Below are 144,179 nucleotides of genomic sequence, written 5' to 3'. Positions count from 1 at the left end.
TTCTCTGGTAATCTACTGCCTGTCTGCCTATTCTCAGTTTCCTGACTCATATCCGCGTCATATCGCATCACTGGTGAACAAAAGTGTTGTTCGTCTGTTTCTATTCCCGTCGTTCGCGGTATACTTCCTTTGCTGCTATCATGTTGTGTCATTGGATTTACTGGTTCAGTTGCCTGTCTTTCGTTTGGTATCGGCTGAATGTATGTGTTCCGTTTTACTAGATACTGTGCCTGGTCCTGTGGCATGTCATGTATAACTTTAATCGGGGTTTTCTGTTTCAATCTCTGCGCGAGTGTTACGTCTGGCCTTGGTTCTACTTGAACTTTCTTAGACGGCGCTTGACGTGTCAGTTGTTTCGCTACAGGTGTAATCGGTCTCGATCTTTTCTTCGATACTTTGTATCAACTCTGTTCAAAGCTTTTCAAACTGATCTTTGTTTTTAAGTTCTATTTTATTGATCATCTGATCATATTTTTTCAGTGCAACCTTTGCGACCTTGCTTTGAATTGCTTGTTCTTTCGAAATTTGTATTGCTGTTCGAATGGCTTTTTTCGTAAAACGTTCCACCTTTTTGCCAACGTTTACGATGTCCAATTGGACCTTGTCCACGTCAGTGCGTAATTGCTGTTGATTTTATGTTAGTACCTGAATTCTTTCTCTAGATTCTTTCTCGTCTTTGTTTATCTGAGTAATCTATCAATTCTGGCGATCCCTTCTTCCATCTGGATTTTAACCTGGTGGAACTGTGTCTTAATAGCCTGATTATCCTGTTTCATTTCCTGATACTGTTTTGTCATCTGTGTATTCTGTTTCGTTATCTGTGTAATAATATCCTGATTCTGTTTCGTCATACTAGCGTTCATTTTTTGTAACATCTCCATGATCGCGTCCTGTCCTGTAACATTACCTTCTGCTGAACTATGAATTCTCGATCTATTGTTTTCTACTCGGTCAGTTACGTCGTTTACTGGGCTATGCTGTGGCGTTTCTAAGTTTGATAACTGCAATAACCCGTGCTGTCTGTGTTGAGGACTGGTTGCGTTTGTCATTGAACCATTAAGTGGCGCAAACAACTCCGCATTCTGCCCTCTCTGTTGTGTATGTCTTGTGTTTGCAGGTACAGTTGCGTCTGTTACGGAACGTTTTCGTGGCGCTCGTAACTCTGCAAAATTCTATATCTGTTGTTGGGGCATATTTAGAATGTGTACGATAGGTTCGACGTATTCTAAATGTTCCCCCTCTTACTCACTGTCTACTTCTCTTTGAACGTTAGCTAACTGCCGGTTCATTGACTGTACTGACGCGTATTCAGTCCGTGAATATGCGGCAAACAAACGCGTTTCCTGTGCTCGTTTCGCTTCTAATCTTTGCCATTTCCTACGTGGGCTGTCTATTTCTAGTCCAGAATGTGCCCTACCTGGAATTTCATATTCTGGAAATTCGATGTTATCGTCCCTTCGATACCCATCTGTCTGATCTGTCGCAATTTTATCCCAGTCTAACTGAGCCTGCTGATTCTGCAGCTCCCCGACTGTCCTATTCTCTGATTCTCCGTTTGTCCTATCCTCAGGTTCACCTTCTGCCCTATTCTCAATAAGTTTGTTTACTTGCTGTCTATCTGGTTGAGTCTGCCCCATCTTGTCTACTTGCTGTCTCTCACGTAACTTTATGGCTTGTGCTCTCGTTAACATCGAAATTCTTTCAACACACCACAACCCTATCTACAAAACTGTACGACCACTTACCAGTTGGTTGAACCAAAAACAACAACAACAACGTCGTGACTTCTCGGCTAATGTTCTGTCTGTTCTGCTACAGTCTCCAATCTCCACCTGTGCGCTTGCAAAGGGAGAAAAATGTTATTTCTTAATTCTAGCTTATATGACGCTGCGTCACACTTTCAACACACCACAACCCTATCTACAAAACTGTACGACCACTTACCAGTTGGTTGAACAAAAAAATACAACAACAACAACGTCGTGACTTCCTGGCTAATGTTCTGTCTACTCTGCTACAGTCTCCAGTCTCCGCCTGTGCGCTTGCAAAGGGAGCAAAATGTTATTTCTTAATTCTAATCTATATGATGCTGCGTCACACTGCATCTCTGCGTGACTCTGCGTCTGTGCCTATCCCCTGAAAATCCTATGCCCTAACAGCTACAAAAAATCGTAAAAAACAAAAAATTTGCAAAATTTTCCAACACAATAACACACGCCCAATTCCCTGCAATTCTGCTTTCTTCACTACCTGTATCTATTCTGATCCCAATCCTTGCAAATATGTATTTAATACATGAAAGAAAGTTCTTCAAAGTGCTACTGCTGCGAACTGCCGTACCTAACTGTCCTGACACTTTCCTATCCTGCTAGCTTACCTATTTTACCTATGTTGGCAGGGTCGCCATATTCTGTGAGCGTGTGGGTGCTATTCTGTCATTCTGCGCAACGGATTAATCTGAGATGTACCCTTTACCCCGTGGCTCCTGCAAGATGCAGTTTCCACCCCCACACTACTACAGAAGTCAGAAAGACGCTCCTAACTTTCTAAAGAGAAATTCCTGAAAAACTTTCAGCAATAAATATCTTCTGGAGTCATCCAGTGTAAGGAAATGACAAAAAAATTCACAAATTTTCTTCCATAACTAGTGGATTACTTGGGTACTGGAGTAGTGCTAGTTAGTGTAAGAAAAACATGAAACTAACGAAAATTATTATTTTTTTGGAAAAATTCCGAGAAATCACAATGGCACTTTTAGTTATGAATTGAACAAGTTATTTCCGGGTTCTTTTCGGAATGTGAAGTTACCTCCTAAGGATAGGATTCGTTAATGAAATTTCTATACAATGTTTAAGATTGTTATTGACTTTGCAGAATGGCTCTGAGAGCCGCGCATACTCAACTTGAATAATCATCCGTTAGAATGTTGCTAGGTACGGTCGAAGCTGTCATGTGTGAAATGCAGTGAAGTGTACTATTGTGGAGGAAACATGGGGCTTGCAACAGCTGTAGCACACAATACCGTAAGCTGTGATGACTGCTGTCTGCGCCGCTCGCTGCTCACAAATAAGACAACTCTCGTTCTATCTGGATTGACCATCGCCAATCAAACTCTCCCTACGCCTTGATGAAGTCAAGGACTCCTATTCGCCCCTAGTCTAACTATTGGCGTGGTACACCGGTCAGATAACCAGTCCACCGCGATGCCACTCAAAAATTCGCTCGCAGGCGTTTAACTATAACTCTGTCCATTCACACTGCACAATAAGTGTGGCGGCCAACACAGTGAACAACGCTTAATTGCAAGGATTCAATATAGAGTCGCACTCCAATTCGCTCTCGACAGAGGTGCTCTCCCAGTGTAGTACTGAGGAGAGACTTGTTCCTCACTCTTTGAGTACACGTATGAGTGCACACACTCTCGTTACGTGTTCTCGCTCCAAGAGCGACAATGGAACGGCCCCTCTCCACGCTAGACGTGAAGTGGTGTATCTTTTGGTCTCTTCCATTACTCCTTCAGCTCAAGGCGTCAGTAATATCGTCTGCCAATCAGCATTGCTCTTCTAAAACGGGAGAATGACGTTCCGTTTAAGGTGACCAATCCGGAAATCTGTAGCATCGGCGTTTGGCATTTGCTGTCTCCCTGTGAAAACCTCTGAAAGGGCGTGCTATGTTTGTAAAGAATGTGTAGGCTGGCCGCTCCCACACAATGTAGCGGAATTTGCTTTTAAGCTGAACACAGGGTCGTTCTCCCTTTCACTTGGGCAAACACTGTCTGCTCTACGGGCGGTCGCCGTCTGATGTAGATAGGTTGACTCGTCCTCTGAAGGGACTGGCCTCCTGGTGTGTGGTTGCCTCTCCCGAACTAAAAGCTTTTGTGACCGTCATGTCTTGAGTGTGTGTGTGTACGCCAGCCTCAAGTATTTCAATCTCGGTGCGCACTTGCGATTTACTTGTTATTTGCACATCGTTTACATGAATTCATACAACATTGACTTTATCTTATCGAGTTTGGGTTCGAATGAAGAGTCTTGATGTGCGGAATATAATTGTGAGGGCGGAATATGTAAGCAATGAAGGTCAGGAGACCACAACGTCTTACAAATGACTGCACCATTTCCCGCATCCCCCAGCATGCTTTATGCACCCTCCACTGCTAGTGCTGCCACCTGTCGACTGTGTGTGTTCATTGAAAGTTGACATCGAACATAGGAGATGGTCACATTAATGTGACTGGATAGCATATGACTAGTGATAAAATGAACTTCAAAATTAGAGACAACAAGTTAAAAGGAGTGAAGGAATTCTGCTACCTTGGGAGCAAAGTGGCACACAATATGTGATCAAAAGTATCCGGACACCCCCAGAAACGTACGTTTTTCATATTGGGTTGCGCTGTGTTTTCACCAGCTGCCAGGTACGCCCTATCAGCGACCTCAGTAGTCATTAGACTGCAGAATGGGGCACTCCGCAGAACTCACGAACTTCGAACGTGGTCAGGTGATTGGGTGTCACTTGTGACATACTCCTAAACATCCCTAGATCCACTGTTTCCGATGTGATATAGAAGTGGAAACGTGAAGGGACACGTATAGCACAAAAGTGTGCAGGCCGACATCGCCTGTTTACTGACAGAGACCACCGATGGTTGAAGAGGTTCGTAATGTGTAATAGGCAGACATCTATCCAGACCATCACACACGAGTTCCAAACTGCATCAGAATCCACTGCTAGTACTATAACAGTTATGCGGGAGGTGAGAAAACTTGGATTTTACGGTCGAGCGGTTGCTCATAAGCCACACATTACGCCAGTAAATGCCGAACGACTCCTCGCTTGGTGTAAGGAGCATAAAAATGGACGATTGAACAGTGACGAAACACGGTACACAATGTGCTGATCCGATGGCAGGGTGTGGATATGGTGAAATCCCACCGAACGTCATCTGCCAGCGTGTGTAGTGCAAACAGTAAAATTCAGAGGCGGTGGTGTTATGATGTGGGCGCGTTTTTCATGGAAGGGGCTTGCACCCTTTGTTGTTTTGCGTGGCACACTATCACAGCACAGGCCTATATTGTTGTTTTAAGCACCTTCTCGCTTTCCACTATTCAGGGATGGTGATTGCATCTTTCAACGCGATGGAACACCTGTTCATAATCCACGCCCTGTGGCGGAGTGGTTACACGAGAATAACATCCCTGTAATGGATTGGCCTGCACAAAGACCTGACCCGAATCCTACAGAACAGCGTTGGAATGTTTTCGAAAACCGACTTCGTGGCAGGCATCACCGACCGACATTGGTATCTCGCCTCAGTGCAGCACTCCGTGAAGAATGGGCTGCAATTCCCCAAGAAACCTTCCAGCAGCTAATTGAACGTATGCCTGCGACAGTGGATGATGTCATCAAGGCTAAGGGTGGGCCAACACCATACTGAATTCCAGTATTACCGATGGTGGGCGCCACGAACTTGTAACTCATTTTCAGCCAGGTGTCCAGATACTTTTGATCACTTAGTGTATGACAGTCAAAGCAAGGAGGACATAAAAAACGCAGACTAACGGAGGTAAAGAGGAGACTATTGGTATTTAACATCGGCCTTCGACTGAGGATTAAATTTTTGAGAACGTATGACTGGAGAAGACCGTTTGAAATGAAGCGTTTGCGATGTGTTGCCATGGAAGTAAGTTGAAACTTAAGTGGACTGATAAGTTAAGAAATCTCCTGATGAGGTTACGTGAGAGCCCTCTGGTATTACCCCCAGTGACTTCCCGACTTCTCGCCCATGAAGAAAACAGTGTGTGGCAGGCAATGAGGAGCTGTTTTTCGAGGTGGAGCGTTTGTAGGACAGCCATTATTCACACTTCTTCATAAAAGATCTCTAAAAAGTCATTCATCACTAGTAAAAGTGCGTCGAAAGAAAGCGTGGATATGTAGAGAAGAACTGACACAAAAACCCAGATTTATAGTGACAAATTACAATAATTTATGACTATCCTGTTATTGATAGTTATGTAACAAGTAGTTACAAAGTTCGTACTGTGGACATGAAAAAATAAAACGACAACTTGAGCAACATGAAGAAAAACACAGCAATGAAAAACAGCACGTTAAATGGAGAGGGCCATTCAAATAACAAGAGAAATCCGTACTAAAAAGGCTTTATCCTGGAACACGAAACTAAAACACAGTGAAACAGTGGTCAGATCAGAAATACTTTACACAGTAGAAACTCTTAAATTGACTTCGAACGGAGAGCTCGAAAAAATTAGAAAAAAAAGAAAGAAAATCCTAAGAACTGCCAAAAAGCAGCACTGGATCGGGATGCTTGTTAATATCTAATAGAGAACTATATCTTAAAATTAAAAAGGTAACAATGGCAATGAGAAACAGGCGATTCAAATACTATGGACACACAAGCAGAAAGAGTAATGACTATTAGAAATACAAAGTTACAAGGCTGAGAGAAATTGGGAGAGATATCAATAATGTAAGAGTCGACTTATACGTAATAGAGAACAGAGTACTTTTTAAAGAAGCAATAGAAAAGCCTGGTTTCCTGGACAGAATAAAATGAAGAACGGGAAGAAAGTGGACACGAGAACAGAAGAAGCAAAAATCTCGAAGAATGACGAAGTGTGGCCGCAAAGGAGTACGTAGTTGAGTACAAAGAAGCAAAAACGATGTTGATTTATCGTACACTCCTAAAGGGTTATGCGAAAATAAAACTAAGCTGAACGTGACTATCATTTACCAATTTTCCTCACGTATTTTTGTGAGACCGACCAATAATGATCATTTTGATATATTAGTACCATTTGTAAGGAAAGAAATACTCTTAAATAAATAAAAAAACATTCACATACTCTCGATAATGCTCCCACTCTTTAGTTTCCAGCTAATGTTTAGTAACTTCATTCGAAACATATTTTAAAAAACTGTATTTTTAACATAACCTTAGATGTGGATCTGTTCTTTTTTTTACGTTAAAGCTACCGCTTCCCAAGACTTAGTTAGTACGTAAAACATATTGGCTGAAAACACTGCGACAAACTAAATTTAAGATTACATAATGAAAATGCAACTGTAATTCACTCATCAGTTGATCGAGATGTTCGTTTCTATATAATGTCATCATTGACTGTCCGTTTGATGTTTGATGCTATGCTGCACTATACCGACACCTAGCGAGACTCTAATAAATTATTACCAATTTACTCGCCAACGTAAGTGCTACTTGCGTTATTTTTTTCATTTTTTTTTTACAAATTTGCAACTACCATTTGTTTCACTTTTATATCAGAAAAATACACAAGCAATGTCCCTCTTAAAGTATTATGCATACTACCACTAGTTTCTTAACCAGAAAGTTCGCGTAAAAGTGTAGGAGGTACTTTCTGTTCGCCACCTTCTCTGACGTTAGAATATCGCCCGTTGAAAGTTGCAGTTTCGATGGAACAATAAAAAAAATGGCGTTCTTACTTCTCTTGGTGAAATATATTTCCCTGTTATTCCTAAGCTACAGTGTTGTCGAACGCAAATTAATTAGAGGCTTACGTCTTCGCTGCGAGTTCAAGCGACAACAGTCGCTCACGTCGACGTGAGTGGGGCACTCAGCTAATTGAAAAAAATGTTGCCCGCCCAGGAAACTAGGCTGTCGGACTGTTGTGACACCTACTCAATCAATAGAAGTGCCGATAAACAGCTCTACCGTTGCCCTACATAACAACCGGAACGCTGATACGTCGAGCACGAAGACACTAAGGCCACAATTACTTTGACATGGTGAAAGAGTGTCTCACACAAGCCGCCTGCTAACACTGAAAATTCTATGCTTTAGATTCAAAACTATGCAAGTGGCTAGAACCCTGAACTGAGTACTACAAGATTTATTGACATAAATAAGTTACACCTTGCAACAACCACTTGAATACATAGAAACTATTCAAATTGACCACCGCCCCTCTCAGTGAATGAGTTAAGTCGTTACCCATCGGCAGAAATAAATTATGCGTTCAAAATCATTCGCCCCGTTTGCTTGCACAACATTCGGAGTATGATGATGCATTAGCTCCACACTTAAGAATCATATACAACCGTTCGTTCGACGAAATATCCGTACCCAAAGTCTGGAAAGTTGCACAGGTCACATCAATATTCAAGAAAGGTAGTAGTAGTAATCCACTAAATTACAGGCCCATATTGTTAACGTTGATATGCAGCAGGATTTATTGTGTTCGAACATTATGAATTCCATCGAAGAAAACGGTCTATTGACACACAGTCAACATGGGTTCAGAAAACATCGTTTCTGTAAAACACAACTAGCTCTTTATTCACATGAAGTGTTGAGTGCTATTGACAAAGGATTTCAAATAGATTCCGTATTTCTGGATTTCCGGAAGTCTTCTGACATTTTACCAAACAAGCCGCTCGTAGTGAAATTGCGTGCTTATGAAATATCGTCTCAGTTATGTGACTGGATTTGTGATTTCCTGTCAGAGAGGTCACAGTTCGTAGTAATTGATGGAAAGTCATCAAGTAAAACAGAAGTGATTTCTGAAACTTCCTGGCAGATTAAAACTGTGTGCCGGATCGAGACTCGATGGTAGAGCACTTGCCCGCCAAAGGCAAGGTCCCGAGTTCGAGTCTCGGTCCGGCACACAGTTTTAATCTGCCAGGAAGTTTCATATCAGCGCACACTCCGCTGCAGAGTGAAAATCTCATTCTGTAAACATCCCCCAGGCTGTGGCTAAGCCATGTCTCCGCAATATCCTTTCTTTCAGGAGTGCTAGTTCTGCAGGGTTTCGCAGAAGAGCTTCTGTAAAGTTTGTAAGGTAGGAGACGAGGTACTGGCAGAAGTAAAGCTGTGAGGACGGGGCGTGAGTCGTGCTTGGGTAGCTCAGTTGCTAGAGCACTTGCCCGCGAAAGGCGAAGGTCCCGAGTTCGAGTCTCGGTCCGGCACATAGTTTTAATCTGCCAGGAAGTTTCATATCAGCGCACACTCCGCTGCAGAGTGAAAATCTCATTCTAGAAGTGATTTCTGTCGTTCCCCGAGGTAGTGTTCCTTATCTATATAAACGATTTGGGAGACAATCTGAGCAGCCGTCCTCAGTTGTTTGCAGATGACGCTGTCGTTTATCGACTAATAAAGCCATCAGATCATAACAAACTGCAAAACGATTTAGAAAAGATATCTGAATGGTGCGAAAAGTGACAGTTGACCCTAAATAACGAAAATTGTGAGGTCATCCACATGATTGCTAAAAGGAACTCGTTAAACTTCGGTTAGACGATAAATCAGTCTAACTAAAAGCCGTAAATTCAGCTGAACACCTAGGTATTACAATTACGAACAAGTTAAATTGGAAGGAACACATAGAAAATGTTGTGGGGAAGGCTAACCAAAGACTGCGTTTTATAAGCAGAACACTTAGAAAATGTAACAGTCCTACTAAGGAGATTGCCTACACTACACTTGTCCGTCCTCATTTAGAATACTGCTGCGCGGTGTGGGTTCCTCACCAGATAGGACTGACGGAGTACATCGAAAAAGTTTAAAGAAAGGCAACACGTTTTGTATTATCGCGAAATATGGGAGAGAATGTCACAGAAATGGTACAGGATTTGGGCTGGACATAATTAAATGAAAGGCGTTTTTCTTTGCGACGGAATCTTCTCACGAAATTCCAATCACCAACTTTCTCCTCCGAATGCGAAAATATTTTGTTGACACCGACCTACATAGGGAGGAACGATCACCACGATTAAATAAGGGAAATCAGAGCTCCTACGGATAGATATAGGTGTTCATTCTTTTCGCGTGCTATATTGTAATAATAGAGAATTGTGACGGTGGTTCGATGAACCCTCTGCCAGGCACCTAAATGTGATTTGCAGAGTATCCATGTAGATGTAGATGTGAAAGTAGATGTAGATGTAGATGTCACAGCTGTCACTGCAGCTGCACCACTTACCTCCACATTAGACTATCTGGTCAAAAGTATCCGGACAACTATTTGTGGACATTAATATGCAGTGCATCTACCCCTCTCCTCTCTGTCAGCTTGAATTCTGCTGGGGCACTTTCAGTGATATGCCTGAGCATGGCAGCCTATTATTCCTCAAAAGCCAAAACCAGAGACGTTAGTGATGTTAGGCGCAGAAGACTGGTGCGAAATCGGTGTTCTATCTCATCATAAAAGTGGATTCAGTGTGGACTATGGAGAGGCCAGTCCATCTCACAGGAATGCTACTGTCTACAAAGCATTGCCTCACAGATGTTGCTTCATGATAAGGTGCACTGCAGAGCTGATACCGACTATCATCATGTCTGGACTGTACACAATGCTATAGAACGTGTTCATATCCTTTCACATTTAGCGTTTTCTCCGGAGCAATAAGATGACCATAGCCCAACCATGAAAAACATCCCGACACCATAACAATATCCTCTTCACTGTTGGCACTACATATGACAGCAGGTAACGTTCTGGAGGCATCCGCCAAACCCAGATCCTTCCATCCAGTTGCCACAGGGTACAGCGTAATTCCTCACTCCAAACCACTCGTTTGAATTCAACCACTGGCCACTGGCGTCACTCTTTGCACCACCTGAAACGTCGCTCAGCACTGACAACAGAAAATAAAACGTCTATAGCCGTCCTTATGCTCTTATTTATTGCGCAGCTACCAGTTTCAGTGCTTCAACGCACCATTTTCAGGCTTTATTTGATGTTGAAGGGGTTATCACGAGCCATAATATGAAGCATCACTGACCAACAGTTGATGGCTGGAGAGACGACATCTCAGTTACAGATAGTCTGCGTAAACAGTTATATTGGTCGCTTGTGCATCGCATATATGGGTTGTGATAGCCCCTTCAGCATGAACTAAGGCCTGAAGATGACGCATTGAAGCCCTGAATCTGGTAGCTGCGCAGTAAACAAGATCATAACGACGGCTGTAGGCGTTTCATTTTCTTACAACAGTGAATGGCCGTGGTGCCCCAGGCCTCCAGTCAAAAGGATGGACATACAAAAACAGAAACATGTTTCTTATGACGAGCTGCTCAACCATTGTTCCCCATTATTTTGAACTCCCTAGACGTAGTTATCGTGCTAGCTGATCTATTGGCAGCACTTTGGAACTCAGTTCCTTCAGATGATTTCATGCTCGACGGTCCCTGTCTAACGGTACATGAGATCTTCTTGGTCTGATCTTAATTGTGATCGTTCCTCCCGGTTTTCACTTCACAACCATATCGCAAAAATTGAACTTAGAGAGCTGTAGAAGTTTTGAAATGTCCCTCATTGATTTGTTAGATTTGTGCTCAGGTGACTTCCAATGAGTAGTCCACGTTCGAAATCCCTGAGCTCTCCTGAGAGACCCTTTCTGCTTTCACTGCTTCTCGACAGACAACACGATACTCCCTGCCTCCCTTTACGAGGGATGTTCAATAAAGAATGATCATAATTTTTTTGACAACATTACTCATCCTCATAATTTTGATGGTCCTTCTCAAAGTAGTCTCCCATGAATGCGATGCACTTGTCCCAGCGTTTCTGCCAGTCTTCAAATATATGCTGGAAACCATTTTTTTCAGAGGTCCTTCAAAATCGCCTGCGTAGCCATCACCGCTGCTTCTGATGATTGATAATGCCTCCCACAAAGGTGTTTCTTCGTGTTAGGGAATATAAAAAAGTTACATGGGGCTAAATCCGGACTATAGGGATGGTGAGGGATGCACTTCACGTTTATTTTTGCAAGATATTCAGCGGCAACATTGGCAATATGCGGCAGCGCATTATCGTGGTACAGCATCCAGCTTGCTTCACGGAAATGTGGTCTTTTGCGCCTGATATGGACTTGCAATGCTTTCAGGACATCCCTGAAGTATTTTCCAGTTACTGATGTGTCTCCAGGTACAACATGCTGATGAACCATTCCATGACTATCAGAGAATGAGATAACCATAACTTTCCCAGCAGAAGCAACCACTTTTGCAGTTTTGGGGGTTGGTGATGAAGGGGATTTCCACACTGAGTTTTGCTGTTTTCTCTCAGGATCAAAATGATGTAGCCAAGTTTCATCAGCAGTGATTAAATTTGAAAGAAACGCCAGACCTTCCTCTAACATCAACTTAAACTGCATGCAGACCTGGACGCGAATGTCCTTTTGTTCGGGAATCAACAGTCTTGGAACCCATCCTGCAGAAACACGTTCATGTGTAATTTTTCTTCACCAACGTATGGTTGGCACCCAGTGAAATGTTCAGTATTTCAGGAAGTGATCTTAAGGTAATTCGTCAATCCTCCCTCACAATGACAGGAGCAGCGTTGATGTTTCCTTCCGTAAGAGTTGTAACTGGAGCACCGGGTCCACCTTCCTTTGAAATTGGTTGTCTCCCCTCTTTAAACTTTTTAAACCACCTTAGAGCTGTGCTGTAGGGCAGAACAGACTCTCCATAGGCCTCCTGTAACATTGTATAGGCCTCAGCTGAAGACTGGTTGAGACGAAAGCAGAACTTCAAAGCCGCATATTGTTCCTCGCATGTTACTCCCACTGCAGCGATAGGCCATACTGAACATGTCTGACTTTGCCTGCCTCTCACAGGCGGGAACCGGGAGTTTGATGTGTGCGCCTCTCTTGACTTCTGGTGAGTAGTTCCGCATTACATAAGGGTTCTGGATATTTTTGATCAGACATCGAATATTCTTTGAAGTATGCACTCCGTAGAGAATTTGACGGATACGTACTGACGAATCTTCGACCACACACCCCACATTTTCTCCTCGAATCCCTCTGTGTGAACAGTTTCATCGAGAATATTAGTCTTACGTCTGTGGCTTGAAACACCGAGTTTCTAGTAACTTTCTATTCACGATGATATTTTTTTTCTGCATAGGTGATATCTGTCTCGAAACTTTTCTCTGTATTTTTCAGCTCCCCAGCTACAACATCGTGCTGCACTATACATCAATTAAACGTCTTCAAGTATCCGTAAATAATAATTCTAAATCTTCGAGAATCTGTCATGAACTGAGTTTTATGCATCCTCGGTTGAAACAAAGGGAGCGTTGGTACTGTAATACACTTCAGTACAACATCTTTGCTTCGCTGTGCGTCTCATGACGTTACGTCAGAGGACTTCCACTTTTCGTACAGGGATGAATAGAAAGCGTTTATACAGGCCACTCTAGCGTGAGCTTCTGTCGGATCCAGTTGCAGACAGTCGTGTGAAGTAAACAACACATGTCGCTGGATCGGTAATCTTCGTCGCTCAGTTTCAGCTATGTAACTCTTTGAACTAAGTTCAACTCATTTCACACTTGATTGAGGTGATTTCATTTGTTGCAGTTTGACTAAAAATTGCGATTTTCACACCCACGCCATCTCACGACGTGCGCGAGTTCATTGCTTTGGTTGTCCTTACACGGTTTCTCGTGCGATGTGTTTCTTAAAAGTAGCAACATTTGGTCAAATGCCATCGCCTGTATCCACTTGCAAGTTCGATAATTCTTGCAACTCATAGTATAAGGGACAATCAGATGAAAGTAGTACGGATGAAAAAAAGCAAGTAAACTATTTATTATTTCAAAACTGCCAATACATTTATCCCACTATGGGATATATGTTCACGGAAAAATGTTTACCGGTACTTACGGAACCATGATTGTATCCAGGTGTGCACCTCTTCGTTCAAAGCAAAGTCGGAAATCGTGCGGAGGATGTGTAAGGCTTCCCAGCGAAACTTCTGCAGCCTAGTCGAAACAACAGGCACGCCAGCTCCAGGAAGATGTTTTCTTTGAATTTCTGGAACACGGCGACACAGTTTATGGACAGCGGCAAGTAGGAATCGTGCAAAAATTGAAGGGAGCCATCAAGTCTAAACGGAAAGAATGTTTACGCACGGCATAATTCGTTTGAGGGTAATGCCCATCTGCATTCGTCAAGGTTCTGTCTTCGTTTTCGTTTGACTGCCCCTTAATTTCTTGTGATTATGTTGCTGTGAACTGTGTAATCTGGATGAAATACCCGCAGTCTCCGAGTCACAGCGATCTTGCGTTAGAACCCATGCGACGCAAACAGCTTTGCCTACATTGGTAACAATTTCATTTCTATTTCTTAAACGTTTAATATTTGTTTTATGTGTTTATGGGATTGAACGAGTGAACTTTCAGTTGATTTAGTTGTCGATTTAGGGCCCCAACACGTTGTGTTTGATGTGAGCCGTCAGCTGCTGACTACACATACTTGGATTTTGTCTTATGCATTTTAGTTGGATATCTCGGTACACTAAGATTTTCTTTGAATATACGCTTATTAAAAGAAAGTGCCAGATTTTGGTATAACATTAACCAGAGATTACTGTGCTTCCAGGTTCCCAAAGTAACTACTTCTCTTATTTCATCTCCTTTCTTTTATTTGAAGATTCATATATACTCAGCTATCAGATAGGCACATGTCTCTGAATAGATTCGCAGATGGATCCGTTACGCAACTATTTGATTTAAAATGATCTAGGCAAAACATCATTCACGTGACATTTTGTGTTAGTGTATTAGGCAGGAGAAATTTTACTGTTGGTCACAAATGAATGGTGCTCAATTTCAGGTATGTACAATAGTTGTCCATGCTAAAAGTCAGATTCTAGACCCAAACATTCTGTTTCACTCTAATACATACATTTCGTGTAACTTAGTATGTGCTTCATCCTTAATCCATAGAGGTAATTTTGATGATAGTAGACTGGTATGGGTGAACGAGTGTTCATCATTAATCACACACATGCATATTGCACATGATAATGAGCTCAGGGTTGAGTGCACACAATCACCGTGCACATCACCACCCGATTATTAGTAGAAGAAGTAAGAAAAGAGGTAATAGACGAATATCAGTGTGTAAGCAACGAAACTGACAGAAAGTGCAAAAGGGAAAAGTGACTAGGGCTAGAGGTGAAATGAAAAGCCATAAAACATGCTTGAGTATAGGAAAGGAAGCTGCTACATTTAAGAAAATTAAAGAACCTTTGGATAAAAGTGAGGCAGCTACGCAAATATCAAGAGCTCAGGTGGCAAGGCACCGCCGGCCGAAGTGGCCGTGCGGTTCTAGGAGCTGCAGTCTGGAACCGCGAGACCGCTACGGTCGCAGGTTCGAATCCTGCTTCGGGCATGGGTGTGTGTGATGTCCTTAGGTTGGTTAGGTTTAACTAGTTCTAAGTTCTAGGGGACTAATGACCTCAGAAGTTGAGTCCCATAGTGCTCAGAGCCATTTGAACCGTTTTTGGCAAGGCACCATAAACGACTAGAGAAGAGGATGTGTATGAAGAGGGGCAATGGATGCGACACTTTGAGATGTATTTCAGAACAGTGAAAGACCTAAGTTGACGACATTGCCTCAGAATTATAATGGTCCTTGGGAGAACTAAACATGACCAACCTATTCCTCCTGCTCCTGGTAGAGGCGTTCACGAGACTTAGGTGGCTGTTTGTATCATATTGAAAAAGAAAACCTGTGAAGGGATCGTAACGCCATTGCCTATGGAAGAATATGTGGGTTCCGTAAGAGTGTTGAGGCCCCAAACTCACCACTAGAGGGCCACGATCGCACGCCCACGTGGTCACAGAGTGAGCACCTGCACACGTCGACTGTCCACTACACTCAGTCGCGCTGGAAACAGAAAAATGAGGGCTTCGGAAGAAGATCAAACGGGTGTAGTTGGTTTCCAGTGAGCCGTAAAAGTGTTGGGAACGGAAATTCATCAAAGACTGACACAACTGTACAAAGAGCACTCGTGTCCGTTGCTAGGGGCCAAGGCGTGGTACAAGCGATTCAATGAAGGACGGATGCCGTTAATAATGATGCACGATCTGGAGCACCACACTGCATTACCAACATCATTGTCCCACAGGTGGATGCCTTCAATAATGGTGAGATACAATGTGAGCCATGGGTCGCACTGACTTGCAACGGACATGCACTGCTCTCCGCACCGCACACTTGTGCCATTCTTCGATGGATTTCCGTTATCAGCACTCCTTCGGTTGTAAGCAAATGCACTACATCCCTTTCCACTTCTTCTGAAGTCTCCATTTCTCTGTTTTCAGCACGTGCAGTGCAGTGGACGGTCTAGATGTCCACGTGCTCCCTCTGCCGTCACGTGGGTGTACGCCCGTGTCTCTCTAGCGGCGAGTTCGCTACCTCAGCGCTTTTGTAGGGACCACATCTTCTTTCGTAGACAATGGGATTAAGGTCCCTTTAACGGTTTTAATTTTACAGGCTCCGGCTCGTTTCTTTATGAATGCACCTTACGTTTTATAGGTACATGCTGCTGTCTTATAGTCAACATTTCCAAAGTGATTCACTTTCCTTTCCAATTGGTAAGTCTTGTGTATTGCTTATGGTTGAAGCTCACTTTTAGTCTGTGTTCGCTCTCAAATGTATAGTTCCCGAAATACGGTTCTACTTTGAGCAAACAACTTCTAAACAAATTTCGGTAGAGTTTATAACAAATGGTTCAAATGGGTCTGAGCACTATGGGACTTAACATCTGTGGTCGTCAGTCCCCTAGAACTTAGAACTACTTAAACCTAACTAACCTAAGGACATCACACACATCCATGCCCGAGGTAGGATTCGAACCTGCGACCGTAGCGGTCACGCGGTTCCTGACTGAAGCGCCTAGAACCGCACGGCCACACCGGCCGGCAGAGTTTATAACAGTGAGATCATTTATTTTCTTAGTACCACATATCGATGTTTATGTGTCAGCCTGTCATTTGCAGTACAGCTCATATTTTGCTACAGTTTGTTTTTTTCGTTGCCTCCATTTTTTCGTGCAAGAAGTACCACCTAACATGCACTATGTCACTGCTTATTGGGTATTAACCCGTTCCTGTTTTGATGCTGACGACTAAGAATTTGTTGTAAAAATCTGGGCAGAAGGAACAGTTGAAAAAAATATGCTAAGTATGCTAAGTTTATTTACTACATTGCGCAGCCCCAATCTCAATAAATGGGGACGGGTACCGCCTAGGTTATTGGTGAAGTGGGGAGTCTTAGAAGGATCTCTGCCCTCCATTTGCAGTTTTATGCACCCACATGTTAACGTTGCAACTTCCCCCCTCCCCCTTCCCGTGATCATAACACATGAGGGCGCGAAAAAGAAGCGCTTAAAAAGACACAATACCTTTCGTCGAATCCTTTTGAACGTCTCATAGTTTTCCCACCATGAATACAAGAGCAAAGATTGCGGTCGCACAACCCTCCCAAAGGGTCAGATCACTTTTAATGGCTTTGAAACCCTGTGCTGTTCTTACACTACGTTGTTCTTAGAGTAAGGCTGAAATACCCATACCCAGGGGATGGCTGCAGTCCCGAACGTCGTCAAGAACCTTGTAGAGGGGGCAACCACAGCTATGAGTATTCATCTTGAGTATTAATAACCGGTCCAGCTGTATTTTGGTCTTTTATTACCGTAACACTAGTGGTTTCGTGGCGTTAAAGCCACGTCTTCAGGTGACATATGATTAAAACATTGGAATTTGGCACTTTTTAATCCATGACATACCGTCTTTTAGCGGTGTCTTGTATTTGATGGGCAACGAATGTTGGGAAAAAAGATTCCTAGCTATTCCGCCCTAATGTTTTGATCATATAACATCAGAAGAAGTGGCTTTAACGCCTCGAAAACGGTAGTGGTAAGTAATAAAGGACCAAAATACAGTTGAAGCGGTTATTAATACCCAATATGTCTTCAAGAACGTTGTTCTGTTGCTCATCGCACTGCGAACAGTCGTTTTCCACCACGAATTGCGTGGGAATCAACACACCAAGTGAAGGGGTGGTTTCATTTACTCCATTTATGCCACACCACTAGGCACTTTCGTGTCGATTCTGAGCATCGGTGAGTCCGAAATGTTTTCCTCGGATACCCACAAGAAAACCTCGTGATTTCAGTGCTGCGTGTCACAGTTCTGATCTCCATCGTAGAGGCGGCGAAAGAAAGGATGAAATGTGGGTAAGAGGGGGTGTGATGACTATCCCATAGTCCACGCTATCGTTGGGAAGAACTTACGCGCCATCATTTGTGACCTCCTAATTTTTATTAATGATGTGTTGTGTTACCTACAGTACTGATTACAGGTGCATTACATGTTACGGCATATTAGCAACCAAATGCTTCACAGTCACTTCTCAACACGCAGGAAAATCTCCATTTAGCTCAGAGGCTGCCACTGGGCCATTCCAAAGCACGTTAAGTAATACGTTGCGAAAAAGAATGCCACTCAATCACTCATATGTGTTTCAGTAGTACTGTGTGACTGCCAGTCCCACCATCAAAAGGACTATCTAAGTTGCTGGAGGAAGTGTCGAAAATAACAAGAGACCTCTATATGAACTTAGTGGGAGCTTACTTAGAACGTAGAGGCTGCGATAATATACGGTGACTCAAAACGACTCATCCAGTACGGTAAGACTATAGCCCTTCAGTCCAACAGCTTTGAAACTGGATTTTAAAAAAAATTTAAAAAATTAAAAAAGAGAGAGAGAGAGAGAGAGACAGACAGAGAGAGAGAGAGAGAGAGAGAGAGAGAGAGAGAGAGAGAAACGTTAAGATGGTGTATTTAATGCTTCATGTGTTCAACATAGTCACCCCTAAGTTCAGTATAACGCACAGAACGTTCAGAATCGTCTGAAAAGTGCTCCAAAGTCCTCCTTCTGGATACTGTTCAACTCGTACGTCACATTGGTTTAAGTTTCGGCTACGACGTCAAAGCTTTGACCATTTATGTGGATGCAGCACTCCCTCGTTTTGTGGTAGGTCGGTATTGACAACAGTCACTCGTAACGATTTTTTTTAAGGAAAGAAATGTGCGCGCTTTGCATTTAAAGCAAGTCCACTACTTAGCAATGCCTCCTTAGAAGTGAATGGTCGAATGGACATATGTTGGCTACAGTTGTTAGTCCAAGCTGCCAACGTAATTACTTGCGCTGACGTCGCTTGTATGCGAAAAGTAAAAGCATTCTCACAACTTTTTGAACGGATGGTCTATCTTCTAAATCAGGGATGCAAAGACCGCGTCACGCCATTGATCTCATAGCGGGCCGCCTTTTTTTCTTTTTTGCTCGTCTTTTCATTTCCTCCCGGAAAGGAGATGGCGTTCCCTTGAAGAGCTTAGTTCTTTCGTCCCACGCGAGTATAACTGGGGCACTGGGGTAGCGTGATTCCAATGCGGAATAATAACTTGTGTCACGGCACGTTATTTTTGATCTTGCACACTTGCTCAATAATGCACTCGCGGCAACCAGAGCCGGGTGTCAGCCTGCAGGAAACAATATTGATAGTTGTCAGTGCTTTGTGTGTTCTGCAGTGCATAACCTACGTCAGTGAGTTTATCAGCCTACACATTTGTGTGTTGAACTTTCTGCGACGAAGGTAAGAAACAGTTTCATGTATCTCTGTTAAACAGCATTTACTTCACAATCATCGATCAACAACATATAAGAAAATTTTCTGCAGTAACTTAGGTTTGGGTACGAACATTTTTGTTTCTCTCTTCATAGGCTCCTTTGCGGAGATTTACTACCGCCCCTTCGAGAGGGTCTAAAATTAAACCTAGAATGGATAAATCAGGACCGAGCAGGAAGCGCGAATTACAGGTGTGTTCCAGGATAGCAGGACTGAAAAATATTTTTTTTCTATATATTCACTGAGTAATACAGTCTCTAGCGTTAAAAGGTTTTTTGGCTTTTCGTATTTAACCAAATATAACATTGATGATGATAATTTATGGCAATGTTTGCCGACAAGATAAAGAATGCAACCTTTTAACACTAGACTGCGTACTCACGGCAGTTCTCCTTGGCCGTTTTTTTTTTTTTTTTTTTGGTACGACTTGGAAAGAGAGAAAAATTAATGAATGATCGACGATGCGTCGGTTCCCGATTGTGTTCAGGAGACGTACAGATTGACTGCGTGAAAATAGTTTCTCAAATGACCTCTTAACCCTGATTGCTTTCACGCAATCAGACTCTTCAATGAAATTACCTAAGGGACCTATTTCAATAATAAAAAAAATGCAATACAGTGAAATTTTGTAAAAAAAGTTGTCAGATCGGAAACTGAACACATTAATGGTCTCCCAAATACAATCGAGACACCGCGATAAAGAGCGAACCTGTAACAAAGTTCATTTAAACATAAACATTTTTGTGGTTAATTTAAAGAAAAGAATAAGCATAGATTTTCTGTACAGTGAAGCATCAATATATTCTCAAAGAACAAAGACTTTAAACTATAAACATTAACAAATTTACAATGAATACAAAACTTACTTTTTTATGTTTTCCTCATACATGGAGCAGCCCAACAATCGCTGCTTTTGTATGTGTGATATTTTGTAAAAATTAAATGTCCTGGCGTGCGCGTAAGTATTTTTTATCGTCACAAGGTTTACAAGAGCGTTTTCTTTCTTGATGATAACGTGGTTTTTCACACTAAATGAAATATAACTTGTAGCGGTGCTACACAACACGTCTTAACAAGTCGGCGACCAAACATCAAAGGTAATGAAGTACATGTTAACATATCGGCGACCAGAAGTACAACTCACTATAAAGACTCTAGAATTTTCCTAACAAATGATAAATTGTTCTTTCTTCTGTTTCGCAGCTTCTTGCTATCAAGCGCTGCGGCAATGATTTTGAATATCTGCGCCCAGCGAGTCATAGTGTTTAAAAGTACCTTTTAAACGCTGGCCGCGCGTCTTGGTGTAGGCGCACGTTATAAACAGATTTCGTTTCTTTACTCTCGTGTTGTCATGCTTAGTATCACTACAAACTACAGCTCGGTGGCTGTCCTTTTCTCATATGCAAAATGTCTGAAATCCAATAATATCACAAGTCTAAGAAAAAAAATATGCACCACGTAGGTCGGAATGATGTGATGTATATATACGGACAAACAAATGATTACAGTTTCAGAAAAATTGGATGAATATTCAACAGAAAGGGCTTCACAAAGGGCTTTCAGCGTTTGAACCCTGTGTGGTTTGAGATAGAAACGGCGTTGCACAACAAGGGAGACTGACGTTTGAGGAACAGCTATCTCTCTTCTGACACGACCAGTTTATTTCTGAGGACTACTCACAAAACGATGTTGAATGCGCTCCTGCATCTTGAAAGAGCACACGATATAGACAACCAGTGCCTTGACACCGCCGATGCCATCGTCGAATGCTTTGAGCTGTGGTAAGCGCAGGGCCATATTCCAGCCGAAAATCACCGAGTACAATTGTAAAAGAATTGGATTTGTTGAAACGGAGATTCCAAAACATATTACGTTGGTGAGTTATCGCCATCTGAATTCGCGTACTTCGTATAATGAACGAGTGAGCACCTTATGTGCATCAGGCAGACACCTGTCGGCAACAAGAAGTTACAACTGGTGCTAATCTAAGCTTGTACTTTTGACGAGTTTCTATCTTCTTTCATGTAGAACATATAGTTTCATGAAATTGTATGGATCTTTTTGAAGCACGCTGTTTTGAAGGAAGTTCCGTATTATACTGACATTGTAACACTCTAAATGTAAAACTTTTCTGTAATTTACTGCCTTTCAGCACCTTGGTTGTGTGAAGCGGTAACACGCAGTCACCTGGTAACGATGATGGGATTATTGTAACGCGTGTGCTTGCGTGTCTATGTAGATGCCTTTACTTGAACATTTCGTGCAAAACAATCTCTTTAAAATAAAAAGAATAAAACTGTCAAGTGTTTAGCACACTAAGCATTTGACATATCGAAAGTGGATTATTTGTAATTATGAAGTTATAATTGCGAAAATACATAGGAGCGAAAGGTTATCAATAACTTTTCTTGGTAGCTGACTTTAGCTGCAAATGCGTTGGACAAAAATATGGAAACATGGTGTACCCAAGCTGTTGACATTCAAAACAATTTCCAGTCGTCTCAGAATGGATAAATACAGATCTGGTATGATTTTCGAGGGCATCTTATTCGATTCTTTCGCAAAATATTGTGAAGTTCAGGTAACGATGATTGAATTGGATATAGACCTGTAAAAATACCGTAGGCTACCGTAGATTATCACAAGTAAGCGTAGACTACAGCAGTTTCCCTAATAGATCTGGTCAGTTAAGATCATAACCGTATTACCTGTACATTAGGTTTGTTGCATACCTATTATGCGGTACATCATTTCCATCGCTGTTTGGGTTAGGTTAGGTTAAGTGTCTTACTAGGTTCCCCTAGAAACCGGAAGCGGTGAACAGTCTAGCAACTGAGCGAAGGTATTTGAAGCACCGCTTAACCAACAGACCATATTTGTTCTACATAGTCATCCTCCTGTCTGTTGCTTAAAAACGAACAGTGTTTATAGTAAAATTGAAACTATCAATATTTAATTCAGCTTTTATTCGAAAGTTATTAACTTGCAATGTGAAAGACAAGAATGCTGTACCACAAATAAAAAACCAAAACAGATTTGTCACAAAGTGCTAGAAAATGCAATTACCTCAAAAAAGCATGAAATAAAAAAAAAATCAAACACCTTTTCAGTACTTTGTTAGGCTTACATAAAAACATTTTGTATAAAAGAGGTTTCTCATGTTCATAAACAAGTTTTGCACTCATCAGTAATAACTGGAAACTCTTGCCTTCAGTCATCATCAAGAACTTTCTAAGGACAACAACAATAAACTGCCCATGTAAACTGTATGTGCATCGAAATTAATTTCTTTGATTACATAAGAGCACAGAAGTTATATGATCAGCTAATTGTCATTGGTTATAACATGTAATTTCAGTTTTGTGTGGATATAGAACATAGAAAGCAAAAAAAAAGAAGTTCTAATAGAAGTCTCCAGCTCCAAGTTTTTCTCACACATTGATTTCTGTTTCTTTCTCTACCAATCGTTTATGTCTCGAACCAAAATTTCCGAACCGCAGCTTTTGTAGAGTGCAACTCTACCTGGACAGCTATCACACACACTTTTCTCGAAAGTAGACCACTGAGGTTCAACAGCATCCTGATGTGCTGTTTGCAGTGCCAAGGGGAGATGTGACAATTCATCCTCATGCTCACAAAAAGCAGGCCTGGCTGATGCGAGCTGTGTGAACAGGGGCGCTGTTGTCTTAGAACACAGCATCACCATTGGGGAGCAAACGTGGTACCATGAGATGGACCTGATAGCCAAAATAGTCACATAATATTGAAAGTAACTCGACCATACAATGCAGCCATGGGATCCAAGGAATACCATGATGTGGCTGCCCAAATCATCACTGAACCCCTGCCACGTTTCACTCTTGAGATTTAAACTCGGCCAGAAGTTGGAAACAGTGTGCAACAAGACTTATCTGACCAAACAATTTTTTTCCATTGGTACATAGTCTAAGTTTCAGGGTACAAAGAAAAAATTTACAGAAACAGTTATACAGAATGAAGATAGAGATCCAATTTGTGAAGAAATGTTAAGACTTAATTATATTTCTAAAACAGTAAATTTATACAAAAGAAAGCAGGAAACTTCAAGAATTATTTGTTGGCATGATTATTTAAATATTTTAAATGACTGTATGCAAGAACAATTGATTAATGCTGTAATAACTCTTCACCAAAATTGAGTTTATATTTCATTATTTTCCTCTAACCATTCATCAACACATTCTCTATGAAAAAAGTGATTACGTTTCATTTTTATAAATTGATGATTTTCGTTGTTTAAACACATAGAACAACATCCAATACATTCTGAGGGATCTATTAGATGTCATTACATCTTGTATGAAGGATTCTGATAAACTTTGACAACTTAAAATACATTCCCAATGAACTTTATTTTTAAATTCTCCAATAAATTCTTCGGATAAGTTTTGATTACTAGATATTCCATCCCAACTAACTTTATCTTCAAATTCTTTTATAAAAACCTCAGATAATTTCAGACAGATTGAAATAAGATCACAATTTAATTATCTTTGAATTCTCTAAGAAAATATTCAGACAATTCTTAATCACTTGATATTCCATCCCAATCTACTTTATCTCGAAATTCTCGTATAATATATTCAGTCAATTCTTGATAACTTGATATTTCTTCGAAATTCTTTTTTAGTGATTCATGGTGTGGGTTCCTGTAGTCATGTCATGGTGTGGGTTCCTGTAGTCATGTCCTAGTTCATGAACCACAGGCAACGTATGAGCGGCCAAGTAAGTGCTCCCGACAGTCGGGATACCAGTTACTTTGGAATAAGGCTGGGCATCTCGGACATATTCTGAGTCGTGGTCACCTTTGTGCTCATTCGGCAAAGACTACCAAATCCACCAGTTAGTCCCTCAGCCATTAGGGGTAAAGCCCAATGGGACTCAGGGCAAGTAAGGCTAGCAACCTGCTTCCCCGGTACTTTAAATATGATGCTGGCAACAATCAGAGCAAAATGCCTCGGACCTTTGGAGGTGACGGAGTCCCACCTCTAACTGACAAACCAGGGACTCCTAAGATACGACTTGGCAAACAAATGGTAAAGAGATGGGGAGTTATTAATGTCAATGGGGGCTACTCTGGGAAGAAGGTAGAGCTGGCAGAGGCTGCAAGTAAGATGGGGCTGGACGTTTTAGCTGTTAGTGACATTCGGGTAAGGGGTGAGAAAGGAGAGGAAGTGGGAGAATTCAAGGTCTACCTGTCAGGAGTCAAAGCAGGAATAGCTCAATGGGGTGTAGGGCTTTACATCAGGAAAGAAATGGAACCCAGTGTAGTTGCAATAAGGTATGTAAACGAATGACTGATGTGGATAGATTGACAGTGTCTAGCAAGAAAATTAGGATTGTGTCAGTATATTCGCATTGTGAAGGGACAGATCAAGATAAGATGGATAGTTTTTATGGGGCACTCAGTGATGTAGTTGTTAGAGTAAAGGACACGGACAGTGTTCTGCTCATAGGTGATTTTAACGCCAGGATTGGAAATCGAACAGAAGGGTATGAAAAGGTTATGGGTAAATTTGGAGAGGATATGGAGGCCAACAGGAGCGGGAAACAACTCTTGGATTTCTGTGCCAGTATGGGCTTAGTGATCACAAACTCCTTTTTTAAACATAAGAACATTCACCGGTATGCCGGCCGAAGTGGCCGTGCGGTTAAAGGCGCTGCAGTCTGGAACCGCATGACCGCTATGGTCGCAGGTTCGAATCCTGCCTCGGGCATGGATGTTTGTGATGTCCTTAGGTTAGTTAGGTTTAACTAGTTCTAAGTTCTAGGGGACTAATGACCTCAGCAGTTGGAGTCCCATAGTGCTCAGAACCATTTGAACCATTCACCGGTATACTTGGGAAGGCAGGGGAACCAGATCTGTCATTGACTATATAATAACAGATCAGGAATTCAGGAAGGCTGTGAGGGACACACGGGTATTCAGGGGATTCTTTGATGACACTGATCACTATTTAATCTGCAGTGAAATTGGGATTGTGAGGCTGAAAGTGCAGGAGGTCAGGTCCATATGTAGGAGGATAAGAGTGGAGAAACTTCAGGATAAGGAAATCAGGCACAAGTACATAACAGCGATCTCAAAAAGGTACCAGTTAGTTGAATGTAGTCAATTACAGTCATTGGAAAAGGAATGGACAAGGTACAGGGACACAGTACTAGAAGTGGATAAAGAATGTCTTGGAACAGTAGTGTGTAAAAGTAGGATGAAGCAAACAGCTTGGTGGAATGATACAGTCAAGGCAGCCTGTAAAAGGAAAAAGAAGGCGTATCAAAAATGGCTACATACCAGAACCCAGGTAGACAGAGAAAATTATGTTGAAGAAAGAAACAAAGCCAAACAGATAATTGCAGCATCCAAGAAGAAATCGTGGGAAGACTTTGGAAACAGGTTGGAGACTATGGGTCAAGCTGCTGGAGAACCATTCTGGAGTGTAATTAGCAGTCTTCGAAAGGGAGGTAAGAAGGAAATGACAAGTATTTTGGACAGGTCAGGAAAACTGCTGGTGAATCCTGTGGATGCCTTGGGCAGATGGAGGGAATACTTTGAAGAGTTGCTCAATGTAGGTGAAAATGCGATCAGTAATGTTTCAGATTTCGAGGTAGAATGGGATAGGAATGATGATGGAAATAGGATCACATTTGAGGAAGTGGAAAAAATGGTCAATAGATTGCAGTGCAATAAAGCGTCTGGGGTGGAAGAAATTAAGTCGGAACTCATCCATCAGACTGGACAAAAGCAGTAATCACACCAATCTTTAAAAACAGAAAAGATTGTAACAACTACAGAGGTATCTCTTTAATCAGCATTGTGGGTAAAATCTTCTCAGGTATTGTTGAAAGGAAAGTGCGAGTGTTAGTTGAGGACCAATTGGATGAAAATCAGTGTGGGTTTAGGCCTCTTAGAGGTTGTCAGGACCAGATCTTTAGCTTATGGCAAATAATGGAGAAGTGTTGTGAGTGGAACAGGGAATTGTATCTATGTTTTATAGATCTATAAAAGGCATATGACCGGGTTCCTAGGAGGAAGTTATTGTCTGTTCTACAAGATTATGGAATAGGAGGCAAACTTTTGCAAGCAATTAAAGTTCTTTACATGGATAGTCAGGCAGCAGTTAGAGTTGACGGTAAGTTGAGTTCATGGTTCAGAGTAGTTTCAGGGGTAAGACAATGCTGCAACCTGTCTTCACTGTTGTTCATATTATTTATGGATCATATGTTGAAAACAATAGACTGGCTGGGTGAGATTAAGATATGTGAACACAAAATAAGCAGTCTTGCATATGCGGATGACTTAGTTGTGATGGGAGATTCGATTGAACGTTTGCAGAGTAATATTTCAGAGCTAGATCAGAAATGTAAGGACTATGGTATGAAGATTAGCATCTCCAAAACGAAAGTAATGTCAGTGGGAAAGAAATATAAACGGATTGAGTGCCAAATAGGAGGAACAAAGTTAGAACAGGAGGATGGTTTCAAGTACTTAGGATGCATATTCTCACAGGATGGAAACATAGTGAAAGAACTGGAAGCGAGGTGTAGCAAAGCTAATGCAGTGAGCGCTCAGCTACGATCTACTCTCTTCTGCAAGAAGGAAGTCAGTACCAAGACTAAGTTATCTGTGCACCATTCAATCTTTCGACCAACTTTGTTGTATGGGAGCGAAAGCTGGGTGGATTCAGGTTACCTTATCAACAAGGTTGAGATTACAGATATGAAAGTAGCTAGGATGATTGCAGGTACTAGTAGATGGGAACAATGGCAGGAGGGTGTCCACAATGAGGAAATCAAAGAAAAATTGGGAAAGAACTCTATAGATGTAGCAGTCAGGGCGAACAGGCTTAGATGGTGGGGTCATGTTACACGCATGGGAGAAGCAAGGTTACCCAAGAGACTCATGGATTCAGCAGTAGAGGGTAGGAGGAGTCGGGGCAGACCGAGGAGAAGGTACCTGAATTCGGTTAAGAATGATTTTGAAGTAATAGATTTAACATCAGAAGAGGCACCAATGTTAGCACTGAATAGGGGATCATGGAGGAACTGTATAAGGGGGGCTATGTTCCAGACTGAACGCTGAAAGGCATAATCAGTCTTAAATGATGATGATGATGATGATGAATTCTTTTTTAAAATTTTCAGACAATTTTTATCTATGTGGTATTCTATACAAGCTTACTTTATACTTATATTCTCTTATAAAATCCTCAGATAATTTTTGGAACACAGACATATAATACCAGTTTACATTATCCTGGAATTCTCTCATAACATCTTGAGATAATTTTTTGATACCTTGATGTATTATTCTAAGTTAATGGATGCTGAAATTCACCTATAAAATCTTTAGATATTTCACGACTTTTTAGTACATATTGCCAATTTAATTTATCACAAAGTAAACTCATAATTTTGTCAGATATATTATAATATATTGAAATTAAATGTTTCCATTCATATTCAACAAATAGATTTTCCTTTATTATATAAGCAAGAACAATTTCATTGTATGTTTCATTAAATACAAATCATATAATTGATTAAAACTTTACTTTTTATACATAAGACGAATCATTTGAATAATTTGTCGTTGTTTAGTTTTTAATTCACTCAGTTCATCATTAATATTATTGTTAACTTTTTTGTTAATCTTATTTATCACTTCTTTGCTAATATTATGGTTATCAATAAGATCAATAAGTTGTTGTTTTCTTAGTTTCAAATAGCCTTTACGCCCTTATTCTTTTGCTCCAAATTTTAATTTGTTTACTTTCAAACTATTTATTACAAATATTTTTTATTAGATTTGTAAAAAATGAAAATTCAAAAATCTGTGTAAACCGAGTTTCAAGCTGACTGTATATTAAATAGTAAAACAGGATATAAAAATATACAGCAAATTATGATGTGTTCAATCACTGACACCTAGTTTTATAAAATTAAATTAAGTTAAAAAAATCTAATAAACATTATTTTCTTTAAATGAAGGCTATTTTAAGTACATCTAATGCTGAATCTCCTTTGATGAAGCGACTGCTTCAGCAGCCTTTTTGAATGAACACACTGCTATTTGACTGTTTTGTTGTTTATTTAATTACTTAAATTCAATCGCTTGAAAATGGCATAAAAGTCTGAAACCTGGATTATAATTAAATAAAGAACAATACAGTAAAATGGTGGTTTGTTCATTTAACAATTATAATATGACAGTTGCTCAGTTGCACCAAAATCCACTTCAGCAGCCTTCAGACTGTGTCAATATTTTTGAATTTATTCAGAAAAAGTAGTATTAATTAACTTTAGGCACTTGGTTTAAAATATGTGACAAACAAAAACTGGAACTTCATTTTGTTAGGAGTGATGGAATGCAAATTTTTATCTATATAAATGGAAAATCTTATCTACTGTTTGAAGGGTAAAAAGTTTCATAAACACACAATCATCACAGAGTAGAAACAAAAAATCGAAGACAAAGAATCGAAGTTCTTTGTACAAATGTAAAATTTAAAAAAGCAAGTTAATTAAAATAATTTTAAAGGTAAAGGTTATAAAGAAATAATTAATGAATTACATAAACTGATGAGAAAAATTTCTTTTGGTGTAGATTCTAGTATAGATTTTGGTATAGATTCATTCTTTTCTGAAGATTATTCAAATGATGTTTGGGTTATTCTCCCTATCAGAAGTAATATGAAAAAGCTTTAGCTACCTCCTTTTTTGTAAAGTATTTAGTTGGATTAGTTATATTAAGCTGATTAATATTTTCAATAAAATGTAATGTACTGAAATAGTTACTGAGAAATGTTAGATTACTTATGTATTCAGGTTTTGTAAAAAGGTTGGTCGTCTGATTTCCTGTAACTGCATCATAACCACTTATAGGATCTTATAGATCTACTAATCTTCTACATTTAAAATAAATACATCCCTCAGTTAGTTTAAAGAAGTTACATAATTTCTTATGAACCTGTTTATTTTGGGATCAATTTTTTCTTCTAATTACTTTTTTATGTTTTCTAAGTTTAGACAGATGTAGTTTATTTCCAAGAACCTCCAATTCTTAAACTTAAAATATCATTAACATTCGATTTATTGGACAACAGTTATAAAACAAATAAACATAAAGGACCACAAATAAATTAGTTGATATTTTGTAGCTTTCAATGTTCTAATATAAGTCCTTTTTCATAAATAATTTACTGTGCTTTTCATATATTATCATCAACAAATCAAGAATTATTTCTTATTTTATCAAACATTTTCCTTTCATCAAATCTTTATACTTTTTTACCTCTACTTGATTTTACTTTATTAGAATTATTATCAGAATGTAATGCTCCTCATTGTACAAAATATCTGCATACTTACGTAAATCAGCACCATCAAATTTTCCATCCGCATCGTCCATAGTAATATGTTTTTTAGTTAAAACATTCATTAATCCATCTATAGCTTCAGGTTATTTATGGCCAATAGTTATTTTACCATTTACCATTAAAGTAGTAAACTACTAACAGATTTAAACTGGTCAACAAGTCTTAATCCAAAAGTTGTATCTTCAGAAATGTTGATAGATTATAACAGTATCTTGTGTATATTTATCCTTTTAGAATAATCATCATCCTTTATTTTTCAAACATCACTCTCCTTTATTTTTTCACTGCATCCTGAGTTTGGTACATCTTTTTTCTTTCTTCTTCATACTTATTCAATGCATCTTGTATTCCTGATTCAGTTAATCTATAGTCATACTTACCAATATCATCTTCAGACCAATTGCACAGTTGTTTGATTGGTGATAAACCTCCAAAATCTTGTGTATGATGACAACAGGAATCATCTATTTATCAGCTTCTCTATGTTCTTCAATAGCTTTCAGAATATTATATCCTAAACCTTTGATTTCTTGTTCGATTGCAATGATAACATGTTGACCTATTTCTTTATATTTTTCATATTCTGTTCTTGGCTGTTTTTTCCATTTTTTATACTCTTCTTTTAATTGTTCTTTTACTCTTCTATTTCATCTGGCTTTTTCAAAAACCTCTGGGTCATAGTTTGTAAACAATAACTATGCATTAATAAATTATTTTTAAATGTTTGCCATTCTTGTTTAACGTTTATGTTACTTTTAACCTTCTTGTTCAATATTTTTGAAATGTCGTATTTTATTTCTGAAGTTGCTTTCATTTGGTTTCCTGGTCATACCTGTTGTAAAATATCCAAACTGATCATTCCGGCATTTACTACATATTTTTTTTAAATTTGTCTAATTTCTATTATACTCCACCAACAATCTCACAATGAATATGATTTAAATTTGTGTCACCTTGTCTGAAAATACTTTAAAAATTAAGATTTTTTCAAATTGATTGGTTTGGTATTTTAGAATGGGGTTGAGCTAAGTAAAAACAATCTATTGCTTTATAGTTATCTCTAGAAAAATAGAAGGAAGTCATCAAAAACTACAACTGAATTATTTTGACACTTATCTCAAGAATAATTTCTTCATTGTTTCTGATAAAAGTAGCAATTTTTGGTTAGATTTATCTTCAGCTTTTCAAACATTTTTTATAAATTCTCAGCATTTTGGTTGATCTAAACTTTTAGAATAAATGTAGAAATCATTAATTTTAATATTAATTTCCTTAACAAATCATGAACAAAATCGAGAGTTATCAGTTTCACTCATTCCCTGTGAATGAGAAAAGTAAAATTAATTTCAACATAACCAACAAGAATACAGAAATTAATGTAAATATAGGTGATAGGACGTTACATCCTCACCATGCACAGTTACGTTACACATGAGTTTCGGTATTACTGGTGTTAGTGGTACAGATTATCGACCAACATTGAAAAATCCAATAAAAATTAATCGATAATCATGTGGCAAAACTTATATTATAACCATACAGAAAGGAAATTATATTTTATCTAGAATTGAACATAATTTTATTTCTTCATAGTTCTCTTGAATTTGACTTCAATTGTCACTGATAAGTATGGTAGGTGATATTCTTAGTAATGGGAAAATACATAGTAAGAAAAATGAAATACTTTATCCACTTGGAATACTTGAGGGTTTTTTAAGGATTATAATGGAATTATGTAGGAAGGTGATTTGATTGTATTTTTTATTTGGAGTTCAAGTGCTGGAAATGCTATTTTACGAAGGTCTGATTTCAACCAAGCTGAATTGAAAAACGAGAAAATATACTGAAAAATCCGAAATTCTAATATCTTGTTATGAACTTCAAACTGTAAAAGCTGCAGGATTAAGTGGTAAGAAGATTATTGAGTTAGATACAAATTTCTATAACTCTACAGATTTTGATATTTCATATTTGCTAAATTTCAGATAAATTGTAAAAATAATCAGTCACTTGACTCTTCATTATTCAATCAGATTAAGTTACAGAATATATACCTGAAAATGGAATAAACGAAATTTTCCCATAGGAAATGTGTAATGCTAATCGTCCAAATAACTTTCTGAAAGCTTATGATGCATTTCCAGATTATAAATGAGTTACATTACTTAAAGCAGATACAGACATAATTCCACATAATTTCATAACGAACTATTCTATATCATAACATGACTCATATAAAAATGTTGTTACAGCTCAGAAGACAATTATGAAAATTTTACAACTTTTAATGACAAAATTCCGAATGACACACTTGTATATATAGTAAAAAAAATGGTTCAAATGGCTCTGAGCACTATGGGACTTAACATCTGAGGTCATCAGTCCCCTAGAACATAGAACTACTTAAACCTAACTAACCTAAGGACATCACACACAACCATGCCCAAGGCTGGATTCGAGACTGCGACCGCAGTGGTCGCGCGGTTCCAGACTGAAGCGCCTAGAACCGCTCGGCCACATCGGCCGGCTATATATAGTAATGTATACACCTTTTAATGATTAAATTCCGATGATACACTTGCATACATAGTAATGTATTGTGAAAATAATTTGATTTATGATGTAAAGAACAGAATTTTAACTGAGAGTTTTTAATAGATTATGACAGCATTTTGAATTTTTAAAATCGGTTAGTTAGTTATTGCATGAATTAGCAGTTTCCTCAGCATGAGCAGTAAAGGATGTTAAAACCCATCTGTTGGCTCAAGGCCAAGGCTGTGTGAGGCAAGATAGTAGCTCTGCTTCTACAAAGACTGACGATATACTAAGCACAGTGCGAGTTGACTGAGCTCAATGTGAGTTCTTTCTACAGTACTTCATCAAACCATAGTTTCCTGTTTACTCCATCTCTCTCATGCGAACACAAATGTATCTCTCTCTTCTCTCTCTCTCTCTCTCTCTCTCTCTCTCTCTCTCATGTGTCATTTCTTTAATGAATAACAGATCGCTCTGATGTAAGTTCCATTGACTTTAATATGGGAACATACTTCGCTTTGAAACGTAAGTTATTCTCTTTGAATAACAATTTATTTGTTGTCATTGATATTTTTGTGTTGTTCACAACTCGTCTCTCCAAATAAATGTAATATTGTGAAGAAAATAATTTATTTTAAATGTGAAATAAACAGATGAAAATGGGTGAATTAGAGTCGACTTTATTGCCCGAATACCAACTATACATACAAATTACTGACCTATGTGTTCTGTCGAACTTTGCAGGACTACTTAGACTGAAGGACGGTGATCATAGATCAGATGAAATCATAAGTGCTTCAAATGTGATAAGAGCTCGCCATTTGACAAAGTGTTATCTATCCGCACATGTGTACTTGATAACTACCTACAAAATGAAGTGGTTCAGTTAATTCTGAACTTAGTCTTCGTGACACGTCGTGTACACTGGGTTAGAGGCCTGAAACTTGGAAATAGTGGAAGGTGTTCAACAGGAAATGTTTTTTTATAATAAGTGAACGTAATAAGAAAAATCATTCATTACTATTAATTTTGTATGTATTTATAATAAAATATGCGTTTTTCAATTAAAATAAGTGGGTTAGACATGAAATTTTTACGACAGCATATAAAATCAGCAGGACCTAGTACCTAGATATTTTATCTACTCATAAATGGAAATATAAGGGATTATTGATCCCCTGAGGTTTTCATAGAATGAAATGGTAGTCAGGGGCTTGTATTGTTGGCCATTGTTGTTATATTTGCTTACAGTATGCTTGTGTGTTCGTTGAGTGCACTGCGAGTTGGTAGTCAGTTTAGTATGTGACAGTCCAAACAGTAAGTCGTGAATGGACGATGGGATTTACCAATGCAGAAAAAGCCGCCATGCTCATGGTGGATGGAGAGTGTAGGTGGAATACAGTTCCATAGAATGTGGAGTAAGTGGTGAGATGTCCCAACAGACGTCAACCATCTCGGCAGTTATCTCGGCAGTTATTTATCAGCCTCTTCTGCAAGTTGCGTGAGAGTGGTAGTGTAATGCCTAGACAATATAACATAAGGAAACAAGAGACGACAGAAGAGGGGGCAATTAATGCTCTTTCTGCTGTTGCAGTTGATCTGCACGTTAACTCGCATGAGCCAGGCAAGCGACGTACACACTCTCCATCGACGTAGGTTATATCCCTATCACATCTCTCTCCATCAAACTCTACATGCAAACCGTTTGGAAAATCGTATTAGCTTCTGTACATGGGCATGAAGACAGGATACTCCAGATGGATCATATATCTTGTTTAGTGATCAACCCACATTTACCAACCATGACCAAGTAAACCACCGAAACATACACTGCTGATCTGTTGACAATCCTCTTTGGCTTCGCCAGGTGGAACATCAGCATCCGTGGAGCTTAAACGTGTCGTGTGGGATTGCGAAGCATCAGCTCATAGGCCCATTTTACGCAGCCGGAACACTGAACACGCGGAAGTATCACACCGTTCTAACAGACCATCTACCACAGATCCTAGAAGACGTGCCTCTGCAGAATAGGAGGAACCTGTGGTACCAACTTGATGGCTGTCCAGCCCATAGTGCACGAAATATTATAGCATGTCTTCCCGAAATTTTTCAAAATTGTTGGATTGGTTGCAGAAGGTACAACCTTGGCCAGCTCGTTCCCCGGATTGGACACCTGTGGACTTTTTCCTGTGAGGAAAGCTGAAAGACGCTGGCTACAATCATACACCAATTACGCTCGATGATATGCAAAGACATGTTACTGCAGCCTGCTCGGACATCTCCACTGAAATACTATCACATTTGCAGCAGTCGTTCCATACCGGAATGGAAGCACGTACTGCCGCTATTGGTGGTTATTTTGAATACAAACTGTGATGGTCAGTTTGTCTCACTACTAGTCAGAATCCACATAACTTGTGTATGTACTTGTGTTGTTCTTTACTGTGTGTTACCACAGATATTGTACAAGGATCAGTGCAGGAACTTTTCAAAATAGCACTTCCCCATTTCACAATATTCGCAGAGCAAGTTTTAGGTGATTCATTCTATATAAGGGTCAATACACGGGACAGGAAGTCGAAGTCAACATTATAGATATAGAAGAGGACGTAGATGAAGGTGATAAGGGAGATATGGTAATGCGAGAAGAATTTGACAGAGTACTAAAAGACCTAAGTCGAATCAAGACCCCTGGAGTAGATAACACTCCGTTAGAACTGTTGATAATCATGGTGCAACCAGCCATGACAAAACTCTTTCATCTGGTGTGCGAGATGTATGAGACAGGCGAAATACCCTCAGACTTCACGAAGAATCTAATAATTATAATTCCAAAGAAAAAAGGTACTGATAGATGTGAATACTACCGAACTATCGGTTTAACAAGTCATTGATGTGAAACACTAACAGAAATTCTGTACAGAGGAATGGAAAAACCTGTAGAAGGTGACCTTTGAAGGAGGTCAATTTGGGCTCCGGAGAAATGGACAGACACTGAAGGCAATACTATCCCTAATACTAATCTTAGAAGATAGGCTAAAGAAAAGAAAACCTCCCTTTGTAGACTTCGTAGACTTAGAGAAAGCTTTTGTTGATGTTAAATGAAAGATTCTCCTTGGTATTCTATAGGTACCTAGGGTAAAATACAGGACTCGAAAGGCTATTTACAAGTTGTAAAGTAATCAGATGCTGATTGTAACAGTTGATGGTCAGGAAAGGGAAGCAGTAGTTGAGAAAGGGGTGAGACAGGGTTGTAGCCTATCTCCAATGCTATTCAGTCTGTACAAGTTCTATGAGTTAGGGCGTGGAATGTCAGAAGTTTGAACGTTGTAGGGAAGATAAAACTTCTGGAAAGGGACATGCTATGACTCGCGCTAGGTACAGTGGGCGTCAGTGAAGTGAAAGGATTTCTGATCAGACGAGTATGGGGTAATATCAGAAGCAGTATAAAATGCTGTAAAGGGAATAGGATCTGTTGTAAATAGGGAGGTAGGACAGAGAGTGGGTGAGTTACTGTGAACAGTTCAGGGTTTGCCTTATTTCCACCAAATTGACAGTTAAACAGCACCGACAACAGAAGTTCATGTACACATGCTGTCGTCTCAAGCAGAAAATGAAGAGACAGAGAAAGCATATGAGGATGTTGAACGGGTATTTCAGTAACTAAAGGGAGATGGAAATTTGATAGTCATGGGGGAACTGGAATGCGGTTGTAGGTGAAAGAGTAGGAGAAATGGTACAGGAGAGTAAGGGCTCTGTAGTAGGAATGCGGGAGGAAAAAGACTAATTGAGTTCTGCGGTAAATTTCAGATGGTAATAGCAAATATTCTGCCGAAGAATCACAAGAGGAAGAGGTATACTTGGAAAAGGCAGGGAGAGACAGGAAGATTTCAGTTAGCTTACTACATGGTCAGAAAGAGATTCCGAAATTAGATATTGAATTGTAAGGCGTACCCAGGTGCAGATATTGACTCGGATTACAATTTGGTAATGATGAAGATTACGCTGAAAGTTAAGGGACGACTCATGAAGAATCACTATGCAAAAAAGTGGGATATGGAAGTACTAGGGAATGAAGTTACTGAGATAAAAAGTAGCTCAGTAGGCCCTTCAGTTGAAGAGGCAGTGCAGTTGAAGAGGGATGAATATCTCTAAAAAAAAGTCTCTGCAGTTGGAGAGAAAGACAGGTACAAGGAAGGTAATTGCGGAGAACCCATGGGTAACAGAAGAAATACTTCAGCTGATCGACGAAAGAAAGAAGTACAAAAAAGTTCAGGAAAATTTAGAAATACAGAAATACAAATTACTTAGGAAAGAAGTGCAGCGAAGCTGAGGCGAAATGGCTACATGAAAAATGTGAAAAAATCGAAAATGAAATGATAAATGAAAAGCACCAGTTTGCTTTTGTTCTACAATATTACTTTTATTGCTAACCGGTTTTCGGCTTACAAGGCCATCTTCAGACACGTAAATGTCTGAAGATGGCCTTGTAAGCCGAAAACCGGTTAGCAATAAAAGTAATATTGTAGAACAAAAGCAAACTGGTGCTTTTCATTTATTATAATGTTGTTCAACCAAGAACCGACGGAAGATTCTGTTGATATGAAAATGAAATGATTGTCGGAAGCACTGTCTCAGCATATAGACAGTCAACACAGACTTCAGTGAACTTAAAAGCAACGACAGTAACATTATCCAGGTGGGAGGAAGCGCCGCTCCCCGGTGGATTTGTGTGGGGGTCCAGTGAGCTGGCCAGTCTGTGGATGGTTTTTAGGCGGTTTACCACCTGCCTCGGCGAATGCTGACTGGTTCCCCTTATTCCGCCTCAGCTACACTACGTCGGCGATTTCTGTGCAAAGTTCTCTAAGTACGGGCACACCACCATTACTGTACCAACCAAACATAGGGGTTACACTCATCTGGTGTGAGACGTTCCCTGGGTGGTCCACAGGGGGCCGAACCGCACAATAACCCTGGGTTCGTTGTGGGGCGATGCAGGGGTGAAGTGGATTGCGGTAGTCGTCATGGGGTTGTGGTCCACTGTGGCTGCGGCGGGGTCGGAGCCTCTCCGTCGTTTCTAGGTACCCTGTTAACATAACATAACATAACAGTAACATTACGAGCGTTATGGAATTCAACGAGGGCCTGTATGAAGGAGATCACTTAGCTGATGAAGTGATAAAAGAAGAAACAAGACTTGATAGGGAAGTTCTAGGGAATTCAGTATTAGAATCAAAATTTAGAAGAGCTTTGGAAGACTTAAAATCAAATAAAACAATAGGGATAGATAACTTTCCATCGGAATATCATCAGGGGAAGTGGCAAACGAACGATTATCCACGTTGGCGTGTGGAATAAATGAAGACATGCGCGGAAAAATGAGCTAATGTAAAAGCTTAGAGATAAGTGTTTCCAGCTGTTAGTCGGTACGGTAACTATCAAAATTGACGTTGGTCTCACCCCAAAATATCATTTAGGGATGAGACCAACGTCAATTTTGATAGTTCCAACACCCTGCAACAGATGGCAATACTTACCTCTAAGTTCTTATATTTCAAGTTTAGCCCGTTTTCCTCTCACGTCTTCATACGACTCTGGGGATATACTAACAGACTTCCGGAAAAAAAACAACCACACAATTTCCAAGATAGCAACAGCCAACAACTGCAAGAATTATGGCAGAATCACTCAATAATTCTTCCATCCAAGTTGCTGCCAAGAGTAATACGCAAGGAGAATGGAAAACGACAGTGAGAATCTTAACATCGGTGATGACGAAGTAAATGAAGTTAAGGAATTTTATTATCTAGGCAACAAAATAAGCCATGACGGACGGAGCAAAGAGGATATGAATAGCAAACTAACACTGGGAGAAAGCGCATTCCTGGCCAAGAGAAGTCTACTGGTGTCAAACGTAGGCCTCACTGTGAGGAAGAAATTTCTGAGAATGTACATCTGGTGCACGTAATTGTATGGTAAGGAGACATGGACTTTGAGGAAACTGGAACAGAGGAGAATAGAAGAGTTTTAGATGTAGTGCTACAGAAAAATGTTGATAATTGTGTGAGCTAATAAGGTAAGTAATGAGGAAGTTCGTTGTAGAATCGGAGAGAAAAGGAATATAGGAAAACACTGACAATAAGAAGTGAGAGGAAGATCGGGTATCTGTTAAGACATCAGGAAATAACAGCCATTGAGTCAGAGCGGCAGATAGAGAGTACAAAACGTAGAGAAAGACAGAGATTGGTATACATCCGGAAAATAACTGAGTACATAGTTTGCAAGTGCTACTGTGAGATAAAGGAAAAAGAGATCACAAAAACAAAACAAGAATAATGGAACGTAGGCGAATTAAATAAAGTGATACTGAAGGGATTATATTACAAAATGACACATGTAAAGTGGTTTATGGGTTTTGCTATTTGGGCAGCAAAATAACTGATGGCCGAAGTAGAAAGGATATAAAGTGTAAACTAGCAATGGCAAGAAAAGTTTCTGAAGTGTTTCTGAAGACGATCAAATGTAGATGTAAGTATTAGGAAGTATTTGCCTGGAGTGAGGCCAGGCATGAAAATGAGAATGCAACTTGGACTATAAACGGTTTAGACACAAAGAGAATAGAAACTTTTGAAATGTGGTGCTACATAAGAATGGTGAACATTAGATGGGTAGATCATGTAACTAACGAGGAGAAACTGAACAGAAATGGGGAGAAAAGAAATTTATGGCACAACCTGAGTAGAATCGGTTGATAGAATGCATTCCAAGACATTGAGGGATCACCAGTTTAATACTGAAGGAAAGTGTGGAGGATATAAATCATAGAGGAAGACCAAGAGATGAATACATTAAGTAGATTCAGAAGGATGTAGGTTTTTCGGATATGGAGAGGCTTGCAGAAGATACAGTAGTATTGAGAGCTGCATCAGGAAAGTCTTCAGACTGAAGATCACAATAACAACAACACAGTGTACGAAGAGCACGAATGAACTCTTATTCTAACAAGTATATTAAATCAGTGTGGAGTAAGACAATGGTGAAAAAAAGAAATTGTTTCTCAACTCTCAATTTTTTTACTGCGATACTTGAAATCCCCTGCTCCATCATCGCTACAAAGTTGACGTCGTGGAAGAAATGACTGGAGTACTTTCTCGAACACAGCAGTACATTAACTGGACAAACCACTCACCTGGACACATCCAAACACGTTCACTGACGATACAAACTTCCACCCACTCGTCTCTGATTGGCCATCATTTTACAGCTACAGCTGCACAGCGATGAATTTCCGAACGTAGCCTATCTTAGTAGTTTTTTTTCTCCACCCGGTATATTAGTGACAGGAAACCTTTCCTGAAAGTATCTTTGTGTAACGCAGTTTCATAAGAAAGTGAAATGTGAAAGATAAACAATACAGACAAGGAGAGAAAAGATAGTTTCAAAATTTGATAACTAGAGAAGAGAGCTGAAGATTAGACGAGTAAACTGAGTAATTAACGTGGATGTACCGAATCGCACTGGGGAGATATGAGGTTAATGGCGCAATGTGACTAAAAGAAGGGATAGAGTGACAGCACACATCCCAATACATAAAGAAGTAGAAGGGAGAAATCAAGGTATGGAAACAGTAAGTAGGTTCCAACGGTTGCAGGGAATCGTAGTTATGATAGACATGGGAAAGGTTACACAGAATATACTTGTATGGTGAGCATCAATCTGACTTTCGGACTGATGACTATGACAACAAGTTAATAAAAACTTACGAATTTTATTCAAAATTTTTATTTGTTTAAAGAAACTGTACAAATTAATTAAAGGCATATTTTCATTGTATCTTAAATAAATAAGGATCAGAAAAACGTCTCTGACCACTTTTAATCTCTGGTGTATGGAACCTTGTAATACATGGGGAGTTGGCTCGTTCTGTGCAGGGAACACAGCGTGTTGGCAAGCAGGAGTCCGTCACGAACGATCGTCACAGGGAGAAGAGCAGTGCGACGGTGGTGGCCAGCATGAGTGCGACCGCAGGGCCCAGTGCAGCGGCGCCATCGTCGCTGTCCTCTTCAACTTGGCAGCCGTTGGAGTCCTGAGGCGTGTCTGTGTACCGGCTGCGAGGGAGTCCTAGTTCCTCCAGCTTCGCATCCACTTGCTGCGTCAGCTCCTCAGACATGTCACTCGTCCGTGAGAGCAGCCACGAGTTTTCTGAAAAAGTGTACGAGGTGGCGTTACGACAATCACTTGAAAACTTTAGCATATCAGGTGTGTAATTACCAGTGGCATAGCTGTGAAGTAACCTGTGTAAGGGGCTGTGCAAGGGGGTGTGGGGTTCCCAAGCCTATAATGCTCAGAATAGTGTGTACTGTTTATAAACCTCAATAAGTCACTACTGACAGAGAAACAGGGTACCCCAACGCTGAAATTGGTCTGTGATGTCTAAAAAGAACAGTAAATCGCCGTATTCCAATTATGGTAAGAGCAATGTATAAGTCATGTTAGGCTCATCATGGGGAGTAATGTGAAACCTTCATACATACCTGTATTCATAGCAGTGCATGGAGAGAAGGGTCACTAAGAGACACTAGGTAATGAAATGGGGACTCCATGTTGATGACATTGGTATGTACAGTCTAGAAACCTCAGTAAGGCACATCAGTTGGAGCAATGGGGGAGCCTCATGCTGATAGTGGTATCCGCAATCCAGAAATCTTAGTGACACATTTGAGATGGAGGAATGAGGGCGCCCATAGTGAGAATGGTATACACAGGGGCTGAGTAAGGCACACTAAATGGAGACATAGGGGCTGTCCATGCCAAGAGTAGCATGGATTGATCGGAAAGGTCAGTAAATTACATTAAGCCAACAGTGGTAAGCACAGTGCATAGTCTTAATAAGGAGGCACATTAAAGGGAGCAATCAGGGATCCTCATACATACTCAGCGTGTTATGTAGAGGGCTAGCACATCAACATACACCAGATAAATCAATGGAGACCTACCACGTCGAGAGTGGATTATGAACCTCAGTAAGTCATGCCAGGAAATGAGTTTTGTGGGGACTCAAAAGCTCGACCTGAATTACTTCAGAAATAACGCCCAGTCGTAGAGGAATGATATCTGTTCACTGGTTTCAGTGAATTCCCTTCTCTCTTAGCGGACATGTAGCAAACAGGCTACAGTTCATGGATTGCCTATACCTTCACAGCAGGTCACTTTCTAGAAATGAAAAAGAGTGCATCACCATGCTTTTGAGGAGGCTAGAGACGTGGCCTACTGCCTAATAGGTCTTGGGGAATACTATGTGTTGATGTGTTGTAAATAACGACTAAAGACAGAGATGCACTCCGAAAAATAGCCTCAAAAAGTAGTATCAGGTCAGATGAACTGTCGTGGCACACCTGAAGGCCGAAAACTGCATAGCATCAAGGCCTACTAGTGGTTCAAAAATGGTGAACACTATGGGACTTAACATCTGTGGTCATCAGTCCCCTAGAACTTAGAACTACTTAAACCCACCTAACCTAAGGACATCACACACATCCATGCCCGAGGCAGGATTCGAACCTGCGACCGTAGCAGTCGCGCGGTGCCTACTAGTGAAACTGTCCCATACCACCTTTCATGCACATTACATACTACTCTTGGCATGGTGGTCACTCATTCATTCAACTGTATGCCTTACTGAGCATACCCACTACTCCAAGCATGCAGACACCATTTCATCATATTATGTACCTTATTAATGTTTATTGACTGTATGTACGAGTCTCGGAATGGACACCCACATTGCTATAACCCATGTCCGCTACAGAGCTTGTACACTGTGCGTACTTCACTTAGGATGGCGTTCCCTGTGCCTTACTGAGATTTATAGACTGTATGCTGTCCGTATGGGCTGCCTAGGGCTCCACCTCATGTGTGTTATTGGGCATGTACACAGTGGAATGTGAATACCAATCTAGGCATGAGGATCATCAAGTGCTCCTTCTAATGTGCCTTAATGAGCTTTGTAGGATGTGCATACTCTCAGAATGGGGCTTCAACATTGCTCCATCTGGTGAGCCTGGGGTGATTTATAAATTGCATATACTAACATCAGTACAGGGCATGTTCTAGTGTTCTCATTTGATGCTATCGCAAGTAACTTCTCCATGGAATTCTTGTTATTTTCTTTTCACTGGTCTGAGTGAAGATAGCGAGATCGTCTGCAGAAGCTAGGCACTTTACTTTGATTCTCTGTCCTAAGCTCCCAATTCCTTTCTCCCATTCTTTGATGTCTTTATTTAAAACTATATTAAACAGAAGTGGTGAGAGGGAATCTTCTTGTCGAACTTTTGTGCGTACTTCAAAAGCCTCAAGTATTTCACCAAGGAACTTCACTTGAGATGATGCGTCCATGAGAGTCCGTCACATCATTCGCCTAGTCTTGCTGCCTACTCTGAGTTCTTCCGAAGTGTGCAGAATGGTTTGTCCGTCAACAGAGCCATATGCCTTCTTAAAGCCCACAAAGGTGACAAACGTGTCGCACTTCCACATATCCATAACATTGTCTTCAGATACCAAATCTGCTCAGCACACCATCTACCTTCACTGAAATTTGCTCGGTATTCACCAATCAAATTATTTGCTTGCTGTTCAACCATGTTACAGAGAGCTTTGGATAAAATCCTTTACTTAAATGGTAGAGGAGATAGGCCTCTTGTTGGTGTCTGCCCTATCACCTCTTTTATAAAACGGATGTATAATAGCTTCCTTCCAGTCCTTTGCAATCGTTTCAGTTTTCCATATTTCTTTTAAGAGTGCATAAATTCTTCTTATAAGGTCACGTCCTCCTACTTTTAACGTTTCTGAAGTCATGCCATCCCGTCCAGGAAAGTTGTGTCTCTGGCTTGTGATTAGACTATTACTACAGATGAATTTACAATAAAAATAAACTCCACTCAGGGCCAAGAGGGAGGATAGCAGATCGACAGAGGGGTGGGAGGAAATGGACATAGAGAGGGGAAAGAAGGAGATGGACCTGAAGACCTGAAGAGATAGAGAGAGAGAGAGGGGTGGGGGGGGGGGGCAGGGGGTTGGAGAAGATGATCAAAGAGATGGGGAGGAGATGATGGAGAGAGAGGAAGAAGAAGGAGAAGACAAGCATAGAGAGAGGGAGGAGGAGACAGAGACAGGACGGAGAAGGAGATCAGGATGTATATACAATTTCCATATATATTAGAAGCCTGTATTTTCTCTTTTATTTATTTTCCATTAAGCTAGACTGAGCCACAGTAACACGTGGCTGCATACAGCTCGTGTATACACGATCCAGTCACATTAGTGCGACTACAGCCTAACGTCAACGTGGAATAAGGTACCACAGACACATGTGACAGTGACAGCAGTGGAGGCTGTATAAGGAATGTCGGAAGGACGCAGAAAACACTGCATTAGTTATCGTAATGCGGAAATGGAGCCATTTCTCTGACGTCCAAAAGGGCATGATTATTGGCCTTGAGGCGAAGGGTCGAATCGTTTTGGAAGCGGAAAAGTTAGTAAACTATTCGTGTGCCGCCATGATTAAGGTATATCTTCCATGACAAAATGGTGCTACCCAGAGCTGGCGCTGAGGCAACTGTGGTGGGCCACAGGTAATAGATTACAGTGGTGACTAATGGCTGCAGAAATGTGTAAGAGTGAATAGATGTTAACTGTTGGGCAATCCCAGATGAACCTATGGGCTACCAACAGTGTCTCCTCAACGACCGTTCAGCGAACATTACTGTGCATGGGTCTCCTTAGTGTAGGAGATCATGCAACCACACTGACTGCTGTTCATCAGCGACAAGGACTGGAATTTGTACGTCAGTACTGAAAATGGACGGCCACTGAGTGGCGACAGGTGACCTTTCCATATGATTCACATTTTATGCTCATCAGACAGATAGTCAGTCGTTGGTGTACACGGCCCTGTAACAATCGTCGGAAGTGTCCAGGCCAGAGGAGGGAGCATTCTGGTCTGGGGAACGTTTCCATGGCATTCCCTGCATGATCTGGTCATTCAGGAAGACACAGTGGGTCAACATAAGTATGTTTCTATCTTTGGGGACCACGTCTATTCAGTACATGCAGTTTGATTTGTCCTCGGCATGATGGCATCGACCAGCAGGACAATGTAGCATGTTGCACAGCTCGCAGTGTACGTACTTGAGTCTAAGAGCACCGGGATGAATTTAGTATACTCCCATGACCACCAAACTCCCCGGATTTAAACCGAATGGAGAATCTTTGGGACCACCTCGATTGGGCTGTTCCTGCTTCTTATCTGAACCGAGAAACCTATCGCAGTTGGCCACAGCGCTGGAGTCGGCATGGCTCCACATCCATAGCGGTAACTTCCAGAACTTTACTGACTCTCTTTGTGCTCAACTGCACTGGAAAATATGGTTATTCAGGCTTTTTACAGGTGGTCTTATTTATGTGACTGGAACATGAATATCAATATTGTGAAAATTAACTACCCTCTAACATTCCGTTGCGTTATACTCTACGTTAGTTTTATGTCTAAAGATCCGTTAAGAATGACATACTCTGCTCTGTTTGCTATGAAATCATCAGTGCAGTCACGTAGCTAGTTTGATGCGCTAGCACTTTGTTCATTTGGCAGCAATGCGCAACTGTATTAAAGTCCGGGGACATGATATCTCCCAGAGCATCGGTATATGCTGTTTTCAGGAACATGAAGACAAACACGGCAATCTGATTTCACACTATCGCTGTTTTCGGAAAGCATGTTGATCCCTTCAGGGGAGACAGTCAGTGTTCAGAAAAGTCATAAAACAACATCTTGAAACATCCGAAACTCTACTGCAGAACGACGTCAGAGCAGTAGGCGTGAAGTCAACCACCATTCTTGAAAACGGGACTGATTTGTTTTTCCTATCACAGGGAATGCTTTGGGTCTCCAGCGATCTACTCGACACTACTGCTAGAAGAGAAGCAACTTGTTTCATATGTAAACAGCACTGGATAATAAAGGATAAACACTTACCCGTTATGTTGGAGGTTTCATCTGTAGGCTCCCTGCAGGCCCAGACAATTGAGTAGCTGTCGTAGTCAGTATCCAGTACCCAATACGGACCTGTCACTGTCAACACACATGAAATAAGCAAGTCTGGACACAAAAATACAGGGTGTTACAAAAAGGTACTACCAAACTTTCAGGAAACATTCCTCACACACAAATAAAGAAAAGATGTCATGTGGACATGTGTCCGGAAATGCTTAATTTCCATGTCAGTATGTGCTGTACTTCCTCGATTCACCGCCAGTTGGCCCAATTGAAGGAAGGTAATGTTGACTTCGGTGCTTGTGCTGACATGCGACTCATTGCTCTACAGTACTAGCATCAAGCACATCAGTACGTAGCATCAACAGGTTAGTGTTCATCACGAACGTGGTTTTGCAGTCAGTGCAATGCTTACAAATGCGGAGTTGGCAGATGCCCATTTGATGTATGGATTAGCACGGGGCAATAGCCGTGGCGCGGTACGTTTGTATCGAGACATATTTCCAGAACGAAGGTGTCCCGACAGGAAGACGTTCGAAGCAATTGATCGGCGTCTTAGGGAGCCCGGAACATTCCAGCCTATGACTCGCGACTGGGGAAGCCCTAGAACGACGACGACACCTGAAATGGACGAGGCAATTCTTCGTGCAGTTGACGATAACCCTAATGTCAGCGTCAGAGAAGTTGCTTCTGTACAAGGTAACACTGACCACGTCATTGTATGGAGAGTGCTACGGGAGAACCAGTTCTTCCGGTACCATGTACAGTGTGTGCAGGCACTATCAGCAGCTGATTGGCCTCCACGGGTACACTTCTGCGAGTGGTTCATCCAACAATGTGTCAATCATTTCAGTGCAAATGTTCTCTTTACGGATGAGGCTTCATTCCAACGTGATCAAATTGTAAATTTTCACAATCAACACGTGTGGGCTGACGAGAATACGCACGCAATTGTGCAATCACGTCATGAACACAGATTTTCTGTGAACGTTTGGGCAGGCATTGTAGGTGATGTCTTGATTGGGCCCCATGTTCTTCCACCTACGCTCAATGGAGCACGTTATCATGATTTCATACGGGATACTCTACTTGTGCTGCTAGAACATGTGCCGTTATATGTGGTTCACGCATTATGGAGCTCCTGCACATTTCCATGGCCTCCACGCTCTCCTGACCGCAACCCTCTTGACTTTCATTTATGGGGGATTTGTAAGCTCTTGTCTACGCAACCTCGGTACCAAATGTAGAGACTCTTCGTGCTCGTATTGTGGACGGCTGTGACACAATATGCCATTCTCCAGGGCTGCATCAGCGCATCAGGGATTCCATGCGACGGAGGGTCGATGCATGTATCCTCGCTAACGGAGGACATTTTGAACATTTCCTGTAACAAAGTGTTTGAAGTCACTCTGGTACGTTCTGTTGCTGTGTGTTCCATTCCATGATTAATGTGATTTGAAGAGAAGTAATAAATGAGCTCTAACATGGAAAGTAAGCGTTTCTGGACACATGTCCACATAACATATTTTCTTTCTTTGTGTGTGAGGAATGTTTCCTGAAAGTTTGGCCGCACCTTTTTGTAACACCCTGTATACATGTAAGTTTTCTACATCTTCCCGTGTAAAAAGAAATTTCTTTGGTTAACACTTTAATCGAATGGTATTTAGAAATAGTGTACCATTTCATCTTTTAAACAATATTATATGCTCACTGCCACTTCCGTTATACATCCACTAGTGGAATCAATACCTTCTTGAGGTTGCTGGTGTATGTAGCAGACGTCACATGCAAATTACATGATACTGACCTGTCACACCTGGGAAGTGCACCGTGAATTTGGCCTCTCCGGAGTCAGGGTCGTCCGACTCGGCCCAGCCGATGATGTCGTTAAAGGTCCCAGTAGATGCGCTGAACAGTCTGTTGTGTACGGTCACGTTGTTCTCGCCAGCCACTGTGTACTCCGCCGTGATGCACTGGCCGCCCTCCTCGAACGGAGCCTCTCCCAACCTGGCGATCTCGTACCACACGCCCTGATACTGCGCAAACATACAGGAGGCAAAGTGGTCAGTAGCATGTCAGTCAGAAGTTCACAGCTGCAACCGCCATAACTACATCGGGGGTTACCTTAGAAGTGTCAAATTCCGTGGCAGCCGGCTTGTCGCATGTGCTGACTCTGACAGTGCACTGTTGTGGATCCTGTGGGGTGTCCGTGTAGCGGCTCCGTGGCAGATCCAGCGCCTCCAGCCTGCCATTCACCTGCTGCTCCTGCTCTTCTGTCAGCTGGGCTCTCCGTGACAGGATCCAGGAGTTCTCTGCAAAACATACCGTATGGCTTGTTAGCATTTGCCAATTTTGCTACTTTCAAATTCAGATTCGCAGATTTCAACAGTCACTTTCGACTGTCTATTCTTTCTTGTTGAACGACATATAGCTGACTAATTGATGAATACTGTGTGCTCTAGCATATTTTGTTCACTCATCTGGCCCTGAGAGAAATTCAATAAACATAGTTATTGCATTACGCTTGATTCACATATGGACGATGTACGAAGATGGTTCGTTAAGTGAAAATAAATTTCTCGAGTGGACATTTCCCTACTATGATATTTACGTCTAGCCCCCTTCAGATGAAACATAATGCAATACATTACAATGTGTGATGATTTACAGTCATGGTTTGCACATATAAATGTGGCTATAGCTTCGATAAAGATTCTCGCCATTCCTCACCGAGTAGTGTAGCAGTCTCGTGAGAGCTTTAGGAGGAACACGTTTGTACTGAATCCCGTGCAGAATCACGACAGTGCTACATAAGTCTGTCTTTGTGACGGTCAGTCATTGTAGTAATATTTTATCAATATATATTGTAACCCTGTTGACGTTAACGATCGGTGCCGCCTTGTGATTCTGCTGTAGAAATTGGTCGATCCAACACTATTCTCGTTAATCAATAGAACTGTTATCAAAGTATCTCCAAATCACGCAGTTATTCACTTTTTTAAATAAAATATACGCGTCAGAAGCTATTTCATGCTTAAACAAGTTATCATTTTTCTTGTACTGCGCAAAAATTTCGCTGATAACAGCGCTTTTTACGTATGTTGACTGGATATTACCTGAGTTATTTAATTTGTGTAAAAGAATTCTATAGCATATAGATGGTAATAGCGTAGTCAAGTCGCGTCTGAAATAGATTGCATACAATTTTTATTTGCTAGGACAAGCAAGAACATGCATTCTAATAGATTTATATCAATTATTCGTTTGTAGGGAGTCCTTGACATAAATGCTGCAATATTTATGTTCCGACCTAAATCCTCAGACTGTATGCAAAGGGCATAAGCGAGTTAGCAATAAATTGTACTTCTTCAAAATAAAATCCCATGTTACCGTTCTATCAGGTTGGTGTGTATATTCGTTGCGTTTTCCCAAAAGTTCACAACAGATACGAATAAAAAGGTACTCTGGTCATGAATAATCTATTTTTCTTCAGTATTTACAACAGTTTGTCAACGCTAGGGTAACTCTTCGATTCCGCGACCGTAGGAATCACGTGGTTTTCAGGCAAAGAACTCATCCAGTCATGTTCGGAGCATATTTTCATCTGGCATGATGTTCGTTGGAGGTTGTTCGACAGAGAGCGGAAAAGATGAAAATCTGATGGCGCAAGATTAGGTGAATAAGGTGGGTGCGGAACGACTTCCCAACGCAGTTTCAGTATAGTGTCTTTCTTGACAGTCTAGCAGAATGCAAGTGGGCATTATCATGGAGTATCATGACTTTACGCAGGCTTCCTGGTCATTGTTCTTTGACTGAGTCTGCAAGACGTCTCAATGGTTGACAGTACGTATCAGCAGCGATGGCTACATCTCGGGGAAGCAATTCGTAGTACAACACACCGTCGCCGTTCCATGTTATCTTTTGTGGATGTGCGAAGGTCTTTGTAAGTGGAATTTCTGCTTTGCTTGGGCTCATCGATTCCTTTCTTTTCCTTCTGTTGGCGTAAAGACACCACGCCTCGTCACCAGTAACGAAACAGGATAGGAATGGCAGGTATTGTTCACAAGCCAACTGAGGACGAGAAAGCAGAGATGCACATACAGCTGAGCCGTGGCTATTTTTATCTTGGCGGCATGCAATTTCACTGGCGTCACTAACGACTTTGGTTGCCAATGTCGATTTGATCGTGTGCCGCGAGCTAAGGTCTTTGGTCGAAGTGTGTATGTTGTTGGTTTGGTGGGGCCTGGAGAGGGAGTTGGCTGAAGGGCACGTGTTTGGAAGCGGCGAATGGTTAAATTGGTCAGGGACAAGCCATGCCGGACCGCTTAAGGATTGGTAGCGGCGAGCTGTGGCAAGACATACGGACGTCACACGCAAGCTGTTCGGTAAGTTCCAGGCCTACTCTGCAAGCTCAAATGTTATGGCACCTCGACGACCACCTGTACCTATTGGAGGCAATAACACCCTGGCTGGACGCTTGCCAAGTCACGGCTCCTTCGAACATGAGTGAAGTTAAGTGTTGTTTTCTTATTTCTGAGTAGTTGATATTGTAAGGCCACGTCTGTGTTATGTATGAAGATGGTATCTGTTCTTTTGGACATGTTCGAAAGAAACAGATACCATCTTCATATATAGTTAAGGCTAACAGGCCATTGACCTTCTCCTTCTGTGCTGGATGCACACACATTGCCCGAACTCTTACGAGACTCGGTAAAATTGTCTGCCTTGAGTAATGAGTGTAATGGGCAGGGGCACTACGAATGTAGTGTGTGGACATTAAGTTGGAATGTGGGTTTCACGTGGAGCGTGCAAGGGATAAATCCCTGCAGTCGCACTATCCTTTGTACCCTCGGTGACTCAGACTGATAGAGCATCAGCCATGTAAGCAGGAGGTCCTGGGGTCGATTCCCGGTCAGGGTACACATTTCAAACTGTTCCCATTCATGTATGTCCGCAGCTCGTGGTCGTGCGGTAGCGTTCTCGCGTCCCACGCCCGGGTTCCCGGGTTCGATTCCCGGCGGGGTCAGGGATTTTCTCTGCCTCGTGATGACTGGGTGTTGTGTGATGTCCTTATGTTAGCTAGGTTTAAGTAGTTCTAAGTTCTAGGGGACTGATGACCATAGATGTTAAGTCCCATAGTGCTCAGAGCCATTAGAGCCCCCATTCATGTATATCAACGCCTGTCGACAGCTTAGGGTCTTGATTTAATTATCATTTCATTCTGTGTTATGTAGAACTGGATCAGTTATGTAAACACAACTATGAGTGACTGAGTGCATGATCATTGGTGAGTGTTACTGATTGCAATTTGTGTTCCGGGCTATATGCCATGCAAGTGTATGAGTGTTCCCTGTTATAAGGTCCACAGATGGAATTGCATTATAACATAATCTGTGTGGGAGGCAAAGCAACCATTGTAGATGAGTATGCTTTAGTTATTGCATCAGCAGGCGCTGGTATTTTCACTTCTGAATAATAGTAATTTTAAGGAGAGGTAAACTTGTATCGGTAGTCGCTTGTGCGATTATTTCAAATTTTCTGCACCTCAGGTATTTTTGTGTGTAGCGTTATTTGTGCAGATTTCTGCACAACCTCATGAATCCATGGACCCTGCATGTCATGAGGGAACTGTTCAAGCTAGTGGAGGCTCTGTAATGACGTAGGGCGTGTGCAGTTGGTATGATGTGGGACACCTGATACGTCGAGATACGGCTCTGGCAGGTGACACGTACATAAGCATCCTGTCTGATCACCTGCATCCATTCAACTCCATTGTTCATTTCGAAGGACTTGGACAATTCCAGCAGAATAATGCGAAACCCCACACGTCCAGAATTGCTACAGACTGGCTGCAGCAACATTCTTCTGAGTTTAAATGCTTCCGATGACCATCAAATTTACCAGACATGAACATTAAAGCATATCTGCGATGCATTGCAACGTGCTGTTCAGAAGAGATCTCCAACCCCTCGTCGCCTCCGGATTTATGGGGAGCCTTGCAGGATTCGAGGTGTCAATCCCTCAAACACTACTTCAGACATTGTTCGAGTCCATGTCACGGCGTGTTGCGGCACTTCTGCACGTTCGCTGGGGCCCTACACGATTAGGCAAGTGTACCAGTTTCTTTGGCCCTTCAGTGTAAATTCAAATAGTCGCAGCCCTTAGGCTCCTTAATTGTATTGGTAAATAAATGTTTGTAATGTGTTTTCTGACATCAAATATCTTAAAGTAGTAGGGAGGTGAATCTCTGTAAAAACATTATACAGGGACATCAGGAGTGACTTGAAAAAGCAAATGCGTTATTTCTTACTCTTTTGGGTTTGAGAAAATAAATATGCGTAAAAGCCAAGTTAAGGAACATTGGTTTAACATTCTGAAACAAGGACGTAACTTTATTAGCTACGACGACTGTCAAGAAGCCTAAAAGGCAAAATCATTAATGATCAGCAATGGGGATCTACAGCGTGTCACTTTTAACTCAGAAGTGAATATTGGTGCAGTAACGATATTTTCTTATCAGTTTATAGTAATCTATCACAGTAAGACCGCTGAGCTTAGGAAACGCGGCGTGTTGAAGTGTCACTGCACGAAATGTTCTGCACAGTCTTTCACCACAATGAAACTGAACTTACATAAGTGCAGACATGTAACTCCTAAAGTGAAATAGTGGAATTATTTGAAAAGAACTTCAATTGTGCGTACAATCATTCCCTGCATGAACAACTACGCTGAAGAGCCAAAGAAAGTGGTACGCCAGCCTAGTATCATATAGGGCCCCCGCGAGCACGTAGGAGTGCCACAACAAGACGTGGCATGGACTCAAGTAATGTCTGAAGTAGTGCTCGAGGGAACTGACACCATGAATCCTGCAGGGCTGTCGATAAATCCGTAAGAGTACCAGGAGGTGGACACCCCTTCTGAAGAGCACGTTGCAAGGCATCCCAGATATGCTCCATAATGTCCATGTCTGGGGAGTTTGGTAGCCAGTGTAAGTGGTGAAGTGGAACCCTCCATCGGTAATGCTGGAATTCAATATGGTTTTGGCCCACCCTTAGCCTTGATGACAGCTTCCACTCTCGCAGGCATACGTTCAATCAGGTGCAGGAAGGTTTCTTGGAGAATGACAGCCCATTCTTCACAGAGTGCTGCACTGACGAGAAGTATCGATGTCGGTCGGTGAGGCCTGGCACCAAGTCGGCGTTCCAAAACATCCCAAAGATGTTCTATAGGATTCAGGGATTCAGGTCAGGACTCTGTGCGGGCCAATCAAAAATGGCTCTGAGCACTATGGGACTCAACTGCTGAGGTCATTAGTCCCCTAGAACTTAGAACTAGTTAAACCTAACTAACCTAAGGACATCACAAACATCCATGCCCGAGGCAGGATTCGAACCTGCGACCTTAGCGGTCTTGCGGTTCCAGACTGCAGCGCCTTTAACCGCACGGCCACTTCGGCCGGCCGCCAATCCATTACAGGGATGCTATTGTCGTGTAACCATTCCGCCACTGACGTGCGTTATGAACAGCAGCTCTATCGTGTTGAAAGATGCAGTCGCCATCCCCCATTTGCTCTTCAACAGTGGGAAGCAAGAAGTTAAGTAAAACTCAATGTAGGCCTGTGGTGGAAATTTTTTTGGAAATTTGTGGTAAGGTCTTATGGGACAAAACTGCTGAGGTCATCGGTCCCTGAGCTTACAAACCACTTAATATAACGTAAACTAACTTACGCTAAGGACAACACACACTCGAACCTCCGACGGGTGAGCCGCGCGGACAGTGGCAAGGGGCCTAATACCGCTCGGCTACCCCGCACTGCTCCTGTGCTGAGGCTATGCGATGGGAAACAAGGAGTGCAAGCCCCCTTCATGAAAGACACGACCACACCATAACACCATCGCCTTCGAATTTTACTGTTGACACTGCACGCGCTGGCAGATGACGTTCACAGGGCATTCGCCATACACACACCCTGTGATCGGATCGCCACATTGTGTATCGTGGTTCTTCACTCTACCCAACGCTTTTCCGCAGTTCAATCGTCCAATGTTTATTCTCCTTACACCAAGCGAGGCGTCGTTTGGCACTTACCGGCGTGAAGTGTGGCTTATGAGCAGCCACTCGACCACGAAATCCAAATTTTCTCACCTCCCGCCTAACTGTCATAGTACTTGCAGTGGATCCTGGTGCAGTTTGGAACTCCTTTTTGATAGTCTGGATAGATGTCTGCCTATTAGACATCACGACCCTCTTCAACTGTCGGCGGTCTCTGTCAGTCAACAGACGAGATCGGCCTGTACGCTTTTGTGCTGTACGTGTCCCTTCACGTTTCCACTTCACTATCACATCGGAAATAGTCGGCCTAAGGATGTTTAGGAGTGTGGAAATCTCGCGTACAGACGTATGGCACAAGTGACACCCGATCACCTGACCAAGTTCGAAGTCTGTTAGTTCCGCGGAGCGCCCCATTCTGCTCTCTCACGATGTCTAATGACTACTGCGGTCGCTGATATGGAGTACCTGGCAGTAGGTGGCAGCACCAGGCACCTAATATGAAAAACGTATGTTTTTTGGGGGTGTCCGGATAATTTTTATCACATAGTGTATATAGGCGTTGCCGACCACAGTGCCGTATTCTGCCTGTTTGTACATCTCTGTATTTGAATGCACATCCCTATACCAGTTTCTTTGGCGGTTCAGTGAACATCTACATACGTACTCCGCAAGCCACTTTATGGAGGGTACTTTGTGCACCACAAACAATTGCAACACTTCCCGTTCCAATCGCGAATGGTGTGCGGAAAGAAATTTTGTTGGTCACCTTCCGTGCGATCAAGAACGTTTCTAATTTCATATTCATAACCCTTTCCTATAAAAACGTAGGACGATCCAAGATGTTGATTTACGCTTCCAATAACATTATCTCTCGAAAATTTGATAGAAAAGTGCACAGCGCCTACTTTTAGCGTCTGCCTCTAAAGTTGGCTCCGCATCTCCGTGAAATCTTCGTATTTACTGAATAAACCTGTAATGACACACGCTGCTCTTCTTTAGATCTTTCGTAGTTTGTGTATCAGTTCGGTCTAGTACGGATTTCGGAAGGAAGAGCAATATTTAACTTCAGGATCACGGCATCTACTTGGGCGGCAGTACTTAGTGCTTTCTCGATCTCATGGAGAAATAGATCTGCTTTCGGAATCCATACTGATCCCTACAGAGCAGATTATCGATCCGCAGAAATGCCATATTACTCGAGCATGAAACTTCAAAAATTCTTCAATAGGCTTGGTTTTCTTTGTCAAATCTAAAAATCCTTGAAGCAAGGACTGGCCTGAACTTTTTTCTTATCATTGGGAATGCTGCAGGTTTCCTGCGACCAAAGCTACACTTCTGCTAGAAGAGGAGTAAGTTATTTCGCCTACATATAGCAATGGACACCAAAAGAGAAATACTTACCCGTAATGTTTGAGGTTTCATCTGTAGGCTCCCTGCAGGCCCAGACAATTGAGTAGCTCTCGTAATCAGTATCCAGAACCCAATATGGACCCGTCACTGACAACACACGAAGAAGCAACGATTTTTGAGCACTGAAATGAGCATATAAGTAACTGTACAAAAAAAATTAATTTCGTTCTTTACATTTAAATAGAGTGATCCTCAGAAATAATGTATGTTAGATCCTATCAGCGTTATTCAATACAATATGCTCACAGTTACTTCTGTTACAGATCTAGTAGTGGAATCAATAGCTTGTTCAGGTGGTTAATGGATGTAGCCATTGTAACTTAAAAACCACGCCATACTGACCTGGTACGCCTGGGAAGTGCACGGTGAATTTGGCCTCTCCGGATTCAGGGTCGTCCCACTCGGCCCAGCCGATGATGTCGTTGAAGGCCCCCGCAGCCGTGCTGAACAGTCTGTTGTGTACGGTCACGTTGTTCTCGCCAGCCACTGTGTACTCCGCCGTGATGCACTGGCCGCCCTCCTCGAAGGGAGCCTCTCCCAACCTGGCGATCTCGTACCACACGCCCTGATACTGTACAGACGCACGGGAGGTATAATGGTCTGTAGCTGTTCACAGCCACAATCACAACTGCCATAACTACATCCGGTGTTACCTGAGAAGTATCAAATTCGGTGACTACAGCCTTGTCGCACGTGCTGACTCTGACACTGCACTGTTGTGGGTCCTGTGTGGTGTCTGTGTAGCGGCTCCGTGTCAGACACAGTGCCTCCAGCCTGTCATTCACCTGCTGCTCCAACTCATCTGTCAGCTGGGCACTCCGTGACAGGATCCACGAGTTCTCTGCAAAACGCACGAAAGGGCTGTGTTAACGTTTGCCAATTTTGCTACTTTCTAATTCAGAATTTGGAGATTTTGACGGCCACTATCGACTATCTGTTCATTCTCGTGGAAGGATATATATCTGACGACATGATGAATACCAGAGTGTTCTAGCCCACTCGGTTCGCTCGTTTGTCGAGCTGAATGAAATTCTGAAGGTAAAGTTTTTCCATTACTCCCATTTCGCATATGGAAAAAATACGAAAGCGGTTCGTCATGTTACATTTAATTTTGCTATCGATATTACCCTGCAATGATATTTACATCTAGTTCCTTCAGTTGCAATATATTTCTTTTTGTAAACTCTCATCGCCAGTTTTGTAAAGGCCTCGTCGCTACTGCTGTGGAGGTCGAATTTGTGAGTTCGTTGAACGGCTTCTGGTTCAGTACACAGCTAAGACAATTTCTCTCTGCCACTATTACACACCTATGTCCCAGGGTCAGGTAACAGGATAGGAGAACGAAGGTTCTACAACACTCCAACCAATCAGTAACAAAGTCACAGAAATGAGTTAGAAGGGTTACTTATTTTTGTGACTGGTTGAAGTATGAAGTCTGTAACACTGCTGGTAATATAACAAAATAAATGCTCTCAGTGCTTAAGTGCAAATAATCGTAGGCAGACTTCAATTTACAACAACTGTCTGTTCACTTCTAACAGTTCACTTAACCACGTTCCCAGTCTCAGTCACATCTGGACGATGACCTATAACCAAGTGGGCGAGAGCTGCCCGTCTATCTTCCGAGTATGCTTCTGTCCGTTGCGGTCCGGTCGTTGGCGGATTGTACTCGGCTGGCAATTGACCGAGGCGAAGTCGATATCTTCATTGTTAGCGCCGCCCTTGGCGTTGGTGGAACTCGCGCAAGTGGAGAGTCTCTATGGCACTGGCGCCAGCTCTCATCTCTGCACCTGTGGTGCTATTTCTCTGGCTGTGTCTTGTTCGGACGATACAGCAATTTTTGTGATGGCTACAAATGGGATTTGTCAAATAGTATGGTGACTATAGTTTGAATAAAGTGTGTCACCATTCTCAAAATGTTCAAATATGTGTGAAATCTTATGGGACTTAACTGCTAAGGTCATCAGTCCCTAAGCTTACACACTACTTAACGTAAATTATCCTAAGGACAAACACACACACCCATGCCCGAGGGAGGACTCGAACCTCACCACTCTCCGTTATTAGTATACCATACCTGTGGGAGCTTTAGGACTGAACACCTTTGTTCCGAATCCAGAGCTGAATTACAACCTTGCAGCATCAGTTGGACTGTCTGCGCTGTAACATTTTATCAAGATATTTTGTGAAGCTGTTGAAGATCAGTGGTTTCTCCTTGTGATTCCACTATACAAATTTTATAGGTGTAAAGCTATTCTCTCTCGCTAATCAAATGGACTGTTATAGGAGTATCTCAGCTTCAAGGACTCGCTCACTCTTCTTCAATACAATGTATGCATCATTAATTACTTCATGTTTCTCACTGTTATGATAGTGCTCTTACTGCGGCAAAATTGCTAGAATAACGGCGCTTTTTCTTCCTTAAGTTGGGTGGACAGCGCGTGAGTTATTTGTTGAGAAGGGATGCGTAGCTTCGAAATAGATTAGCGTACTCAGGTCGCGACTGAAACATACCAAATGAAATTTATCCAATTAAAGTTATCGACAAGGTTACAGGAAATTGTATTCGAATTTAGACTCTCGGAGACTGTGCCAGATGTGTAAGAAATACAGGCTATTCAAAAAGAGGGAACAGATTTCAAACATTTAAATCTTCCAAATTACAAAAGGTAGCACCATAATTCCAATGTTCCTGGACAGATAACTGTTTAAAATTGGGACAGTGCGGGTAGACGTTCCAGTGTTGGCCGCATTGGCGCTGTCGTTTTCGTCTTCATGGAGAAAACTGTGACAGAACTAACCTATTAGGCACACTTCAAAACTGATTATTTCCTCACTTAAAGACGACTCAGATCACTTCATTTTCATACTAGATGGTGCTGCGCTTCATTTCTCTAAGCGCGTCCGACGTTACCTGAATAACATCTTTCCGGAACCTTAGACTGGAGGAGGAAGAGCAGAAAATGAACTTCATCGCCGGCCGCCTCCCATCGCCCCCCATGTCTCCAGAGCTCACACCTTGTGACTTTGTGTGTGGCGTTACGTAGACGAACCCATATTTACCCCCCCCCCCCCCCCCCTATGCCTGACGCTCTTTAAAGTTTGCGACCTCGCATTGTTGAAGCTGCTTGGTGTGTGTCAGGAAATGAGCCACTGTTTTGATATATGTCGTGTAACACATGGTGCTCACATTGAATGCATAAATAATAACTTTCTCTTTCCAGGAACGTTGGAATTGTGTTTCTATCTTTTGTAATTTGGAAGCAATAAATGTTTGAAGTCTGTTCCTTATTTTTTTAATGGGCTTGTATTACAATAAATCGTACATTTTTTTGCCATTTCTAGTTATAAAACCCCCAGAAAACGAAATATGTGAGCAACTGACGAAATTCTTGGTCTATTTGAATAAATTGTCAGTTGAATGGTTTAAAATGGTTAAATGACAGTTTTCATAAGCTAAAAAAGGATATGGAAATTAATTATTCCTAGGAATGAATAAGAAAATTAAATGAGAAGCAGGAGAAAAGAATAAAAAAAGAAACCACCCTTCAAATTCAGAAAAAATATGTTATTTGAGTGTATGATGCAATTTCATAACAGATTATCTAAGCAGCGTCGTTCACGACACCTAACACCAAACCATTTGGCCGTAACCAAAACTTACATCAAGAGAGTCCACTTTTTTCTTATAGACAAGACATATTTGTGACAATAGGACAACGTTAATGATCGTTACATGATTCAATTGTAACCACCCAATCGTTCTGAAATTATTGTATGATTATTGTAAATAATCCATATTTCACATCTAGTAAACACTTTAATTCGTTATCCCATATGAAACAGACCTTAGTATCACAACAGATCACATGGGAGACCTACTCTTTTGGCTAATTCCAAAATTATGTCTCAAATGAATGAAGAGAGTTGTTACATAGGTTTCGCACTGAATTAAAAGATTGTTTTGCAAAGTGACATTTATTGAACAGATTTTGGATGAGAAGATATCGTATTATATACGCACACGTCCTGTGATGGTCTAGCTGATAGCTGACTAGACTCTGGTCGAAAAGATCTCGTCTTCGGTTCCAGAAACTGTTGGGGATTTGCCAATGTTCAGTCCCACGAGCAAAGCCCAGTTCCATTCAACCTGCTATCAAACTGAGTAGTGGAGGTCTTTCCTGGGGATACAAGGGGGCCAAGAGGATGGTATCGCCACCCTACCCCTCTTTGTGTCGTGGAAAATGGAAAGCTGCAGTGAGGCATGAAGTCCGTTCACAGATACAGTGCCACAGATTTTAGCGTTACATTTTACACATTCCGCTGTAATCCACAAGCATCAGCTGAATACCAAATTCTAGAGTACTTTGGAAATATTACATGCTTGCAAAATCTATGACCTGTTTTGAAATCAGTTCGAAAATTAATTTAACATGAGACAAATTGTACATAAATTGTCAGTCGTTTTTATTTTGGGTAAAAATGTCCTTAATATCATTTTCGTACACCGGTAGACAGGTTTGCCGAACAACTGTGAACTAAAGTGTGGTTTCTAACACATTAATATACATTATAACCAATTCAGCGTGCAACAGAAAAACTCTTTTATGTTATCGGTTATGTATTTATTAAGATAGTGCAGGCAGCTTAATTCTATTATTAAGTACATGTTTATACTTTACTTTGTGACATCATATTCCTTAAGGTTGGAGGGGAGATGAATGACTTTATACATTTTAGAGGGACGTCAAACGTCACTTAAGAAGGAGTTGGCGTTGTTGTAGGTCACGTAGACCTGCAACAGTTCTAATTTTACAGTATGTCAAAGACACTTAGGTTCGCAACACTGCAAAAACATGTCAGTTGCCGGTCGTGAGTGTCAATCGTTTTTTTTTTTTTTTTTTTTTTTTTTTTTTTTTTTTTTTTTTTTTACAGATCCCTATCTATGACGATCTGCATTATTTACATTGCACATAGTTACAAAAATTGGCCCGATTCGAGAGGGCAACAGGGCTCTGTACAAACTTGGTTATGCGTATAGACAGTGCAGCCATTCCCAGTATGCGAGATCTCGACGGTTTTTTAACACTGGCGAGATATCAGCCACGGAGATTTCAAGACTTCAGGGGATATTTTAATTTCAAGTCTGAAATCACATAACAAATTAAGAAGGAAGTATATTTTTCGTATCATATAAGTACAGATTAACAATTTTCGGATTTTTTCCTTTATGTATACTGTGACACCTTGCTTGTTGCAAAATTTCATGATTCTAGATCAATGGAAAGTACTCTTTCGTTTTTATGAGTGAGTTTGCGAGTATAGAAATATGCCACATTAAATGGCCGAATATTTTGACTGCAATAGTTGTAATGGAGAGTATTTTGAAGGGAATAACGCTCTTTTATAAAAAATTTGAAAAATATAGCTAACAAACAATAATTCCATTTCTTTGGGTACCCCTCATATTATAACTTATTATGGTTGCGTATGTGTTAACTTCCTGTTACAAACTACACACTTGCAGCGTTATCCATGCTTGGGGTCGTAAAAAGTAATATCTGAGCCCTCATTCAATGCAGCAAGCCCCAAATGCTACTTGATTATTCCATGTGATGAATTTAATAGGTGCACCCGATTACAGTTCCTTCGTTTCGAAGTTCACTAGCGCTGTCAGTATTTAGGGCTCCGTACCGAAGTCGGTGAAAACGGAACTCTTATGAGATCATTCTGTTGTCTGCCTGTCATTCTGTCCGACGATTCAGAACCCTTTTTTTCAGAAACGAGTAGACGTATCAAGCTGAAATTTATGTCACATACTAACTTCTATTGTCCCTTGGCGATGTAATAAATGTGTGCAGGTGCGTTGTCCTGGTGGAAGAACCAGTCTCCTGTCTCTCATAAATCGGGTCCTTTTCGACGAACACTTGCGTAATCTATGACAGTTGTTGTGTGTCATTGGTCTGTGAGCACAAGCTCTTAAAATTTTTCAATGTTTTCGTCGATTCGGGCAGTTAATGAACGTCCTGAACGATGTTTGTCAGCAATCTACATGTCGCCACTTTTAAATCGAGCAAAACACTTGGACACTTGTGTTTCTTCCATAGCGTCATCTTGGTAAGCTGTTTTCAACATTAAAACAGTATCAGCAGCATTTTTAACGAATAGAAAACAAAACTTCACAGCAGCACGTTGTTCACTTAAACTTACCGTCATGAAAAACGAAACAAGAACAAAACAGCCCTAGCAAAAACAATCATTGCAGATGAACAGAACAAGCCAAGTCGACAACACAGCCGGCTCTCAACTGGCAATGAGTTACGGTACTCCCGCCTAGCGTCAGAAATGCGCACTACGCAAGCTCTCCCACGGCAATGTTATTCCGAATTTTTTTCTTTTATTTTTGTATCCCCACGTAACGCACTCTACCAGAAACACTTTTGTTTTCCTTAGCAGGAAGTTTGCATGATAATTTTCATTCTCGAAATTCAGTCACATGCATTGTTTTTAGACTCTTTCGGGTTTATGAAAATATGTATACGAAAAAGGGAGAGTCAGGTTTGGGATTGATGATTTAACATTCTGAAACACGTATGTAGCGTGTAGCAATTTGATCCCAGTCCGCTTAATAATTCTCGTTTGTCCGCTCGCCAGATGAATTCTGGTTCGTAACAAATTTATGCTGTACTAGCTACGACGACTGTCAAGAAATGTAGAAGCCAAAATAATTTATGACAAATACTGGTTACTTTGAGTCTATAACTGTTAACAAGGAAGATAATATTGGTGCAGTAGCGGTATTTTGTTATTAGGTTACATAGATAGGTATGTCGTAATAAACCCACTGAGCTTAGGATCATCACTGCGGAAATTGAACTTCCACAAGTCCGTATTAGTTTTTTTTTCGTGTAACTGCTAAAGTAAAATAGTGTAATTATTTGAGTAGAACTTTAATGTAGACACAACTCATCCACGGATGAACAACCATTACAACTAAGTCTTCCTGTTACAGTTGCGAAAGGTATGCAGAAAGAACACTTGTTGATAAGCGTCCGTGTGAATTCCAATGTGTCTAGTTTTATCTTCATGACTTTTTTCAAAAAATACATAAGAGGAAACAAGATGTTGGGTGACGCTCCCAGAAACATAAGCTCTCGGAAATTTAATAGCAAAGTACACCACGGTGCACAACGATTATCTTACAGCGTGTGCCACTGAAGTTGGCTTCGCATCTTCGAGGCCTTTCACATTTACTGAATAAATTTATGACAACACATGCTGCAAGCCGGCCGCGGTGGTCTAGCGGTTCTAGGCGCTCAGTCCGGAACCGCGAGACTGCTACAGTCGCAGGTTCGAATCCTGCCTCGGGCATGGATGTGTGTGATGTCCTTACGTTAGTTAGGTTTAAGTAGTTCTAAGTTCTAGGGGACTGATGACCACAGATGTTAAGTCCCATAGTGCTCAGAGCCATTTGAACCATGCTGCTCTTCTTTGTATCTTCCGTGTTTACTCTAACCTGCCCAGTTTGGTTCAAAATGGTTCAAATGGCTCTGAGCACTATGGGACTTAACTTCTGTGGTCATCAGTCCCCTAGAACTTAGAACTACTTAAACCTAACTAACCTAAGGACATCACACACATCCCTGCCCGAGGCAGGATTCGAACCTGCGACCGTAGCAATCGCGCGGCTCCGGACTGAGCGCCTTAACCGCGAGACCACCGCGGCCGGCCCCAGTTTGGGTTTCAGGCTCAAGAGCTATATTTAAGCATTGATAGAAGGAGGTTTTGTAAACTACCTCCTTTGCTGATGGATAACACATCCCGAAAATTCTCTCACGAAATCGCAGTCTCTCATAGGCCTTACCTGAGATAATTTTATGTGCTCGTCTCACATTAGATTGATCTGTCTAAACAGTCTTAGATCACAACATACTGTATTGGATTGTAAATATGTAATGATGTTCTGCCTCTATGTAAGTTCAACCACAGGTACTAGTTTAGGCTTATTATACAGTTTTCAGTGATAGGTAGACTGATTTACGTGGAAGGTTTGTGCTTATAGTTTATCAATATCCCGTGCAACTTGGCGGAATTTCTATGATCTTTGTCGATATCATTGTGGCTCCTGAGAATTTGGAGTTAGTATGCAATTACTTACGGTTCTTCTCTGAATTTTAATCAAACTCAACACAGTAACCCGTAAACAAAATTACCGTTATTCGATGCAAGTTTTCCGGCTATGACTACGTAGTACTGCCGGTGCAAATGCAGGCAGACCACTGGTACTCCATAAATGTGCCTACGAAGTCCTGTAATCATAAAATAACGGCTCTTTCTGCATATTCATGAGCAATCTATTAACTTTGGATACTTCGAGACAGCTGCCAATGCCTACACCAAGTGTGGATCTTGCGTACATCAACCTCCATTTCGCTGGAATTTTCTCGCATTGTGACTTCACTATACACCTCAGCATCATCTGCGAAAATATAATTCAACTTCCGACGTTATCCATTAGGACACGTAAATAGAGAAACTCTCCTTTTCTTTATGCTCTAAGTTACTTTCGCGTCTGAAGATGTCAGTAAATTGTTCCTCACACATTCAGCAATGGACACTAAAAGAGAAATACTTGCCAGTAATGTTGGAGGTTTCATCTGTAGGCTCCCTGCAGGCCCAGACAATTGAGTAGCTGTCGTAGTCAGTATCCAGGACCCAATAAGGACCCGTCACTGTCAACACACACAAAAACAAGCATGTGTGACACTAAAATGAACATATGGGTTTCCTGCAACATGTAATGTAAAATGCAGTTTCTCTGGTGTATATTTCAACAGAAAGATTCTCAGAAATAATGTGGATTATGTTTTTTCATCGCTTATCCAAGATCCTGTGCTGACAGTCACTTCCGTTAGATTTCAAAAAATACCTTGTTGATATCGTTGATGTATGTAGCCATTGACACGTACAAAATACACGATACTGACCTGGTACACCTGGGAAGTGCACTGTCAATTTGGCCTCTCCAGAGTCAGGGTCGTCCAACTCGGCCCAGCCGATGATGTCGTTGAAGGCCCCCGCAGCTGTGCTGAACAGTCTGTTGTGTACGGTCACGTTGTTGTCGCCAGCCACTGTGTACTCCGCCGTGATGCACTGGCCGCCCTCCTCGAACGGAGCCTCTCCCAACCTGGCGATCTCGTACCACACGCCCTGATACTGCACAGACGCACATACATCATGGTCAGCAGCAGCTCAACAGTCAGAAGTTCGCTGCAGCTGCCGTAGCCACACCGAGTCTTACCTTAGAAGTGTCAAATTCTGTGACAGCCGGCTTGTCGCATGTGCTGACTGTAACATTGCACTGTTGTGAGTCCTGTGGGGTGTCCGTGTAGCGGCTCCGTGGTAGACCCAGGGCCTCCAGCCTTTCATTCACCTGCTGCTCCTGCTCTGTTGTCAGCTGGGCACTCCGCGACAGAATCCACGAGTTCTCTGAAAAACGTTCAATATGGCTGCGTTAGCGTTTGCTATCTTTGATATCACCTAGTTCATAATTCGGAAATTTCGACGGCCACCTTAGGCTTTCCGTTCTTTCTGAAGGAATGACGTAAAGCTGATGACGTGAAGTATTCTACACTGCTCTAGCACGCTGGTTCACTCATCTGTATAAACAGCTACTGCATTACTCTTTTTTACGTGTAGAATAAATACGTAGATTGCTAATCACGTTAAACTTAATGGTCGTATTTACGTCTAGACCTCTTCAGTTGCAATACAGTATACTAAATTTACAGATACTTCTCAGATAGGATAGTGGCTGTATTTTGAATAAAATCTCTCGCCATTATGCTTTGAGTAGCGTACCAGTTTTGTTAGAGCTTTAAGAGGGAACACATTTTTTACGGAATCCAGAGCCGAATTAAGACTTCGCTGTATCAATTGGTTGATGGGACAGATAATCTTTGCGGTAATGTTTTATCAAGCTGCAATATAAATCTTCTGAAAATGATCATCGTTGCCGCCTTGTAGTTAAGCTATAAAAATTAGATCTATTGAACCCTGATCCCGCTAATCAAGTGAACTGTTCGTGACGTGTCTCCGAATTACGCACTTACACAGTTTTCTTAATACAATATGCTCATCAGAAATTACTTCATGCTTACAGAGGTTATGAGTTTTTTTGTACTGCGGTCAAATTTCGTGAATAAGAGCACTCCTTTTTCTTTAAGTTAAGTGGGTAGCGTCAAACATGTTTAATTTACAGAGAAGAGTTGCGTAGCTTTGAGATGGGTTAATGTAGTGATGTGGCGCCTGCAATGCATTTCATGAAATTTATTTTGATTATTGTGTCTTAGGGAACCATCGATAAAAAGGTTGCAGGTAATTATTTTCTAACTTAGTACTTTTGACACTATGCCATAGGTATAACAGATAGTACAAAATGTTATATATATTTTGGAAGCAAATCTCGTGATGGTATTGCAGTTAGAAGCCCCCCCCCCCCCCAACAAAATATAAAATGTGTGGATTTTTGACGACATCCTGGACCTGTCTGAACAATTAATGAGTTGAATGTTTTAAGATGTTTTATCCAGAGACTTTCATAAACTAAACAAGTGGTAGTTAAATTTATTATCTCCATGTATGAATACTGAGCAGAATGAATGACTAAATGAAGAAACCACCCCTATATTACTCAAATGCGTGATATAATTTTCTAATCGATTATCAAAACCGACTGTTTTAGGACGCCTAGCACCAAACACGTTAATCCCAACCAAAATTTACATTAAGAGAGTCCATATTTTTGTTATACATAAGGCGCCATTATGAGAATAGAACAAAACAGCTAATCGCTCATTGATTACATTGATACTGTCCAGACCTTCTCAAATTGTACTATACGATGAATGTAAACAACCCATATTCATATCTTAATATCACTATAACATGATATGGCATATTTTGTTATCATGGAATGACGATTGGTTACTACTGCAGACATTAGTGGTATAATAGATTTCATGGGAGACATACTCATTTGGCGGTTTCCAAAATTTTATTGAAATTGAACAAAGATAGATGTTGCTTCAATTTCATATTGAACTAAGAGACTGTTTTGCAAATTAACATGCATTTAGCAGATGCTGGAAGATGAAAGATTATCTTTTACACAGACACGTAGCAATGGTGAACTAGCAATTAGGTTTTTATGGAAATATTTCACTAAGAATGCTTCTTTGAACGTAAATCTATTAAAATTTGTATCTGGCTCCTCGATTAGAAAAAAATACGTGTTTCAGTGTTTTGAAAATTCCACCCCTAATGGTCTGAAATGGAGGATGAAAATTTTTGTGAAAGTGTTTCATTAAAACATTTTGAATCTAAATCTATGAAAATTGCTATTTGACTTCTCGGTTAGAAATAAGGAAATGTGTTAGGAGATGATAGTTTCTGTGGAAATATCATCGCGAGAATGAAACAGGCAGGATTAGTAAAAACCTTCGACTCCGGCTGCCAGAAGCGCTTTTGGTGAGAAATACATTTGGAAAAGACCATGCTCCTATGGTCTTAATTAGCGTAATAAGTTTAGAAGGTGTTACGACTTGTGAACTAAATCAAAGAAAGCTATGTAAAAGGCACCAAGACAAATGGGCGCTGTCAGAATTCCATAAAAAAAGAATTGGATCTTTAACACATTAAGTTTCCAGTAGGCCTAATATATGTTCATCAAATAACTTTTCTGTGATTACTACGCAAACTAATCGTTACTGATAATGAAATAGATACAACAATTAAATGCAATTAAATGATAAGGAATATCCTTTTGAGTTAACTAGGCACACTGTTCCTAGGTTGTCGATTTCGCCATAAACAATAAGCATAAGAGTATATAAATTCAATTAAATTTTCAAAAAAGTGCAAATCTCGTATGAAAAAATGCTTTCTTAAATCTAAAAACTTTGTCTGCAACTTAGTTTGCGCAGACAAGATATATCGTTTTCACAGTGTGTAGATTTACACGTGATCTGTGGATATAACAATACACAATTTCGATTAAGGAAAAACGACATAAATCTGTGGAGTCCACACAATCTACGCGAGCGAAGCATCAGGCATTAAGCTGATTTTTATATGTAGTGAAATTTAATTACACTATGTGATAAAAAGTATCCTGACACTCCCAAAGACATTCGTTTTTCATATTAGGTGGCTCTCGGCGGAACTCACAGACTTCGAACGTCGTCAGGTGATTGGGTGTCACTTATTTACACTTTTGTATGCGGGGTTTCCACACTCGTAAACATTCCTAGGTCCACTGTTTCCGATGTCATAGTGAAATAGACACGTGAAGGGACAAGTACACCATAAAAGCGTACAGGCCAATCTAGTCTGTTGACTGACAGAGACCGCCGACAGTTGAAGAGGGTCGTAATGTGTAATGGGCAGATATCTATCCAGACCATCACATCAATCCAGACCATAACATCCATCAGGATCCGCCGCAAGCAATATGACAGTTAGGCGGGAGGTGAGAAAACTTGGATTTCATAGTCTAGCGGCTGCTCATAAGCCACACATCACGCTGGGTAATGCCAAACGACACTTCGCTTGGTGTAAGGAGCGTAAACATTGGACGATTGAACAATGGAAAAACGTTGTGTGGAGTGACGAATCACGGTACACAATGTGGGCGATCCCATGGCAGGGTATGGGTATGGCGAATTCCCGGTGAACTTCATCTGCCAGCGTGTGTAGTGGCAACAATAAAATTTGAAGGCGGTGGCGTCATGGTGTGGTCGTGTTTATCATGGAGGGGGCTTGCACCCCTTGTTTTTTTGCGTGGCACTATCACAGCACAGGCATACATTGATGTTTAAAGCACCTTCTTGCTTCCCACTGTTGAAGAGAAATTCGGAGATGGCGACTGTATCCTGCAACACGATCGATCACTTGTTCATAATGACCGGTCTATGGCTGAGTGGTTAAACGACAATATCGTCCCTGTAATGGACTGGCCTGCACAGAGTCCTGACCTGAGTCCTATAGAACACCTTTGGGATGTTTTAGAACGCCGACTTCGTGCCAGGCCTCACCGACCGACATCGATACCTCTCCTCAGTGCAACACTCCGTGAAGAATGGGCTGCCATTCCCCAAGGAACCTTCCAGCACCTGTTTGAACGCATGCCTGCGATAGTGGAAGCAAGGCTAAGGGTGGGCTAACACCATATTGAATTCCAGCGTTACTGATGGAGGGCGCCACGAACTTGTAAGTCATTTTTAGCCAGGTGTCCTGATACATTCGATCACAGTGTATACAACGGTTCTTCGTGGTGTGTACGAAATTACTTACGTCTCTAAAGATTTATGTCCCTAAAGAATGACATGCTGTATTTTGTTTCATAGAAAATTTTCAATGTAATAACACAGTTTTACATTTTGTTCATTAGGCCACAGTTCGGAACTGTAACGAATGCTTTGGAACAGGCCATGATCTGCTGCTTTTTCGATCTCTTGGAGAGACAGAGCGAAATTTTTTCATATGTCACTGTTTTCGGAATCAATGTAGATCGCTACAGATGAGACTATCGATCTTCAGAAACGCTATAATACATTACCATAAAATATCCAAATATCCATCGTCGGGTCAGTAAGCCTAGTGTTTTGCGCATCAAGTCGACAACCTTTCTTGAAAACTTGAGGGATCTCAATGTTTCGCAAGTACTAGGAACGCTTTATGTCACGAGCGACCGATGATACAATACTGTTAGAAGAGGAACAAGTTGTTTCGGATACATGCAGCAATGGACACTAAAGGGGAAATACTTACCTGTAATGTTGGAGGTTTCATCTGTAGGCTCCCTGCAGGCCCAGACAACCGAATAGGTCTCGTAGTCTGTATCCAGGACCCAATAGGGACCCGTCACTGTCAACACACGAAGAATCAGTCATGTGTGAACACGGAAATAGGCATATCAGTTTTCTACAACTTACAACCCAAAAAGGCATATCTTGAATTACATCTAACAAGGAAAACTCCACACCACAACCCCATCATATTTAGTGGTAAGATGGTCCATTGGACAGCCCGTGTAAAACTGAACACAGATCACACATGAAAACAGGAAGAAGGCGTACTGAACTATGAAAGATGAAGCAGAATAGAAACAATGAACGATGCAGTTCAGGATGCGCAACATCGAGCTAACTTCGGTAGCCACGGCGTCGTGGAAAATTTTGGAAATTTGTGGTAAGTTACTATGGGACCAACTATTGAGGTCATCGGTCCCTAGGCTTACACACTGCTTAATCCAAATTAAACTAACTTACGCTAAGGACAACACACTCATCCATGCCCGAGGGAGGACTCGAACCTCCGACGGCGGAGCCGCGCGGCTCGTGGCAAGCGCCTAAGACCGCGCGGCTACCCCGATCGCCTCGGCGTCATGGTTCTGTGGTCATAGTCCTGAACTAGAAGGGGGAATCTGTGTTCAAATCTCACTCTTGCCACATATCTGCTTTTGTTTAGAAAATCTTGAATTTTCCGTACAGACATTTCACTATATTCGAATTTGTGTCTGTGCCGTGGTGTCACGCCCGTTTGGAAAAGCGAAAGGCAGGAACCTCCACTCGTGCGTGCCTCCTATTTGTTCTACACAAGTATCACATGTTATGACCCATGCGTTCTGTTTTTGACTCTTGAAGTTCTTTGTTGTAATGCAGTTCACAACCGTTTATTTGTTGTTTTCACTTCTGTGAGAGGTGAATGCGATGTCGCGCCTGCTGTCGCCATTCATCATATCTACGCGCGATGCAAAAAAATTATTACCGCATGACTAGTTTTTATAACCAATATATAATACGACAACTACCAAGACTGTAGAAACAGAACAGAGAGTACTAATTTTTGTGGAAGAAAAGGGCATGCATGTGGTTTGAACGCGGATCTCCCGCTTTGTAGTCCAACACCAGGGCCACACAACCACGAAGCCGCGGTTCTCGCAATTTGCTCGAAGTTATACATCTTGAGCTTGGACTGTTCACTGTTCCTATTTTGTTTCTTTCTTCACAATTCAGTACACTTCCTTCTTGTTTTCATGCATGATCTGTGCCCAGTTCTTGATGGGCCATCCACTGGGCAACTTTATGAGTAAATCTGAGGGGCCTAGGATGGGAAGTTTCCCTTGTAAGTAGAAACATTCTTAGAATTATTGTATTTTAAGCTATTTCATCATTAATATTATATGCTGTTAACTACTTCTGTTACACATCCAATAATGGATTCAATACTTCGTTGAGGTCGTTAACGGATTTAGTCAGTATCCCGTACAAAATACACGATACTGACCTGGTACGCCTGGGAAGTGCACCGTGAATTTGGCCTCTCCGGAGTCAGGGTCGTCCCACTCGGCCCAGCCAATGATGTCGTTGAAGGCCCCCGCAGCCGTGCTGAACAGTCTGTTGTGTACGGTCACGTTGTTGTCGCCAGCCACTGTGTACTCCGCCGTGATGCACTGGCCGCCCTCCTCGAACGGAGCCTCTCCCAACCTGGCGATCTCGTACCACACGCCCTGATACTGCACAGACATACAGGAGGCACAGTGGTCAGCAGTAGCTCAACAGTCTGAAGTACACGGCTGCAGCTGCCACATCGGGTGCTACCTTAGAAATGTCAAATTCCTTGGCAGCCGGCTTGTCGCATGTGCTGACTCTGACAGTGCACTGTTGCGGATCCTGTGGGGTGTCTATGTAGCGGTTCCTCAGCAGACCCAGGGCCTCCAGCTTGTCATTCACCTGCTGCTCCTGCTCTGCTGTCAGCTGGGCACTCCGTGACAGGATCCACGAGTTCTCTGCAAAACGTTCGATATGGCTGTGTTAGCATTTGAAATCTTTGGTAGCAGCTAGTTCAAAATTCGGAAATTTCTATGGCCACCTTAGACTGTCTTTTCTTTCTGGAGGAACGACGTGATGAAGTCTACAGTGCTCTAACACACTTGGTTCGCCCACCTGTATACATTGTTATTGCAGTACGCCTGTTTTATGTGTGTAAGAAAAACCGAAGATTATCCATCAGGTTAAATTTAATGATGATATCTACCTGCGTCAGCAATGATCTACGGCATCAGGATGTAAAAGGCAACGGAAAGCACCGCATTAAAGACATATAACATGTATCCACAGGACATGTAGCCTGCAAGTGAAAAACTGTCGTGATTATCCCTCCATTTCAAAAGATTCCGGAATATTCCCGCATTCGGATCTCTGGGAAGGGGATGCCAAAAGGTGGGTGACCATAAGAAAAAGATTGAATAACCAACGAAAGCATAACGTTTTATGAGTTGGGGCGTGCAATGTCAGAAGCTTGAGCTTGGTAGGGAAGCTAGAAAATCTGAAGAGGGAAATAAAAAGGCTCAATTTAGATATGGTAGGGATCATCGACCTGAGATGGAAAAAAGACAAGAATTTCTGGTCAGATGAGTCAAGAGTAATAACAACAGCTCCAGAAAATGGTATAACAGGAGTAGGATTCGTTATGAATAAAAAGGTAGGGCAGAGAGTGTACTACTGTGAACAGATCAATGACAGGGTTATCCTTATCAAATCAACAGCAAACTAACGACGACAACAATAGTTTAGATATACATGCCGACGTCGTAAGCTGAAGATGAGATAGAGAAATTATATGAGGATATTGAAAGAGACATACAGTATGTAAACTGAGATGAAAATCTAACAGCCATGGGGAACTGGAATGCAGTTTAAGGGGAAGGAGTACAAGAAAAAGTTACATTGGAGTCTGAGCTTGGGACATTGAATGAGAGAGGAGAAAAACTAATTGAGTTCTGTAATAAATTTCAGCGAATATTCTGTTCGAGAATCACAAGAGGAGGAGGCGTACTTGGACAAGGCTGGCTGATAAGCGAAGATCTCAGTTAGATTACATTATGATCAGACAGAGATTGCAAAAGATACTTTAATGTAAGGTGTACCGAGGAGCAGATGTGGACAGATCACAATGTAGTAGAACGAAGAGCAGGCTGAAGTTTAAGAGATTAGTCAGGAAGAATCAATACGCAAAGAGGTACGACGTAGAAGTACTATGGAATGGCGAGATGCACTTGAAGTTCTCTAAGGCTATAGATGCAGTAATAAGGAATAGCTCAGTAGGCGCTACAGTTCAAGATGAATGGATATTTCTAAAACGGATAATCACAGAAGTTGCGAAGAAAAACATTGGTACAAAGATGGTAATGCGATGAAGCCATGGGCAACAGAAGAAATATTTCAGCTGATCAATGAAAGAAGGAAGTACAAAAATGTTCATGGAAATTCAGGTATATAGAAATAAAAGTCGGTGAGAAATAAAATAAATAGGAAGAGCAAGGAAGCTAAGACCGAAATGGCTGCATGAAAAATGTGAAGTAATCGATAAAGAAATGATGGTCGGAAGAACTGACTCAACATACAGGAGAGTCAAAACAACTTTCGTGAAATTAAAAGCAAGGTCGGTAACATTAATAGTGCAGTGGGAATTCCACTGTTAAATGCAGAGGAGAGAGCGAGTAGATGGAAAGACAACACTGAAGGCCTCTATGAGGTTCAAATGGCTCTGAGCACTATGGGACTCAACATCTGTGATCATCAGTCCCCTAGAACTTAGAACTACTTAAACCTAACTAACCTAAGGACATCATATACATCCATGCCCGAGGCAGGATTCGAACCTGCGACCGTAGCAGTCGCACGATTCCGGACTGAGCGCCTAGAACTGCTAGACCACCGCGGCCGGCGCCTCTATGAGGGTAAAGGTTTGTCTGATGTGATGGAAGGAGAAGCAGGAGTCGATTTAGAGGAGATAAGGGAGCTAGTATTAGAATCAGAATTTAAGAGAGCTTTGAAGGAGTTAAGATCAAATAAGGCAGAAGGGATAGATAACATTCCATCATAATTTCTAAAATTATTGGGGGAAGTGGCAACAAAAAGACTATTCACTTTGTTGTAGAATGTATGGCTCTGGCGACATATCATCTGACTTTCGGAAAAATGACATCCACACAATTCCAAAGACTGCGAGAGCTGACAAGTGCGAGAGTTATCGCACAATCAGCTTAACACCTCATGCACCCAAGTTACGGACAGGAAGAATGGAAAAGAAAATTGAGGACGTGTTAGATGACGATCAATTTGGCTCTAGGAAAGGTACAGGCACCAGAGAGGCAATTATGACGTTGCGGTTGATAATGGAAGCAAGACTAGGGGAAAATGAAGACACGTTCATAGGCTTTGTCGACCTGGAAAAGAGTACGACAGTGTAAAATATGTTCGAAATTTTGAGAAAAATAGGGATAAGTTATAGGGGGAGGCGGGTAATATACAATATTTAAAAGTGCCAAGAGGGAATAATAAGAGTGGACGATCAAGAACGAGGTGCCCATATTAAAAACGTTGTAAGACGAGGATACAGTCTTTCACCCCTGCTGTTCAATCTGTACATCGAAGAGGCAATCATGGAAATAAAAGAAATGTTCAGGAGTGGAACTAAAATTCAAAGTGAAAGGATATCAGTGACACGATTCGCTGACGACATTGCTATCCCGAGTGAAAGTGAAGAAGAATTATATGATCTGCTGAATGGAATGAACAGTCTAATGACTAAAGAATATGGATTGAGAGTAAATCGAAGAAAGACGAAAGTAACGAGAGCTAGCAGAAATTAGTACAGCGAGCAACTTAACATCAAAACTGATGATCACAAAGCAAATGAAGTTAAGGAATTCCTGCTACCTAGGCAGCAAGATAACCAAAGACGAACGGAGCAAGGAGGACATGAAATGTTTTCCAAGCAGCCTAACATGACTGTTTCCAGTCAATGGTCGTCTCAGTTGAACCAGAGGACCCATTCTAATCCAAGTAAAGACAGTGCACACTATTATGGAGCCACCACCAGTTTGCACAGTGCCTTGTTGAGAACTTGGGTCCATGGCTTCGTGGATGAGCGCCACACCCGCGGCCTCCCATCAGCTCTTACCAACTGAAATAGTGACTCATCTGACCAGGTCACGTTTACCAGTCGTGTAGCGTCCAACCGACATGGTGATGAGTCAAGGAGAGGCGCTGCAAGCGATGTCGTGCTGTTAGCAAAGACACTCCCGTCGGTCATCTGCCGCCATAGCCCGCTAACGTCACATTTCGCCGCACTGTCTTAGCGGATACATTCGTCGTACGTCCCAAATCGGTTTCTGCGGTTATTTCACGCAGTGTTGCTGTGCTATTAACATGTAAACGCCGCTGCTCAGGGTCGTTAAGTGAAGGCCTTCGGCCACTGTTTTGTCCGTGATGAGAGGTAATACCTGAAATGGGGTATTCTCGGCACACTCTTGATACCGTGAATCTCAGAATATTGCATTCCCTGGAGATTTCTGAAATGGAATGTCCCATGCTTGTAGCTCCAACTACCATTCCGCAGCTGGCCGCTGTGGCCGAGCGGTTCTAGGCACTTCAGTCTGGAAACGCGCGGTCGCTACGGTCGCAGGTTCGAATCGTGTCTCGGGCATGGATGTGTGTGATGTCTTTAGGTTAGTTAGGTTTAAGTAGTTCGAAGTTCTAGGGGACTGATGATCTCAGATGTTAAGTCCCATACTGCTCACAGCCATTTGAACCATTCCGCGTTCAAAATCTGTTGATTCCTGACGTGGGGCCATAATGACGTAGGAAACTTTCTTACATGGATCACCTGAGTACAAATTACATCTCCGTCTGTACACTGTCCTTTTATACCTTGTGTGTGCGATACTACTGTCATCTGCATGTGTGCAATCCCACGGCTTTTGTCACCTCAGTGTACGTGTATCGACAGTATTTTCCGATAAGCTTTAATCGGTTTATCGTACTAAGCTTACTGAGCTTAGGAAACGCAGCTTGTTGAATTGCCGTTGCTCAAAAAGATGGGACCCAATAGCTGCCAGTTCTTCATTGCCTTTCACCACAGTTAAACTTAATTTACGGAAGTACAAATCGAGTTTTTCTCTTGCAACTGCTTCAATTAAAAAGGTGGAATATTGATTAGAACTTTAAATGTGCATACAACACTTTCGTGGATGAACAACACTACATCTAGGTCTGTTCTCCACAAGCTACTTTGTGGTCTGTGGCGAAGCATACTTTTTGCATCGCTGTCACGTCCCCCTTTCCTTTCCCAGCCGCGAACGGTCCGCGGGAAGAACTATTGTTCAAATGTGTGTAAATTCTTCAGGGACCAAACTGCTGAGGTCATTGGTCGCTACTTAAATTAACTTAGACTAACTTACGCTAAGAACAACACACTCACCCACGTCCGAGGGAGGACTCGAATCTCCAGCGGGAGGGGCCGCGCAATCCGTACATGGCACCTAAAACCGCGCGGCCACTCCACGCGGCGAAGAACTATTGGTTGACACATAACTTTCTGGTCGCGCAGTGGCTAGCACACTTGACTCGCATGCGCGAGGACGGCTGTTTAAATCCATTTCCGGACATCCAGATTTAAGTTTTTCACGATTTCGCTACAGGCAAATGCACGGACGGTTCCTTGGAAGGCGCATGGACGATATCCCTCCCCCAATCTCAAACAAACCTATTCGAAATTCTGCTCCGTCTCTACTAGCCTTGACGTCGACAGACCGTTGAACCCTATCTTCTTTCCTTCGATTCCCCCTAATTTTACCTTCATGATCTATCTGTCGTACGTATGAGGAGGCACTACATTGGATGACTCCTCTAGGAATGGAAGCTCTCCGAATTTTAAGCGTAAACTGCAGCATGATTCACAAAGCCTCTCTTGTAGCGTCTAGCTCTGGAGTAGAATAAACCTGTAACGAAACACTCTGCTGTTCTTTGGACCTTCTCTGTTTTACCAATCAATTATCAATTCTGTCTCCAGAAATTGCGCTTGCCAGACTGGTGAGCAATATTACAGTCCTGGTCTAACGAGCGTTTTCTAAGCTGCCTCCTTTGTGGATGGACTACATGTGCTGACAATTCTCTCAATCTCGCATTTGCCTTATCTGCGATAAGTTATATGTGGTCGTATCACATTAAATCACATTGTACGCAAATTTCCAGACTGCTAGGCCTTGGCGGGCCCGTCAGTATCGACTGACCGTCATGTCATCCTCTGCCAATGGCGTCATTGGATGCGGTGTGGAGGGCCGTATGGTCAGCACACCACTCCCCACCCGTTGTCAGTTCATGTGACCTGGAGCCGCAACTACTTGGTTAACTACCTCCACAACTGGCATCGGAAGGCTGAGTATAGCCTGTTCCAGTCTTCCACCTAGGAAAAATCCCTGACAGTTGGAGGAATCGAACCCATGTCCTCTGGATGCCAGTCAGCTGCACCAAGCCCTCAGCTATGGGGGCAGACACATGTTGTAAATATGCTGTCATTTTTTGTTTGTATGTAAAGGGTTCTCATAGGAACTAATGAAAGAATGTTGGCACAGTTTTCAGAAACAGATAGACAGAGTCACAAGAAAGGTTTGTGTATAAATTTTATAAACAAAACGGCTGAACTACTAGGCCTCATCGGAAACTAGGATCTGATTTGGCGCAAAATGGAAACCACAATGAAAATCCAATGAAGCTTTGCATATATCTGTTGGACAGTGTCTCTAGTAGGCCCATCGATCGTGTCAAGTTGCTCTTTTCAGTTCTGGGCGTGTAGTGAGCACTTAAAGATGCCTAGGTAAATATAGCCTCCCACCAAATATGACGAGGTGGTGAGAGATTTCGCCTGCTGTCATGCAGCCCACATAACACAACTGTCATGCGTTTCCTTCTACATTAGACTTCTCGGCCGCACTCTGAAGGGGCAATGAAGATGCTCCGTCAGTGTTTTCAATGCGAAGTGTTTGGTCACGCACAATACAGCCCGCAATTGGCTACCCTGCGTTTCATCTCTGCTCAAATGAGCCGCCTCCCGTGAAGACAACATTCTGACACGGGTAACGAGTTGTAGACCAGCGTAAAGAATTGGCGGAAAATACAGGCGGTTGCCTTCTATGACGAGGGCACTGGACAGTTGCCGCAACGCTACGACAGACGTACAACTCGGAGCGGCGACTACGTAGGGAAGTAGCTGAAGGATTATTTGTCTTTTTTTTATGGCGCTGAAAAACTAAGATCATACGCGCTCATGTCCTAACCTTCGAACACTAAGACTACCCTTTAATCCCGATAGATGGAAGGAAAAACAGCTAAAAATTAAGACTTCCTCTTGGAGAAAAGGCCTCAAAATACGCAGTAGAGACAATGGAGGTCCTGAACTAAAGACTAAGATCTCCTTCAACGGATGAAATATAAAACGCTGTCGACAGCCCGCGTGTCGTTCGCTAAAACGGCAGATACTCAGACGGCAACCGCACAGTAGAACGTAAGTGGTTAAGAAAAGGGCATATGGTCAGTAAATGGCGAACCGTCAAAGGTCGATGACAATGAGAACAAAGTAGTGGGGGAACACCACTTAACAAACGGCAATGCCTAAAAGACAGTAGCCAATACGTACCCTAGCTGAAATGATCTCCTCGCGGCGAGAGGGCCAAGAGGAGGTCACCCAAGCCAGGAGAACAGGTTTAACTCCCCGGAACTTATTCCCATGAAGAGAAGACCATTGGTGATGACAAAGCGACACCACCTGCTGACAGACTTTACCAATAGCTCACCTACAGTATGTTAACGTTTGTTGATGAAGTCGTGTCTCCCGAGAATTTTCGTGCCGTGCACTGTTTCAATCGTTTAAGTTATACTAGGATAATCTGTTACTCAGCGTTCGTCTCTGAACGACAACGCTATGCAGTGACTCGTGAGCCAAATTGCCGTTATGCCAGACAAGACTTCAGGCCATAGATACATAGTGCTTCCCCTGTGAAGTCGCAGTAGGCCGCTAGTATTTTATGAAAGTGACTGCTTGTAGCGACTGTTCTGGAATCCTGTAATCATAAAATAATGACACTTTCAGTTTATCCAGGTCCCATCTTCTTAAATTTCCACATTTTTGCAGTTTCTTCACTTTTAATCTACAGTTGATAAACAATAGATGGATGGAGTCACGAGGGAGGAGGTAGGCACTGCATTTATTCCATACACAGGCGCACTCTCGGGGAAAATCGCTCGCATTCTGAAGAAACACCGGGTCGGAACTGTGTTTTGTCCTCCAAATAAAACTCGTGCACTGGTGGGGAGCGCCAAAGATGACCTCGGTTTGAGGAAGGCCGGCGTGTACCAGATTCCGTGTCAATGTGGCAAGTCGTATATTGGTCAGACGATGCGTACCGTCGAGGATCGATGCCGTGAACACCAGAGGCACACTCGCCTGATGTATCCGAGCAAGTCGGCGGTCGCTGAACATTGTTTGTCGGAAAATCACGCCATGGAATATGACCGCACGAGGATTCTGGTACAGACGTCGAGATACTGGGACAGCGTTGTTAGAGAGGCCATCGAATTTCGCACCAATGACGACCTCATAAACCGTGACTGTGGCTGTAATCTTAGCAAGGCTTGGGAACCAGCGATCGGGTTAATCAAGAGTAAATCGAGCAAACGTATAGTTGTGACGACCACGGCGGACAGAGCCATCACTCCGACGTCATCTCAGACGTCGTCGCAATCTGTTCCACCGCCGCGATCGAACCCAGTTCCCTCTGAGCAGCCATAGCGTACGGATCTCCGTGCCGGCACGTTCACAGGAGCTCAGTCCGTCAGTTCACCTGATGATGGCGACATGTATGATCGCCGAAATATTGTGCCCGTTGGACACTATAGACCGGCAGCACACCCGTGGATATTTTGACTAAAAAAATACATATTTCAGTGTTCTTGGAATTAAGCTCCTAAGGGGGTAAAATCGGGAATTAAAATTTTTTTTCCAAGTACTTCGTCGTATTGAAACATTATTGAAGCAAAATATACGAAATAAAAGAAATATATGTTAGTGGATGAAAGTATCTATGGAAATATCACCACAAGAACTCAAATGCAGGGTTAGTGAAATCGTCCACTCCAGTTACCAGAATCGCCTTTTGGTCAGGAGCGCATTCGCAAAAGACCATGCTTCCATAACCTCAATTAGCAGGAAAAGTTTAGGTGTTACAGTTTATGAACTACGTCAGAGAAAGCTATTAACAATCACCACAACAAACGGGCTCTGTCAGAAGTGCATGGAAAACTGAAACGGATCTAAAATACAGTTGTATTCAGTAGGCATAATATGTGATAATAAAATAATTTTGTTGTGATTAGTACGCAAACCAATCAATGCTGATGATAAAATAGATACCACTTTTAAATGTGATTCCATGTTAAAGAATATGCTTTTGAGACGACAAGGTACACTGTTTTTAGATTGTTGATTTGTACATGATCAAAGTGTGTAAGAATGCACAAGGAGAATCACCTAAAACTTGCACCACAGCTATTGCAGTAATGGTAAGTGCTACTGAAGTGCAGTTTTCACAGAATGGATTGGTAGTCATGGGCTCGTATTGTAAGCCAATAAGCTGAGTGTAATGATAATTACATATTTTGTTCAGACATATGGTTTTTTTTTTAAATGGAACAATTCCTGTTGACAGTAACAAACCAAAAGAGGGGTAAATTAGAACCTCAGTGGTGTTTGATGCAGGATTCTAGTGCGAGTCTTTTACAAGGTATCTCATTTTTAAAAGTTCCTGCACTTGTACAACAGCTGTGGTAGCGCCCACTAAAGAACAAGACAAGAGCGTACACCAATTAGGTTCAAAATGACCACCGGCAGCGGCAATACGCGCTTCCAGTCTGGTATTGAATGACTACTGCACACGTGCTATCTTTTAAGCGGAGATGTCCGAGTAGGCTACAGGAATACGTCGTTACATATAATCCAGTGCAGTTGATGCGTCGTTTTAGACAGCGTCTTTCAGCTTTTCCCACAAAAAAAATCTACAGCCGTCGGATACGGGAACGAGCTGACAAGGTAAATGCTTCTGCGTCCAATCCGCCGATTTGGAAACGAGTCGTGAGGACAGGCTGTAGAATTTCGTGCGCTATGGGCAGGGCAGCTATCATGTTGATACCACAGGTTCCTCATAGTCTGCAGAGGAACGTCTTCTAGCATCCATGGAAGATGGCGTGTTAGGAGGCTGCAATAATTGTGCATGTTCTGTGTTGCATCTACGAAAGTCGGGCCTATGAGCTGATGGTTCACTGCCACACGCCACACATTTACACTCCATGGACGCTGACATTTCACCTAACGAAGCAAATGGCGATTTTCTACGATCAATAGAACATGTTTCGGTGGTTTACCTTCCCGTGATTGGTAAAAGTGGTTTCATTACTGAACAGGATACATAATACATCTGGAGTATTCTGTCTTAATGCCCATTACTATCGCTTAGTAGAGGGAAGGTGTCAGGAGCAGATGAGGTACCTATAAGATTTTACAAAGATTATGCGCAAGAACTTGTTCCCCTTCTAGCAGTAACTTACTGTAGAACGCTTGTAGACTTGTAGACCTATATTGCTGGCGTCAATCTGTTGTAGAATTACGGAACATGTTTTATACTCAAGTATTATGACGTTCTTGGAGAAGGAAAATCTCCTCTGTAAAAATTAACAAGGGTCCCGCAAACAGAGATACTGCGAAACAGCTCGCTATGTTTCTCCGTAGACAAAGGCGCTCAGGTTGATGGCATGTTCCTTGACTTCAGGAAACCGCACTGCCATTTAGTGAAAAAAATAGTGGGTTTTAGAGTATAGAAGCAGATTTCCGACTGGATACAAGAATTCCTCGGGGACAGAATTCAACACGTCACTCTTAATGGAACTAAATCGTCATATGTTAAGGCAATTTCCGGTGAACCCCAAGAAAATATGATACCAAAGTCACAACGCCAGAAGATAGTAACTATTGCCGGTTCACCTTCAGAAAAATGATGAATGGTGCAGGCTCTGGCAGTTAACCCTGAACGTAAATAAGTGTAACATATTGCGTATACATAGGAAAAGAAATCCACTACTGTACAGTAACACTATTGATGAGAAAACGTTGGAAACATCATCTTCCATAAAATATGTGGGAATAAGTATCCGGAGCGACCGTGAGTGGGATGACCATATAAAAGAAATAGTGAGAAAAGCAGGTGCGAGACGAAGATTCATAGGAAGAATCTTAAGGAAACGTTTATTCATCCACAAAGGAAGTGGCTTATAAGGCGCTTGTTCGACCCATTTTTGAGTATTGTTCATCTGTCTGGGAGCCCTACCAGATAGGACTGACAGAGGTGATGGAGAACATCCAACTAAAAGCGGCACGTTTCGTCACGGGTCGTTTAGTCTGCACGAGACCGTTACGGAGGTGCTCATCAAATTCCAGTGGCAGACATTACAAGAGAGGCATTGTGCATCATGGAGAGATTTACTATTGGATTCGAGAGAGCACTTTCCAGGAAGAGTCGGACAATACATTAATTCCCTCTGCATACGTCTCGAGAAATTAGAATCAATACAGAGGCTTACCGACAGTCTTTCTTCCCCAACGTTGTTCACGAGTGGAACAGGGTTGTAGAGATCATTTAGTAGCGGAAAAAGTACCCTCCGCCACACACCATTAGGTGGCTTGCGGAGTATGATGTAGAAGCAGATGTGCATAAGTTCTCATAGGCGTTCCCATACAGCTCTTTATGGAGAGAGATGTGAAAGGGATAGAACCTATGTCAATGGAGAATGCACTGGCCACTTGCCTGACTCATGCCACTTAATTGTGCGATTTCGCGGGAGTCAACTTTAACAGCAGCAAGAACATTAATTTCCCCCTCTTTTCTCATCACTTATTTCCTTCTGTTACGTTGTCTAGGTGTTACACTGCCATCTTCACGTAACTGGTTAAAGAGTTTGATAAATAACTGCCGATGTGGTTGACATCTATTGCAATATCATGCCGCATACACCGTGCGAGAACGAACTGCATTCTGCCTACACTGTTCACACACTATGAGCATGTCGGCTTTTTCTACACTGGTAAATCCTATCGTCCACTCGCGACCTGCTGCTTGGGCTGTTACACACAAACTGACTAGCTTGTCCGAATGCGCTCAAGGAACACACATGCACACTGTAAGCAAATATAAGAACATCGTACCTAGCAAATGTGCAGGTTGAATGGCACAAACAAGTGTCGATGTGGGAAATCTTCGCCGGCCGAAGTGGCCGTGCGGTTAAAGGCGCTGCAGTCTGGAACCGCAAGACCGCTACGGTCGCAGGTTCGAATCCTGCCTCGGGCATGGATGTTTGTGATGTCCTTAGGTTAGTTAGGTTTAACTAGTTCTAAGTTCTAGGGGACTAATGACCTCAGCAGTTGAGTCCCATAGTGCTCAGAGCCATTTGAACCATTTTTTTTATGGGAAATCTTCAAAATATGATATCTCGTAAACAATCCGCACTAAAATCCTGCAAAAAATACTACTGACATACTAGTTTACCCTAATTTTAGTCTCGTATTGTTCATAGGCATAAACCATTTAAAAAGTGTATGTTGCACAAAAAATACACTTTAAAACTGTTGCTACAACTGAGAAAACAGTGAGAAAACGTTGGAAACATCATCTTCCATAAAATATGTGGGAATAAGTATCCGGAGCGACCGTGAGTGGGATGACCATATAAAAGAAATAGTGAGAAAAGCAGGTGCGAGACGAAGATTCATAGGAAGAATCTTCAGGAAACGTTTATTCATCCTATTGGCTGACAATACAACCCCTGACTACCAATCCATTCTCTGAAAACGGTACATCAATAGCACTTCCAATTTCCGCAATATTTGCGGTGCAAGTTTTAGGTGATTCTCCCTGCATAAATTCAATTAAATCTATAAAAAATGTGTCCAAATGTTATACAAAAATTTGCTTCATTAAATTTAAAAACCCTGTCTGCAATTTATTTTGCGTAGACAAGAGACACTGATTGGACCTTGTGTAGCTTTACACATGAGCAGTGAGTGTAACAACAATTGTGGAACATCAGTGCTGTGTATTCAAAATATTAATATGTCTATGTTCCTCAAATAACCGACGGAAATTCCATAAATACATACAAATACAGCTAAAGGAAAAAAAAGGGATCCCTGCAGCTAATACAGTCCACAACATTACTTATAAGTTACGACGTTACTTATACCTCTAAAGATCGCTCTCCCTCAAAAATGACATGCTGTATTCAGTTTGCTAGAAAATTTTCAATATAATCACGCAATGCTTCCTTGACGTCCAGAAACACAGCGTACACCTGGGTGCCGGCATCTACTGCTTTCTCAATCTCGTGGAGAAGCAGGACAAAATGTTTTCACATGATCATTGTTTTCGGAATCCATGTTGATCTCTACAGAAGAGACTGTCGGTCATCAGAAATGATATGATTTACCAACGCGAAATTTCTAAAATTCTACTATAGTTCAACGACACATGCATAGGCCTGAAATCGACGACCGTTGTTGAAAACGTGAAAGATCTCAACCTATCCCGAATCACTGAGAAGGCTTTGCATCTCTAGCGACCTGCAGTACAATAACGCTATTAGAGGAGCAAGGTGTTCCACAAACATGTAGCAATGGACGCTAAAAGAGAAATATTTACCCGTAATGTTGGAGGTTTCATCTGTAGGCTCCCTGCAGGCCCAGACAATCGAGTAGCTGTCGTAGTCAGTGTCCAAGACCCAATAGGGACCCGCCACTGTCAACACACAAAGAAAGAAGCGTATGTGAACACTGAAACGTACTTGTAAGTTTCCTACAACTTACAACCCAAAAGAAATATACACGCATCAATAAAGGTTTTGCATCACCCTGGTTCCAAAAACTTCTGAAGATAGACGTTGACTGTGGATATTGTATTACAGACACAGTCTATTTGACTGTTCAGTGATGTCGCTAAACCCACCCAAAGATGTAAACAACCATGCATGACCAGCACCTATTAGACGGTGGAGTCCGATCTGTTCCAGTGTTGTTTGGATATGGAGCAGATACACAGAGACAGGAACTGTCGATGACGGGCCTCGCTCAGGCCGTTCAAGGGCTACTACTTCAGTGGATGACCGCTACCTTCGGATCATGGCTCGCAGGAACCCTGACAACAACACCACCATGTTGAATAATGCTTTTCGTACAGCCACAGGACTTCGTTGTACGACTCAAACTGTGCGCAATAGGCTGCATGATGTGGAACTTCACTCCCGACGTCCATGGTGAGGCCAATCTTCGCAACCACAACACCATGCAGCGCGGTACAGATGGGAAAAACAACGTGCCGAACTGACCGCTCATGATTGGCATCACGTTCTATCCACCGATGAATATCGCATATGCCTTCAATTAGACAATCGTCGGAAACATGTTTGGAGGCAATCCGGTAAGGCTGAACGCATTAGACACACTGTCCAGCGAGTGCAGAAAGGTGGATGTTCCTTGATTTTTTGGGGTGGCATTATGTGGGGCCGACGAACGCCGCTTGTGGTCATAGAAGGCGCCTTAACGGCTGTACGATACGTGAATGCCATCCTCCGACCGATAGAGCAACCATACCGGCAGCATATTGGCAAGGCATTCGTCTTCATGGACGACAATTCGCGCCCCCATCGTGCACATCTTGTAAATGACTTCCTTCAGGATAAGACCATCGCTCGACTAGAGTGCCAGCATTTTCTCCTGACATGAAGCCTACCGAACATGCCTAGGATAGATTGAAAAGGGCTATTTATGGTCGGCGTGACCTACTAACCATTCTGAGGCATCTACACCGAATCGCCGTTGAGGAGTGGGACAATCTGGACCAACAGTGCCTTGATGTGCTTGTGGATAGTATGCCACGACGAATACAGGTATGCATCAATGCAAGAGTACGTGCTACTGGGTATTAGAGGTACCGGTGTGTACAGCAATTTGGACCACCACCTCTGGAGGTTTAGCTGTATGGTGGTACAACATGTAATGTGTGGTTTTCAAGAGCAATAAAAAGTGTGGAAATGATGTTTATGTTGATCTCTAGTCCAATTTTCTGTACAGGTTCCGGAACTCACGGAACCGAGGTGATGCAAAACTTTTTTGTGCATTTGGTGTATATTTATGTAGCATGGGCCTTAGATATAAAATCCTTTAAGATATTTCGCCGGTTTTCAAATATTATATACGCTCGCAGTCAGTTATTTTACACATGAAATAGTGAGACCAATACTTTCTTGGGGTCACATGCGAATTACGCTATGCTGACCTGGTACACCTGGAAAGTGCACGGTGAATTTGGCCACTCCAGAGTCAGGGTCGTCCCACTCGGCCCATCCGATGATGTCGTTGAAGGCCCCCGCAGCCGTGCTGAACAGTCTGTTGTGTACGGTCACGTTGTTGTCGCCAGCCACTGTGTACTCCGCCGTGATGCACTGGCCGCCCTCCTCGAACGGAGCCTCTCCCAACCTGGCGATCTCGTACCACACACCCTGATACTGTACAGACGCACGGGAGGTATAATAGTCTGTAGCTGTTCACAGCCACAATCACAACTGCCATAACTACATCGGGTGTTACCTGAGAAGTATCAAATTCGGTGACAACAGCCTTGTCGCACGTGCTGACTCTGACAGTGCACTGTTGTGGGTCCTGTGGGGTGTCTGTGTAGCGGCTCCGTATCAGACCCAGCGCCTCCAGCTTGTCATTCACCTGCTGCTCCAGCTCATCTGTCAGCTGGGCACTCCATGACAGGATCCATGAGTTCTCTGAAAAACAAAAGATATGGCTATGTTTGCATTTGCCATTTTTGCTACTTTCTAGTCCAGAATTCAGTGATTCACTTTCGACCGTCGATTCTTCCTATGGGAACGACATATGACTGATGACACGTGAGTTCTACAGTGCTACAGCACATTTGGTTCACTCATCTGTATACAGTTACTGCACTGCACCTTTTCCACATGTGGACGAAATACGGAAATGGTTCGTCATGATAAATTTAATTTTATGATTGGTTATTTTCCTGCTGTGATACTTACATCTAGTTGTATGTTTGTTTGATGGTTTACAGTGGGAAATTGTCAGATTGAATAGTGGCCATAGTATGGATACTGTCTCACGCCGTTCTGCAGCGACAAGTGCAGCAACAATGTGATAGCTGTAGGAAAGAAGATTTTTATCCAATCCAGAGCGAAATTACGACAGTGCTGCATTGGTTGGTCGTTTGGACAGTGATTATGTGCAGTAAAATTTTGTCAAGACGTCTTGTACGCCTATTGTAGATGGTCATCGGTTTCGCCTTGTAGTTTGTCGCAACACTGTTCTCGCTAGTCGAATGCAGTGTTACCGGAGTATATCGTATTATGCTCTTTGTCACTTTTTCAGTACCGTATTCACATCAGTAATTTCTTCATGCTTACACAATCTATTATTTTGATTGTGTTGCAGGAAAATTTCTTAACAGCTCTTTTCCTTCTCTAATTTGAATATATAGGATCTAATTTATTTAATTTGTAGAGTAGAGTGATGTAGCTTCGATATGGGAACGGAGTAGCCATGTCGCGCCTGGAACAGATTACAGACAATTTTTATTTTTTATGCGGGAAAAAAGAAACGCATTCAGATAGATTTGTTTTAATTATTGTTTTGAAGGGAATCATCGACGTATAGACTTGATGTAATAATATTCCGACTCACAGCCTTGGTTACTATGCTACAGATCTAAGCGATGTGTAGAATAACTCATAAATTTTTTTAAACAAAATCCTTGTTTTGATAGAAGTCCCCAGAAAGCATAAAGTTTATGAGCAATTAGCGATATCCTTGTGCCACTTGAAATATTGGTAGTTGCTTGTTACACAGCAGTTAACTGTATATTCTTTCTTTTTGTGAATTGCGATACATATTTCACTTTCTACTGGGAGTTGTTGCTCTAAACCTGTTCTCGTATGTCGATAAAAGCTTTTATGCAATCCCTTTGCTAAGCCACTATGTCATTCCGAACTTCTTGAAGAGTTGGTTTGTTCTAGACAAATAGTGATTGTTCGTCGGTTACAAACCATGTGGATCTCTGTTTTTGAAGAGTATTAGCTATTCTAGTTTGTTCCAGTTCTGAGTTTCATTCAAGGCTAGGCAGTGTTGAGATGGCCTTCATGTGTTGGAGATATGTGCTGTTAAGCAGAAATTATCATGTGCAAGGAATCATGTAAGATCAGTCCAACTTATGTTCGCTGGCCAAGTTTAATTTTTCAGGCGAGATTAGCTTGGGAATGTTTATTGGTATGATTCCACGCTCAGGTATTCGATTACGTGTTTCCGCGCATTTAAATAGGTGGCGATAAGCTGCTAATTCAGGGTAACCTGGAAGCTGGCGATAGCAAGATATATTACTTTATTCACTTCCTGGTATGATAAACTAAAAGATGTGACCCCTCTTCTGAAATAGGTAGGTTTGTTTCCTTGAATAGTTATAATTGCAAGTTTATAGTCCTCAGCTGTAAACAATGTTAAGGGGCACTGGATGGGAAGGGAATCTATTGCATATGTGAGAGATAGTCAAGTGAAAACCGGAGGCCCGCCAGAACGAGACCATGGAACGGTTCCATTCAAAAATAATCACCACATGCGTTAGGACATTTATGCCACCGGGACACTAGACGATCCGTTCCCGTTTCGTAGAATGCGGTCGACCGCTGATGCATTCATAGCTTTACTCTTGCACTTCCTCGTCATATTTAAATTTACGTCTACCCCTGTCTTTCATCACGTCGCCTAAGATGTGAACATCATACGGTGAAAGATCCGGCTACACAGAGGATGTCGCAGTGTTTCACAAGCAAATCGCTGAAGCGTAGCCTTCGTCCTACTGAAAGTGGGCGCATGGACGTTATCATGCAACAGGATGATTGCGTCCGACAGCATTCCTGGGCGTTTCGACTTAATAGCACGTCGCAGTTTCTGCAAAGTGTCTTGACATCGCTGTTCATTGATAGTGTTTCCATGCTCAACTAACTCTACGCGGAGAGGATGATGATGATGATGTTTGGTTTGTGGGTTGCGCGGTTATCAGCGCGCGGTTATCAGCTCAGTCCAAACTCGCCACTTCCATGAATGATGATGAAATGACAGGGACAACACAAACACCCAGTCATCCTCTTGCACGATAACGACGGTCCCCAGACTGCCAATCGGACGATGGGTACGATTCAGCGATTTGGTTGGGAAACACTGCAACATCCTCCATACTGCCCGAATCTTTCACCGTGTGATTTGCTCATCATTGGCGACCTGAACAAAGGTATTCGTAGACGTCGGTTTCAGTCGGACGTGGAAGTGAAGGTGTCAGCGTCCGATCGCTTCCTAAACAGGGATTGATCGTCTTGTCTCCCAGTAGCACAAATGTCTTCACACGTATAATGATTACGTTTGTTTAGAACAATTCAATGGTCCCTTTGTGGTGGGTGTTCGGTTTTCCTTTGACTGCTAAATTATAAAACATGGTAGTTTGTGTGCTTAATTCACGTTAGTTGATAGTTCCATGATAAAGTGAGATATGTTAATCAGTTTCTAATTTCAGATTCTCACTAATGGTAACTTTATCAAGAAATGTGCATGTAAAGAGTGGTGAGTGCCAAAAACACGGCTGCTAGTAGCAATAACACACGCGATTTTCGTGCTAACAAAATGCTTCCCAGGAATCATTTGTACTAATATATGGTTGATGTAGGTAACTGTGATTAAGATAAAGTTCTTAAACAAGTGCCTCAACGCAAATGAGCGTCAAATGTTGTTGCAAGTAAACCGTGTTAGGTCGTGTCTATCGCCATTGCTTGCATGAGTGATCGTAGTAGTTTACGTGGCGACAACAAAACTGATTTTATATTGTACTGTACTATACATTAACTTTTGAGGTTGTCGTGCTTAATTGTTTCAAGAAATCGCATAGTCAAGTTTTAGTAATATAAACTGAACAGTTCAGATTTCTTAAATCTGCATTTCTGAACGGCTTCATAGTAACATTCCATTAATTCTCCCAGCAAGTAAACAGTGGTAAATAAATGGTAAGTGACGTTAAGTGGACAGAGTTTGCAGATAAATGAAGTTAAGTAACCAGCGGGATATTTTTAACAATCAAATTTTGGGTAGAATTCGATTTTAAAAATGTGCCATTACTCTAGGAGTATTGGTAAACAATTCTCATCTGAATAAAAACTCACATTGCATTTACTGAAATATCTTATTTATGAGATTTCATTGAAATTTTACTGCGCTGTTTCCCAAAACATCCTACTTAACCCTTAAAATTTTGTTACAGCTGATGACGTCATTTCATGACTGTGTTACATACGCTTATGAATCTAATACTTGGAACTGTAGGTTTAAATATCCTTACAAGGTTGTAAAGTTTATTTTTGCGTACTTTTGATAATACAAATTGACTCAACTCAATTCTCACCATTTCATTTTACCAAGAACCTTATCATTCTTTGTATCGTAACCATTGGAACATGCGATGCTGGTTGGATCCCATCTTGTTTTGTCTTGTACAGGGTGTTACAAAACGGTACGGCCAAACTTTCAGCAAACATTCCTCGCAAACAAAGAAAGAAAATATGTTATATGGACATGTGTCCGGAAACGCTTACTTTCCAAGTTAGAGCTCATTTTATTGTTTCTCTTCAAATCACATTAATCATGGAATGGAAACACACAGCAACAGAACGTACCAGCGTGACTTCAAACACTTTGTTACAGGAAATGTTCAAAATGTCCTCCGTTAGTGAGGATACATGCATCGACCCTCCGTCGCATGGAATCCCTGATGCGCTGATGCAGCCCTGGAGAATGGCGTATTGTATCACAGCCGTCCACAATACGAGCACGAAGAGTCTCTACATTTGGTACCGGGGCTGCGTAGACAAGAGCTTTCAAATGCCCCCATAAATGAGTCAAGAGGGTTGAGGTCAGGAGAGCGTGGAGGCCATGGAATTGGTCCGCCTCTACCAATCCACCGGTCACCGAATCTGTTGTTGAGAAGCGTACGAACACTTCGACTGAAATGTGCAGGAGCTCCATCGTGCAAGAACCACATGTTGTGTCGTACTTGTAAAGGCACATGTTCTAGCAGCACAGGTAGAGTATCCCGCATGAAATCATGATAACGTGCTCCATTGAGCGTAGGTGGAAGAACATGGGGCCCAATCAAGACATCACCAATAATGCCTGCCCCAACGTTCACAGAAAATCTGTGTTGATGACGTGATTGCACAATTGCGTGCGGATTCTCGTCAGCCCACACATGTTGACTGTGAAAATTTACAATTTGATCACGTTGGAATGAAGCGTCATCCATAAAGAGAACATTTGCACTGAAATGAGGATTGACACATTGTTGGATGAACCACTCGCAGAAGTGTACCCGTGGAGGCCAATCAGCTGCTGATAGTGCCTGCACACGCTGTACATGGTACGGAAACAACTGGTTCTCCCGTAGCACTCTCCATACAGTGACATGGTCAACGTTACCTTGTACAGCAGCAACTTCTCTGACGCTGACATTAGGGTTATCGTTAACTGCACGAAGAGTTGCCTCGTCCATTTCAGGTGTCCTCGTCGTTCTAGGGCTTCCCCAGTCGCGAGTCATAGGCTGGAATGTTCCGTGCTCCATAAGACGCCGATCAATTGCTTCGAACGTCTTCCTGTCGGGACACCTTCGTTCTGGAAATCTGTCTCGATACAAACGTACCGCGCCACGGCTATTGCCCGTGCTAATCCATACATAAAATGGGCATCTGCCCACTCCGCATTTGTAAACATTGCACTTACTGCAAAACCACGGTCGTGATGAACACTAACCTGTTGATGCTACGTACTGATGTGCTTGATGCTAGTACTGTAGAGCAATGAGTCGCATGTCAACACAAGCACCGAAGTCAACATTACCTTCCTTCAATTGGGCCAACTGGCGGTGAATCGAAGAAGTACAGTACATACTGACGAAACTAAAATGAACTCTAACATGGAAATTAAGCGTTTCCGGACACATGTCCACATAACATCTTTGCTTTATTTGTGTGTGAGGAATGTTTCCCGAAAGTTTGGCCGTACGTTTTTGTAACACCCTGTATAAAGTAACTGTGGTAGTCACGGTCGCTGTGATAACTAAGTATAAGTTGACTGAGTATGCTTGAGACACAATAGTAATAAATAGAAATTTTGTGCATGTTAGGTAAGCTTACAGGAACCGAGAGTGGTATGGCTACGTATGATTTAATGCTGGACACTATTACGAGACTTGTGGTTGTGCTTCCTCGCTGAACTGGTACAGTAGTATGTATGCCGGGAAGATGGGCTTTTTTAAATGATTTTTGGCTACAGGATGAACTATATTCTGGATTACCCATTTATGTAGTGGCCGACTTACATATAGGCCCACTAGGCTCGGGCCTAGGGGCGGCACCTTAAGAGGGGCGGCATTTATTGCTCTGCACTCATTTTAACCTTTTCCGTTTTAAAATAACTGCGCTTACAAACTAAAAAATTTTTTAATATTGTTAAACAACTTGCTAGTTTAAATAAGCATTAAGAAAGCTATTCGACAATACAAGCATGGAAATATACATAGTTTACTTGGTGACTGAATGGAAATTTAACAGTGGGTTTCTGTCTGGCATCATCTTCATGATGGTTCAAAATATTTTTAAGTAAGCTGTAAGGACGGCAATCTACATTACAATGTTTGAAACGTTATTATTCCGAGAATGTTGTCGGCTTCTACTTAACCCTACCATATTTTCCCCATGAAAACATCGGGACCCCTGAAAAGCAGTGATAAACTAATCAGCAGTTTCTTAAATACTGTAACAAGTGTGGGACTCAGTACGTAAAACCGGACTCTACTTAAACTTCTTGGAGAAATTACGGGTAAGTATCGAGTCAACCCACTATTACTGCAATTAATGTGAAAGCTCTGTGGTCTTCAATATATGAGCTTTGGTTTAATGACACCCGTTTAACAAAACATGTTGATACTGAGAATGTCTTATATTTTTAAACACATGTTTATGCGAAACGAACATAAGCAGAATATTTAATAATGTGTGAAATACACTCCACAACAGTTTAAAAATTTTATTTATTTATTTAGTTACTTTTTTTGACGAAAAAAGAAGAAACCAACTTTCCTTTGTCTCATTTATTGTGCTGCAGCCTTCACGATATCAAAGTTCCCACTCTGTGCAATCAAATAGCACGTGGCTAAGCTTTTTTATCTTCGAGATAAGGTCATTTTTATTTTATGTTGGAACAAATGGTGCATTTGCGTGTAGACATGACAGCACTGTTCACGCAAAATGACAACACATCACATCAACTGCCAACAAGACTACTTAAATTTTATACTCTGTCCTCTCTGCCCACAGAAACCGCTAAAATTTTATAAGAATAAGTGGGATAAGAGTCGATCCAGCACATCCCATTGCAAAAAAATTGCAAAAAATTATTCGCTTTTTAAATTAGAAAGTCAGTGTCAAGAACATTCAGAATATATTTGCGTCCCAGCTAAAATTCCGGCGACGCAGGAACCAGAAGCCAAAAATGGCACAGTCCCATTTTCTTTACGATACGAATTCCAGCCGACAAGTGTGCTTCTACTGCTCACTGACAACAGAGGAACAGGCGACAATGAAACTAAACTATTCTGCACCGTCTTTCTTTCATAGCACAGCTACGTCGAATAATCCGAGTAGGTCAGTTGATCGCTCCATGTTTAAAGGAAAAATCTTTGTACTTGTTTGCCGTGTTTAAAGTAAAATGTTTTGTGCTCATGTGCGGTGTAGTTCGACTGGAACTGGATACTGTCTTTCTTTCTTTCCTTTTACAATTTTTTTTTTTTGGTTTGACTGTTGTTTGACTATTTTGTAAGTGACTGAACACGAATAACAGTGAAAAAAGCAAACGTGCAAAATTAAGTGGGGCGGCATTTCGGAAATTATCGAAGGAAAGGCGAGAACGAGAAACCAGTGTTCTAAAAACGCTTGGCAGAGGAAATAAATTTTTCGCAAAAAATGTTGCTGGTTCGACTTCAAGTAGTACGGATGATATTTCTGGCACTGCAGCTGTTGTAAGACAAGTAAATACAGACGAAACAAAAGTTAAAAATGAAAAAAACCGAATTGTTCCTGATTTCGAGCTCTGTAAAATACTAAGTGTCGAGTCAGACATAACAAGAAGAAATAACCTCGTTAGTGATGATCCTGCAGAATGGTGTGTAACGAATTAACAATCGCCATTCTCTTACAACGTGGCATTAATCAAAATTGTAACAGTGATTTTTCTAATTTAAGAAGATCAATAGCCGATAAAACCAGATATTTTAACAAAAATGTATTTTATCATAAACTTTAAAGTGGTGAATCAACTTTGCGTGATTTCCCAGTATACTCCTTCCTGTAGCACCGGTTTTTTGTGCATCATGTAAATTGTTCGGAGATAAGGCAGTGATTGCTGAAAATGGTGTTGCAGACTGGAAAAATATTTCTAATATTTTACCTCATTATGAGAATTCACTTGAACACAAAAATTCTGAGTTATCACTCTTAACGAGAAAAGTCACTTGGAAAAATAGATAACCACTTCGAGTCATGTGTTGAAACAGAAAAAAATGTACTAGTGCAGTGTGTTGATTAGGGTGTTTGCAGTAGTGAAGAACCAAACAAGTCGTGGACTTCCCCTACGTGGACACGTTGAGAGATTCCATTCATTACCTATTGGTCAACTTGAAAAATGGCTCAAATGGCTCTGAGCAATATGGGACTTAACGTCTGAGGTCATCAGTCCCCTAGAACTTAGAACTACTTAAACCTAAGTAACCTAAGGGCGTCACACACATCCATGCCCGAGGCAGGATTCGTAGCGGTCGCGGGGTTCCAGACTGTAGCTCATAGAACCGCTCGGTCACTCTGGCCGGCTTATTGGTCAATTTATGATGTCTCTTGAACTTACAGCCGAGTTTGATCTTTTTCTCGCAGAGCTCATTGAACGATATGGAAATCCAGGGCAGGAACATACAATTTATCTTTCTTCAACAATCTGTGACGAAATAACAGGGCTTCTTTCTGAATGAATGAAAATAATTATCATAAGTGAAATAAAACAGGCCAAATATTGCTCTATAATAGTAGATTCTACTGCGGACATTTCACATATTGATCAATTGTCTTTCGAATTAAGATATGTGAACGAGAATGGCTAACCTGTTGAACGTTTCCATTCCTTTTTACCAAACACGGGTCCGAAAACTTTGCTGAGGTCGTACCAAAAGTCATGTCTACAAATTCCATTGACATTACTGACTGTAGAGGCTAGTCATATGGACAATACGTCCATCTTTGAAAAAAAATCAGTTAAAGTTATTTGTTTACTCTTCAGAAAAACATTGCGCTAGATGCGAAGGAGCCACACTGTAAATGTCGTCATTGAGCACACATGAGTTAATTGTTCTTTCCTTTTTACCAAACACTGGTCCGAAAACTTTGCTGAGGTCGTACCAAAAGTCATGTCTACAAATTCCATTGACATTACTGACTGTAGAGGCTAGTCATATGACAATGCAAGCAATATTCAGGAACCTACACTGATTTGCAGGCACGCATTAAAGAACGCAATCTGAAAACGCATCATGTACCTTATGCAGCACATTCTTTGCATTTAGTGTAGTGCAAAACCTTAATAATTTTTTCTCTGCTTCTACGCAGCGCTGGGATAAACGTCTTTCATGAAACAAGGAAGCAAAACGGTAAAAGGTTTATCAAAAACACGTTGGTCAGAAAGAGAGGAAGCGTGTGTAAGTCTATATGAAAACTGGGGGAGGGGGGGGGGCGTTATCAAAGCCTTCACACATATAGCCAATAATACGTTTGAAAAACCATTTGTGCGAAATGGGGCTGCAGCTTTAATAAATCAATTCAGCAGACTAGAAACAATATTCATGATGACAGTTTGGAAGGACATACTCCAGAGATTTAATAGTGTAAATCTGAAACTTCAAAGTTTAAGTATTGAAATTGAAATAGTAAATGAATTATATGAATCACTTATTACATCTATTCGTAGCATGTTCGATTATTATGAAAATAAATCCATGGAGATTGTGAGATATATAGGCTATGAATGCATCTATCTATAAAAGATCACGAAAACGCAAACTTCATGATGACGAAGAAACGGACTCTGAAGAAGTTTTTCTGACTAGAAGGGAAATATTTAGAGTCGAAACGTTTCTCCCAGTACTCCACAACTTTTACGCCGAATTATTGAGGAGGAAGGAAAGCTATACAACACTGTTGGACTCCTTCACAGTTTTCAGTAACCTTAAAAACAGTTCACCTGACGATATTACTGAAAGTGCAGCAAAACTCCAAGCGTCATACGACACACATTTAGACGCACGCTTCCCTAGTGAATGTGTACATTTCGCTGAACTTCCGAAATCTTCTGAGATTAATGATATACCAGTCGAAATGAGTATATTTTTTTCGAAAAGGGAGGTTACAGGCGCAAACTTTGCTGAATGGTGAGTTTGTTTAATTATTCATATTAGTTTCAAAAATTTAAGATTATAATGTGATTTTTATTATAAGTTAGAGCACATTCATTAGATTTACAAACTACGTATTAATTACCTGTTTATTTTACAATTGTCGATAGCAGAACGCGGAACTAAACCTCGTTTACATGCAGACGTGACCGAAGACGCCCGACAATAATAAACAATAACCGAATGACCCAGGCCGTTCGGCACTGTACAGTCAAGTCATACTGATACTGTAGTATATTATAACTGATGCGTATTCTTGGCGTCTGCCGAAATGTGTAGTTATCGCGGAAATATACGTTATCGGACAGTACTCTCAGATGAAAAAGTGTTAGTAAATAAAGCAGTTCAGATCTGTCGATAAATACGTAAACGCTTTGCTGAAATGAAATGAAATGTCGTGTGACGAGGGCCTCCCGTCGGGTAGACCATTCGCCTGGTGCAAGTCTTTCGATTTGACGCCACTTCGGCGACTTGCGCGTCGATGGGTATGAAATGATGATGATTAGGGCAACAGAACACCCAGTCCCTGAGCGGAGAAAATCTCCGACCCAGTCGGGAATCGAACCCGGGCCCTTTGGATTGACAGTCTGTCGCGCTGACCACTTTTTTTTTTTTTTTTGATCAGGGAGTGGGCTGGAGGAGGCAAGGTGGGCAGGGGTCGCGACCCGAGGCCTATCCACGATGTCTCCCCCCTCCCATCCTGGGGATGTGAAGTGGTACAAAGGATGCAGTTGGTGTATTATTGTGATTTTTTTTAATTTTATTTATTCATTTATTTATTTTGAATTTTTTTAAATTTTTTTTTGTTTTTTTCATTTTTTTAAAATTTTTTTTTTAACAGTAAGGAACTGAAAACTAGTAAGTGCACTCTTTGCGTCGAGTTGGGGACGCACATAACTAAAACCATGCTAATAGTTGTAGAAAAAGGCATAAAGAAAGAGAACAAAGTGCGGGGCGAAGGAAACCATGAAACAAAACTGAAGGGTGGAATCCATACCACCATTAACCAGTGCTACATCTTGCACCGGATGGGGAAACTAAAACTGCGAAGACCTTTTCGCACCGGGGACAAAAAGAGGAAATGGGGCAAATACTGCTACAGAGTGTGAGGGTTCACAACGAAACTCTCCATCTGCTGTATCATCCAGGTATGACTTCTCGTAATGATGAAAGTAGATACCACGTCGTACCGTGTAGTGTTCTATCATCGTATTGTAATTTTAGCTTCTCTTACCCGTGATGTTCCAGCTACGTGGAGGGTCGTGGAACGCACTCCACAAAAAATTGGAAAAATATTGTCGATACTTATGGTTACGGAGGATCTTGCAATGTCGTTCCTGCAAATAGTTCCAAAAGTCTAAAGTGTCCTTAGTGCCGTCTTGAAACAAATAATGCACTGCATGTCCACGAAGCCACGTCATTGCATTAGTTTTAGTGCGTGGGTAATACGTTTCATCCGGGAATAAGATAGTCTTGGGGTCGATATGATTCGGCGTTACCCGAAGGAAGTATGCTGACATTTGCCTCACTAAGTGCCACACTGCCGTAGACTCGCCACAGCTAAGACGGTGTTCATCGTCGTCTTGAACGCCACAGTACGTGCACGTGGGTGAGTCCACCATGTGGATCGCATGTAGCCTTGATCTGGTCACCTGCTTACCGTTGACAGTGATATACCACATCGACGTGACGTCAGTGTCCAGTGTTACGTGGTGAATTGTCCTCCACACTACTCGCCAGTTGACGTTCGGGTGCTTACTCTCCACGACGTTATCGGGTCGTCCACGTTGTAGGACCCTATAAACCGTCTTTGCCGTCGCCAGTTGAGTCGCTGGTAAGGCAAGTCGAACGTAACTGAGTTCGAGGTAAAAGACACCGATGTAGAAGAGCGAGGAGGGGACGTGGTGTATCGGCACAGGCTGCAACAGGGAGGGCGGTGCTAGTTCTTCTATTAACAAACTGGTCAGACTGTCCGGACGGAACCACTCAGCTACCAGGGGCGGACAACGCTTTGCTAATTCCATTAGAAAGAGCTATGGTGAGAGCAGTAGCTGCAGTACGAAACTGTTCAGCCCTTACATGTATTAAGGGTAGTGTGCACACTTATTATGCAGCATCTAGATACACAGACTCTAATGCTTTACACGTTAACTATTAGATTATAAAACAAATTTGATTTTTCCACACTAGTCTATAAAATTATGTAATAGCAAATCCAGTTTGGTTTGTTCGTCTGTATTTTTAGTTATTAGTTCGTGCACCAATATCTATTCGTGCACAAATAGCTATTTTATTTTTTATTTTCATTTCTTGCGCTTACTTATAGATTCACGTATTAATACCGAAAGTGTTTTTTTTTATTTTTTTTATATCCTACACATTCAAGTTATTAGATCGTAAAACGACAGTTTAATTTTAATTTTGAACGCATCTCTCTAAAAGTACGTATTAATTCTTAATGTATGACATGTTCGCTTCAATTTTTAGATCGTAATACAACTTTTTTATTTTCAGTTTCAACGGTTTCGTGTAAAAGAACGTATTAAAAGTGAATGTATAACAAAAATCTGTCGTCTCCTACAAGCTCTGCTGAATTTTTAGGCCTTTATGGTTATTTTCCTTGTGTTTGTTTCTGTTGTCTTTCGACAGTAGAATGTGTTAACACAGTGCAGTTTTAAGTTTGTTTTATCCGCTGCCGTACACCAAGTACAGTTCAGGAAGCATATTACTTTTTGACTGAGCGCGATTAGACCGTTGATGCGTTCTTCAGAAAAACGAGTAGCAGAGTGCGGAAACAGCTCACAGCGCTACCACCCAAAACGGCAATTGTGAAGTGATCGGGTAATATTATTTAAAAACATGTTTTTTTTTGGTGACGCATATAATATCGTGTGCCTAGGGACGTAAAATTTTTAAATCCGCCACTGCATTTATGTACGTACAGTTGGTGACACTACCTCATTGCACAGCTGGACACTACAAGCAAAAGAGTGGCACATGCTCAAATGGTGCATATCACTTATGAAGTAACTCATTCGTGTTCTACATGCAATGTCTAGATATCCAGGCCCTCAATTACCTCTGTTGTGCTGATTTAATCAAAGTGTGGTCCGTGTGATAATTTTCTGTACGGTTTTCGAGTCAGTTTGGGTTACTAAGTTGTTCTCCGGGTCTTTAGAATAATACATTCTGCTTATCGCAATACCACTGCTCAATAATCACTATGTATTGGTAGTAGCCTGTGCTTTTTGAAACGCCCACACCACTTTGAACACTAATGAACTGAGTAGCTTAAAATGTTAAATTGAGAGAATAAGTTGGTAACTTAACACATCACATGCAAATTAATTACTCTACGACTGAATGCTCAGAAGACCTAAAGAATAAAAGAAAAATCCACCTCTTTGACTTCAGAAATAGAATTCAGTTGAATCTATTACATAATCTCATAATCGATTACCTATTATCAAAGCTAATTCGATCGCCTTACCTGCACTCTTTGACCGTAACCAAAATTTGCCTCAGGACAATTTAATTTTTTTCCTTACGTATAAGACATATTTATGACAATAGCATAACGTTCCTGATCGCTTACTGATTTCATTGATACCATCCAATTCCTCTGAATCTGTATTTTAGGATCCCATTAAAAAAATCCATATATTATATGTTGACACCACTTCAGTATTTTATCCCATGTTTTGCTAACATGAACAGAGGATCGATTGCTACTATAGATCTCACATCGATAATAGATTTCATGAGTGACGTACTCATATGGCAAATTCCAAAATTGCAAAATTAAATCGCGTTCGAACGAAGGAAACTTTTGGGTAACACTCATACTGAACTAAAAGACTATTTTGGAAGCTATCACTCATTCACACAGGTGCTGGAGGAGAAAAGGTCAAGTTCTGCACTTACACATGGTTGTGTGGCTTTGCTGGTGCAGTGCTAGATTTTGGCTGTGGAAGTCTCGGGTTTAGTTCTGGATACGAGTGATGGCTTTTCCTTGTTTCATACACACTGGGACAGCCTAAGATCCTTTCAATTTGCTATCAAATCGAGTACAGGGAATGTTACCTGACCATGGGGCCGCCACACTCCAACTCTTACAAGTAAACGTACCCTAGACATACACTTCGATTTTGATTGGCTGTGAATATGTTGTAGTGCAGACAAACATTTCTTTTATACATGCCGTATACGGTCGTTAAAGGGGTGAAACCACCTCTTGAAAAAAGTTGATTTAATGTCTCTGCAATGAATATTGCTGAACGATAACAGATATAAAAATATTCAAATATAAGTTCTATGGATTTAATAGATTTGTCGAAGAAATAATTTTTTTAAATACCCTGCCGCCCACTATTTTGCTATTTGTTCGGGCATTTGAGAAATAGTAAAACTTATAGCATCGTTAATACCAAATTCAACCATATATGATGAAATGGCATTCCAAAGAATGACTGTGCCGTGAAACTGCAGTTGTCCAATGAGCTTGGTACGCAAAATCAAAGTGCATTCAGCACTTTTCTGACCCAAACAGTTCTGTACTTCTCTATTATTGCGCAGATTTACAATACTGTTACAACAAAAATGCACACTTATTTTCAAATATAGCATAATTAAATCTGAAAAACACCAAATATACAAAGAAAATACCAATACAACACAAGATCTTTTATATTACATAAAATTAAAATGGATTTACCTCTTGTAACTACAAACAGTAAGGTAGTGGAATTGTTTGAGTAGGACTGTAAATGAGCATACAACACTTCCGTGGATGAACAACAGCCACATCTACAACTGTACCCCGCAAGCCACTTTGTGATGAGTCGCGAAGGGTTCTTTCTCTATAACTGTCACCTGACCCTTTGCTGTTCCTGCCGCAAAATGTCTGTGAGAAGAACATTTGTTGGCAAGGTTCCATGAGAGCTCAAATCCTTGTAATTTTACCTTCGTGGTCTTTTTGTGCAATATACGTAGAAGGAAACAATATGTATCTTGACTCTTCTAGTACCGTAGGCTCTCGGAATACCCTGTATAAACAGCGCCACTTGTTCAGAGTTTGCCATTGAAGTTGGCTTCGAATCCCCATAAAGCTTTCACGTTTACTGAATAAACCTATGAAGACACTCGCTGTTCTTCTTTGATCCTCTCTACGTAATTCATCAATTCTCTCTAGTACGGTTCCCAGACTGACGAGCAATATTCAAGTACTGATCTAGCGATTGTTTTGTAAACAAACTTCTCTTTGGATGGACTTCACATACTGAGAATTCTGTCCTGATTCTCAATCTCGCATCTGCATTATCTGCGATGAGTTTCATGTGGTCGTATCACATCAAATCGCTCCGTACACATACTTCTATATCATACACATCAAAAAGATATAGTGCTTTTCTGTCTGTGCGTAAAGACTAATTTCAGAAACTATTGTAGAGATTTTGAAATAGTTCTCACTAAGAGGTACACTAATTCACAAGCAAGAGTGATATATATATTTTATGAAGTTTTCCTGCAAATTGATAGAACTGTGATATTATTTGTTAATCAAGTCATGCTTCATAAGGACATTCCTGGAGTCTGATGCCTCCGTCGTTGAAGCTATACTAGAACTTGGAGTTGATACTCAGTTACTTAACGTTATTTATGTGCTGAATTTTCTTGATAGCTCTACAGTGACCAGTGTATAAAATAACCCTCACGCCAGACAAATCGTCTGGCCTTTGATACTTAGTGGTATGCATGCTAAGATAGTCTGTCTGCTAGTGCTTTATGAGTGCAGCTGCATATAGTTGTTATTGTGGAATGGGGTAATCATACGATACTGGCTCTTTCTGCCTATTCATTCGAAATATTTGACATGCCTTTATGTTCAATGTTAAATGCCAGTCCGTACACAAAGAGTCAATCTTCTGCATAGCTTCTTGCATTTCGACTTCTCTGCATACTGCAGAATCATTCACAGGGCTGTTTATTTTTATAGTGTAATTAATGATGACGTAGCGCTCCCTTGGGGTAATCTCAAACTTAAGGATTTCTCTCCTTTAAGAGTGACCTGCTGTACCCTGTTTTCCAGGAAACCTTCGATATAATTACACAGTTAGGCAGATATTGGGTATGCTTGCATGTAACTCATTATGCGGCTGTGTCGGATTGAATCTAGAGGTTTCTGGAGGTCCAGGAACACATATACCTGCCTGCCGGTAATTACTGCTTTCTAGACCTTGTGGAAAGACACAGCGAACTGGTTCTGCGTGACTGATCCCTACACAGGAGACTGTCGGATTTCAGAAATACCATTATAAACGAGCACGAAACGTACGAAACTCTATCAGAGATCTATAGAAATGTATGCCTAAAGTGTTATACGTTAAATCGAAGAACCTTCTGGTGAACTGGAGTGTCACGACCTTTCTTCAATCACCGAGAATGCTTTTGATTTCCAACGACCTATGATCTAATGCTGTTAAAAGATGAGCAACTTGTATTGGATATATTCAACAGTAGACACTACAGGAGAAATACTTACCGGTAATGTTGGAGGTTTCATCTGCAGGCTCCCTGCAGGCCCAGACAATTGAGTAGCTCTCGTAGTCAGTGTCCAGAACCCAATAAGGACCCGTCACTGTTAAAACATAAAAAAGCAAACCTGTGTGAACACCGAAATGTACATATCACACTTTCAGTCAAAAAATACGATCCTTCACTCTACATTTAAAAATGTTCCTAAAAACAATGAAGCTGCTTCGTCCGTAGTAGCCATTGTCGTGTGCAAAATACGCCAAACTGACCTGGTACGCCTGGGAAGTGCACGGTGAATTTGGCCTCTCCGGATTCAGGGTCGTCCCACTCGGCCCAGCCAATGATGTCGTTGAAGGCCCCCGCAGCCGTGCTGAACAGTCTGTTGTGTACGGTCACGTTGTTCTCGCCAGCCACTGTGTACTCCGCCGTGATGCACTGGCCACCCTCCTCGAACGGAGCCTCTCCCAACCTGGCGATCTCGTACCACACACCCTGATACTGTACAGACGCACGGGAGGTATAATAGTCTGTAGCTGTTCACAGCCACAATCACAACTGCCATAACTACATCGGGTGTTACCTGAGAAGTATCAAACTCGGTGACAACGGCCTTGTCGCACGTGCTGACTCTTACAGTGCACTGTTGTGGGTCCTGTGGGGTGTCTTTGTAGCGGCTCCGAGGCAGACCCAGGGCCTCCAGCTTGTCATTCACCTGCTGCTCCAACTCAGCTGTCAGCTGGGCACTCCGTGACAGGATCCATGAGTTCTCTACAAAACATACGATATGGATGAATTAGCATTTTCGTTTGTTGCTGCTTTGTGTTGTTGTGGTATTCAGTCAAAAGATTGGTTTGATGCAGATCTCCATGCTACCCTATCCTGTGGAAGTCTCTTCATCTCCGAGTAACTACTGCAACCTACAGCCGGCCGGAGTGACCGTGCGGTTCTAGGCACTACAGTCTGGAACCGAGTGACCGGTACGGTCGCATGTTCGAATCCTGCCTCGGGTATGGATGTGTGTGATGTCCTTAGGTTAGTTAGGTTTAATTAGTTCTAAGTTCTAGGCGACTGATGACCTCAGAAGTTAAGTCGCATAGTGCTCAGAGCCATTTGAACCATTTTTGAACTGCAACCTACATCCCTCTGAACCTGCTTACTGTATTCATCTCTTGGTATCCCTCTACGACTTTAACACCCATGCTTCCCTCCAATCTAAATTTGTGATACCTTGATGGCTCAGAATGTGTCCTATAAACTCATCCCTTCTTTTAGTCAGGCTGCTCTTCCCAATTCTATTCGGTATCTCCTCATTCATTATTAGATCTACCCATCCAATCTTCAGCATTCTTCTTCAGCACCATTTTTCAAAAGCTTCCATTCTCTTATTTTCAACACTGTTTATCGTCCATGTTTCACTTCTATACATGGCTTCACTCTTTACAAATACTGTCAGGAAGGACTTCCTGACACTTAACTCTATACTCGTTGTTAACAAATTTCTCTTCTTCAGAAACGCTTTTCTTGCCATTGCCAGTTTATGTTTTAACTCCTCCCTACTTCGACCATCATCAGTCACTTTGCTTCCTAAATAGCAAAATTCATTTCTTCATTTACTATGTTCAGTGCCTCATTTCCTAATCTAGTCCCCTCAGCATCATCTAATTTAAGTCGACTCCATTCCATTATCCTTGTTTTGATTTGCTGATGTTCATCTTATATCTGCCTGTCAAGATATAGTCCATTCCGTTCAACTGCTCCTCCATGTCCTTTGTTGTCTTTGAGAGAATCACAATGTCATCGGCAAACCTGAAAGCTTTTTTTTCTTCTCCCTGGACTTTAATTCCTACTCCAAATATTTCTTTTGTTGGCGTTACTGCTCGCTCAATATACAGACCGAATAAGGTAGGGGATAGACTACAACCTTATTTCACTCTCTTCTGAACCACTGCTTCCCTTTCGTGACCCTCGACTCCGGTAACTGCCATCTTGTTTCCGTACACATTGTAAACAGCCTTTCGCTCCCTATATTTTATCGCTGTCTCTTTAAGAATTTGAATATTTCGATGGCCACTTTCGACCATTCATTCTTTCTGGAGGAACGACATATAGCTTAATGGATTATGAATACTGCAGTGCTCTACGACACTTGGTTCACTCATCTGCCGAGCTGAATGAAATTCGGCAGATACAGTTTTAGCTATTTTACTTGTAGGAGAAATACCAATTTGATTCGTCGTGTTAAAATTATATTTGCCTACTATTATATTTTTCGTTAGACCCCTTTAGTTGAAAAATAGTCTAATACCTTATATGTGTGCGATGGTTAAAGCTGGGAATCGTCTGATTGAAAATAGGCTATAGCTGGGATAGAGACTTCGCCGTTATGCACCGAGTAGTGTGCAAGTCTTATGCGACCTTTAGGAGGGCCGAATCGCGATCATGCTGCGCCAATTGGTCGATGGGCTGGGCAGTTTGTGTTGTAAAACTGAAGATGATCATCGATTCAGCCTTCTAGTTCAGCTACAAAAATTTGATCTATGACACTTCGTCCTGCCTAATCAACTGAACTGTTAGTGGAGTATCTTCGAATCACAAATTTAACGAGTTACTAATACAATGTACGCATCAGAAATTACTTCATGCATACGTAAGTTATCATTTTGCTTGTATTACGGTAATATTTCGCGAACACAACGCTTTATTCTCCGGAAGTTCAGTGGACGTTGTCTCAATTATTTAATTTGGAAAAAAATATTCAGCTTCGAGAAGTGTATTGAGTAGCCAGGATCATTTTACTATCGCCAGATTTGTGAATGAGAGTATTAGAAAAATATTTCCGGAATCTTCTGTAGGTAAAATGGTGTTTGTGTTTATTGCAGATGCTGGTCCCTATAAGAGCAAAGCAGGAAAAGCGCTCCTAGTATTTTATCCCAATTTGATTCATGTGACGTACTTTGCTCGTGGAGTACATAGCCTTGTTGAAGCAGTACGTTGCACGTTTGTGAATGTAAATAAACTGATTTCTTACACAAAAAAGGGTTTCTAAAGGCTCCTGCTGGCATCAAGACCTACAAAGAAAAACTGCCAAATGTGCCTTTTCCTCCAGAACCACTAGTAACTCGTTGGAGTACGTGGGTCCAACTGTGTTCTTTTTCAGTAAACATTTTGACGCCATTGGAGGGGTAGTAAACGACTTCGATAGTGCAGAGGCTTCGGCAGTTTGCCAGTGCAAGGAAGCTTTTAATGATTCCGGTATTAAAGAAGACATTGCCATGATTAGCACTCATATTTCCCATACACCTGCAAGTATTAAAAAGCTTGAAACTCAAGGTTTGGCGTTGAATGAATCTATTCAGTCAATGAATAAAATTATTCCAGTGAACCCCTCATTGCTGGCGGTATTCGCAAGAGAACTTAAAGAAAAGTTTGAAAATATTTCAAACAATAACCCAGGCTTTGAACCCTTGTGCCAACTTGACAGTTTTATTAATGGAACAGGTGAGCTTTACCAGAAACAGTAAGTACCAGCATAGCACCCCAATTCAAATACTGCCCAGTTTTATCTCAGTTGATGTAGAACGGTCCTTTTCTACTTATAAAAATGTGTTGATTGACCGAAGACACAGTCTTACTACCGAACATTTGGAACATTACTTGGTCATTTCTGTTTGCAATAGGAGAAAAATGTAAAATAAATTGTAAATGATGCTTTGGTCCAGTAGTATTAATTAAAAGTTAATGCTGTTCAAAAAATTCGTGATTGTACGTTGTTTTTTAAATAAAGTATTACGGAATTTCTGAGCGTGCTTCTCTGTGTGCGATATATCTCGAAGTTGGTCCTGTACATTTCGATTGTTTCGCTGCGACTCAATCGCATCGCGTCCGCTTGTTACCGACAACAATAGCAAAGAAGGAACAATTCTTGAAACACAGTAAGCGTCCCCATTTTCCAAATTTTTAGAAAATAATCCCAGAAAGGTCCCTTTCCTAACCTCTACCAGAAAGTATTCAGAAAATGATATCAGCGTTGTTAGTGTACCGATTTTTCGCGTGGCCAGCGGTCTTCCTCGTAACTGATATGCACTCTGAGATATATGCACGCAGTAACTACCATGTTTTTTTAGTTATTTGATCTTGCATATTTCGATACCTCTCAAGCATTTTTAAGCATTTTTCATGCACATTTGCGAGCATATTTGAAAGTTTTTATGATGCATATAATCCGGTGTCTAGTGATAACCTTTGCTATCGTTTAACTAGATTCATATAGGGCCGGCCGAACTTGTTCCTTTTCCAGTCACGATTCGCTTCGTGTTTCGTGATTCTGATTAATTCTATGTTTCTTTTTGCTGCGAGTCCCTAGACAACGCTGATAATTCTATTTCTGCTAGAAATTGGTGTATATTACCTTCTATTACCCTTTGAGTATTTTGAGTTTTTGGTGTGAGCACATGAGTGTCCAAAAATTGTCGCTGAGTAACAGTGATTAATACAGTTTAACGTCACAGAACCATAGTGTTAGGATTTTGTAGGTGTTTCACGTGTAATGACGTACAGGAGTACGCTCCATTTTGTGAACAAATGTCCTTCAAGTCTCAAATTAGTTCGTTAAACTTTCACCAGTGTGCAAACCAGCACACCTTCCCTCTGCTGGTAATAACTAGCCTCGTGTATTTTGTAAGAGAAAGATACTAACAAGCATTTAGTGAAGTCTAAAGGAACGAATCGTGGAGGCACATGTTTAAAAAAAAAAAAAAAAACCTTCACTTAGGTAAGGTCCCATCGGATAATTTGGTGCCTCAAGTCATAGGACGATCTGAACTCCGCTGGGTGGATTTCCATTGCGGGTTTTCTTTGTGATACAACCTTGGACTAAATTAAGTTAATATTCCTAGCACTTCAAACAAGTTGGCATCCAGTGGAGGTTAGAGAATGTTAAGCATTCTTTTGTACAATACCAGTTCTTGCCTGAGGAGAGTTTTTTTAACACAGGAAATGTGCCGCCCAGCGGACATAGTTTACAATATATGTCGTTTTGGACAGTCAGTAAACAGTGAACGTCTTTTAGCGTTATTTTTCTGAAAATATATTTACGTAAATGAATGTCAAGTTTAGGAAAGCTGGATGAACATTATGAAATACGATGTAGGGTGTAGTAACTTCGTTCCCAGTCCGCTCAGTATTCTCGTTTGCAAGCACGCCAGAAAAAGTCTGCTTTCGTAACAAATTTATTCCTATTAGCTACGACAACTACGAAGAACTCTAGAAGTAAAATTACCAATCACTAACACTGTTCACTTTGAGTACAATGGTTAACCCAGCGAGTAATATTGGTGCTTTAGCGGCATTTTGTTGTGTTGGATTGTCATTGCGCAAAAAGGAGGTGGGACCGAATAGTCGCTCGTTACCCACTGCCTTTCACAACTGTTGTATAATTTGCCTAAGTACAGATTGGTTTTTCCCTTATAACTGCAAAAGGAAAATGCAAGAATTAATTGAATGGAGCTTTGTATGAACGCACAACACTTCCGTGCATGAATAAGGACTACATCCTAATTTGTACTCCGCAAGCCACGTTATAGTGTGTGGCAGAAGTTTCTTTGTGTACTATCGCTTACCGCTTTTCTTGTTTCAGGCGCGAATGATTGTGCGGGAAGAACAATGGTTGTTGGTAAGCCTCCTTGTGAACTAGAATCTCTCTAATTTTACGTCCGTGGTTTTTTTGCGAGACTCCAATGTATTGGTTGACTCTTCTAGTAACGTTCGCTCGCCCGCCCGGTTAGCCGTTCGATCTAAAGCACTGCTTTCTGGGTGGGAAGGCGTGCCGGTCCCCCGCACGAATCCGCCCGGCGAATCAGTGTCGAGGTCCGGTGTGCCGGCCAGCTTTTAAGGCGGTTTTCCATCTGCCTCGTCGAATTCCGCCTCAGTTACACTATGTCGACGATTGCTCTACGTACGCGTGAACCATAATTACTTTAGCACGCGAACATTGTGGTTACACTCGTCTGGTGTGAGGCGTTCCCGGGGGGTCCACTGGGGGCCGAACCGCACAGTAACCCTGGGTTCGGTGTGGGGCGGCGGTGGAGTGAGTGGACTGCTGTAGCCTGTTGTGGGGTTGTGAACCACTGAGGGCTACGGCGGGGACGAATCCTCTCCGTCGTTTCTAGGTCTCCAGTTCCATACAGTACAATACAATACAACGCACGCTCTCGGAATTTTAACATTTAACAACTCTGCGACGTACAGCGCCTCTGTTGTACCGTCTGCACCTGTAGTTGGCTTCGCATCTCTATGACGCTTTCACATTTACTGCAGAAACGGAACATACGGCTCCTGTTTGGTACTCTATCAATCCTGTTTGGTACCGATCCCAGACTCGCGACGAGTATGGAAATGCTTATCGAAGGGTAGTTTCATAAGTTACCTCCTTTGTGAATGGATTACAAAACAAGAGAATTCCTCCATTGATTCTATCTTATATCTGTCTACATATCGTAAACATAAACATCAATATTTCGTGCAGATGTTTTAATTTATTGACCTTTATCGATCAAGTTGTGCCTCATGGGAACTCTTCTGACGTGTGCTTCATCAGTCGCTTAAGGTATACTATAATCTGGAGTTAATTTTCAGTTACTTAACTATGTTATCTATACTTTAATCACAACGCTTTGCAGTGACACCAGACAAGTCGTCAGGCCATAGATACGTAGTTACCACTGTGCTAGAAAAACGTTCCGGCTGTAGATAATCAGTGCTTTCCCTCCGAAGTCGGGGCAGGCCGCTAGCATTTTATGAATGCGGCTGCATCTGGTGGTTGTTCTGGAATCGATTTATCTGACCAAGATAGCTCTTTCTCCATATTCATGCATAGTGCGTTACATCTGTTTCTGCTGAGAGTCAACGGCCAATTCCTGCACCAAGTGTCGATCTTATATATGTTGTGTGTGTGACCATAAAAAAAGAGAACTCCATGAACGACTTGAGATAGGACGTTCATATTCACAGGAAATGTACATTAGTATGTTCTGCAGAAATGATTAGCATCTGAACCATGCCGGCTCTCGGGCTCAAGGTCAACACTGATATCATGGCTTTGTCGTTATGAACCGAAGGTAATGGATCAGTGGGAATGTTAGAAGACGCACAGGATGCCTCGCAGACGTATGCACGAACTGTACTGTCCAACCAGTGGCTTTGAAAGACTGAGCAATATTGGCATGAGAAAAAGTGATGCATCGATCCGGGAAACTGCTGCTCGTGTGGGACGAAATGTGTCGGCAGTGCAGCCGGTATGTGCAGAATGGTTCGCGGAAGGCCGTAGAACACGAAGAGATAGTCAGGTCGCACCACCAACACCACCCACTGAGAAGATCGATGCATCCGAATGGCACTGCAGGGCAGATCTGCGTCCTCCTAAACTCTGGCGTAACGGTGAAACAGTGTAACATATATATATATATATATATATATATATATATATATATATATATATATATATATATATATATACACAGTGAAATTAATGATGGTATAACGCTCACTTGTGATACACTTCAAGTTACTATTATGCCTACAAATTTTTGTCCATTAACAATCTCAAGCTACGTTCTGTGAATTAGGAAATCTTCAGTACAATCATACAGCTAGTCTGATATTTGCATCTCTCACGTTTTGGTGGCAGTGAATAACTCTACGGAAACCATTATGTACTTCCAGGAACACGGAACAGCCAGGGTTCCAGTATCTACTGCTTCCTACATCTCTTGGACAAACAGAATGAATTGGTTTTACACGATCACTGTTGCAGCACTCCGTGTTGATCACTACAAAGGCGATTGTCAGTCACTATAAATATCAGAGTAAAACAGCAAGAAAAATTCAAAATTCTACAACAGACCGACATAGGAATACAGGCCAATAGTTTAATACTTTTATCGATCAGAATGACGAACCTGAATTTTTTCCCCAACACTGGGAATGCTTCTTGTGTCCAGCGACCTACGATACACTGATAACAGAAGAGGAACAAGTTCTCGCACAGACACATAACAACAGACGCTACACGAGAAACTCTTACCTGTAATGTTGGAGGTTTCATCTGTAGGCTCCCTGCAGGCCCAGACAATTGAGTAGCTGTCGTAGTCAGTATCCAGGACCCAGTAGGGACCCGTCACTGGCAACACACAAAGAAACAAGCTAGGGTGAGCACTGAAATGTACAAATAAGTTTCCTACAATTTAAAATCCAAATAAACATTTCTTGAATTACACCTAAGTAGAGAGTTCCTTATAAATAATGTATTTTAAGATATTTTATCACTAATGTAATATTATATACTCATAGTAACTTCTGTTGCACATCCTATAATGGAATCAATACTTTGTTGAGGTCCCTAACCTACATATCCATTGTGACACGCACATACGCCACACTGACCTGGCACGCCTGGGAAATGCACCGTGAGTTTGGCCTCTCCGGAGTCAGGGTCATCAAATTCGGCCCAGCCAATGATGTCGTTGAAGGCCCCAGAAGCCGCGCTGAACAATCTGTTGTGTACAGTCACGTTGTTGTCACCAGCCACTGTGTACTCCGCTGTGGTACATTGCCCGCCTTCCTCGAAGGGAGCTTCTCCGAACCTGGCGATCTCGTACCACACGCCCTGGTACTACACACACACATTTACACGATGGTCAGCAGCAGCTCTACAATCAGAAGTTCACTCCTGCAGCTGCCGTAACTACATTAGGTGTTACCTTAGAAGTGTCAAATTCGGTGACAGTGGCCCTGTCGCATGTGCTGTCTCTGACAGTGCACTGTTGTGGGTCCTGTGGGGTGTCTGTGTAGCGACTCCGCGTCAGACCCAGGGACTCCAGCCTGTCATTCACCTGCTGCTCCTGCTCTGCTGTCAGCGGGGCACTCCGTGACAGGATCCATGAGTTCTCTACAAAACAAACGATATGGCTATGTTTGCATTTTGCCATTTTTGCAAATTTCCAGTTCAGAATCGAAAATGTAGATGGCCAATTTCTACTATCCGTTCGTTCTGGAGGAGCGACTTACAGCTAAATAGATGACGAATAGTACATTGCTCTAGCACGCTCGGTTCACTCATCTTACGACCGGAATGAAATTAGCATTACACCCATTTTACATGTGGCAGAAATACTAACTTGGTTCGTCATGTTAAAATGAATTTTATGATCGGATATTTGCATACTATCATTTTTTTGTTAACCCACTCAGTTAAAACATAGTCTAATGTATTATTAACGTGACAACCTCTCAAAAGCCGGAATGAGCAGATTTTGCAGAATAGACTGCCGTGAGCATGCAGGAAGTTTCATTAGAGTTGTGGAAGGTACCAAGAGAGATGTGCAGATAAACCGACTGCAGAACCGCCGCCAGCTGCACTATGTTTCTCGGTTGAGGATCCACGATGCGAACTGTTCCATAGAGGTGGTCCCACAGATCTTTTGCTGGGTTTAAATCCTGAGAGTTTGGTGGCAGAGGACTACTGTAAACCACAGACGTACACTGCAGGCCGTGTGACACGTTGCATTGTCCTGCTGGTGGATGGTATCGTACCGAGGAAGAACGCAATGCATGTACTGGTGGACATCGTTCCCAATGGCATATGCATACTTGTATTGTTCCATTTTACATTCCAGGGTACACCACGAAAACGTTCCCCAGACCATAACACTCTGGACATGACGCCTTCCTTCGATGGTTGGTGCAGGGTGTTTGCCATCTGCCCGATCGAACATGAAACGTGATTCGTCTGAAAAGGCCAACTGCAACGACGCAATAGACGTCCAGTTGCGATATGGGCGTGCGGATTCCAGCCTTCGTCGCTGATGAACAGCAGTCAGTATGAGAGAGGGTACCAGGCGCCTGTTGTGGAGTCCCACACGCAGCAACGTTCTGCGCACTATCTTTGAGTAGACACTGTTAGTAGTCGGCTGGTTCACCTGGGCGGTTAGTTGTTCAACAGTTACACGTTTATACGTTCGTACATATCTCTGGAGCCGTAGTTCACTCTCGTCATCTGTGGCATGTGATGCACCACAGTTGCCTCTGTTCTGGTTTTGGATAGCACCATATTGCCATGCTCTGTATACATTCACCATGGCGGCGCGCGAACTGTTTACAGTACGCCCCCTCCCTCTGCCCCTCCCCCCTCTCAGCTGACACGCTTTATATATCCATCACAGATAATGCTGGCACCTACCGTCTGTCTTTGGTTGTTGCACGTTGGGTTCGAACATAGGCGACGGTCACTGGACCATGTATTTGATTTGTGTGATGAGACTCGTGCAATTCTGCAACGAGTAGTATGGCAGTCTTGTGAGATCTTTAGGAGGGAACTTATTTCTATCGAATCCAGAGCCGAATTGCGCGCATGTTGCATCAGTTGGTCGATGAGAGAACAGTTCGTACAGCAATATTTTATACGTTTTATCAAAATCACTTGTAAGCCCCTTGAGGATGAGCATCAGTTCTGCCTTGTGGTTTTTCTATAAAACTTCGGTCGACGCAACACTGTTCTCCCTAATCAAACAGAGTGTTAGCGGAATATCTTCGAATCAGACCCTTATTCACATTTTCTATAGAATATACACATCTGAAATTACTTCATGGACATACAAGTCACCATTTTGTTTCTATTGTAGTAAAATTTCGAAAATAACTGTTCTTTTTCCCGTAAGATGACTGGATAGCTCCTGAGTTATTTATCTGCAGAGAAGAGTTCTGTAGCCTCGAGAAGGAGTAGAGCAGCCAGGTCGTACCTGCAATGGACTAAACGTAATTTTTGTCCTACAGGACAAAAGAATCCGTTCATATAGAGTTCTTTTAATTATTCTTTTCTAGGTAATCATCGATGTACAGGTTGCAGGTAATTGTATTCCAATTTAGAACCTCGGAGACTATGCCACAGGTGTAAGCGATATTTACAATAAATTATACATCGTTCAAGTGTGGAGGTCATTTACAGTAATATGTAAAATAGAAGTAAAAACGTTAACAGCCAAGTTCACTAATTATAATTTTATTTTTGATTACCAGTTTCGGCAATTCTAAGTTACCATAATCGGATCATACATATTTTCCCAAAATGGATGTATACTACATGCCTTATGCAAATACATCTCAATACAACTCCATCATATATACAATATATCTTGTCAGGCAATGACACGTCATTACAGGGACATGCAGAAATTGAAACCTCAACATGCCTAATATTTAATGTAAATCTTGTATTATTATTTACATGCCCATGCATCACTTTCTGCATGTTCCTAGAATGTCGTGCCATGACTTGACACGATATATTGTACATATGATGGAATATATTGAGAGGTATTTGTATGAGGTATGTAGTATACATCAATTTTATGAAAATATGGGCCCCATCTTATCGTATCTGATCTGATTATGATTGTAATTTGCGATCTATATGCTTTAAAGATCCGATTATAGTAATTTAGAATTGCCGAAACAGGCAATCGAAACAAAAATTATAATTATCAATCTCGGTTACTGAAGTTTTTACTTCTATATTTCACTTTTTTTTCAGCGAATATCTCGTGTTACCATTGAAACTACAAGGCCCCCAAAAAACATGTAGTTCGTGAGCAGTTAACGATATTATGATTATATTTGAAATATTGATGAGAGTCTGTTACCCAGCATTTGCAGTATATTCTTTCTCTTTTTGAATTGCGATACATATATCACTATTTTCTGTGTGTTGTTGCTCTAAACCAGTTTCAATACATTGATACAAGCCCTTTAGCAACCCCTTAGCGAAGTCACGGTATCACTTTAGCTCTTTGTAAAGTCGGTTTGCCCTCGACCAATAGCAGTCGTTCGCAGATTGCAGGCCATAAGGTTTTCTGTGTTTAAGAGTGTTAACTATTCTAGTTTGGTTGCAGTTCCGAATTACATTCGTGGCTATGCAGTACTGAGAAGGCCTTTATCTGTTGGAGATACTAGACGCTCAGCAAACATTATCATGTACAAGGACTCAAGTAAGATCAACCCGAATTATGTTCAATGACGATGTTTAACTTTGCGGGTGGGGTTAACTTGGTAAGGCTTTTTGGTGTGGTTCCGCGCGTAGGTATTCGATCGCGTATTTTCGCTACTTCAATAGGTGCAGATGCTTTGCGAATTAAGGATTGCTTGGAAGCTTGTGATAGCATTATATATTACTTTATTCATTTCCTGGTGTGGTAAATTGAAAGATGCTACCCTCCTCAGAAGCGTAGAGGTAATTATCCTAAAGAGTGAGAATTGGGTATTTTATTAATTATCTCACATGTGATTCTCAAAGCAACAGCTGCAATTGTAGGTTGAAATATCCTTACAGGTTCTAAAGGGCTGAAAATGTAAGCTGATTAAACACATTTCTCACCATTCAATTTTATCGAGAACCATGTAATTATTTGTATCTCGTCCATTGGAACATGCGATGCTGGTTGGCTCTAATTATGTTTTCTTTTATGTAAACTAACAATGGTAGTCACCGTCACTGTGATAGCTAACTCTATGGTTACTACGCTAAGCATGAGGCACAATAGTAGAAAACAGAAACTGTATGCATGTTATTTAATGTTACAGGAACCGAGAGTAGTATGGTTTCGTGTGATTTAATGCTGGGCGTTCTTACGATACTTGTTGCTGTGCTGCCTCGCTGATTTGTTACAGTAATAAGTACATCGGGGAGGTAGACTTTTGTTAAAGGATTTTTTGCCTACAGTAATTAACTATTTTCTGTATTCCACATTTATGTACACACGGCTGTGGGCACTACCCCATTGCACAGCTAGACCCTACAAGCGAAAGGGTAACACATACTCAAAGTGTTCAATATCACTTACGAAGTAATCCATTCATGTACTACCAGCAACGTCTAGATATCCAGGCCCTCAAGTCTTTCTGTTTTCCTGAAGTTATGAAAGTGTGGTATGTGTGATTGTTTTATGTATAATTTTTTTATAATAATTCATTCTGCTTGTCAGTATCAGTGCTTAACAATCATTACTTATTGGGAGTAGTCTGTGTTTTTGAAACACACATGCCATTTTGAACGTAAATGAGCTCAATGATTTAAAATGGTACTTCGAGAGAATACGTCATAAACTTAACATATCACATGCAAATTAATTATCCCCACGAAAGATTGTTGAGCAGAAGAAAAAAATAAAAGAAAAAACCACAACTTTAACTTCAGAAAAAAAACTAGACTGTGTTCAATAACTTCATAATCGATTATTAAAGCTAAGACGATCGCAGTACCTGAAATCTTTGGTCACAACCAAAATTCTCATCAAGTGAATTCCATTTTTTTATTACACATAACACACATTTATGACAAAAGCCTAACATTGCTGATCACTCACTGCTTCAGTTGATACCATCTAATTCCTCTGAAACTTTGTTTTAGGAATCCTGTAAAAATACATATTTCTTATGTTGAAACCACTTCGGTACTTTATCCCACATTTTTCTATCATGAACTGAGTATCAATCAGACTTTAGTTGGATAATACAGCTCACGTTGTAAATTCAAAAATTGTATCACATCTGAACAAATGAAGATGTTGTGAAACATTTGAAGGGAATTGAAATAGTGTTTCGAAAACTAACACATACTCAGGGGGTGATGAATGAGAAAACTTCATGTTTTACTGGCAGGTAGAGGGCTACACTTAGAAACTGGAGGTCCCGGTTTCAATTCCTGGATAGGAGATAGGATTTACCTTCGTTCCAGTCCTTTCAGGATGGCCCCAGGTCCAGTTAGCCCGCTATCTAACTGAGTAGGTACTGGGTATGTTTCCCGGGCTACAAGTGGGACGGGGCGATGTAATCGCCAACTTTCCGCTTCCCCCTCCTAGTGTCGTGGCAGCTGAAAAGTTGCACTTAACCCTTAGCCAGACCTGACTCCTGTTCGCGAGTTCAGAGCCAAATGCTTTACGTTTACTTTTTAAACATACTATTAGAACCGAAATGCAGCCACTGAATTAATATTACTAATATATAAATCGTAATAGTAAATTCTTAAAAACTTCAGAAATACAACATATTCGCAAAATCTAAGACAAGTTTTGGAATCAATACGGAAATTCCTTTAAAATGAGAACATTACACATAACCTGTCAGTCGTTTTAGATTTCTCACAAATTTCAATTATTTTATTTAACTAAGATGGAATAGAGGTTTGTGCTCTCAAGCATTAATATATATTCAAAAAAGTTTAGTGTGCAACAGAAAGACTGTTTAAGTTAGTAGTAATATAAATGAAAACAGCACTAGCTTTCAGGCGGCTCATTATGTCTATACGAGGGTCATTTAATAAGTAATGCCCCAAATTTTTTCTCTGAACATATCTGTTGCTAAGAGCCAGAATTTGGAGACAATATACATTAACATGTCTTGTCCATGTCCTATTTTTCTACGTAGCCTCCGTCACTTTCTATGGCTGTACGCCATCGTTGCGGAAGAGCATGTACACTCCTGGAAATTGAAATAAGAACACCGTGAATTCATTGTCCCAGGAAGGGGAAACTTTATTGACACATTCCTGGGGTCAGATACATCACATGATCACACTGACAGAACCACAGGCACATAGACACAGGCAACAGAGCATGCACAATGTCGGCACTAGTACAGTGTATATCCACCTTTCGCAGCAATGCAGGCTGCTATTCTCCCATGGAGACGATCGTAGAGATGCTGGATGTAGTCCTGTGGAATGGCTTGCCATGCCATTTCCACCTGGCGCCTCAGTTGGACCAGCGTTCGTGAGGACGTGCAGACCGCGTGAGACGACGCTTCATCCAGTCCCAAACATGCTCAATGGGGGACAGATCCAGAGATCTTGCTGGCCAGGGTAGTTGACTTACACCTTCTAGAGCACGTTGGGTGGCACGGGATACATGCGGACGTGCATTGTCCTGTTGGAACAGCAAGTTCCCTTGCCGGTCTAGGAATGGTAGAACGATGGGTTCGATGACGGTTTGGATGTACCGTGCACTATTCAGTGTCCCCTCGACGATCACCAGTGGTGTACGGCCAGTGTAGGAGATCGCTCCCCACACCATGATGCCGGGTGTTGGCCCTGTGTGCCTCGGTCGTATGCAGTCCTGATTGTGGCGCTCACCTGCACGGCGCCAAACACGCATACGACCATCATTGGCACCAAGGCAGAAGCGACTCTCATCGCTGAAGACGACACGTCTCCATTCGTCCCTCCATTCACGCCTGTCGCGACACCACTGGAGGCGGGCTGCACAATGTTGGGGCGTGAGCGGAAGACGGCCTAACGGTGTGCGGGACCGTAGCCCAGCTTCATGGAGACGGTTGCGAATGGTCCTCGCCGATACCCCAGGAGCAACAGTGTCCCTAATTTGCTGGGAAGTGGCGGTGCGGTCCCCTACGGCACTGCGTAGGATCCTACGGTCTTGGCGTGCATCCGTGCGTTGCTGCGGTCCGGTCCCAGGTCGACGGGCACGTGCACCTTCCGCCGACCACTGGCGACAACATCGATGTACTGTGGAGACCTCACGCCCCACGTGTTGAGCAATTCGGCGGTACGTCCACCCGGCCTCCCGCATGCCCACTATACGCCCTCGCTCAAAGTCCGTCAACTGCACATACGGTTCACGTCCACGCTGTCGCGGCATGCTACCAGTGTTAAAGACTGCGATGGAGCTCCGTATGCCATGGCAAACTGGCTGACACTGACGGCGGCGGTGCACAAATGGTGCGCAGCTAGCGCCATTCGACAGCCAACACCGCGGTTCCTGGTGTGTCCGCTGTGCCGTGCGTGTGATCATTGCTTGTACAGCCCTCTCGCAGTGTCCGGAGCAAGTATGGTGGGTCTGACACACCGGTGTCAATGTGTTCTTTTTTCCATTTCCAGGAGTGTATTCGCTGCTGATAAAAGTTCTTGTCCTGTAGGCGTAGCACTGCATGACTGACCCTCTCATCATCTTCAAAGTGTGTTCCCTGCAGAGAATCTTTAAGTGGCACAAATACATGGAAGTCGGAGAGTGCCAGGTCTGGATTGTAGGGCGGATGAGGCAATGATGCCGGCCGGTGTGAACGAGCGGTTCTAGGCGCTTCAGTCTGGAACCGCGCGACCGCTATGGTCGCAGGTTCGAATCATGCCTAGGGAATGGATGTGTGTGATGTCCTTAGGTTAGTTATGTTTCAGTAGTTGTAGGTTCTAGGGGACTGATGACCTCAGATGTTGTCCCGTAGTGTTCAGAGCCATTTGAACCATTTTTTTGAGGCAATGATGTCCAACCCAATTTGGCGACTTGTTCCTGGGTTCTCAGACTTGGGTGTGGGCGTGCATTATCGTGTTGGAGAAAGATTTCTGCTGGATTCTTGTCCGATCGAACACGTCGGAAACGGTTCTTGAGTTTATTCAGACTCTTCAGGTATGCCTCTGAAGTGACCCTCTTGGCGTCACATACACGAGAATGACGCCATCATATTCCCAGAAGACTGTCACCATGACGTTTTTGGCAGAGTGGGTTGTTTTGAATTTCTTCTTTTGTGGTAAATGAGGATAATGCCACTCCATGGACTGACTTTTGTTTCCGGCGCAAAGTGGTGCACCCAGCTTTCGTCCCCCGCATCACAGAAAGGCCTCTCCGTCGGTCTCAAAAACGCTCCAACAATTCAGATGAAATGGCCTTTCTTTGAATCCCCCCTGTGAGTATCCGTGGACCTCATCGTGAGCACCTCCTTGAACATCCGAGAGTCTCGATCGTTGCAGACGCACTTCTAATGCTGAACGACAACGGTAGAGCCAATTGGCGGGTTGTGATGCGCCGGTGGACACGAATAATGGCACCCGCACCATTCAGCATGTCCGGAGCAGTGGCTGTGACTGGACGTCCCGAGCGTGGCTGATCGTGGAGCTCTGCTTTTGCATTTCCTGAGGCTGTAACTTTCTTTACCCGTCGTGCAACTGTCCTCCTATCAACTGCATCATCGCTACACACTGGACACAAACGTTTGTGGATGTTCAACACGATTTCTTTTTCTGCACGCAAGAATTCAATGATATCACGCTCCTTGTAACGTGAGTCGTATGTAGACGCCATTTTGGCGCTTTACTACGACTCTGCCACCTGCTAGAACGGTTCGAAAGTTCACAGGCGCAGAGAACAAACATCAAATGTGAAGCACCAACAAGTACGTTTGCCTCTGTATGTTAATGTCCTTTTTAAAAAAAATATGGGGCATTACTTATCTAAGGGCCCTCGTACTTCGTATTGCGACATCACATCCGTTAAACTGGTGGCGAGATGAAAGTCTTGAAGCACATTTTGGAGAGGCGCCAAACGTCAAGGGATAAGAGAATTGGCCGGCCGCGATGGTCTCGCGGTTCTAGGCACGCAGTCCGGAACCGTGCGACTGCTACGGTCGCAGGTTCGAATCCTGCCTCGGGCATGGATGTGTGTGATTTCCTTAGGTTAGTTAGGTTTAAGTAGTTCTAAGTTCCAGGGGACTGATGACCTCAGCAGTTGAGACCCATAGTGCTCAGAGCCATTTGAACCATTTTTTTTTTTTGTTCAACACGATTTCTTTTTCTGCACACAAGAATTCAATAATATCACGCTCCTTGTAACGTGAGTCGTATGTAGACGCCATTTTGGCGCTTTACTACGACTCTGCCACCTGCTAGAACGGTTCGAAAGTTCACAGGCGCAGAGAACAAACATCAAATGTGACGCACCAACAAGTACGTTTGCCTCTGTATGTTAATGTCCTTTTAAAAAAAAATATGGGGCATTACTTATCTAAGGGCCCTCGTACTTCGTATTGCGACATCACATCCGTTAAACTGGTGGCGAGATGAAAATCTTGAAACACATTTTGGAGAGGCGCCAAACGTCAAGGGATGAGAGAAGTGGCCGGCCGCGGTGGTCTCGCGGTTCTAGGCGCGCAGTCCGGAACCGTGCGACTGTTACGGTCGCAGGTTCGAATCCTGCCTCGGGCATGGATGTGTGTGATGTCCTTAGGTTAGTTAGGTTTAAGTAGTTCTAAGTTCCAGGGGACTGATGACCACAGCAGTTGAGTCCCATAGTGCTCAGAGCCATTTGAACCATTTTCGATGAGAGAAGGTGATGACGTCTCGTAGACACGCAAGACTTTTAATTTTTCTAAATACCAGTTAGATGCGAACAAATGCAGAGATAAAACTAAAAGAGTTTAGTTTGTGTCTAGATGAACGTAAAGTAAGGACATCTGCAGTAAGAATTATTGACAGTGATGCAATCACCAATTAAAAACTACTAAGCCGCATAATTAATTTTATCTTTCAATGTGGAAATTATTCATGATAATTTTCATTTTCTAAATTGAGTCAGATGATGATGATGATATTTGGTTTGTCGGGCGCTCAACTGCGCAGTCATCAGCGCCCGTACAAAGTCCCATGCTGATCTTCTCTGTATCGTTCCAATTTTAGTACATGTACCCCAGAGACATTATTTTTAGACTCTTTTGGGTTTATGAAAATGAAAACATGTAAAAACGAAAGTCAAGTTTACAATTGTGGTTTAACATTCTGAAATATGAACGTAGTAATTCGGCTGCCAGTCGGCTCCGTATTGTCGTTCTCGCATAGGCCAGAAAATGTCTGATTTGCAAAAAATTTGTACAATACTAGCTAAGTCGATAACGACCACTACTGGTCACCTTAAGTTTATCTCTGTTAGTTCTCAGAGTAATACTGGTGCAGTAGCGGTATTTTGCTATCAGCTTACACTGGTGTGTCGTAGTAGGCCCACTGAGCTTAGGAAACGCTGGGAATTGGATCGTCACTGCGCGAAAAGAAGGTGGAACCCAACAGTCCCCAGTTCTCCACTGTCTATCTCCACAATGAATGCTGGAATTAACGGAGGGACGGATTATTGTTTCTATTGAAACAGCGCGAATGGCGCGAGGAAAGAACAATTGCTGATAAGATTGTGTGTGAAGTCTAATATCTCTGATTTTACTCTCTTATTAATCTTGCGATATATACGTAGAAGGAAGCTACGTAGTTACTGACTGTACTGGAAAAGTGCGCTCTCGGAATGTTAACAGTAAACTACACGGTGGTGCACAACAACTTTTTTGTAGCGTTTGCCACTTTTCATGTCCATGACGCTTTCGCGCTTACTGAGTAAGCCTGTAACGAAAGATGCTGCTCTTCATTCAGTCCTATTTAGTACGGATCCCAGGTTGACGAGCAATACTCAAGTAGTGATCAGTACTGCGTTAATGTGAGCCTGAACCCTGTTTCGCTATATTATGACGGTAACAGTGGACTCAAATTTAACTAAAGAGTCGGATATTATGTAGGTGGGAGTAAAGAACTCATACTCACATAAACAAAGGAACTGAGGCAGTGTGTCTGGCACCAATCCTGCATCTCTGTTTCAGTTTTAAAACAGCTTGATTTGGGGGGATGCCCTTTGAAGAAGCACACTTGTAGTTGTGGTCACCTTTTATTGTACAGTAATTTCAACCTAACAATGCTTGCTCACACTCGTCATTACCCTTACAATACTGTTTCATTTAGTTGGTGCCATTCTAGAAATCTTACCACAAAATTAACAAATAATGGAAGCCAAAGGAATGAATTAAAATTTTTGTCATGGCCGGGGCTCCTTGCTTACTAGGCCGGTGTGTTTGCCATTACACCACCATAGCAGTTGTCCGGCCCCGGTAGCTGAGTGGTCAGCGTGACGGAATGTCACTCTTAAGGTCCCGGGTTCGATTCCCGGCTGGGTCGGGGATTTTCTCCGCTTAGGGACTGGGTGTTGTGTCGTCCTAATCATCATCATTTCATCCCCATCGACGCGCAGGTCGCCAAAGTGGCGTCAAATCGAAAAACCTGCACCAGGCGAACGGTTTACCCGACTGGAGGCCTTAGCCACACGACATTTCATTTTTTACCATAGCAGTGTAGGTAACGGATTTGCATTTTCTACCCTAGTCCAATGCCTTCCTCTACACAAACTTCAATTCATGTCTTCAGCTTATTATCCCCTTCTTAAACCGTCACAATTGCCGAAGTTCTCCCGTGTCGGAGTAGCACTCCAGCTTTGGACGTAATGGGGAAATCCTGCCCGTACTTCAGGCGTAGGTGACCTATAGGTCTGATATAATTAATTTTCCTTGAGAAAGGGAAAATAAGCTGAAGTCATGAATTGAAGTTTATGTAAGGAAAGACACTGGAGTAGGGTAGTCCGTGGAGCTGTGTAATATATACTGATATGGTGGTGTAATGGCTAGAATACCTGCCTAGTAAGCAAGGAGACATGGATTCAAGTCCTCCCATGGCACTCATTACGTACATATATACATTAATCCTTGTTCCATAGATCATGAATACGACATTTAAATTCATTTCTTTAGTTGTCATCAATATGGTAATAAAGTTAAGGATCATATGTCTCAAAGAAAATTAATTATATCAGAGCTTTAGAAATTAACAAAGTTAAGACGCTGCACAATAATTGCTATTGTTCATCAAAACCATGTGACTGTTAAACTAATGTACTTGACACAATAAATCCAAGCGAAACTTTTTTAATGATTTGGTAACATTCTCTTTTTCCCTGATTTATTTAATCAAAATGCTTTCTTTTAGCTGAGATCAACTTCTTCGCTCTCTTCGGCGTTCGTCTCACTTCCAATGTTCACTAGTCCTTAATACAGCTTCGTTTCGCTAAATTTCTATTTACCTCCCCTGATTCGAAAGGCACACGAACGTCAGAATCAAAAAGTCGCCTTTTCAGCAATGAAACGCCCCCAGCAGATACTGGTACGCTTACAATAAATCATTGTTATTTGTAATCTGTCACTCATTTTATACTAAAAGTGGCAGCCAGAATTTAGCCTATTATAAAACAATAACAAGGTGAAATGGAGAGAAAACAAATCTTATACTCAAGACCTCAAAGATTTAGGAGATATTTTCTTAGCTGCAACATTTGAATGACCTATACACTACTGTCCTGCGGAGGTGCTTCATGCCAAACCGCGTCCATGCTGATAGTGTTTTGAGAGAGGAACGTCTCCTGATTTTCAGCAGTTCCTATTTGAGTTCACGGGGCATTTCCATAACACTTGGGTGTCGATCGAACGAACTAGTAACAAACCCAGCAACAAGGCCTTGAATTTCTCGAAAGTTTTCCTTTAATCAGATCCACTGGGGACCCACAAATCCCGCACAGTGCTCAAGAATATTTGCACAATTGTCCTCCACAAAGTCTTCTCTACAGTTCCCAACTGAAACACGGTTACATTGCAAGTCGCTTTGTGACATTGCACCTAAATATGTAATCGACATTACTGAGTCAAGCAGCACCCACTAATACTGTATTCGAACAGTACGGGATTGCTTTTCTTATTCATCTGGCTTAAATTATACTCTGCCGGGAAAAAACGTTGGTACTCCCTTTTAGAGGTTTCCAATTCACTCAAAATTTATTGTTGCAACAGTGCATATAGAGTGCATGAAATGATTATATTTGCAGATCAATAGCACAAGCGGTTCTGCGGTACTAGGTATCGAATCATGTTGAAATACCTGTATTAGTAAGTGGTTTTGCCTCGGTGGGCAGCAATACAGGCGCTGCCTCTGATAGCCAGCGTTCGCGCAGATAGTGAATATTGTCCTGGGGTAAGTTATGCCACGCCTGCTCCACCTGTTCACGTACTTCTGTAAGAGTTGGTGCCTGACGAGTCACAAGATTCACACCTCGTTCCATTATATCCCACATGTGCTGGATTGCAGGTCGTGCTGGCCAGGGAAGTTGCTGCGTTCAATTTATCGTCCCCTCCGGAAAGATGAGCGAGAATTATAACTTATCGCACCCCAGAATCTGCTTTTATCGCTGAAGACCAAGGCGCACCATTCCATCTTCTAAGTGATCCTATCCTGGCACCAGTAGGGCCGTGCACGCCGATGATGTGGTGTGAGTGGAATACGGGCTAGAGGTGAGCATACCCGTAGCCCCACTACTGATAACTGGTTGGCAACAATTTGTGTTGGTACGTCTGGGCTCACAACCTTTCTGATCTGTGATGTGGTATCTGTACGATCTGCCACTGCTGCCATTACAATACGACGATCCTGGCGGGGATCTGTGCTGCTTGGACTTCCATAATCGTGTCTACGGGTGTGAGAATTTTTACATGTCCACTGACAATTGATAACTGATTTCAGGTGTGCCGCAGGGGAGTGTCGTAGGACCGTTGCTATTCACAATATACATAAATGACATTGTGGATAACATCGGAAGTTCACTGAGGCTTTTTGCAGATGATATCGAGAGGTTGTAACAATGGAAAATTGTACTGAAATTCGGGAGGATCTGCAACGAATTGACGCATGGTGCAGGGAATGGCAATTGAATCTCAATGTAGACAAGTGTAATGTGCTGCGAATACATAGAAAGAAAGATCCTTCATCATTTAGCTACAATATAGCAGGTCAGCAACTTGAAGCAGTTGATTCCATAAATTATCTGGGAGTACGCATTAGGAGTGATTTAAAATGGAATGAGCATATAAAGTTGATCGTCGGTAAAGCAGATGCCAGACTGAAATTCATTGGAAGAATCCTAAGGAAATTCAATCCAAAAACAATGGAAGTAGGTTACAGTACACTTGTTCGCCCACTGCTTGAATATTGCTCACCAGTGTGGGATCCGTACCAGATAGGGTTGGTAGAAGAGATGGAGAAGATCCAACGGAAAGCAGCGCGCTTCGTTGCAGGATCATTTAGTAATCCTGATTGCGTTACGGAGATGACAGATAAACTCCAGTGGAAGACTCTGCAGGAGAGACGCTCAGTAGCTCGGTACGGGCTTTTGTTAAAGTTTCGAGAACATACCTTCACCGAGGAATCAAGCAGTATATTGCTCCCTCCTACGTATATCTCGCGAAGAGACCATGAGGATAAAATCAGAGAGATTAGAGCCCACACAGAGGGATACCGACAATCTTTCTTTCCTCGAACAATACGAGACTGGTATAGAAGGGAGAACCGATAGAGGTACTCAAAGTACCCTCCGCTACACACCGTCAGGTGGCTTGCAGACTTTGGATGTAGATGTAGATAACAGTATCGTTGCACAAATGACGCAACACATCCAGTTTGTGTGGCAGTTCTCCGGAAGGACCATCCCACCCCTTTCAAACTCACTTAGTTCGCCGTAGGAAGCACGAGAGCGACTCTGTAGCATAGTTGCCTGTTTGCTTCACAAGTTTGCACCACACTGGACCTTCTGGCTGTGAGCATCCCCTATCAAAAGGTTGACAGAGATGGCACTCTGGTAGCTATGCCGCTACGCTACCTGTTGGGCCGGTCGCTGTGGCCGAGCGGTTCTAGGCGCCTCAGTCCGGAACCTTGCTACTGCCACGGTGGCAGGTTAGAATCCTGCCTCGGGCATGGATGTGTGTGATGTCCTTAGGTTAGTTGGGTTTAAGTAGTTCTAAGTCTAGGGGACTGATGACCTCAGATGTTAAGTCCCATAGTGCTCAGAGCCATTTGAACCATTTGAACTACCTGTTGGGGGACGACAGTGAAACCATTATCAGTACGTCTACTAACCCCCAGGTGGCATATGCTGTCAACCGATCGAAATCTACTCTTTCCAGATGTACTAATTTTTTTCCGGCAGTGCATATGTCACCTTTAGAGCAAGCAGCAATTCAGCGCGCAAAATAGAAATTGTTTCACAGTAATTCTTCACCATTCTACGGTCGCTCACATGCAAACAGTTTTAAACAGGTGCTGACCCCATCTCCCAGCTTGTTTATATACACAGGGCACTTCGCTGTGGCACTCATGTTCCATTAATCCAAGAGATAGACATGTCCGAAAAAGAGCAGGGTTACTCACCTACAACAGTTTAAAGCGAAAGCATTGAAGTTGCTTATTATGGACTCAGTAACACATTTCGACATTACTGGGGAAATAAGCTGCGGTGTGCGGCATCAGGAACTATTTGCATACCTCTCTGAAAATATTTAAGGAGCTAACGGACATCCCATACAAGGGCGGTTGTATGTGCAATTGAATCCCGCTCCTGATATGATCTCGTAAACTGTGCAGTCTCTAATGTTAGAAAATACGTAACCTCGAAGCGTCGATGAGGGTCAGATAGCGCTTTACTGAACGGCGAAATGTATCAAAGCATCTTCTTACCCGTAATGTCAGAGGATCCGTCTGCAGGCTCTCTGCAAGCCCAGACAATTGAATAGCTTTCGTAGTCAGTATCCAGGACCCAATACGGACCCGTTCCTGTCAACAAACAAAGAACCAAGCACGTGTGAACACTGAATGGTACATATTTTTCCTACAACTTACAATACTGAAATAAACTTCATTGGCGCCAATTTAACTTGAAGGGGTCTTGGAAGTAATATCTATTAAGTTATTTCATCGTATATACAGTATTATGTGCTCATAGTCTCTCCTGCAACACACCAAATAGCGGCATTAATAATTTCTTTAAGTTCCTAATTAACATAGCCATTGACACTTCAAAAAAGACATCAAATCATAACTGTAATTATAAATGTCTTCTACAAAGAAGTATTTCATCTTCTTCATTACTTCATTTATTTGATGTCGTTGCATATTGTCGTGTCTTTAGAGTAAAAGTCGCCCTACTGACCTGTTACGCCTGGGAAGTGCACCGTGAATTTGGCCTCTCCGGATTCAGGGTCGTCCCACTCGGCCCATCCGATGATGTCGTTGAAGGCCCCCGCAGCCGTGCTGAACAGTCTGTTGTGTACGGTCACGTTGTTGTCGCCAGCCACTGTGTACTCCGCCGTGATGCACTGGCCCCCCTCCTCGAACGGAGCCTCTCCCAACCTGGCGATCTCGTACCACACGCCCTGATACTGTACGGACACACATGAGGTATAATGGTCAGTAGCAGCTCAGCAGCCACAATCCCACGGCCGCAACTGCCTTAACTACATCGGTGTTACAAGCGTCAAAATCGGTCACAGCAGGCTTATCTCATCTGTGGACTACGCAAACGCACTGTTGTTGATCCTGAGGGGTGTCTGTGGTTAGTATTGCGTTGAAAATACAGGACGAATCAAAATGAATATAGTGATTAAAAATAACTGTATCTTTTTCGCTTAGCGATACATCGATAATAATTACAGAGAGTGCTAGAGAAAGTTCGTAATTTCGACATTACTCATGACGAGTGAATCGAAAACTTCTCATTTCGGGCCACGCAAAAGTTGAATGCCCGCCGGAACAAATGGATCTCGATGGGCGATAGAGGGCAGTGCCATCGCAGCGCTACACCCGGCTAGAGACTGCACTACCGTCTCGCCACGTGAATACACCGGGCATGAGTGTCCATCGCGGCCAAGCCTTCTAGATACAAGGCCTACGCACAGCGGCCATATTGGCACGTGACGTCACAAACTGTTGGCCATCTTATCTTCGGTCGGCAGTCCTGTTGGCGTGTATGTTTTGTTGGAAGTGTGGGACGCGTGAAAGTGATATATTTTTCATACAGTATTCGCCTACAGTTCTGCGAAGTATGGGATACAAGTGCTGCGTTCCCTTTTGCCAGGGAAATTATAAATCCCAAAAAGGCATGAAAGTGCACGTGTTTCGATTTCCAAAATGTGTGAAGTTGAGAAATCGCTGTATTGCAGCTATTCCCAGACAGGAATCTGTGTCTACGCATCATTCAAGGGTAAGTAAATAACAAAAAAATTGTAGCGTGTTATTGGTTTCCATTGCACCACATTTGCCAGTTGTTTTTAAAAGCAGTTATGTATCATGTATCGGTATCTTTTGTTTCTTAATTCTGGACCATTGCTGCGAGGTTAATACCAAGCTGGCTGTGAAATGTCTCTCATATTTGCAGCTATTGTCACACAGAACAGTTATATTAATTAGTGTGACTCGAAAATGTTTAGTATTCCTTATCATTCCTACCAGATTATTGAGTTTCCAGTACTTTTATTTGGAAGAGCTACAGAATGATTTTGTTCAGTTTTACATATACAGCCGGCCGTTGTGGCCAAGCGGTTCTAAGCGCTTCAGTCCGGAACCGCGCGACTGCTACGGTCGCAGGTTCGAATCCTGCCTCGGGCATGGATGTGTGTGATGTCCTTAGGTTAGTTTGGTTTAATTAGTTCTAAGTTCCAGGGGACTGATGACCTCAGATGTTAAGTCCCATAGTGCTCAGAGCCATTTTGAGCCATTTACATATACAACTATTCGGAAATAATTTCAATTTGAGTAAACTACCTTAGAAAATTGCTTAAATGAATTCAGCGTTCGACAGATTAAGCAGTATAGAAAGCAGAATTTCGAGGTAAGTGCGTTATGATTAAATTAACAGCAGTCTCTGACACGAATTTCAATCAAGGATATAGGAGAAACAATCTTTTCATGTTTAAGGTTCTCAAGTTCTGGAGAAACAGGGAAATAAAATATTTTTTCCTTTTTTTTTATTTATTAAACATTATGTCAGGAGGAACCCCATTTCGTCGAATGATTTGAGTTTCGTGTGAGGTCAGCAAATTTTGAAGTGAAGAGGAAAATTTACGAAAGTAACGAAGGAAATAAATTCTGAAATTCTGTAGGAGCTCCAGCTGCTTTATTTAAAACCGAAAACGTCTGCTTGTTGTTGCATATTGCCGATTTTTTACTGCAAGAAAGCGTAGCTCCTGAGGTAAAAGACAAAATTTAAAAGTACAGTTTGTATTCAAGCCTAGAAACACGTATTTAAGACAAATCGTCAAAATAATTTTACATCTTGACACAACATAGGGCGGTTTTGTTCAGTTACTTTACGAAATTATATAAATTTCCATACATTCATTACAAGGACATGTAGAAGAGGAAAGCACGAGAATTGCTATGTGGTCTCAGCTCTGAAACTTGTAAAGTTCGTATAGCTGCAGAGTGCTTAACAGGAGCGTTCCGATACAGACCCTGCCATCAGTATGTGACGTCACAATTATGCACGCAGGCCTGTAGTCTAGGTGCTGCTGCTCGCGGCCGGCATAAACACCGCCATGTCCCGATTGCTTAGTCAGTCGTGCATTTCCTCCTATTGGATCACGGGGTTCCACGTTCGATTTCCGTCAGGGATGGGTATTTTCTCTACCTTGGGTCTTGGTGTTTGTGTTGTCCTCATCACTTCATCGTCATCATCATCCTCATTCGTGACACTGGCTAGATTGGAGTGTGCAAAAATTGGACTGTGTACAAGTTGGGACTTTGTACGTGCGCTGATAACCGTGCAGTTGAGCGCCCCACCAAAAAAAAAAAAAAAAAAAAAATACTTCGGCCGATAACGTTCACTTTCTATCTCCATAGTGCTACTGACTACCCGCCGACGACTTCGCTTTGATTTGGTTTTCTCTCTGGTCTCGTTTTGGATTGTGGTTGTACTTGATCTGTCGACAGCGTTGTGTCGAGGGTCCGTCGCACTTCTTTGTACCCTAGATTGCCTCGCTCCTGTTGTTTAGCGTCTGCGTTCGTCTCCCCTGTTGCTCGACTCCGGCCTGGACTTGAGACCGCAGGTGGTGTTCCCGCTTTGCGCCGTCATCGTTTTTCGTCTGTTCACTGACTTGTGCAACGGTATCCGGTGACTCGCAGATATAGCAAAACTGAATTACGCTACGGTAATGCTGGAACCCATATGGGGAGAAACTTTGCTGCACCTCTCTTCTTTAGTGATGCGCCAAGTGACAGGGATTATCGGCACAACTTAAAAATGGAAGGTACTTCCTATGGAGCTGAATCGCGGCGAGAATCTCCGAAAGTTAATGTGTTCTGTGCAATGTGACCACAAAAAGTGAACAGTTCATTTTTTTTCATTAATTGTCTGAACAAAAATTTATCCAGACATGTCTTAGCAATGGCTCATGCCCGAGCTTCATTAGGCTTACATCTTTCAATAAGATGGAGAACCCGCACACTGAGATGGTACATTTCTAATTAACATCTTTCAAATCGCTTGATCGATCGTTCTGAACGACTCTGTATTCTGTTCTTGGCTACCGAGAGCTCTGGGCCTGACACCCATAGACAGATTTTATGTCGAGTTTAGTGTATGTGCCTACTTTGTCGAAAAATATTCCAGAACTGAAAATGCGCATTTCTAAAGATGTTCCCAGCAGTGACTCCAAGTATGCTTTGGTATGTATGATAATAAAATGATTATCGATTAGGTGGTCTCCTTGTGACTAATGGTAATCAAACAGAACACCTGTAAAGTAAGTAAACATTTTTTCAAATTTACTTACTTTAACACGGCAGCAGCCGTTTATAATCTCTATAATCATTTTCAGTTGCCCTAGTTATTCGTAGATGCTATAGTATCATAAGAGATGTGTAATCTGCTATACTATGTTTAGCTCTGGTATACACTAACGGAGAAAAGCTGCGCACCAAAAAATAATTACTGTAGAGTAACGAAATTTCGAAAATACACTTGTCTAGGTAATATACTTAAGTGATTAACATTGTAATATGGCAGGTTAATGTAAGCACGAGATAAGCCATTACAAATGTTAAATGCTGGTACATTAATAATCGGTGTAACTGCCAGAATGTTGAATGCAAGCATGCAAACGTGCATGCACTGTGTTGTACAGGTGCCGTATGTCAGTTTGTGGGATGGAGTTCCATGCCTGTTGCCAATACAGGGGCGTTTAATGCTGTTCGTTGACGTCGCTGAAGTTGTCATCCGATGACGTTCAAATTGGAGACAGATCTGGTGATCGAGAAGGTCTAGGCAACGTGTCGACATTCCGTAAAGCATGTTGAGTTGTAACAGCGGTATGTGAGCGAGCGTTATACTGTTGTGAAACACTGTTCATGAATGGCAGCACAACAGGTCGAATTGTCAGATCGATGTGCGGATTTGTAGTCAGGCTGCGTAGGACAACCACGAGAGTGCTCTTACTGACATACGAAACCGCAGCCCAGACCATAACTCCAGGTGTAGATCCAGCGTGTCTAGCACGCAGAGAGGCTGGTTGCAGGCACTCAACTGGCATCCTTACAACCAACACGTGGGCAACACTGGCGTCGAGGCAGAAAGAAACCAGCTTTCATTAGAAAACATAACAGACTTCCATCTTTCCCTTAATAAGCACACCACTGAAGTTGCAAATGGCGGTGGTTTGGAGGCAGTGGTATGCACACTACAGGGCATCTAGCTCAGGGCTGTCCTTGAAGTACCCAATTTGAAACAGTTCATTGTGTCACTGTGGTACCAAGTACTGCTCATATTGGTGCTGTAGATGTAATACGATGTTTTAGAGCCATATGCTTTTTCTTACTCTTTTCTTTTTCCTTGAGTGTTTTTTACTCTACGTAGTTTTCTACGTTTGGCCGGCCGGGGTGGCCGAGCGGTTCTAGGCGCTACAGTCTGGAACCACGTGACCGCTACGGTCGCAGGTTCGAATCCTGCCTCGGGCATGGATGTGTGTGATGTCCTTAGGTTAGTTAAGTTTAAGTAGTTCTAAGTTCTAGGGGACTGATGACTTCAGTAGTTAAGTCCCATAGTGCTCAGAGCCACTTTTTTTCTACGTTTGCTATGGCATCCGAGGGCCGTGTCGTCTGCATCCATTCCTCCTCCACTATACGCACAATGAAGACGACCTAATACTGGTCTTCGAAAAGTGCGTCTTAAATAAAGCGTGGTTAAAGCCTTACTGTCTGATTTAAATGACTTTGGATTTGACGTTTAAGGTTCAATGTTGCGGCGTTGCCACAGTAAGTACTAGCTGCAAACAGCCACCAGAGTGCTCCGCTCTATGCATTAATAGAAAATCGCTTTCAGCATCACATAAATAAACGTGTGGCATCCAAATAAACATGCTAAAGCTGTGTTCATACTTTTAATTAGAACTAGAGCTATGTTATTTTTTGAAACAGGTGATATGTTCTCTGCCAAAAACTTCTCATGGCATATCTCGAAGACAACTGAACTCACTCAAACAATTTCTTTTGTGTTAATTACCAAGCTACTCCGATCGACAATCGATCTTTCGGAAGTGGTTTAACGCATTGGAAAAGTAGTATAACGCATTTTGGTTGTATATATAAGCTTCGGAAAACAGCTCAGTCTCTGCATCCTACAAAAGTCGCTAAATAATCTCTGATGTTCACATATGGTACAGGTCTCACTAGTGTCTCAGAGCGTGTCAAAAGCTATTTTCAATTTTAATTGGGGCTGATGCTCCGTTTTTTTTCTTGAAATATGCGAAATTTTCGGTTTTGGAAATGTTTCCTACTTGCAAACTGGCAGGCACAGTATTTGGAGCAACAGAAGTGGCAACACTGTGGGAGTTGACAATGCCATACAACTCCCATTGGGGAATTTCTGACGGGAGCAGTCAAATACCAAATACTTTAAATCTGACCATACCAGCAAGGTTGGAATTTTCCCTCTGTACCTAGTATTGCTCGAGTTACTTGATAACACAGCCGGAGACTGTTTATCTGTACAGCACATGTAGCCCATGACAAAGGCTCTGTCTAATGAGGGACTCCACGTTGCGGTGCCTATTTTTTCTGGTGAAAACTAACCGTTAACAGTTTTAAAATGAAAATAATAACACTGTTCAGGATTTTGTGTACAATATTGTACAGTGTTTTTCAAGCATTAGAAACAATAGCCAACATAGAATCGCGTGTAATTTCGAACGTTTCGAGAATACATTCGCCGTAAACACATTTCATGAAACCAAAGTTTATGTATTACACGCTTGCACAGGAGCTTTATTTTGTTGTTCCCTTCCACTGTGATCAACTGCGAATTATTACGAAATTGTACCCAATGTTATCGATAGTGATTACATGCCCTAAGCTGGAGCAGAATGTACCTTGAAAGCGATGAAAATATGAATTTTTTATTGGATATTATGATGATTTGAAGTCTGTTTTGTGCGAATATGAAGGAATTTTAGAGCAAATCCATATTTGAAGTTTCTTAATGTCACTTTTAATGGCAGTTTGCAGAGTGAGGTATGGTCCCCTTTTGCTCCCTGACTTCTCTTGTTATGATATTTGAGTTCATAAGGCTAGAGACATTTTTCCGTTGCTCAGAGCTGTTGGGTACACTGTTCCTTGCCTTCCATTCCGTTGTTTCCAATAGCAATAACGTAACGTACCACGTGCGTTTTTATTTCTGAGCAAAGAAATGTTGAGATCAACAAATGAGTTGGTCTCTAGGCGCTTGTGTTTGGTGTTGTGTGACCTTCGATTCATAGCTAGTAAATTTTTCTCTACGTTTCCATGTATCCATGGCTTTGCATTCCACACTCAGAGTAACTTAATGTGTATTTCGTTCATCGCTTCCTGCGTACTTTGTCTCCAGGTAGAACCACCTCTGGCGGTCCACCAAGCACAGCAGCATCCGCTCGGTGGCTTCCAAAGCGCAGTCGGAGTGTGTTGTCTGTAGTAATTAGACTACAGATGTGGCGTCAAGTTATAAGTGGAAATGGAGGTCATATAGCGGGAACACAGCGGGAAGCTTACTTACTGCTGGAAAAAAATCAGCATACCTGGATAGACGACGTCGATTTTGATCCGATGGTGGCGTATGCCACCCGGAGGATAGTAAGTGTACTGATAATGGTTTCAGCGTCGTCCGCCAACTCGTAGAGCTACCAAAGCGCATCTGTGTCTACCCTTTATTAGAGAATGCTCACAGCCAAAATGCTCAGTGTGATCCAACGTGAGAAGCGAGCAGGCAACCATGCCATGGAGACCCACTCGTGCTTCCTACAGCCAACTGAGCCTGTTTGAAAGGGAAAAATTGTGGCCTTCCGAGTGACAGAATGGTCCTTTCGGAGAACTGCCACATAAGTTTGACGTGCTGTGTCGGTTGTGCAACCGTACTGGTATCACGTGTCAAGTGAACATTCTAACAACTGTAGACGAGATCCACGCAGCACAGGCGCCCGCCACGATAGTCATATTGTACGGGCACCAGTGGTACATCGTACAGCAACCACAGCACAGATAAGAGGGCATGTCAACACGAACTGTTGCGAACCGGTAATTAACAGTGGGACAGTAGGGCTACGGGCACGCACGTGTGTAGCCCGTGCTCCACTCACGCCACATCGTGGACGTATCACGGATCGATTTGTGCCGTCAGAGTATCACTTATAATGGTGCACGTGGTCTACAGCAATGAAGAGTGGATTGACTGTGTCCAGACTAAGCGCCTGCAACTCTCGCTTCCCGCGAAGCAGACCGGTACAGCGGGCCCCGGACCAAGTAGGGGTCAGCCTGACCGGTCGTCCCGGAAGCACAGACGCTTCCCAGAGACCACCAGGAGGCGTCCACGGCGCCGCAAGAGGTCGCTACAGCCGCGGACCTCTTTCCTTCCGCTCGACACGTGACTACAAATAGAGCCAGCCATATCCATGCCAAGCAGTATTTAGGCTGGCGCAGGAGCCTGGAGAGGCAGTTCGCATCGAGCGAGCCCACTGGTGTCATCGTAGCCGCCGCGTCATCGTCCACCGCCGCCAGCGTACCGGAGCCATCCTCGCAGGGCCCCTACTCGTCCTCTGACTCAGGTGACGGCAACGTGGACTCTGCACCGCTCTTCACGAGACGCCCGGGGCTTGGTTTGGTGAAGTTTTATGGTTACTACAGACAGTTTATGTTTGGAAGAATCTCTGATTTAGTTATTGGTAGGCTTTGAGGATCAGTCCTACCTCACGAATATTGTTTTGTAAATTTTGAAGAAAGACTTTAGTTTAAATAAAACCGTTATAACTCACACTCTGAGATTTTCCTATCCGCGGACGGCGGATATATCAGGATTCGTCCAAGACACACTGGCCCTCCCCAAGCCTTTGTGGTCTGGGATGCGATAAGCTACAATTCTCGTTCACCTTTGGTGTTTCTGGAGGAGACGATAACCAGCACTCGGTGCATGCATAATGTTGTTAGACACGTTCTCTTGCCGTTCTTGCAACAAGTAGGTGATGCGTTGTTCTAACAGGATAATTCTCGCCCACACACTGTCAGCGAAATTCACCGTGCTCGGAGCCGACCGCTGTGGCCGGGCGGTTCTAGGCGCTTCAGTCCGGACCCGCTCTGCTGCTACGGTGGCGGGTTCGAATCCTGCCTCGGGCGTGGATGTGTGTGCTGTCCTTAGGTTAGTTAGGTTTAAGTAGTTCTAAGTTCTAGGGGACTGATAACCGCAGAAGTTAAGTCCCATAGTGCTCAGAGCCATTTGAACCATCAAAGTGCTCTGAAAGATGTGCAGCAACTTCCCTGGCCAGCACGGTCTCCAGACTTTTCTCCAATCGAGCGCGTGTGGGATGTGATGGATGAGAAGGGACTCGTGCCACTCATCAACCATCAACTCTTACAGATCTACCTAAACAGGTCGAGCAGACTTGGCATAACGTATCGCAGTGCAATCTGCTAGCTGTACGATCGACTGGGTGTTAGAGTCAGCGCTTTCATTGCCATCCTTGGAGGCTACACCACGTACTAATATGTGAGCTTCGGAACGGATCGATATCTGGTATCTCAGAACCGCTTGTGCTATTGTTCTGTAAGTGTAATCATTTCATGTACTTCCTGTTGCAACAATAAATCTTGAGTGAATTGGAAACCTCTAAACGGGTGTACTATTTTTTTTTTTCTGGCAGTGTTCATTCAAGCGTGGGATCCACATGAAGACTATCCAACATGGAACGCAAACTGAGGATGTCCCAAAGTTACAACAGACATCGGCAGGAATGCAGGAATGCATGCTGACATGCTTCCAGAATGAAAGGTCTAGGAATTCATCAAGGAAATAACACGCTGTAAATTTTCAGAGAAATGGACCGGTACTGCATCGTGAAGTCTGATTTGGAGGCAGATGATCTCTACAAGAAGGATAAACAGATCTCTAGAGGCGAGAAGCGAAGTATGGAGATGAAAAGAGTGAGGATATAGCAGGAGCGTATTAACCCTTTCGAGTCGGCCTCGAGTTGCTCTCGGGGACTGGCAGGTAGCCGTGGACGTCGTATCTCCCGATCTACGTTTCACACAATGATAATAATTTTGCAGTTACATTCAGTAGTGTATGTGAATACTGTCTGCAAAATATGTTGCGCATAGAGCTGGTAATAAAGAAGCAGTAAATTAAAATGTTGTGTTTGTGAGACTCGACTTTCGTTTCAAAAGCGTTACAAACACTGTAAGTACAATAACGCTATAAACTCAATGTCCCGGCACTTTTGTTTTTCTAGACTGACTGATGTACCTTTCCTCTGAAAAAATTTACACCAGAGCATTGAAATTGTAAGTCAGTTGTGTTATTACACGTGCATGAAGTACATTTTTTTAGCTTTCTAGCTACATTATGGTGGACGACGCGACCCTTTTTATGGTAGAAATTTACCCGAAAAAGGGTCGTTATAAAATATTTTTCAAATTTTACTCTGAAAAAAAAATCTGCTAGTTTGCAAATGGTGCAAGTGTCTGTGAAAAAAATTTCAGTTTTCTTCTGTTTACGCTTCCTGAGGAAAGGTCAGTTTAACATGGTGGCGCTACATGATATCCTTTCTTCTTATGAAAAATAATCTGTCGCGCACAACCCGTGGCCGGGCAACATGCCTGACTATGAGCAGAGCACAGCCTTTCTTCCACGTGGCACTAGGAGTGGGAGGATGGTGAAACAATTGCTACAGTCACCTTTTTAACCGCACGTAAAAGTCCCCAGTACTTATTTGACAGCAGGCTGAGTGGGCTTGGGACCGTGATGGAGATCTAAAACAGAAAAATACCCATATCTACCTACAATTGAATCTGTGACCTGCAGGGCTGGAGTCCAGTGTACTGTCCATTCTTTTATTATTGTAAAGGCCATACTAACTAGGTAAAAGAAAGCTTCCAGCAACTGACGATGCAGATTTCCCAGGTCGTCTTCTCGTATGAGTACACAAGATGAGATGAATCTTGAATCGTGGAATATCGTCATCTACCGCTACTGTTACCTGGAACACGCCAGCCAGCCGGAATGTTCCAGAACAACAAACCTAGATAGCTGAGTAGTTGGCAAAGTAGGGCCGGTATTTCACACGCATTATATGTCCATCGGTTTGTCCATTAGAAAGGACCACTGCGAAAGAGAAGTTTGAATTTTGGCCAAACGTGTGCCTTCCTCTGTGCAATAGTGTGGCGCCCTTCGACGTCACCATCAGGCTCGACGACGCTTTAAGCAGCAAGGTGTTGGGTGTCGACACATCCGGAAAAAAGGCCAGAGCTCAGAAGTTCATGTGACGTGTAAAGTGGGTTAATGATGTCCCATCGGCACCAAATATCACCACAGTTCTGCCCAATGCCACCGTGGTCGTGTCACACGATCGGAAGGTCGTCTCAGCCCCCTCTTAACCACATTTTATTTACCCCTTTCGTTTGACGGCTCTGCGATGGAGGTCAGAACAGCGACTCCCAGCATTGAAGTCACGCGGGACGCATCTCCGATCATAATCGCACGAAGAGGCCTCTGGAGTGGCATAAAGAGTGTCAATGAAACGACTTCTTCCACTGAGACGTTGATTCCCACACATTTGGTAGTGCGATGCGATGAGCAACGGGATGACGTACTTGACAACTATAGACGCTGCTGCCACTTCCTAGGCGTTTCAACCCTACTCTAAGGACAACATGAGGCAGCAACTGCATTGAACGTAATCCCTTCGAACGATTGTGTGACTGCAATTTTTGCTCCGGCTTGTACCTCTACATACCGTTCAAAACAATTGGATGAAATATGAACGTGATCCAAAGCACCAGGGAGGTTTTTCAGCGCTTCTGTTCGCCTCCTCCTGTGGCGTGATCACGGGGGGGAAGAGGGGGGGGGGAGGAAGGGGGTGCAGTGTGGGGGGGGGGGGGAGGGGGAGGAGGGAGTGCTACAGTGTCATGTGCGTGAATAAAACAGCAAAGAGCCCCTCAAGACCTTCGAGTTTGGCAATAACCTCAGTGGCACCATCTTCAATTTATTGAGAATTTTAAGAATGTGCCTTTACAAAGAAAACCTTAGAAGTAGTGCTAGATGCCTGTACGTACGCAACCACTTGGTACACCAACAGTGCCAGTTGCCTTCCTTCAGGCGCTTATCACTACTTCGAGGTTTTTCTCTGTAAAGGCACGTCTTCACACACATACACTCATTCACTTAGTCAGTCACTCACTCACTCACATAAATACATGCGTACATAGCTTTTCACAAAATGTTCTTTCTCGTTTTTTACTACATATTTATTTCTTGTTTAACGTTTAGAATTAAGTTACTATCGCACTCGCAAAAATGATATTTAATCTGGGTCTGTACCTCTTTGTGTGTAATATCTTTTGCAGTGTTGTTTACCAGTCCTGCAACCCCTTCAACAATTACAGCCAACTAAAGTCTGATGATGGCGATGCAAGCCGATAACCACTTAAGGAAATAAAGTACTACTGTAGAGCTTGCACAATTTTGAATTTTTCGTTTATAATTATTATTATCAGTTTGAAACTACTAAAGTTTAATTTTTCAGGAGCTGCGACATTGTCGCGAATGAAACAGTGAACCGTATATAGAATAAATTTCCTTTAATTTACGTCTATGGTCACAAACTTTTTGTTCACAGATTATCTCGGTACTGATTTGCTGCTTCACGTTACAGAGCCTTTTGACTTTGTCGTAGGCCAGGCATGGAACTAGTCTCACAAAGTAGAGCAGCAAATCAGTACCGAGGTAATCGGTGGACAAAAAGTTTGTGACCATAGACGTAAATTAAAGGAAATTTGTTCTATAAACGGGTCACAGTTTTATTCGCTACAGTGTCGCAGCTTGCAATAAGTTTTGTGTTTTCGTTCTTATGAATCTCAAGACCAGATATAGGTCCTGAGGGCATGGCTTAGTTTAACTTCATTCCTCGCAATATGTTTTAAACCTACAGTACTGTGACCATATTTGATATTTCTATTAAAATGTATGTTAGTGTAGAATATTGTGTAAAAGTACGAACCTTACGAAACGGTAAGCAAGGTCGGCGCACTCACCTTATTAGCGTCGAAAGACTGCACGGCTGCTCTGTCGCATCCGGCGGCACTGCCGCCACCAACCAAGAGGAGTGTGCCGACCGCCACCAGGAGCAGCATCGTCGACCCTGAGGATCGCATGGCGCCGGTGAACTTGTTGCTTCCTCCTGTGGCAGTATGAGTCAATAAAATTCATGTACTAGGGTGTTACTCCCATGAAGTAAGTTCAAGCAACATGTCATCTGAAAAACAAACATTACAGATATTCTTTTACAGTTTGTGGGCATGTGTGTTAACTGTGCTTCAAACCGCCCTGTGAATATTTTAGTGTCGCGGAATAGTAAAGAGTTGGAAACGTGGAATATTGTCAATGTTTCGTTGCCTATGCCGAGAGCCAGAGGCAGTAGGTTAGCCAAGAGCTAAGAGGATTGCACATATATCGGAATGTGTCGTCACGCAGGGGCAATGGCCTGGTTACACACAGCAGGCGAGAGAGATTTGCTTAGCACGCGGGTTTGTGTTAGACGGAGACTTTCGTAGAGTGCAAGACAGAGGTATAGCGTCAGCTGTACTGCAGACTTCGCGTAAGTCTGTCGTAACAACACTTAACTCTGTCGCAAGAACACCTAAGGGGCGAGTACGACAGATAAGTCAGCAGTATAAGTGGCACAAATGCGTTCATTACAAACGAGCATGACGTCAGGACGTCGCTCGTGCTTCCTTTAAATACGCCAGCTTTGATAGCAACAAGGCACTCGCACTCGCAGATAGACTTGGAGTTAGATGTGTACTGGGGAGCTGCGTAGCGCTCAGCTCGGTGATCGACATGTTAATCTTTATTGATGAGATGTTGCGGTAAGGGCGGCCCATCCAGCAGCAGACCTGAGGGGACAGTACCAGATCTGGTCCTTTCTGCTGCCGCTGTCAATCATCAACCTAGGATTAGCAGACATCGCGGCAGACTCGTTCGCAGCCAATGCTAACCACATCAGTGAGCCATTGTCGAGATCGTGCGGGGCCTAGGCCCTGTGCATCCGCCGTCACAACCGGGTGAGCCGACGACGCTCGGGGACTGCAGCCCGTTCCGCCCTTCCACCGCGGATGAGCCACCAGGAGGAGCAGGGAAGAAGACGGGGTGGGATAGAGTACACTCCGCACTACGAGAACGCTTCTCGTGCCTACAGCGCTGGGACTCAAACCCGGAGCCTCTTGCCGTCCGCCGCCGAGCCGACCGGCCAGCCGGACGCCGCCATCCACGCGCGGCCGAGGTATGGACATTCCCTCCGCTACGTCACAGCATACGGCGCTGCGCTAGCAAGACTGGTGCGGCCCGGATTTGGTGTCATCGCTACGAGTCAGCGAGGACTCGGGGAAGGTCGTTGATATCACCAAGCCACATTGTACTCGGCAGGAATAAAGGTGTTATGAATTAATAATGTTTCTTTGGCGTTTCTGACGCTTCTACAGCCATTTCCTAGCATCCTGACTACTGGAGAGGTCACCGCTCGGCCATCCAGTTCACCGTAGGCGACCGGGACCACCGGGGCGCCTACAATATCCAGGAATAAATGATGTACTGGGAAGAATGGATGAATTCCGGCACAGGAACTGAGAAATTGCGTACCAAAATTAAAAGTTTCCCCATGAACAATCGAAGCAACAACAAAAACTTACTGGATTTTCGTCTGACGTCCATAAACGAGAAGAAATAGATTTCTTTCAAAAATGTGATGACATTTTTGACACAGAACAAGTTAATGTGCTAAGTATCATTGCTGCTGAAGAAGATTAAAAATTTTTGACTAGGTAATGGCTGAAAGGACGATCAGCGTGGGTAACATGGACCCGATTACCAGAGAAGAATATCCAGACGAGCAGAAGTAGCTGGGAAAAGGCGAAGATATGAAACCCAAAATCCCGGCAAACATTCATAACATAAATGTTACATGAAACATTTGAAAATGAAAGAAAAGATAAACCCAATACTCATTCAGTGCTATTAATTTTACTTACATTTCGATAGTTTATGTTGCTGCCGTTCAGATATTTCCTATCACTTTTCTCAGACCGTGTTCCCGAAATAGTGACATCAAGTTCAAGTAGTGCTGAATGGCAGTTACTTTATTTCGAACAACATCAGTTCGTAGCACTGTCTCAAAAATTCCTTCGTCACTATCAAAATAAAGAGACGCCGTCTAGCGTCAATGACTCCCAAGTATCTTTTCGTGTTTTTGGGGGCTATCCAGCTCCCAGTGTGAATGGCAAAATAAATTTACGCTTCCAAATGTTTGTGCTTCGTGATGAACTTAAATTATCACCACAAGAAGATAAAGCGATCTGTGATATTCGTTTTTACCCTGTCAATATACGTACATCTCCAAGTGTGGTTCTCTGCCCCTTATGCAGACAAAGCACCCGATATGGATTTCAGCATTCTTCCCAACCTTCATAAATATTAGGCTATCGAATGTTGTATTCATCGTTACTTTGCACAAATTAAAAAAAAGATATGGTACTTGTCTCATGAATATGTCCCTTTGCGATTTTTGTTTCTGATTCATTTGATTAGAAAATGACAATGGTAAGTGAACTGAATCATAAGATGGAACCATTAAACGAAAACACTAAAAGGTTTAAAGAAGAAATCCATCAAATTCCAGAAATCATGATAATGGGACTGAGCAGTCCGTTTCGTATAAAACAAGACTATATTTTACCATATCCGACTTGAGTGACAAGTTCCTAGAAACTGACGTTGATTTATAATTCAAGTAATTTTCTTTTAACTTTTAAATTCCTGACGACTATAAAGCAATGAAAAAACTAGAATGTAATTTTCACTCTACAGCGGAGTGTGCCCTGATATGAAACTTCCTGGCAGATTAAAACTGTGTGCCGAACCGAGACTCGAACTCAGGACCTTTGCCTTTCGCGGGCAAGGAGAGCTTCTGTGAAGTTTGGAAGGTAGGAGACGAGCTACTGGTGGAATTAAAGCTGTGAGGACGGGGCGTGAGTCGTGCTTGGGTAGCTCAGTCTTAACAAAAAAAAAAAGAAACAAAAAAAACTGTGGTATTGTTGTTATCATATTGGACTGTTGCTATCAGGGTCGTGAGTTCAATACTTATCTAGGTTCTAATATTTTTATTTCTATATTTAAAAAAAGAATGGTAAGGCGACCGCTGGTGCTAAGCGGGAAATCCATGCCCGAGGCAGGATTCGAACATGCGACCGTAAAAAAAAAATTATATATGTGTCGGTAGAGCACTTGCCCGCGAAAGGCAAAGGTCCCGAGTTCGAGTCTCGGTCCGGCACACAGTTTGAATCTGCCAGGAAGTTTCAATGAAAAAACTGATTTATACTCCATACGATGTTTTCAGCGTCATTTGAAAACGGAAATCAAACAGTTTCTTGTGTCAGTCACTTATTTATTTTGCCAGCTGATTCATAACAACATCTTTGGGTGGATAATTGTTTGGCTACATAACTTGCGTCAGGGAAGAACACAGACTCCTTTCACAGCAGCAGACCAAGTGCAACGAAGGTTGTGTTTTGTCTATTAAAATAACCTTAAATGTCTTTGAAGTTACGATGTAAGCTTAATGTACGGTAGAGAGTATACGCAACAGGCAGCGGCATGCAGTCTGTTTTCGTCTCTACTTCACTTCAAAAGACGCAACGTAGCTTGTCTTGTACTTGGTCTGTTGCTATGGAAAGGTGTATGTGCTGTTCACTAATGCCAGCCTTGTAACTGAGCAGTTATCCGACAGAAGATGATGACGTGAACCATCGAAACACATAGAGGTAAAATGAATACGCGACTGACGTGGAAAACGGTTTTATTTGTGTTTATCAAGAGCCGCATCCCTCATGATGGCGTCCTTTCTAGACGAAATATTAACTTGAAAATGGCTATACTGTCGAAATAAATCAACAGTGCTTTAAAAATATTCTTTCAATTACACAATCTTGGTGGAAATGATGACGTCTATGAAGAAATTACAAAAGACTCGCAAAAATAGCGAATCAATAACAAGGGACTATTCCCAGGTGTAAATAGACGAACTTCAAACCTGTCGGGTATGTATAGAAGTAAAATAACGCATTACGTATTTCTACGTTATTGCCCAATTTCAATTGTAATGGGCAAAACGCACCCCTGAAAGTAATTTGCCATATTAAGTTTACAGGGAATATCTTCGGAACTGTGATGTACAAATATGTTTCATATAAAAGTTGAAATGTAATTTACTTTTTTAAAAACTGTGTAATAAATTTTTGCAATACTTTTTAATTTTTCAGAATACCCAACCACCATTAACTTAGACAGTTAAAAACTTTCCTTACAACGTAAAGAAGCTTTAACGCCACGTCCAAGTATGTGTAATAATCCTGGTTTTTGAAATACCATTTTTGGAAAGTAACCTGTACGCATTGTGCTGTTAGAGTATTTTCAATATACCTATTTAAATTATCTAATCATTCGCTATTATTCCTGAAAGTCTTCTCATAAAGTTCTTCTAACACTGAAACCCAGTACTTCCGACGGATGTACCAATCGCTTTCAGCCTTTTGGGACCATCAGATGAACAAACTCCTTGTACTTAGGTGCGACGCTCAAAACAGTTTCTTCACACGCCCACATTATGCAAAACTAAGTAACAGTAACACCGTCCGAACAGACCTTGAAGCCCCAACGGTACCGACCGGCCGCCGTGTCATCGTCAGACCTTAGGTGTCACCCCTTGCGTATACGGAGGGGCATGTGGTCAGCACAACGCTCTCCTGGCCGTTGCCAGTTTTCGTGATCGGTGTCACTACTTCTGTCAAGTAGCTCCTTAATTCGCCTCCTAAGGGCTGAGTGCACCCCACTTGCCAATAGCACTCGGCAGACCCAGACGGTGACCCATCCAAGTGCTAGCCAAGCCCGAAAGCGTTTCACTTCGGTAGTCTGACGGGAATGCAAGACTAAGAACAACAAGTAATGAGAATAATAATGAACTTTAAGATATTTTAATTAGGTCTGC

The 144,179-nt window shown here is 42.2% G+C and overlaps 1 protein-coding gene across 1 annotated transcript; it reads right to left on the bottom strand.

The window, feature by feature from the left end:
• Window positions 1-40,399: 40,399 nt before the first annotated feature.
• LOC126415640 (uncharacterized) lies at window positions 40,400-139,296 on the bottom strand. The gene is made up of 22 exons (XM_050083448.1): window positions 139,177-139,296; window positions 126,788-127,016; window positions 110,831-111,018; window positions 110,514-110,742; window positions 110,155-110,307; window positions 102,655-102,842; window positions 102,344-102,572; window positions 102,082-102,201; window positions 85,523-85,710; window positions 85,212-85,440; window positions 70,597-70,784; window positions 70,283-70,511; window positions 68,765-68,860; window positions 64,236-64,423; window positions 63,922-64,150; window positions 63,571-63,666; window positions 55,588-55,775; window positions 55,277-55,505; window positions 47,597-47,784; window positions 47,280-47,508; window positions 45,455-45,577; window positions 40,400-40,626 (listed from the first exon to the last, which is right to left on the bottom strand). The coding sequence occupies exons 1-22, from the start codon at window positions 139,294-139,296 to the stop codon at window positions 40,400-40,402; spliced, it is 4,083 nt and encodes a 1,360-aa protein (XP_049939405.1).
• Between the last annotated feature and the right edge of the window lie 4,883 nt (window positions 139,297-144,179).

Source organism: Schistocerca serialis, chromosome 1 (genome assembly GCF_023864345.2).
Source record: "Schistocerca serialis cubense isolate TAMUIC-IGC-003099 chromosome 1, iqSchSeri2.2, whole genome shotgun sequence".
Taxonomy (NCBI): domain Eukaryota; kingdom Metazoa; phylum Arthropoda; class Insecta; order Orthoptera; family Acrididae; genus Schistocerca; species Schistocerca serialis.
Note: the sequence above shows the minus strand (reverse complement) of the source record. Positions and strands in the feature narration are given on the sequence as shown.

Bases quoted from the DNA above. Each gene is read 5' to 3' on its own strand.
- LOC126415640 (XM_050083448.1), bottom strand. From the start codon at position 139,296: ATGCGATCCTCAGGGTCGACGATGCTGCTCCTGGTGGCGGTCGGCACA. The intron at 64,424-68,764 runs GTAAGTATTTCC...AACGTTTTTCAG, and splicing joins TGAAACCTCCAACATTACAG to AGAACTCGTGGATTCTGTCG. The intron at 63,667-63,921 runs GTCAGTATCGTG...GTGTGTTGACAG, and splicing joins GCACTTCCCAGGTGTACCAG to TGACGGGTCCTTATTGGGTC.